The sequence below is a fragment of the Protomyctophum parallelum genome (assembly GCF_964188405.1).
Source record: "Protomyctophum parallelum genome assembly, chromosome: 7".
Taxonomy (NCBI): domain Eukaryota; kingdom Metazoa; phylum Chordata; class Actinopteri; order Myctophiformes; family Myctophidae; genus Protomyctophum; species Protomyctophum parallelum.
This window is the reverse complement of record NC_139705.1, coordinates 21494593-21638771: the sequence shown is the minus strand read 5'-3', so window position 1 is coordinate 21638771 and position 144179 is coordinate 21494593. Positions and strand designations below refer to the sequence as shown.

Genomic DNA, 144179 nt, shown 5'->3' with positions numbered 1-144179 from the left:
TCAAGGTGGCGCTATAACTGGCCGAAAAATGTTTTTACCTCTAACTGCACGGATCTGTGGATAACTTTGTATGCCAACTCCCTAGAGGCCAAGGAAAAACCTTTGCCTGGAATTTTTCACATCTGCTCTTTATAGCGCCACCAGGAGGCCGACATATGTAAAACACATTTTCTATTATTACTCCTTCAGATTTTATCCAAATTTCACGCAAATCGCTACACATGATCTCCATAGTCATGTGATCAAGACAGGTTTGTTTGATTTATCATATTCCATCCTGATTTGCCACGATTGGCTCCTACAGTTTTCAGGAGTAGCCCGCTTTGTACAAATCGCCACAACTCCTCAACGCAGCGCCCCATTGCGATGAAACTGTGCACGCATATTCACACTAGGTTGAGGAAGAAATCCTGGTGGAGACCTGTGCCCAGAAGGGCACTTTTTCTAGTTTTTTTATCCATCTGTGTTCCATGAGTTTCCGCTGTCCACTGGTCCAACGGACTCCACATTCCAGACCTGAAATGATGAGGTTAGCGATAGGATGGGATTGAAAGTGTGTGTACAGAGTTGTGTGTATGTCTGCTCGTTGGATGTGATATAAGTGTTGTTTGAGGCGTGTTTCTAGTGTGTGTCCGGTTTCTCCTATGTAGTGTTTGTGACATTGTGTGCAGGTGATGATGTAGACTATATTGGCGTTGGTTCACTTCTATAGAGCTACTGTAGAGAGTGTCCTCGTCTTCTCAGTCACAGTGTGGTATGGAAACACCATCGTCTTAGAGAGGAAACAGCTGGAAAGGGTGGTACGGCATCAAAAATCATTGGCCTCGACCTCCCATCTGTCTCCTCTATCTACTCCACTCGTACCAAGCGTAGGATGCAGAAGGTGATTGCCGACCCCTCTCACCCTGCCAGCTTTCATTTTGCACACCTGCCCTCAGGTAAAAGAAAGTGCAATCTACGGTAAAGTGCAATACCTCCCGCTTTAAGAATAGCACTTATCCCAAGGCTGTTCGCCTCCTGATTGAATGCTGACCCTCTTTTCACTCACAATCTACAGCGTGAAGCTGCTTTGTAAGAAGGAATTGCTATTTATTTACCATGAATTGTAACGTTTTTGCATTCTTCTTATTTATTGGTCTCTCTCATGAATTGTAACATTTTGCATTCTTCTTATTTATTGGTCTCTCATACAGTATGATGTTTGTACTTTTGTCTACTGTCTGAATATGTGATGTGAATATGTGTCTGTTTTTAGAGCACTGAAACAAATTCCAGTTCAAATTCCAATCATGTTGACATGGCAATAAAGTATTGAATCTTGAATCTTAACTCTGTCATTTCTCGAACATTTCGGACGCGGAGCGGCTCGCTGGAACCTGGCTGGCACCCTGGGCACGTTCCTGGGGGTCTGGATGTTCCGGAGACCCCCGCACAGTACACTATAATACAGTACAGAGCACAGTAGAGTACAGTAACTATAACAATAAATGTATAGTTGCACCGCTCAGTTCACACAGGCCTAGTAGGGTCCTACGTAATTGGTGGTTGCCTTTGCTGTTTAATGCCATGTTTTTAAACCCTGTAGCACTTTGAGGTTTGTATAAATGTAAAGTGCGTTATAAATCAAATATAAAAAAGTATCATTATTATGAATAAAATGTATTATTCCTCAAAGGCTACTACACCCATTGACAGGGCCACTTCACGGCCTCCATTGAAGTAACACAACGCCTACAACGATGGCTGAATGTACAGAAACGGTAAACGTATCCCTTGGTGAGAAATATTCCTCTCCCGTATAGTAAAGAGGGAGAAGTTATATTATATTAGTTATTAGTATACTATACAGTGTTTGAGCAAGGCTCCAGGGTGCCTACTGCCTAGTGATTCTAAAACCGATCGGTTATATTTGCGGTATACAGCATGCCCTCCAAGTGTGTGCTTTCTACGCAGTCATTCTTCAGGAGGAAGTGTCATCCTGCTGATTGTCCACACACACACACACACACACACACACACACACACACACACGCACACGCGCGCAGGATGGAGGATTGATGGCCCAGGGCTGTCCTCTGTATAAGTGACAAGTGCCATCCATAACAGGCAGGCTGGTGCCGGTGAAGTGATTACGTTCATAACGCACAGTGTCCTAGTAAACACAGCTGGCACCATGTCTCTGCACGCTATACACGACGAGAAGGTAAATGGCACACTCTACATCAAATTATGGATGGCGTTTCGGGATGGGCCCTGGTGGCCCATAGCATAGAGGATTGTCAGCATGTGAAAGATAAGGGGAATATGCCTTAATTCCACCTCACTTGCTGTGGTAGTTATGATGTGTGCGGGGATGTCTGCGAGGGCTAAGTATGATGGAACACTGATAAGAAACTCAGATAACACTGTACCTAATGTGCGGCAAGACAGGCACCATGGAAGATTGTCCATAAATGTCATGGCTATATATTCACTGTTGTGATGTGATCACACCGGGCTACCCGCACACATAATGCGTTGTGAATCTGACATCATTACATTATGTTGTTACATACATAGTTAACTGAACAGCCCTGGACAGAGTCAGACAGACAAACAGAGACTGGCACAGGTCACTTTTACACTCTCTCACAGATTTTATAGTTTTATAGCTTATAGTTAAGTAAGTAACATTGTGCACACCAATTTCAAGCAACTTAAGCAGATCATCATGGTCAAACTGTTTTCGTACTTTTGTGTGTATTGTCGCACTTTGATCACAAAACCAAGACACAGAGGCAGTGCTACTGGGTATATTGTAGCCTTGATTTATTTAGAAGTGAGTTGACAATGAAAAGATGAACTTAAGTTAGGCATCTATGGCCCAGGCCGTAGCGTAACGGTCTGGGCACCGGACTGGTAATCCAGTCGCAGTGTGCCGCGGGTTCGACTCCCGGACCCGACACGGCCTTTACTGCATGTCATCCCCCCATCTCTCTCCCGTTTCCTGTCAGCCTACTGTCTGTCCCTTCAAAAATCAATAAAAGGCGTAAGCCGCAAAAAAAATATCTTAAAAAAAAAAAAAAAGTTAGGCATCTATCCTCTTCCTCTCCTTCCAGGTTCCAGAGGTCCCCGGTAGGCGTGAGGTGACAGTTCTGTCCCTTCCTTTTCTGACAGGGAGACAGAGGCATGTGACGTCATGTAGCTAAGCAACATGAACTAACATAGGAGGGTGCCTTTTGAGGGTAGGCTAAGTCAACTTATCCTCCGGCTATTACAGGGGGGGGGGGGGGGGGCTCCTCTTGTCCTCCCGATCCCGTCCCGGGTTTATTCACAGTTCGGCGTTTCCGAATGACTCGCTAGAGTCGTAGTTTGCCTGTGGTGAGAGACATGCAATTACTATATTGTTTGATACAAGTGGCATATTCAGTGAGGGAATGAGGTGTGTGTCTTACCGCCAGGCGCCCGATAGTGTGTGCACCCCAGAGAGACCAGACCTTGAGTGGGAGGGAGGCTGCGCTATTTGTAGGCTGTAGGTGAGAGACGCAGGTGGGAAGCAATCGCTCTGATAGAGGATGACAGCCGGTATGCCCCTCTATGATGAGACCGAGAGGTTGACGCGGCGCTCCACCTCCCTCTGCCTGTCTCTCTCCGGCGTGGAGGCGCCTCCCTCCCTACCTGGCCGGCGGTCCCTATACAGTATCTTTATTGTCACTCTCCGCCAGGTGTGTATGATGTCTGATTTTTCAGATTCCAATCCAATTTACAAAAGGTACAGGCCCTGGGTATAGGCATACTAGCTGGCAACCCAGCCTGGCAGAAACCCAGCCTGTTTTTGTGAAAATACCGCCATTTTAGCAGTTTTGGCAGTTCTTTGCTATTTGTTTTTCACGAAATTCGGCAATTTGGTATAGACGGCCATGAGGATCCCTCAGGAACTGAAGCTCGCACACTCATTCGTCAAAAGACCTTTGACCTTTAGATCTCTCGATGAGTAAACTGTTGCTCTAACCACTTTTCAGCCTTTTTCTGGCCACGTCATAGAAATTGCTTTTCCATACATGCGAATGGAGTCTGACTCTACAGGTCACAGGACTACAGCGTTGACAAACAGCCCTTCAGCGATCAGCGTAACAAAAAAAACTGACGTCATCTCCAGTCTACCTACGACGCCATGTCAACCACACCAAATGAACAGGTTCGGGCAGACCTAAACTAACATGGGCAAGCCCATTTGTGATGATTTGATTGGCTGAGCACGGAATGTGATGATGTATGATGATAAGAGCGCTCCTCACTTCACAGTTCACACAAGTGTGAATTTTACTTATTACCGGTACTTATTTATTACTTACTTTATACAGTACATGAGTCATCAATGTTTATAAATCATTATGTATAATTGTATATTGTGTATAGCTTTTTTCTTTTTGGGCTTGACCCCGTCTTATAGCTACAAGCAGCTTTATTCAAATGCCTAAGGAACCAGAAGGAAATAATTGTACTCTTATGCACCTGTACACAACATATCAATAAATAAAATGTTTTTGCACACGATAACAACATGTGTTTTACTGTCATGATATGAAATAGCCTCTTGACACTGTGGGCTGTATTTTGTTAAGTACCAGGTCTTATTACTTAACTTAAGACCTGGAGGCGTGGTCAATGCTCTTTGGCCACTCAGAATAGCCAAATGGCATTGATCACGCCTCCAGGTCTTAAGTTAAGTAATAAGACCTGGTACTTAAGACACGCAAAATACAGCCCTGTGTGTCTCTCTCCAAGACAGAAAACTATAGGTCTAATAAATGTGTGGAGCCCTACAACAGGTGAATGCAACTCAGGATGTGTGTGTGTGTGTGTGTGTGTGTGTGTGTGTGTGTGTGTGTGTGCGTGTGAGAGAGAGAGAGAGAGAGGCGTCAAAAGAGCGAGGAGGCAGATAATTAGTGAGTGGCTGTCACAACAGGATGCTGCTGAATGACAACGTCATTTGTTTCTGTCCATCACTGACCCATCATCTAATTAAAAGTGGAGCACTATATTTCTCATTAAGGTCTGATGTCTGACCATCATGCCCTCTTACCACAGCAGCACCGCCGGCATGCACGCCACCAACTCCGTCAACGCCACCTATTGCGCTTCAGGGTTATCAATGTACGTATCTGGTAGGAGATGAAAATAGAACATACATATAGGACATCTGTGTGTCACACACTGGCTTGACTTCATCACATCAATAACATAAAGCCTGCAGTTACAGTATACTTAGTTATGCATGTTTACATGTTGTGAGTGATATATTATAAGTATAATTATACAACAGGTCATTTTGAGGAAGCAATCTGATTGGTTGAACAGCTTCAAACCACATTATTTCAACGACTAATCAAAACAAACAATTCAGCCGTGCTTTTCTCTCAGAGCGCAGCAGACTCGGTGGCTAGGCTAGCTAGTTTCTTGGGACCTTTGTGGTCGTAGTGACTACATCTGTCATTGAAAATGTATTATTTTTCAGAGATTCTCTTAGTTTTAACTGTTGGTAACTGTTGGTTTCGGAACTCGCCCTGCGAGCGAGTTCCTGCAGCATCGCAGGCGTGCATTAATGACGTTAAACCACGCCCTCTCGTGTAATATTGCTTAAGTACCATTCGACGAATTATACTCTTCCTCACCCAGGAGTCAGCGCAGCACCTTATCCAGACATCAGTCATGTCAAAACTTGACTATTGTAACTCCCTCCTTACTGGCCTACCGGCATGCGCCTCCAATTGATCCAAAATGGCACTCACCTTCTCCACTCCCTCCATTGGCTCCCGGTCGCTGCCCTAACAAAGTAGAAAACTCTGATGCTGGCATTCAATGCAACCAAAGGTATGGCACCCCCATATTTTGCAAGTCTGATCGGACCCTACAAACCCTCTTGTGCGCTCAGATCAGCCGACGCAGGGAAGCTGGAAGTACCTTCGCTAAAAATGCCGGGACAACACTCTGCACACGTCCAAAACTCTTCTCCCTTCTGGCTCCAAAATTATGGAATGCAAACTATGGAAACCCACCTCTTCAAACTCCATCTTAGCCCATAGCACTTGCCGTAGTACTTGCCCTAGGCTCGACCACCTACAGGCGTATGCATGCCTAAATGCCTAACTTGTAAATTGTAAGTAAAACTGTCCAATATACTGTACTAGAGGTACTACTGGGGCCCCAGCCCTCACATCTGTGTTGTGTCTATGTTTTTGTGCCCACAGATCTCATATCATATCTGTACTGTATCAAAAGATATGGCAAACCCAGTATTGCTCAGTGGTTTAGGGAGTTATCAATATCATTGTGTCTTCCTCTGGAAAGAATCACTTATACTTTGAAGAATAAACAGAAGATGTTTGATAAGATATGGGGAAGGTTTATCCAATATATTACGGTTAAGGATTTATCTTATTTAATGGTGGAAACTGAAATTGTCTAATTGTATTCTTTGCAGCTGTTTGGTCTTGTGGCCATAATGACTGTTGTTGTTACCATTCTAAGTGCCATTATTTTATTATATTGTACTCATATATGTATGTACTGTATGTTTAGTTTTTTGTTTGTTTTTCATTTTAAGTAATTGTATTGTATTGTCTGTATTATTTATTGTTTTGTTGTATTGTCTGTTTGTCAATTCGAAAAATGCAATAAATATATTGTTAAAAAATATATATATATCTGTACTATATCTGTCAGTCCTTGTCCCTTTTATGACCATATGTGGAGGTCCCTGATGTCATCGTCAGCATGTGCATGATGTGCACATACTGTACCGGTATAGTGTATTGGAATGCCAATATATTGGTTGGATCGGCTGTTCTGGACTCCTGGATATCCGAACTACTCGATAGCGGGCACCACACTCCCTCGAGTCAATGCCGTTAAAGGCCTATTCATACTCCAGTTAGGTGATAAGGCGACCACTGAAACGGTGATTAGTAAAAACAAGAGATATGTGTTTGGGTGAGAGGTGACTCGCTTACCATCGTGGCGTGACTTCATGTTGTAGTTTTCGGTGGTCACATCACATTATAACCTATAGTCTGGCAGCCGACAGGCTTCTTTTGTTTAAAGTGGGAAATTTGGCCTAAAATATTGTCTATACACATACATTCATGAATCCACTGCTGACCGGCTGTTAGTATTGGGAATTATTTTTTCATTAACATCCTATGGCAGGCAAAATTGTCAAAAATGTCAAACTTTCTCCTTTTGCTTTAAGTAGCATGTGACATGTCAAACTAGGGTGTTTTCATGATTCTGAATCCATTCCAAGCATCAGTTTTGCACAAAAAACACATTTTGGGCAAGTGGCTATGGCTGTTTTTTGCCCAAGGAGTGTATTTTGTGCAAAACTAATGCTTGGAATGGATTCAGAATAATGAAAACCCCGTAGTTTGACATGTTACATGCTACTTAAAGCAAAAGGAAAGTTTTACATTTTTGCCTGCCATAAGATGTTAATGGTAGGGTCACAAGAAACCCCTATATAAAAAATATTGCCCAATACCGACAGCCGGTCAGCAAGTGGATTCATGAATATTATGTATATAGACAATATTTTAGGCCAATAAAAAAGACTATATATAACACTATAACTAAATTTCCCACCCGTCCACCTCGACTGCCGGACTACTAAAACTGGAGCATGAATAGGCCTTAAGCGAATGTAGTCAGGATTGGATGAACTCGACAAGGTTTCACCATAAAAACCCAATTTCAAAATGCATTGAATTTTACCTTATTTTATTGAAGTTCTGAAGCAATTTTGCATACGCCCGCGAAACTTTGCTTAGTTCGAGTTCTCCTTTAGCTGCTCCTTCCTCCAAGGCCATAAATCAATGGAACCACAGAGACTGCATTCAGCCACCACATTTAGATTTATTTGACCGCCTCTATTCACCTTTAATTGAATTCACTCCAGCCGTGACCTGTATTGACTGACATTAACGTCGGTGCTATAGAGCAGCTTGCCTTGACCGCCCACTCTTCTCTCTGCCAGGGAAGCTTCCTCCTCCTCATCTTCTTTTACAGTCTCCTGCAGCGCAGGCAGGCTCGTCTCCAGCTGATGCCATGCAAACACAGAGCAGTCTGCCAGCAGCTATCAGCTCTGCCCTGGAAACCCTAATGACATTACAAAGGTATCAAGTAGTGTAAGTAATCAAACATATTGGGAAAAGGGCCCTGGCCTGGAGGAAGAATGTACCGCACACTACAGCCATGCTGTTGTTGTTTTATGCACCTGTAATAATATTGCATGACTGTCTTGCACCTCCAAAGAATTCCTGAAGGAATGTGGCGTTATTGATGCCTGCCGAAGAATGTGGAAAAAGTGGTTATTGTTGAGAGCTGACTCAATCAATCTTCCAGCTGACGAGATATTCATCATAGGAAGGATCTCTTGTCTTCCTTGTCTTTTGTGTTAGGTGTAGAAGAGGCAGCAAACATGCTGCAACATCAATGAATGTTCCGATGTTCCCTGTTATAGTCTTCATGAGAAGATACAATGCAGAGAGAGTGTCAGAGAGTAGTGGTGGAAAGTAACTAAGTATGTACTCAAGTGGTCCTGGACTCAAGTAAAAATGTTAGGTAGGCCTACCTATATAGTGTAATGGCAGAGGCAGAGGTAAATTTGTACTTTGACTCCACTACAATGATTAAAATTGAAAACTTTAGTTACTTAGTAGATTTGGATTATTATTTATTTCAAAACATACATTAACCACTTAAGCCCTATTTCTGATATTTGAAAATGTAAAAGCTTTACAATTTACATTGAAAACTTGAAATGGGACATTTCTGCATAATGTGTACTATTACTTGAGTTACTTTCAGTAGGCCTACATTTTTTTTATTTTTTTTTTATTTATTTATTTTTTTTATTTTTTTGCGGCTTACGCCTTTTATTGATTTTTGAAGGGACAGACAGTAGGCTGACAGGAAACGGGAGAGAGATGGGGGGATGACATGCAGTAAAGGCCGTGTCGGGTCCGGGAGTCGAACCCGCGGCACACTGCGACTGGATTACCAGTCCGGTGCCCAGACCGTTACGCTACGGCCTGGGCCCGTAGGCCTACATTTTGATGGCAATATTGTTACTTACTTACTACTCAACTACATTTTTAAAACCTAACTTTTACTTATATATGTAGCCTACATTGTGGTATTAATACGTTTACTTAAGTAAAAAATGTGAGTAGCATACAGTATACTTCCATCACTGTCAGAGACAGAAGACTGCATGTCGCACTGTGACGAGTTCATGCAGGGAAAGGCAGACTGAGGATCTGTGTTACACTTCACTGCGACAGACCTTTATACTATAGCCACTTTCAGTCAGCAGGAATCCCTGATGGAAGATTATCAACAGGTGTAACACTCTAATGAGCTACGATCTACGAAAAGCAGATCAATGTTCAAAAACGGCCAAGCTGCAAGATAGAAACAGCAAGCAGCATGGAAGTGGTCTCTGTGCCACTCGTATGTTTGGCCTGCAACAGAAAATGAGCTTCACTATACTCCCCTGCTCACTGTAGTGTCTTTGTCACGGAGTGTCTCTGCACACGACACTAATTATCTGGGGCTGCACCTGAACTTGCCACTGCCATTGTTTGATACGATATGCACAATAATACAGAACTAGGCCGGCCCGTTAATGCAGCCTGACAGCATGTCGCAGGTTTGACCCCCGATCCCGACGATCCCTGTGTGTCACTCCTCATCTCTCTCCACCCCCATTTCCTGTCAGGTTACTGTACACTATCAAAAAATATATTTAGAAAAAAAAAAATACAGGAATATTATGGATGTACAGTAACTGTAAAACAGATCGATTAAATCAATCAATCATCTTTGTCACAAGACAATTACAGGTATAAAAGTGAGCAGAACCTCTCGTTTATGCAGGCTGTTTGCAGTTCAACTGAGTGGTGCAACCCCCCCCCCCCCCCCCCCCTCCTCTCTCTCTCTCTATCTATCTCTCTCTCTCTCTCTCTCATTAGCAAGCAACAGTGCAGCACTATCTCTCTCTCTGTTTCTGGAACAACAGCGCCCCTACTGGTACTAATAGTCATACTGGTGCTCATTAACGTCACTTAGGCGGACACATACTGTAGGTGAACCAACACATAGGTAAGTGAATACGGACATTGCTGTTCCTTGGAATGGTTGCAAAGATTTACAAGTAAAATGAGCACAAATGAAGGCGTGAAAATAGCAGCATATCACTATCATGTAATTTAAGTCTGTTTCATGCCTGTTCTAATGACGCCATCAGTGTCTTCTGGATGTTGTGCGTTGTGATTACATGCTTCAGAGGGATATGGGGCTCTTCAGCTGCTGAATTGCTACTTGACATCCAGCAGAGCAGCCATGATGAGGTTGAGTCAGTCATATTATTCATTATTTCCATACCTCATAAAAAATGAATGCCCGCTCTGGCTGGCTACAGCCGCTACACAGTGACCTTTTATTTCTCTTTTGTGAAATATGCACCTACGTAATGCACCTCCTATCTGTAATATGTTTTAGATATCCAAAAACACGTTTCTCCTAGTCAAAACTGCAATCTCACTATTCATAATTGTAATTAAAGATATCCATATTATCCATATAGAATTCAGTTCTTCCTAGTAACAATTTTTGGATATCTTTTGGATATCTACAATGACATTCCTCCTATCAACAACTGTCATTTCAGATATCCATAACCTCATTCTTCCAAGGAGGAATATGACCCCACTTTGGCCATTCATGGGGCTTTTAGTTTCAGATATCCATAACTGCATTCTGGATATCTAGAATCAAAATTCTGGATATCTATAATTGAATCTTACTAGGACAAAGTAGGCCTACCATTACAGATATCTACAATGCAATTCTTATGGACAAACTGCAATTTCAGATATCCAATTACATTTGTACTAGTCATAATGAAAATCATGGTAAAGCACAATTTCGGGTAGCCACCATCTTGTAAATATGCACAATAAGGGTCCAGACACACCCAATAATATAAATAGGTATTCCATTGAGTCTCTCATGGTCAGAAACCATGAAATAGACACCACGTTTGCATTTCTAGCTCATCTGATTCAGAAGTTAGCCAAACCTATTTTCTGGGTGCTAATATTGGATTTCATGGAAACTTATACAAAAAAAAAATCTTATTCATATCATTGATCAACCTGCGAAGTTTTGTGGAAATATCTTTCAGTTTAAAATGTTGCCCTATTCACCCCCCATTATAACTAATGGGCTAATATTGGGGTGGCCATATTGGAGTTTGACCTCAAAATTGACCGGGTTGTCCATATAGGTTGTGATTTTGTGAAACTTGTGATCATCCTACGGGGTCATAGATATTATTTCTGGTGGACAACTTTGTATGTTATGGCAAATGCAGCACAACTTGGGTACTGAGCACTGAGCAGACCTGACGCTCTTGCCTCTTTAAAATTCTCCGGTAGCCACGCCCCCTCCACTCTCTACACACCTGTTGCAAACAACAAACCGACACGAGTAGTAAAAAAAAACATTAGCCTACATTACAGTATAGTTTATAGTATAGTTTGGGTTGTTAGGAAGTGAAAACTGCTCAGGCAGCTTGAAAGAGAAGTTAATTCATCTTCATAACAAACTGCTTGGTCGATGTGTTGGTGAGTTTATTAAGCTACCTATGCTAAGCATTAACGTGTGCGTGAGTGAGTGGAAGGAATGAAATGAACAAACATATAAAGGTGTTTTAAGTGCTGTGTGCATGTTTCCTATTATTATACATTATAGAATAAATAAATGTTTGGGGTATCACAGCACCAAATCCTTGTATGAAACGTCATTCTGTTTACCAATGATGGTTTAATTGAAAGTGATAATTTGAACCAAGTGTTACACAACCTGAATTGCACTTGCATCTAGATTTCTATCTCTCAATTTATTTCAAAGCATAACCTAGTTCAGGCATGTCAAAAGTCCCCATGCACAGCTTCCTTCCTAAAATGTATTTATCTGATATATAGCTAACAGCACCTACTGTATACGTATACTAGGCTGTGTTGTGACAGGATATAATGTACTATACTACTAGGCTGTGTATGTTGTAACCGGAAGGATGCAGTATATGAATAGGGGCTGTGTATGTTTGCCTACTGTTGCTAGTGAGTTGTGACAGGGTACAGTGAGTGTACAGTATGTGGCTCTTGGTCAGCTCACTTTCTTTCTTTCTACCTTACTTACTTAATTACTTATACTCAAAGTTTATGGTGCTCCACAGGTACACGAGCCAAGGCCCAGACCCCACAAGCTCCGCTTCTTCTCAGCCTCCATTCTCCTGTGACATGCTGTGAATGCTGGACCCTAGAGCCTGCCCTAAATCCCTTGACCACTGCACTACACCAGAAGTACTAAACATCCAAGGCTGAGTGAAAAGGTGGCAGCCATAGCCATGGTAGGAATTTCGTTTTTTGCTTCTTTGCTGCTTGCTGCTGCTTGTGTTGTTGTGTCGCTTGTGTCGCACCTGCCAATTGTGTGCCCCAAAGGTGTGCTTCCCATTTTTGTGCTTCCCAAGTTTAGTTAAATTGGGTCCATCGGTCATTCCGGGCCTCTCGCCCGTAGAAAATGTCTTCCGTGTGCAGCTCGTTAAAAAGTGGATATATTTGACTAAACAAACGTTTTCTGCCAGAACTTTTACATGGATGTGAAACTAGAGGATACTATCTCACTCCATGTCTTTGGAATTATTTATTTGGTGAGTACAAACGGAGTGCCGTACTCAGTATATGAATCAGTTTGATCACAGACATTCTAGGGCTACTTAAGTTGTGTTATGCTGTGTGCATACTAGAGTTGCTCTGATCGATCGGCCGATATTCACTCCAAATGACTTGATCGGTGATCGGCAATTTACCCGATCTGGAAAAACCAATATTTTAGTTTATCAGTCTATCAGATATATAGTATAATGTTTTGCATCTTTGTGACAGGCCTAAATATTCTCCCCTTCCTCCCCACACACAGGAATAGTTTTGACATAATAATTTTGGAAATATTACCCTTACAAACAAGATCGGCTGATCGTGTGAAAACCAATCGTGGTCGGTCCCAAAAAACCTGATCGGAGCACCTCTAGTGTAGCCTGGCGCGGCCAGACTCATAGCGAGGATTCACTGACGCTGCGTTGTGGAAGCGTCAGTGAATCTTCGCTATGAGTCTGGCCGCGCCAGGCTACGTCTAGTCACAGTGTATACTAGTGTCATTCAAGCTGGTGTACTATAATACTGTCATTTTGGGACCCAATGGCAATGAAACATGTTCAGTAACTTTTTGTGGCTCTGGAATTTAATGCTGATGTGAATCTACAGTTTGTATGCTGTTTTGTACCTGCCGTTGTATGAGTTGTAACGGGGAACAGTATGTGCGCCATGTGGCTCTTGTTCTCTTCACTAATCCTATAAGTGAATTTGCTATTTCCTTGTGGTTCGAGCTAGAGGTTTTGGTCTTTGACATAACAGCCAACAATTCCAAATTTAAGTTTTCAGTTGAAGACTGATAAACGGTAGGTTATGTTTGTTGTGTTGTGGTTGCTGAGGTTCGTTGTGAGTTATTGTGACAGGGTGGCTGTATTGGTTCATGACTGGCATTCTTTCTTTCTTTAGGTGTAATGTGAAAAATACTTAAATAGTTGTTGCATTCAAATGTGGCTTTATCCAACACAAAGGTTGTGCTTTTGAAAACTATAGAATTTTTTGTCCAGCTCATGATAGTAGTCTGTGATAGTGTGAATAGTAACAAGGAAGAAAAACAACCCTAATCTTAACCCGACACAATAGTGGTGGTTCCCAGGTTGCTCTTAGTTGCTCTTGGTCCCTGGGTCAAAATCGGTAGACAGACACACACACACACACACACACACACACACACACACACATTTGCATTTTCAACTTGCATCGATTCGTCCCCGACTTGCATTGTTCCAGAGTTTTAATGATAAAGTGTCCAGCCTCTATTGACTTATACTATTGCTAATACTAACAATTGCTCATATATCTGTAACATATACATACATATCAACATATGGAATGTCAGAACATCCATATATGAGACTGACGCGCTGCCTACTGCGCCAACAAGGCTACAGAACATCCATATATGGAGATCTAAGGGTTTGATGAGGTCAGAACAACATGGTGTCCGTGAGGTCAGATGTAGAGTTGCTGACTGGCTCCATATATGCAGATCTAGGTGATGATCCAGTCTTCTCCATGTATGGCTATCCAGGGTTTGATGAGGTCAGTGGCATCACTGTAGTGATCTTCATATATGGAGATGGCCATATATGGAGAGTGTCACGAGGCGTGACTGACAGACTGACTTACACGAGCCGTGACTGACTGACATGAAACGCAGGTTTTTACTGGCTGTACTGTATACAAAAAAGCAAAATGTTATATAAATCCTAAACAGTTCTAACACATTCAATACAGTCTGTCTTTATTGAGATTTTTGTAGACCCTCGAATCCCTTATCAAGGACGGTGAGTGATAATACATTTTGAAGTATTCCTTTATAAGCAAGCAGCGAGCGCACAGAACAAGATGACACCAAGGCGACATCACATTATGTGGCCAGGACTCAGGAGTCTTAACAGATATAGAAAAGAACAGAAAGTAATCACAAAACACACACAAAACACAGAAAGTAATCACAAAACATCAAAAGAACAGAAAGGATTAACAAAACACATGTATATTTACTGGTCTATTCCACCCCACAACCTGAGACAGACAGCCGATACTCTTCCTTCCTGTACGTATGTGTGTGTTTAATACAACATATGGGCTCTATACAGTATACACCAGAATGGTCTATTATCTCCGCTCTACTGTTCTAGCTCACATAGAGAGAGAGAACGCAAGATCATGCTGGCACTCCTCAGACAAAGATTTCCATTTAGACTCTCCAGAATCCATTTGAAAGTCGTTGTCTTCCCTTGATGATTGTTAGACTCAGCATCAGGGCAGCAGGGCAGCTTTAACAGCTGTCTGATGCACTCCAGATACTGCTATGCTATATTGATAATTATCTAGGGTCCATCTAGGGTCCAACCAACCAGTATGGCTTTGTACTCATACTGTACATCTGATGTAGAAATGTATACAGAATTGACCACAGCAGAGAGGAGACCTAATATAATTTTCAAATGAGAAAACGAGAGTGCTGAACTGGGTAACAGGATAGTAATACTGTAGATAGTAAGTACTATTGGGTAAATAAATCACATGCTCTTCGAGGATTGACAGGCAAGTAATCAAATAATAAAAGGCAGTGCCTGTCCAGCCCGCTTAAAAGGGAAATAGCCCAAAGTATAAATTGGCAGTAAAAAAAAAAGGCATCCAAGACACTCTAAGCTGATCAAGATAATAAATATATCCTTTATTTCAACAGGGACACCAACATGTATCTTCATCGGGACAAATAAAAGAAAAGACAATTTAAAATGACTCACATGGTCATGTGACATGCATACTGTACAAGAACATTCCACCCAAAATCACAATCCAAAATTGTAGCACCACCACTGTTTTTTAAATTGTTTAACTTTAAATCAGTGGTTCTCAAACTTTTTGAGCTTCAGTACCCCCTTTTCCTGACTGCTGAATCCAGAGCCGTAGAAGAAGAGAGTCGAGACACGCTTTGATTTCGCCGCAAAGCGGGGTGCTATGGGCTATAGTTCCAAACATTGGAACTATCCCATTGAGATCCAGATCATCCAAAGTCCAGTGTTTGTCAATATGTTGAATATTCTATTCAGTAACAGTTGTGCTAGTCATAGAGATGATTTGATTAGCTGAGCAAAGTACATATTGAGGGTAAAGTGAAGACTGAAAAGTGAGGACGCAAATTGTGATCGGCCCTAATGAGATGATGTATGATGATAAGAGCGCCCCTCACCTCATACGGGTGTGATTTATTATTCCTTCGTTTTATCGTTCTACCTTTATCCTGTCTGTAAAGCCCCCCGAAAACAGCTTTCTAAATAAACATATTTGATAAACTAATGCCTATCTGTAATGAAACCTCTCCATACAGGCTACACTACACTGTGTTTGAGGTTAATTTGTATAATTGCAACGGGCTGTAAATAACAGTACAGTGTCATGTTACAGTGCTGACATGCAGAATCGTATGACTCATTTAGTTTTACAATGTCTTTTAGCATAGCAACCATATCTGTCCAGTCTGCTCTTGCCGTTCTTTCTAACGTAATGGATGTATCTGTATGTGTTCACATTGAGAAGGACAGTTACAGTACACCAGATATTTGTACACAAACAAACAATACTTTATTTGTGTAATATAGGCTATAATTACCGGTAGTAAAAACATCCATGGTTTTTCTTTCTAATTGATGTTTTGACAATGACACGTTTTTCTGTATGAAAATTATTAGGCTTACAGTAGTTAGTATAGTAATGTAAAGGAATTAAGTACATTGAAAATAAGTTATTGTATAGAACCTAATGGTAATTGTCTGTGGTGCTGTTTACTGTCAGGTGTAATCGTGACTACAGCATGTCCTAAACAAACATGGCCTACTCAAGGTTCTGTCCCTGTCGTGATTCGGGACATACCTTGTAGATAAACTTTGTAGATCTGCTATCTTTGAATAGTCTAAGTATAAAATCGTGATTAAGTGGAAAATAATTAGGCTATTCAATGAGGATTCTGAAATGGGCATTCTGCATTAGTACTTTTAATGTTACTTTAATTATATTTTAATGCCAATATTTTGCACTTTTACTCAAAAAATTATTTGAGTAACCACATTGAGGTATATTGCTACTTTATGTTATTAAAAAGTAAGAGTAGCTACATCTTCCAGACTTCCACTAGAGCTTCCAGTGGTGGAACCACTGTTAGTTGAACACAATGAGCAAAGAAAGAAGCTGGTGGGCCATCTAGCGGCCGAGTTGTGTAATTGCCACACATTGAACTTAACTGACTGAATACTCTGCACTGCCGAACCTCTATGCTGCGAATAGAAGTGAAGTGTGTCTGTACTTATTAGTATTACTTATTGACTATACTTAATAACTCTTAAGCTACAATCAGATACTGTAGATGTGTTTCTGATTAGCTTTCCTTTATCAAGATAATGCAGCTGCTGGCCAAATATGCAGGATCATCATGAATCATGATTGTGTGATTGATTGATTGAATACTTAACACTTTGCACAGGGAAGTACAGTATAGTGCGTCGCAGTCCCGCCCCTGACGAGGGCCCAGGAAATAATTCCCCATTCATTTTCCCCATAGACTTTTCAAAAATTATTTATTTAAAGACGTTTACGCCGCAGACAAAGCCAACTCGGATCATGACAAATCATGACAACAAACTCTTAGAAAGAAGAAAAAAAGGGCAGGTTACAACACCTTTTTTCTGTGTTTTTCTTCTTTGTAATTATTTGTTCGGCCCAAAATATTGTTTTATTTTCATGATTTGTCACGATCCGAGTTGGCTTACAGATCTTTAAATAAATACTTTTTTAAATGTGGAAAATGCATAGGGAATTATTTCCTGGGCCTGTTGTCGTCATGAAAGGGGCGGGACTGTGATTCAGCCTTCTAAAAGGCTGAATCCATGCAAGAAAGCCTATTGGCTTGCATTGGTGTAAAGTGTAAAGTTCTAATACTTTTACTTCTACTCCACTACAACTCAGAGGCAAACATTTTACTTTTACTCCACTACAAATATTTGAAAACTTTAGTTACACATTTTTACTTAGTAACTTATTTACTATTAGTTACTTAGTAGATTTTGATTATATTAAAAGAACATACATTACCCACCTCAGTCCTATTATTATACATTTCAGCCATTTGAAATTCAAAAGATGTTTAAAGATTTGAAATGGGACATACATTCTGCACAATGAGTACTTTTACATTTGGTACTGCATAATGAGTATTTTTACTTTTGGTACATTTTGATGCCAATACCTTTGCACTTTTACTCAAGTACATTTTGAATTCCGGGCTTTTACTTGTAAAGTAGAGTATTTCTATATTGCAGCATTGATACTTTTACTAGTAATGTGAGTACTTTTTCCACCACTGTTTTGTACTAAATTCATGCCACTGTTGAAGGCTGCAGTCTACAGTACATCATGCATGTTTTCTCATAGAGTTTTAAGTATCTAATTCTATACTGTATTCATGACTTGTATACCAGTGGTTTTCAACCATTTTCATATGAAGGAATTGATTATTTATTCAGCATTTGAGCCACGGACCACCATTTGATGGCATTTAGCCTCTCAGACCCCCAAAAAATGTAGGCCTACGAATATTTTGTTGTGGTTGGATAAGATTTTCTGCAATTCCATGCTGTATTGATGTGGTACCATTAGGAGAGATAACAGGCAAATGTTGATCAAAATAACAATTCTTCTACATTCTCTCTAAATGTGTAGACTTCTTGTAAATTAAGTAATGCAGATGTTTAACAATATAATTTAACTCTTGAGAGCATAAAATGAAACCAAGACTTAAAGATCTATAAAGGTCCATTTGGTTACCAACTCTTTTAGCTGGTGACCACCTGGAACCCCCCCAAGGACCGCTGGTTGAAAACCAGTGACGTATATCCTATCATGCCTATTGTTCTGTATCAGTCATGAATGTCTACATGCTCTATGTGTGCTTCAGTGGTGTAATGTAAATCCGTGTATTGTGCTGTACTTGAGTACAATTTTGAGGAAGTTTTATTTGCTCCACTACATCTCAGAAGTCTAAGAAAACATTGTACTTTCACTCTACAATTACTACACTACAATAATGAGCATTAGTGAGGAGTGCAAATGGGTGAAGGTAAATTACCAATACTGCTAGCTGTTACAAGTGAACTTAAACTAGCAAGTACAGTTGGCTGTTAACAAGTGAAAGTCCTGTATTTTAAAATTGTACTTGCTTGATATCAAGCAGGTTTGAATGATTTGAATAACTATGTGTTGCTGGGTAGCTAATATATCATCATTTTAATTATAATTATTTGTATTAATCTGCAAGGTAACCAGTAAATAAAGCAGTAAAGTATCATTTGCTTGTGAGGGGTGCTCAGTTGGCAGCTTGGCGCAGGGGTAAAATATGGTGCCTGAAACTGCTGTAGAGTCTAGTACTGTACAGCATCTACTGTAGTATAGACTCTGGACAAGTCGGAAGCAGAGAAGAACACCCTTCCCACCCGGCTTCCCTCACCCGAACACCCGGCCAACTGTTCCTCTATCTATACCAGTGGTTTTCAACCCCTTTTATATCAAGGTCCATTATTTATAAAGGCATTTGTGCCACGGAGCACCATTTGATGAGATTTAGCCTCTCTCAGACCTAAAACTAAAGAATGTTTTGTTTTTGTTGGATAAGATTTTGTCCACAATTGCATGCTGTATTGATATTGGTACCATTATGAAAGATAATTGTGTAGACAAAATGAAGCGTAAAATCAAACCAAATGGATCCTGGAAATGGGTCATTTTTCACTGGATACCAACTCTCCATTTAGCTGGGGACCACCTGGAACCCTCAAGGACCACTGGTGGGCCCCAGACTGCTGGTTAAAAACCACTGCTCTATACCAGTGTTGCTCAACCTTTTTGGGGCCAGTGCCGCCTATCCAATATTCAGGTCCCTTACGGCCCCCCACACTCAGTTAAAATATAAGCTTTTTTTATTGTGCTTTTATAGAAAACATCAAATCAATTTCCAAATATCATATTTTACATTAAAGTGGACTGGTGGTTATTGTGTATTATTAGCTGAGGGAGAAGGGGTGAAAAAAGCCTGTCACAATTATAGTAGAATTGTATATGAATGTCAGGCCCTGTCACAGCAGGCCCCTCTCACAGCACTGAATGGCAGAGCTGTTATGGCCCTATCACGCTGAGCAGGCCCTGTCATACCTGTTACCATGGTATCACGTTACTAGCATCCCGGTGACAGGGCATGACATTCTGTCACTTGTGAGAGAGGGGTCTGGTGTGACCAGCATCATGGTCATTATCATATCATTATCATATCATTATCATGGTCAGTATCATTTCAGTATCATGGTCAATATCACGGTTAGTATCATGGTTGCGAATGCAATGAGCCCTAACTATGGAAGCCAGGCAGAACATGTCTGTCTGTCTGTGTGTCACGGTGTGACACCACCCGCTACCAGAGGGCGCAGTTACTACGGAAGCCAGGCAGAACAGCGCTGCCTGGCGTTAGCTGTCTAACGTGTGTGTGTGTGTGTGTGTGTGTGTCAGACTGCCACAACAGCTCTTCGTGGTCTAACTACTAACGTGTGTGTACCACTTATAGCTGTCTAACGTGTGTGTGTCTGTCAGTCTACCACAACAGCGCTTCGTTGTCTAACTAACGTAGCTAGAGGTTGGTAGTACCCCCCCCCCCCCCCCAGAGAGGACGTATAGGGCCTTAGTCCTACTCCTCCTCCCAGCCAACACTCCCCACTGACAGGTGGTTACCCCCCCAGAAAGGACGTACAGGGCCTTAGTCGTACTCCCCCTCCCAGCCAACACTCTTTACTGACAGGTAGTACCCAGAGAGGACGTATAGGGCCTTAGTCCTACTCCTCCTCCCACTCCCCACTGACAGGTAGTTACCTCCCCCCCATGAGTGTCTATTTCAAACAAAAAGTGTTTTTTGACTGGGGGGGTCATATTTTGACAGCAGGAATTGCCTGTCATAATTTGACCCCCCCCCCCCCAGAGAGGACGTATAGGGCCTTAGCCCTACTCCTCCTCCCAGCCAACACTCCCCACTGACAGGTGTTTACCCCCGCCCCCCCCCCATATTCATAGCCAACAGTGAGTGAATGGATATGTTTTCACTAATTTTATCAGTATCATACAGTATCAGTATCAGGTCAGTGTCATGGTCAGGGCCATGTTAGTGTCATGGTCAGTATCATATCAGTGTCATGGTTAGTATCATGGTCAGTACCATGGTCAGTATCATGGTCAGTATCATGGTCAGTGTCATGTCAGTGTCATGTCTAGTATTATGTCAGTATCATGGTCAGTATCATGGTCAGTATCTTGTCAGTATCATGTCAGTATCATGGTCACTATCATGGTCACTATCATGGTCAGTATCATGGTCAGTATCATGTTCAGTATCAGGTCAGTATCAGGTCAGTATCAGGTCAGTATCATGGTCAGTATCATGGTCAGTATCATGGCTAGTATCACGGTCAGTATCATGTCAGTATCATGTCAGTATCATGGTTAGTATCATGGTCAGTATCATGGCTAGTATCATGGTCAGTATCATGTCTGTATCATGGCTAGTAATAGTATCATGTCAGTATCATGGCAGTGTCATTGTCTAGTACTAGTATCATGGTCAGTATCATGTCAGTATCATGGTCACTATCATGGTAAGTACCATGGTCTCTATCATGTCATTATCATGTCAGTATCATGGTAAGTACCATGGTCTCTATCATGTCAGTATCATGGTCACTATCATGGTAAGTACCATGGTCTCTATCATGGTAAGTACCATGGTCTCTATCATGTCAGTATCATGTTAGGCCTTGTCCACACGTATCCGGGTAAACGGATAAACGTAGGTTTTTATATGCGTTTTGGGGGGGTCGCCCACACGCAAACGCGTTTTTGGCCCATATAAACGCATCTTTTGGAAAACTCCTGCCACAGTGTATTTCTTTAAAACTCCGCCTGTGTGTTCCCTGTGTGGACAATGTAAACGGAGTTTTGCATGGGTCTTGCCATTGGTCATATGGACAGAGAGATTAAAAAAAACGTGTCGTATGGACAGAGAGATTTAAAAAAACGAAAATGAAAACGAAAACGCTACGTTTATGTAGGTGTGGATGAAGCCTTAGTATCATTGTCAGTATCATTTCACATGATACTGACAATGATACTGACATGGTCGGACAGGAGTTGACACAAAGTATCAAAACATGGATATACTCAATCTACAGTAAAGGTACCTCAAAGTTGTACTTTTCATTAAATACTTGTGACAGGGTGTTTGAGTTAATAAAACAGAGATGTCATTTCATTTTATGATTTATTGACATTTACTTTTTCCACCATGGTTCTTGATACCAATAGTATTTTCCATATTTTTCATTTAAATTACATTTATAATATTTTACTCACATACATATTTATTGTTTTGATTTTCTTATTGCAATAAACAAGAGTAGCCAGTATGAGTTGGGTATTGCTACAGTTCGCCATACAAACTCTTTGTCCCTCTGACAATGAAATTCAAAAAATAACTTTTATTGGCAAGACAAAATTACACCGAAGCCTCTCCGTCTCTCTCTCTGCTTCAGGGGAGACTGAAGGCGGAATAAGGCTAAGGCTAGTAGCCTAAACACAGCTAACATGAAATACCTGCCCAGAAAATAGGAATCTAACATTTATTTTCCCATAAGTGAATTAATGAGGATGAATCATTTGAGGATGACTACAATAATGAACATACCTGTGCAGTTTGCTACTTGATGGAACTACAAGTGACAAGATTGCAACACTGAGAGTAGGTTAGGTCATTTGAACAGGTTTCTCATACAGTAATCTGTGATCACAAATAATCGTTCCTCTTCCTCTACCGTGATAGGCCACTTTAGCTCCAGGTCAACTCGATCTCTGATTGGTGGAGAGTGGGGAGAGAGCATGTCTCAACACACACTAGAATACGTAATAACAACACTAATCCTGGAACAATAAGTCACTTACAAAATTAACTCCCAACAAGAAATGTTCTTATCAACCAAAAGAGAAAAGCACAATGGTGGAAGCCAACTCCCTGTTTATTATTATTATTATTATCATCAATATCATCATTATTATCATTATTTTTAAGTGATGGCATTATAATGGTCTTTTTGGATTTTTTTTTGTATAGATCTTTTCATCTTTTTTTCTTTTTTTAACCAAATTTCACACAGAAATAAAAGAACAACACAATGCAACACAAAATGTACAACTAAACTAGAGAAAACGCCTGTGAAATGAATCGACTTTTAATCCCTTGATACCTGGAGTTGTACCCTGTTCCCCTTGCAGAGATACCTCAGTAATAGGGCCCTTTAATATGAAGGGCCGGTCCCTAAGCCCAGCTACTCCTCTCTGTCTCTGCCTCTCTCCATCTCTCCCACCATCGGAGGGCATCATGTAGTATTTACCTCTATATGGAGGAACAGAAATGCACGTGAGCAGACGTGCTCCCCTCGTTCACACACACCACCCTGGACGACATGTCATGTCACAACCCACAACAAATCACTCTGCTAAAAAAATTTGCTCATTGCATTGCAATATGCAGACAAAGGTAAGACATTAGAGCTCATTGCTTCTCAGTGAAAGGGCACAGTGTAAATCTCGATAGACTCTATGCACACAGAATAACTCTTCCTACTTCCGGGCCCCTTCCCTACTTCCTTCACAGGTGTTACCGATGATACTAATTAAGGCTCTGTTCCATTTAGTGTGCAGTGGTTCAAAAACACGATCCCATCCATAACTCTGAGAGTGTACAAATAAAACAAAATGAAGGGTCCATTTGTTTCCATTTGTACACACAGAGTTACACACGTGTACGGGGCCATTTGGAACCCACTCAAGGACACTTTGAGACCCACTGGTGTAGCAGAGTGTTTCTCCGGCAAGACAACATGCACAATAGCAGCACCCTGACTCTGTTTGACCGGAATGGAACAGAGCCTTCAGTATAATCGGTAACACCTGTAACGGAAGTAGGGAAGGGGCCCGGAAGTAGGAAGAGTTATTCTGTGTGCGAGCCTATTAGCAGAGGGTCAGTTTGAAGGTGTTCAGCAGGAAAGTCACATCAATGCTCAGCCACCATGGTGGCTCCCCGCGCTCACTAATGTCTGTGAGTCAGTCTGTCTTGTGTGATATATTGTGCCTGGATGTCACAGTCTATCTATTCAACGCTTCAGACTGGCGGCCTTCCAATCCCTCTGGCCCATTTCTCTTCTCCCTTGTCAAATACAGTCAGCGACACTTTCTCTGCCTAGAAAAATACGAGTTTTTGTTACTTTTGTTGCACACAGCCGTGCGCACCTCTTTCATGGCGTGCACAGTATGCTATGTTTGTTCTTTCATAATCTCTTGTGTGCTATGAAGGTGAAATAATGACCCAAACAACACATACTAAACGGAGACACTATAAACAGTCACTGAAAAAAAACAAAGAAAAACAAACAAGTGCGTTTCATGGCTTTCGGTTGTAGGAAATGACGTGGATGCCACTCTAATTCAGCATCGTTCCTCCATGTCTTCATTTCTCCACCCTTCTCCTTTCTGCCTGCAGTGTTGTTAGTCAACGTTACTGTTGCCAATGTCAATGTGCTAGCCCCCCACCCCCCTCCTGCGCATTAACAGTTCATTTGAACCCTTTGGGTGGTGGGAGGGATCATAGGAGGAAGGTCGGGGGCAGAAGGAGAGAGAAGGTCGATCCAGCGATGCAGAAGCCTGACCCTTCGGCGGCATTCGGTGGTGCGAGGCCCGTTGCAGAGAGTACAAGGGCGATCGATATGGTGGAACACAGGTTTACGCCGTTGGTACAGCGTATGAACGATGATGAGCACAGTGCAGTGGTGTGAGGATGACATACCATGACCTCGCTCTGTGAATACCGCTACGCCACTCTGATCCGATCACAAAGGCTTCTCCCGTGGCGTTGAGTGTGTCTGTCTGTTCAGCAGAAAAAATATAAAGCAACTCTAAGAGAAATATGGGTTTATTCCTTTGGGTTCAAACTCTGGTCGTGTAGCACATAATGCTACGGCACAGACAGTACACAGAATGTACTCCCCCCCCCCCCCCCCCCCCCTCCTCTGACTGTTATGGAGGTTGACGGAAGCGTCCACCCCCTCCAGCCATATTTCTTGGCATAGTCTATTTTGAAACACAAATTTGTCTGGACCTGTGTGTGTGTGTCGTTCTGCATGCTGCCTGGGGTCAGTTTGACCGCACTGACCCATGCTAGGCCCCCCACCCCCCCCTGCTCCCTTGAATTGATAGCCAAATCCCTGCTGCAGTCACCTTTCTGACCCCACACCACCCCACCATGCATCTGGGGAGGACCCTGCCCGCCACCTAAAAACATGTTGCATCTAGTGAGAGTGTCATAAATTGAGAAAAGGGCTTGGCTTCGCCGCTGGCTTGGCCTCTCGGCTGCGGAGAAACATGTACAGTGAAGTACAGCGTAGGCCACCGTAGCTACGGTATACGGGGGCGCGCACACATTGATTATAGCAAAGACCGATGGAAGCAGCTATCCTACTGACATAACACTACAGTCTCGCTGTTTAGAGGTGCATAGGGGTGAGAAGAAGAACACATCGAACCACCTCAGCCCAGCATGATCATTTAACACTAGGCATGCTTCAACGTTTTCTTTGCAAAGATCCACGTGTTACGTCTGCTTGTTCTATTGAGGCGGCCGTGGCAGGCCACGGTGGAAGAGAGGGGAAGGGTGGGGGGGGGGGGGGGGGGTGAGGGGAGAGATGTACAAGGGAGTCCAATGCATAATGAATACCTCTCCTCTGTTCGTCCAGTCAGTCTATCACCGAGGAGTCTTTGAAATGAAGGGAGAGTTTTCCTGGTAAAGTGGAAAAAGAAGAACATATGTCCCTTCTCCTTTTTTTTTCCAGTGCTCGCTTCCCTCGCTTTTTCCTCCCACCTAGATATTTTAATGTTTGGATGTTTTTTGTAGTTTTTTTGTAGTTTTTTCTCGCTCCTGTCAATTGCTGTTGATTATGTTTATTTCTTCACAGTGTGCTTTTTTTAGTTTTATGTTTTTTTGGAGTGGCTGTTCCTGACGGGTCCGAGGGGTGAACCGGGGTGTGTGGTGTCAGTAAGGGGAGAAGAGGATGGGGCCGTGGGCCGTGCGGATGGGCCCGGGGGCGGGTCTGAGGATGTGGCTGAGGGGCGGGCCCTGCAGTAGATGGTGGTGTGGATGCTGGTGGTGTGCATGGTGGTGGAGGGGGGCCGCCGCTGCCGCGCGGAGCTGGGCCAGCTGGTTGTTGGAGGCCGCGGCCGCCATGGCCGCCGCGACGGCCAGGGGACTGGGCAGGAGCCCCGCCCCCAGGGCTTTGCTCAGATCCTTAGAGAAGGTCAAAGAAGACTAGAAGGAAGAAGAAGAAGAAAAGAGGGCGGGAAATGGGGGAGAGGAGCAGAGGGAGAGTTGGATAGGTGTGTGTGAGGGAAGGGGGGAAAGGAGAGACCAGGATAAAACTATTAGTTCCAGACGGTTAACATATGGACGGGAGACATAGAAACTCTAAATTGTCTCCATGCATGACTCTTTTGATCTGTCATAGTGCAGAGCTTCTCAATTCAATCAAGAAACATTTCCAGGAAGGGGAGGCGGCCAAAAAAACAGAGTGGGCCGGCTCGAGAGCTTTGGTATAGTAGGGATTTAATCAACAATGATGAACCACTGACTGAAAGGTTTTTATGTCCTAGTTCAATAATGTGTGTCTGATTAGCTGTTCCATCTCGGGTTGCTACACTGTGTCAGAGGAGCCGAGCCCCCTGGGGTTCAAGGGTGAGAGGTGAAAGCCAAGGTTACCGTTAGGTCAGCTCCCCTGTGCTTCTTGTGTCGGCTGAGGAGGGGGTTGGGCTTTCCTGCCACGCCGTCCCGGTGCCTTCGACTCGATATGTGCTGCACGGAGGAGACAGACAGGGGGCAGTGTTATGCTGCAATCTATCATAATGCATGACCAGCTCAGCTCTCTTCACCACATGAAGCCTAGTAATGTCCCTGTTCATCCGGGAGAAACATTCAGCAAAAATAGCAGATCTATAAGCTCACAAAGTGTCTATTTTTGGCAAAGACATTTGGCATAGAGGGGAAAAAGTAGTAACTACTAACTATGCAAAGAAAAAACTATTCAATGAGGTAATTTGTTTATCCCCCCAAATTATGAAGGCTGATTTGATCTTTGAGACAAATAGACACATGCATGCTTAGATAGTTGACTTTCTGGACTGTACACAATAAAATCCTGAGTGTCTATTTATCCATTTGTTACTCCGTACCCTCTCAGAGTTAAATCAACCGAGTACAGTGAGTTTACAGTGTATTGCAATTTGCTGTTCAAATGTTCAAATAGAATGCGATGTTACTATGGTAACAAGATAATGTTGTTTCATTAACCTAAATGATATCAAGGATTCCACAGTGATGTCACCATTATGCTATGCAACATGGAAGTAACTGTTTATAAACCACAACGTTTCACCGCTGAAAATCCTGGTGACGCCTGGTTATAGAGTCGTGGCATTCCCTTCTTGCGTACCAGTGGGACATGTCCTGTGTACCAGCACCGGTACACGTACCAGTGATTTGGAACCTCTGGCGTACAGTACACACTTACATTTTGAAGCATTTACTTAAGATTAGATTACAGTTTCCTTCTGCCTTTTCTGGCAAAATCTGCACACCTGTTTGAGCTGCAGTTCGGAGTTGACCCGCACGTTGCAGATCTCACAGTGGAAGGTGCGTTCCTGAGTGTTGGGGTCCACCGGCCCCCCTGTCTGTTCACCGATGGGTTTGGGGCCCAGGCGCGGGTATGCCTTTATGGGGCCCAGCCCACTTCGTGCCTCCAGGATGGTTTTGTGTTTGGTACCTGGACAACACACACGCGCACATATTCAGAGAAAGTATGGGACAAATGTTCAGAGAAAACATATTCCAGGAAGTGAATGTGATATTGTTTATTTATGCTTTTGGTGTCTTCTAATCCCGTAAGGGATGTCTTATGACAAGACACAAAAATAAAACCTAATTAATTCATTAACACGCATGCCACGGGCGCACACACGCACACACGTCATCATTTTTATGGACTCTGATTTAATGACATAATTAGGAGCCAACCAACTATAATGAAACAATCTATTTGAAGAATGTATTTAAGATGCATCACTATTCGTGCTATCTGCCATATGAGTCATGGTGCCTCCGTCTGCCAGCTCTCAAATAAATGAAATGAGTCTGGACAGTGTCACTCTCTGAAGCTCAAAGCGCTGATGGAGAGACAGACGGACGGTGACAATGACAAACATCAGGATATGAAAGAGTAGACTGTGTATCAGTGGCAGGAGTCTTGCTCTCTAAACGAACACATGTGCGATGTCATTACAGTGGGATAACAGTGCAATGTGAACCCTTCGCCACTAGAGGGACACAGCCAGGCGAGTTGGGGGAGGGAGAGGCTTTCGGTTACAAAGTGGGACCAAGTTGGAGTTAGAATGGTTGACGTTGGCTGGAGATGAGAGAGATGAGCCACAGCTCATCTTCACTGCTAATGTTGTGACAACTGATTGGGAATCAGTGGGGTGGGGAGGGTGTAGTTATTGAGGTCATAGAATCCTTCTGTCTCACTCTCGCACGCGTGCACAGTCACGCATGCACGCGCGCACATTAATATCAATGACTCAGCGTTTGACCCCAGAGTGTCAAATGAAGCACTTTGGTGGCATTGATAATAATAACGCCAGTAAAAGTTTTTATTTATGCACCACTTTTCTTAACGGCATTAAAAAGAGCTTAGACAATGGGATTAGAATGGATATTAGAATGTGTTGTGGGTTTCTTTTTACGTCCCACAAAAATTATAAATATCCATCATCATGTAATTCCAATATAATCACTTACCCCAACAGATTTAAAGATGTACAGTGATTAAAACACAATAAATCTAGGAATAAAAATGTAGGCTAAATTAATTAACAACCCAATTATGTGTGGTCAGCCCATCTAAGCAGCATCATTGATAAAGGCAATACAATGGGGTGACTCACTAAAAGTCTATCGATGTTTTACAGTCTTTCCCGATGGTAATGGTTTTGGTAAATTATGCGTTTGGCCTTATATCCTTATATATTTTGGATTCATGCCCTCAGAATATTGCACAAGCTCAGCTCGCTTAGATCTTGTTTTTCCTGCAGTATACAACTACACCGCAAAGTCTGGTGTGTTAATTTAGCCACTTAACCCATTAAGACCTGAGACTGATTCCACAATGCCTTCCCTTCTCAAACATGTTCCTGACAACAACCCCCAAATTTATACTTGTGGACCCCCATCTGAAAAAGTTGTGTGCCAGGGACCCCCCGAAGAGAAGAGTTATGTAAAATAATAATAATAATAAATAAAAACACTCCAGATTTGACGGTGTAAAAAGCATACCAATAACCTGCCAAAATAGCTTTCCGCTAAGTAATTACATGTTTTGTTTTTGGTTGAAAAATTCCAGTCATCATGACTTGCACACACTCACACACAGACACACACACACGTACACAGAAGCATGCACGCACACGCGCGCACAGTCGCACACACACACACGCACGCACGCAAGCAAGCATGCACGCACGCACCCACATGGCCATGTCTCCCACCCCCAAAGCCAAGGTGGTCCAGTTAGTTTCATGTTGGCTGTGAGATGGGGCCTCTCTCAGATCCCTGGGCTTTGTGTACAGTAAAGGGTACTACAGGGAGAGAGAATGGGGAGAGGGGTGAGGCAGTATTAGGGAGGGGGCTTGGGGGGCGGGGGTGTCTGACTGCTGGGAGGGAAGAGGCTGGAATGACTGATTTAACTCGTGGCCAAAAATGTGAACTTGGGGTATTTGTATCTGCCTTTGTTCTATTTTGGGCTGACGGCGAGGCCCCTGTGGATTATTTTCTCTTTTTTTTGTTTCTGTCTTTGTGAGACGGAGTTTGACTCATGGGTGTACACTAAAGCGCCACACAAACAGACAAGACGGGTTTCAAAACATGAAAATAGACAATAGGTAGCACGGAAACACGTTGCGTAAATGTTGAGATAACACTGAATACACATTATCATTCTTCTCTGTTCCGGCTTTGAGTTTTTATCTTAAATGTTCGTTTCGCGCTGCGCTGCATACTGTGCATGTTTTGACGTCTGCCTAGCATATGTCTTTATTTTTGGATCCATGGTTACATGCACCATTTTGTATTTTTTTTTTTAGAATGAGAGAGAGAAAGATTACTTCCAGATTGTTCTACCCACAGAGTTGATTTGAACTGTTAATCTTCCCCACGGGGCTGAGGAACAGGGCGAGTGGGCTGACACACAGCGCATGTCACCGGGTCATGTTTGTTTTTAATCTGTTCTGCGCTGATCTCTTTTTATAGTTACACACTGTATGCATGTTCTGAACATCATGGATGGATCCGTGCACTGGTACGCACATGTGTGCAGCCTAATCTAGTGCAAGATTGCAGCTGTAAAACTGTTACTGCACAACAATAAACTCGTCATTCCATTCTGTGTGTGTGTGTGTGTGTGTGTGTGTGTGTGTGTGTGTGTGTGTGTGTGTGTGTGTGTGTGTCCGTGCGTGGTGTGCCTGCGTGAGGCAGAGGTTCTCCAGGGTACTATAAAGAACCCTGCCAGCGGTTACATCAACCATAATAATCTCAGTGATTGCAGTTTTATTGATTGACATTTAATTCTACATTAAGAAGGATCTGCTTTCATGCCTTTCAGTACTGGCTGCTCCAAGGCAATGTACTCAACACACCAAGGACAAGCCTGCTAACAGTACATCACAAAGCACACCTGACTCACTGCGTTGCTCCGTGTGTGGCGAGTGTGTGCGTTCGTTCATGCGTGTGTGTGTGTGTGTGTCTTGGGCATGACGCTAAACTGCCCCCCTTGCAACTATCACCGTTAATGTAATTAATACTGTAGGTGCAGATTTAAGATGCATTCACAACTTCTGGGGACTGTGCGTATGCATGCGTGCGTGAAGGCGCAGATTGCATGCGCAGTGCGCATGAGGACATACAGTACTGTAGGTGTGCATGCATCAGGGTGTGTGTGCGTGCAGGTTGGTGTCTGTGTGTGCTCGTGTGTGTGTGTGTGTGCGTGTGTCTATGAGTGCATGCATTGCATGTGTGTGTACAAGGTCTGCAGAGTAATGGCCAAGCAGGTCTTGTAGTGTACGGCTGCCTGGGGAGCTGCCTGTCCCAAAATAAAGAGTGGAGGGTCAAGGACCAACAGACGCCAACAGTGTGGTGTCCTCTAGTGAGACACAATGTCACACACAAAGGTAGACTGCTGCTGGTGGGCATGGACAATTAGATCAGGCAGGGAGTGGGCTGCTCAGTGACATTTAAAGCCCTGCTCATGTCTGCTCATGTCACGTGTGATGTGTGCGAAACTGTCCTGACAGAATGCTGAGGCCTGATGTCAGAGAGAGAGATCTCACCCACACACAGTTAATGACCTGTTCTTTCAGTTGCACCCTGTTTGAATCATTCAGGTATAGCTGTTACCAGTGTTACCCGTCCTGTTGAAGCAGCCTCGGGCACGCCTGCTGCCTGATGTGACACCATCAATCGTCAAATCGTTGAGCGGGGGAGAGTTTTCTTTAAATAATTACGTCTCATGGTGGTGTGAGTGAGGTGAGGCGTGGTGTAGGATGTGCAGCCGGCATGCCATATGAGAGAACGTGTACAGACAGGTGAGCAGAAATACGCTGCCACGGGGCCACCTTGACGTAGCTCCGGAAAAAACAGGATAGCAGTGCTCGGTTACAGAGTTTGAGCTTAAAGTGCAGTGAAGCAGATCATTTATCTGCTGATCGGTGCTACTTTCAGTCAGAACCCTGCAGTCTCACACCAAAGTACTTATAGCCACCCTACAGGTACTTTTCTCAAAGTGAGCTGAATCGAGATGGTATGAGATAAGGGCAATGGTGTCCAGGTGTGTATGCATGCGTGACCCAATAACTTAATGTCAGTCTCCAGATTTTCTTCAGAATGTTTAACACTGATTTACTATGACACTATGCTGGCACATTAGGAGTCCACTAGGACTGTGTTTCTCGAAATTTTATTCTAAGGACCCTTACGAGTCCATTTGGTTCCATTTGTACACACTCAGAGTTACAGAACTGTTAAGGTCATTTAAGGCTACAGCTCTTTGTGTTTTCTGGTTCATTTGTATATCCATGGCAAAAATAGAAATTTGACAAAACTGTCCACCACAACCCAGCATGGCGATGAGCCCTGGTGTACACACGCGTGGCAGCTATAGCTATACCTTTGTTGTGAGCCTCCAGCTGTGACAGGGAGTTGACGGCCACCTTGCAGAGGGAGCAGTAGAGTAGTTTCTTAGCCTTGTCCTCCTCAGTCTCTGGGTTGGAGGGGCCGTTGGAGGCCGGGGCCCCCGGAGCCCCTGGGCCCGGGGTTCCTCCATCGGGATGCTCCGGATTGGCACTACCGCTGCCGCCGTTGCCACAGCCTGGGGAGGACGGCGGTATCAGCGGAGGAGTCTGAGTGGGGAGTAGGTCGCAGGTCACCATGGGCATGTCGGAGTCCATGGGCGGTGTGGGCGGTGTGGGGAGAGGAGGAAGGGGCCCCGGGGCCAGCAGGGAGTCATTTAGCTGTACCAGGGGCATCGGTTCATCTGCAGACAACAACAAAACAGAAATGACAACATGAGAAATGTAATGGAAATTCATAGTCAAATTGTGCAAATATCTGAAAAGTTGTTTTTCTGGAACAAATAGGCATATTACTGAAACAATAAAATGTTTTATTGCGCACTTTATAGCCCTTCAAGTCTGCGCCTGCGGTAAGGCAAAGTACCCTTGAAAAATCCACTGTTTGACAATTCAACCACATCTCAAGCCCATGGCCCATTCAAATGGTGGAACCCAGTGTCTGGTGACAGGATCAGACAAACCAACTTAAAGAGCTCGCATGTGGATAATGTTTGCTATTCCATATGACCCGTAATTGTGTTGAAAGGCGGGTTCCTTTTAACTGCAAAAGCAATAAGACTTGATGTGGATCAGACGACATGGGCGTATACTGTATATACGGTACGATATTCTGTAGCTCGTACAGGAAGAGGCACAATACTGTACATGGCAGGGGCATGATTGTTGGCCCTTTGAAGTGCCCTTCTCTTACTGATGTGGCCTCATATTATTGAAATGTTTCCGAGGAGGAGAAATGGGAAACAGATACCTCAGCCAGTGGGATGTTTTGACTTGCTCTCTCACACCTGTTATTTTTGGCTGGTACAGTGACACAATGGCACTTGTTTTTTGAACTTGGCACAGACAGACGCTAAGGCCAAAGAAAACATCATAAATAGAACACCCATCCTCTCTCTCTCTCTCTCTCTCTCTCTCTCTCTCTCTCTCTCTCTCTCTCTCTCTCTCTCTCTCTCTCTCTCTCTGTCTTTGTTCTACCTTTATCTGTCCTCTTTCAACTCTCTGTTGCTCACAAACATACCGGACCGGTATGTACATCCATATTACAAAATTTCGTCCACACATGGTTTTGGTCAGCCACTCTCATTGTGCAATGCTTTAGGTATTCACCAAGCCAAGGGTGTTGGCTGAAAAAAGACCCCCTAAATCTGGGTGGGGTGTAATTCACAGTCCCCCCCCAACCCCCCAGCCGTCCATCCGCATAGACCAGTATAGTAGGCCCTCCTCGTTCTTCCACGGGACACAGAGCCACAGCGAAGGGGATGGAATAGTCCCGTGGGATTATGGGTATTAGAGGGCTAATGCAGAGTATTGCTGTGAAGAAAACAAATATTGACTTTAACTGCTCAATTTCCTTTTTTAGGATGTGCCTTTGTTGTTTTGTCGCGTGATGTAAGCTTGTGTCTACGCTAGTTTTTTTTCTTCTCCCTCCATATTACATCCTGTGAGGCAGCAGAGCGCTGAGGCCTTATGAAACCCGATCATGTGGTGATTCATATGTTATGCGGAGGCTGTTCGCTCAGTCAGGACTCAGAGGAGGTAACAAGACTTGTCCTGGCCTCCTCCGTTGCATCAGCTTTGATGAAGATGCCATTGTGATGCCTTTCCATTCCACCACTTTCCAAGTCAGAGAATTCGTCCTCTTTCCACATTGGAAGTTTCCAGCTGCTGAACTGCAGCTCAGTATAGTATACGTTTTTCAAGCAGATGTTTTGTCAAAACCATATTTCTCACTCGGATCGCTGAGCGGCATTCGAGAGCCCGTAAAGTTGGGCTGGATCAAAGACGAGGGTGATGGGTGAGTGGTCTTTAGAGCCCAGAGAGGAGGTGCCTTTAGATTTACGCTGCACCCACTTCACCACAACACACACTAAGCTGCTTAACTCGGCTGGAGAGTTTGCACACTTCAAAGTGCAAAGGAGAAGGAACGCTTAACAAAACTAAAGTACTACACCCTAATATCTTTGGATGACTTATGATTAAATAGAAATAGACTTGGCGCGCGCACACACACATGCACCAGTGCAAGCACATGCATGCACGCACATACTCTCACACTCCATCACAGCCATTTGTTACCGAGGAAGGAACTCTTGGCTGGAGTGTCTGCTGAGGTAACACTGAGCTGAACTCATAGTGTCTTTCTTTAGCATGTGGTTTGAGTCAGTGTGGGAAGGAATAAGGGTGGTGGACCAGATCCTAATAGGGGATTTCACCATCCTTATCCGTGCCATACCAAACCCAACCATCACATTAATGTCTTCCACCTCATACCACAGAGTTCTCCCACGGCTGCACTCCCCACTGCACATACGTAGGATATGTTCAGTTTCAGGTAATACGTCTCATCATAGCCTTTGTATCCATACGTCTCTGGGGTCTGTCACCAACCCCAAACAGCTTGAAAATCTAACGTAGGACTAACAAAGGCTAAGCAATGCCATTTGTCAACTTAACTGAACCCTCCCATACACACACACACACATACTCCGTCCTACACACAAAACACCACAATCAAAACATGAGACTGATCCTAACACAAGAGGTTTCACAGAACACTCTCTGTGTTTCTTGATTGTGCAGAAAGAAACCATGGGACTAATCCAACATTGATCAGGCTGAGTTAGCTGACCTCCCTCCCAGAGCCAAGGCGTCCCATGAATAATTCAATGAAACAGGTCATCAGAGGGAGAGAGAGAATTCTATCCAGATGCTTTACCGAACTTCTCCAGTGTGTTTACATTGCCTTCATTTACTGGAAAATGCACAGAATGTGATCAGCAGGGGAGAGGCTCTGTTGATTATCACTGAGCAGGGTTAATTGCTGCCAGAGCTACAGGGTTACATCAGGGCGCAGGGAGTCAAACTCATTTTGGGCCACGGGCTGGACTGGTCAAAATACAACCTGCACACAGTATTGTGTGCTTCCGACACCGAAACGAAACACACACAAACACGATGAGTTGTGTTCTAAGCAGGTGGTTCTCAACCTGTGGTGGGCCGTGAGAATAATTGCCAAAACAAAAATGCACCGAAAATGCACCCGGCAAGTGTTTAGACGGTTGTGCCGCGAACACTTTCAAGATTTTCAAGTGGTCCAGAATAGGTTGAGAAGCACTGTTCTAAGCGAATGCATTCAGATATAGGACGTATGGCGTGGGTGGGTGAAGTTGTTTTAAGCAGTCATACCTTGGCCTGAGTCCAACATGATTAAGTGTGACTGCACTGCACACCTGTTGTGTGTCATCCCCACACACTCTTGGGGAAAGCCTATGCCAGGCTTGCAACATCTTGCCTCTAGTCTCGACAATAAATGATAATAATATAAGGCTCAATGGGTCAAAGTTCATCCTAACACGATCCCAAGTGTTGTAAGACACTATTCAAATTAGTCTGCTACTTTAATAAAGTAGAAAGTCAATCCGTGATAGTAACTGTGTAACAGGGATATCACTTGCGTAAGCAGATTTGCAGCACATTGTATTGCATTACAGAACATAATCCAATCCAATCCACTTTATTTAAAGAGCACATTTAAAAACAACAGCATTGAACCTGTGCACTGTGCACTAAAAAGGGCCTTTCATATGGAAGAAAACCAAATAAAATATTGGCTTTTCACAGTTATGTAAAACTTGCGTATTAAAAGTGAAAGCAGAGCAGGAGGGAGTTATTACCATAATTGTTGGGACAGTGAGCACTGATGTATGCAGTATGGCCATCCTTAAATGTCAAACACATTAGTGGTTCAGACCAAAGCAAACAGATTACAGCATCCTCCGGTAGAGTGAATCCAGCAGGTTTTCACCATAGCAGGGTATGATGATTATGACAGCTTGCAGATGGTATACGTCGAGGTGTGTTTGTTTGCATACCTCCTGGGTGTGATGAGATGTTGGGGTTTAAGGTTGATTTACACACAGTTGCACACAGGTGTCACACACCGACGATTTGCTCTACATTACAAGCTGTATTGTACAGTTGGTGTGAGACACAGTATAATGTATTGTACAGTTGGTGTGAGACACAGTATAAGCTGTATTGTACAGTTGGAGTGAGACACAGTATAACGCCACGGTCACTCGTATGCTTTCAGAGGTGCCAGCGTCCCATTCACGTCCATTCTGTGGGAACAAGGGGAGTTTGGACCAATAGAAAAGAAGCGCTGTGGTTGACCCTGCTTGGCAGACATTTTGATTGCAGTGAGTCAACCATTCCAACGAAGGTCAAATGAACTGCAGAAAACCGAGACTTCTGCCCACAAGCCTCTAGATGACAACGTGGGAAATTGACACGTGTGACACCTCGCCGTGCGTTGGCTACAGCGTACACGTGTGACACCTCGCCGTGCGTTGGCTACAGCGTACACGTGTGACACCTCGCCGTGCGTTGGCTACAGCGTACACGTGTGACACCTCGGCGTGCGTTGGCTACAGCGTACACGTGTGACACCTCGGCGTGCGTTGGCTACAGCGTTTCGGACGCAGATGTGTGACCGACCATGCCCTAAATCAGTCCTTATTTTGCCAGGATGGCTCCCTACCTATGCCCCCCCACCCCTTCCTATGCCCCCACCCGCCTTGCGGCCTTGTCCAACCCTGCCCTGCTGTCCACTGCCTGTTTTTAATGATTGACGAGCTCAGAAACCCAACGCCGTGTTAAGAAGAGCCGAGACTCATTCATAATGCAGCAGGGTGCCTTCACCCAGCCAGCCTGCAAATACGAATACTGACTCACAGAAACACATTCGATGAAAACTAACTCGATGCCAAGGGGAAAAGCATACTGTCGTCAACTGGCGTTAGCCGAAGGAAAACATTGCTCATTGTCAACAGAAACATAAATGCCTTGGACCCGAGCGGCAGAAGGAATAAAGCATGTTTGATTTGACGTCTATCAAACGTCAAATACAGACGGAGCACTGCGCAGCATATCGGCCCTGCTGTGTAACTCAACACTGCAGTCGGTACACAGCCGTGCAACTCTAGCCCTCACATGAAAGTCATCCATTCAATTGACCTTGCGTGCGTGTGTGTGTGCGCAGAGTTGAGCATAATATCAGGGTGGTTTAATGTGACCCTCCATTAGAGTGGGAGTGTCAGGGAGGAGAAGGGGAAGGAGGGAGGGTAAACAGCTGACTTCCCTCTCCTGATCTCACGGGCCAAACCCTCAGCTCCTCCACGCCAAATCCCCCAGAAGCCACAGGCCTTCCACTCTGGGTGGACCGCGCACCACAGCCCTTTCTGTCCATCATCTCTCCACACGCAGGCGCAGCCACTTGTCTTCCCAGTGTTTACGTTCAATTTGTTTTGTTATTTTTCCACTTCTTACAATCGTTGTAGGACAATTACAGCCAAATATGTTAAATGTGTGTGTGTCCCCTCTGCCTATTTCCCCTCCTCCCATGGCCCCCTTTCCAGGGACACCGATCACATGACATAACAATATACATACCGCACACAAAGAGAAAACGTAACATAAATATAGGAAGAACAAACCACAACTATCAGAATCTACATTCTGATAGTCCCCTGCCCGCACAGCTACACAAAGAATGCACAAATGGACCCACTTTTTTGATGTTTTTGTGGCTTTCGCCTTTATTTGATTTTTTTTATTATAGAGGAGGCTGAAATGGGGGAGAGAGATGGGGGGGTGACATGCAGTAAAGGCCGTCGGGATCGGGAGTTGAACCCGCAGCACACTGCCAGACTTGGACTACCGGCCAAGGTGCCTGGACCGCTGAGCCACGGCCCAGGCCAAATGGACCCACTTTTGTACACTATTAGAGTTGAATAGTTAAAACGTAGCCTACAATTCTAATTGCTGTATACAGCACATACACTTTTAAAGCAATATGTGCAGTATACATATTTGTCTGTCGTTCTATTTCGGCCCATAACTCTGAATCGCACCTCCCCACTCCCCGTTTGTTGAAATCATTGTTGGCAGAACGTGTTGCATATTTTCGCAGGATATGAAGTATGAAGCAGCCAGTAAATGATAAGGAAGTGGGAATGTATCAATGGTCTGTGGATCACATCTCCATGTCTTGTCAAGTTTATGACATCGTTCACCCGGCGGCCATCTTACTTCGGGGCTACAGTAAAAAAAAAAATACATGCCCCATAGACACACACAATGTTATGTGGCCTTGAGGTAAGATGGCCGCAACGTAGCAACGTCGCTCTCCATTGGCCAGAGCGTGGGTGAGCCATCTAGCTTTCTTATATATATCTATGGTGTGGCCATTATGTGCTTGTGTGTGTTTGTGTTCATGTGTGTTTGTTGTGGCCATAATTTGTGTTTGTGTGTGTGTTTGTGTTCATGTGTGTTTGTTGTGGCCATAATTTGTGTTTGTGTGTGTGTTTGTGTTCATGTGTGTTTGTTGTGGCCATAATTTGTGTTTGTGTGTGTGTTTGTGTTCATGTGTGTTTGTTGTGGCCATAATTTGTGTTTGTGTGTGTGTTTGTGTTCATGTGTGTTTGTTGTGGCCATAATTTGTGTTTGTGTGGCCATAAGTCATGTTTGTGTCCAATACTCTGATTGTCTTCATGTGTGTTTATGTGGCCATCTGTGTTTACAATTAACAATTTATGCATTTATAGCAGACGCTCTTAATCCAGAGCAATTTACAGTACGTTAGTGTGTTTGTGTTCATGTGTGCTAGTGTGGACATAGTGTGTGTGTGTGTGTGTGTGTGTTTTATTTTCGCGTTGCCTATAGTCAGTAGTATAAGTCAGTGCACGCCACTTGTACAGTATGTTTTTTTTTGTCAAATATGTTTTTATTGAACATATTATAAATTATTACAAACATTATGATATGAAATACTTTTTTTATGAAACAAAATACAGTATGTGTTTTTATCAGCTCCACAGTCAGGCCCCCAGTGTATTTATGAGCCATGTTAAGCGTCCAGACGCCAGGCTCCCAGCTGGGGCCCACACAATGCAGCTGGCTGCTCCCACAGCCCTGGCCATGGCTGTGGAGCACACTGGAGCAGTGCACTGTGATGGGACACATGCACGCAAATTAAACTTTATGTGCATACGGTACACACACACTGTATGTAGCTATATAAACACATTGTATACACACACTTAGTCCGGGAGCCATGTCCACTCCTCAGGATGAGTTTTGCTATGTTTTTTTCACTATGATTTCCTGTTATCTTATACCTTGGGCCATCACGAGTGCATACCGACCACCCTCAACTCGGCCCTGTTTGATCTCAGGGACCAACAAATTAACAATCCCCCCAATAGAGCGTCGCAGTCCCGCCCCCTACCAGGGAATGATTCTCCGTTCATTTTCCTCATAGACATTTCAAAAAGTATATATCACGACAAGAGTTGGCTTTGTCCGCGGCGTAAACGTCTTTAAATAAATATTGAAATTTTTTGAAATGTCTGAGGAAAATGAACGGAGAATCATTTCCTGGTCCCTGGTAGGGGCGGGACTGCGACGCTCTATTCGGAAAAAGCTTCTGACGAAATGATGTAATTGTACATATTTATTTAAGGTAATGCACAAATGGTCAGAAAACTCAAATTAACTGTACCCCCTTTTGAAAAGTCTATGCGAAAAATGCATTCGGAATCATTTCTGGGCCTGGCGCCGTCATGAAAGCGGGTGGGACTGCGACGCTCTATTGGGGGGATTGTTAATTTGTTGGTCCCTGAGATCAAACAGGGCCGAGTTGAGGGTGGTCGGTATGCACTCGTGATGGCCCAAGGTATAAGATAACAGGAAATCATAGTGAAAAAAACTCATCCTGAGGAGTGGACCTGGCTCCCGGCCTAAGTGTGCACCACACACGCACTGTACATAAACAGACGTACAGTACGCACACAGCGCGTATAATGTATATACACACACAAGCAAACAAGCAAGGATTCAAACCAGGAAGCAAGAAGGTTCCAGGGTCACGAGAAAGCTGCTTGGATGGAAAAATGCATTCTTTCACATGTTGCTGGTTTCAGATTTAGACCATGGCAGGCTTATGTTGGCTCCTCTCTGCTCTTGGACTTCTCTGTGGAGCTGGCCTCACATCCCCCATGAGGGAGGGAGACGTACGGACTGGCCTTTTACAACCACGGGGTCGGCCGAGAAAACCACCAAAGACGGCAAGGGCGTCATTTAGGGCTTGAACAGGTTTTTTAGCTTTGACGCTGTCCCAATATGTTGGCCTTTTTTTGTCTTTTGAGTTTTATCTTTTGTTAAGTTGCATGGATTTTCCTTTGTTGCTTCATGCCTTGTGGCTTTCCTGACATCAAGGTTGACATGTCTGCTGAACAGAAACTGTTGTACAGTGAATGTCAACAAAACGTAGTTGGTTGATTAATTTATTAATTTATTCATTCCCTTCAGTGACTGAACCGGGGACAGACTGGTGGCACTGAGGGAATGGAAAGTTCCGGGCATGGAAAAGAGGACAAAAACACAGGTCTCAGAGAGAGAGAGAGAGAGAGAGAGAGGGGGGGGGGGGGGGGAGGGAGGGAGGTAGGGGGGGAGAGAGAGAGAGAGAGAGAGAGAGAGAGAGAGAGAGAGAGAGAGAGAGAGAGAGAGAGAGAGAGAGAGAGAGAGAGAGAGGGGGGGTGTAGGTAGAGGGAGAAGAATCATGATCGAGAGAGAGAGAGAGAGAGGGTGGGGGGGTGTAGGTAGAGGGAGAAGAATCATGATCGAGAGAGAGAGAGAGAGAGAGAGAGGGTGGGGGGGTGTAGGTAGAGGGAGAAGAATCATGATCGAGAGAGAGAGAGAGAGAGAGAGAGAGAGGGGGTGTAGGTAGAGGGAGAAGAATCATGATCATGACAAGATAACCTGTAATTTGAGTTCATCTGGCCTTATGCTGAGCTGCCTACAGTAAATCATTTTTTTGCAGCCATGTGGCTCAATCCACAAATTGCTTTCATAAATTTATTTTTACTTTGTGACAAATGGCATTATCATTCCCAAGAACTTGCATCACTATAGGCACAGACGCACGCACGCACATTCCCGTGCGCGTGCGCGCGCGCGCGCACACACACACACACACACACACACACACACACACACACACACACACACACACACTGGGTATCGGGGGACGCCTTGTGAAGAGGCCAATAAAACGACCACGGTTCACAGTGTCAAAGTCACCTAGTCTAAACGTGGTGAGGGCTAAACGTGGTGAAGGCTATAAATGTGGTGAAGGGCTGAACAATGGTGATAGGCTAAAACCAGGGCTGCATTGTTTGGAGTGAACAAAGCATTGCTGTGGTTTGGATGCAGCAACACACTGTCATTTCTGGAGGTATCTTGATGCCTATACTTAAGTCAACCTGTCAGTCATGGCAGGAAGCACATCTGGCGTTTGGTTTTCACATCAGCCAATTTATTCTTCTACTTAGTTACGTAGTTCCTTTGGCGGACGTGCGTTAAATGTTTACCTCTTTCTGAACTGAAAGCAGACGAAGAAAACCCTCGCTCTCGATTTAGGCTCATATTCCATCACAGTCTCTGCAGTATTAGAATTATGAGAGTATGACATTTTTAGTAAGCTGAGGAGTTTTACAGACTCTTTTCACTTAAGATGAAACAGAATCAATCTATGATGAATTGGAACATCTAAGCCTTGATGACAACAGAATCCAGAGGTTTATTGTCAACCTGTTTCCAACCTCAACTTCCAGCTGATGCTCACCTGTTTTCACTTAAAAAAATGCCAACAACTACTAACGTATGCTAGTAGATTTACAACTTAAAACAGGCTGATCCCAAGGTTAGGTCAAATTTTCATACAAGACTACCTACCTATTTAAAATGTTAACGGCATGGGTTCGGGACTACTGACAGTTTGAATGAACATACCAGATTTACATGGGACTTGGCCATTCCACAATAGATATTTATATGATTAACAGAGCGGAGGCTCTTATTCAGCCATGTGTGAATTATTAGAGGAATTGTTTCATTTTTCTCCAAATATTTCTCCAACAATTATTTGCATGTGCATGTGTGTCCACAGTCCACACACAGCTGTAACCAGTGATGTAGTCTACCGTTATACGCTATATAGTATGCTGTGCCGAAGTTTTGGATAAAAATAAAAAAATAATTTCATCCATTGACCACACGCAAGCGTATAGCCCATACATGCGCATGTCTCGCAGGGAATAGTTATGGTATACCGTCTGAAAAACCCTAGGCTACAGCACTGGCTGTAACAGTCTCTGAGCTGTGTAGTTCTATGTTGGCTGTAAGAAACATAATAGAGGTGGACCAGTTGTTAATGCAGCACTCAACTTGTACTGGTGGAAAAGAGAAGACCTCTAGTAGTAGTAGTAGTAGTAGTAGTAGGTTAACCTGACATCACCAGACTTTCCACCTCGGAGGGAAACCTTTGTTCTAAATCTAAACCGAGTTGTGATCCGGTTTAGGAAAGAAAAAAAAAAGTCAATTATGGTCCCATTCATTTTAAAATTGATGATGAAGTAGGGCATACTTCTAGGTCTTCTACAGGCTCTACTGAGTGAAGTTCAGTTCCAAGACGGTGGATTTGAATTTGGAGAAAAAGTGGCTCCAAAACGAGTCTGTATTATAATTATTGGTTGCATCACCAATGGGTGACGTCACTGTTACGTTTTTGACAGTCTGTGGTAAATACCGAAATTCGTCAGACTTTGAAGATTCTCTTCCCTGACTGTGTTGATGGTGGAGGTATCTCTGTGGTCACTGTGAGTCACACCGACCTCGCTCTGCGTATAATTAGTTTGACTCAGGACAGGTGGGACTGCTTAAATCTCATTAAGCATTTATATCTAGTATAGTTATATCTTCATATTTTGGGGGTAATTATTTCCCAAACTCTTGTTATCCAGCTCATTACTAGCTGTTCAAGACAAGTGTCATCTCGCGATCCTGTGGGCAATTATTATTTCCTCGACACACCCATGGCAATCAACAGAACTGCACAGGGTTACTTATCCACTCTCGTCTATCCCAGCTTGTGGTCTTATAGGGAGTTTATGCTGATTGTCTTACCTGGGTTGCTGGGGTCGCTGTCGATGGCGGCACCGGGGGGAGACGGGGAGGAGGTGGGGGGTACAGTCGCAGGCTTGTCGCCCTCCTGGGGGCGAGTCTTAGAGGTCTCGATGCCCTTCACTCTCCTGGCGTGCCGGTTGCCTTTGTAGTGCGCTTCTGCCTGACTCTGGGAGGAGACACAGACCAAACAGAGTAAGTGAAATGCCCATCAACATGTGGATCAAACATAGCATGCTGTTTTTTACTCTGTGGCAGAGTTTTTTACTCTGCGGCAGTGGCTCAGGAGGTAGAGCTGCCATCCTTTGAATCTGAAAGTTCCAGTTCGATTCCCGACTCCTCCTGACTATGTGTGTGACTACTTAAGTGTCCTTCAGCAAGACACTGAATCCCTCTGCTCTCGATGAGCAGGTTGGTGCCTTGCATGGTTTCCTCACTGTGTGAATGTGCATGTGAAGTACATTGTAAAGTAAAGCGCTATATAAATGCAGTTCATTTACCATTTACTTGTGCACACGCACACACACACGCCTGCATGCCGTTGTCGGCACGTTATTCAATATACAGTACACTGGAGACTTGAGGGCACCGAATGTAGGCAGGCTTACAGGTGATAGATAGCTGCGTTGCAACATTACAGTTTGGTAATGGAAACACCACGGGACAGTAAAACCTTTGGCCACTGCTTGACTAGATTTTCTAAGAATCCTACGGTCATGTGTCCTGTGGCGATGAATGACCAGGCCGCTGAGGTTGTGGACTGCAGCAATACAAATGTCTTGACGCTGTAATGGAGCTGACCTTTGCTGTGTGAGGAAATAAGCCCATCCATCAGCGCATGTACGTTTATTACAAGCTTTCACAGTTTTCTCCACTTATACGTAAACCCTATACTTAGTTGAACGGATCCCCAAGGGCTCTGTCTGTACGATAGGCCCTTTCCACTCGCAAATACGTAGGCAATATATGGCATTATGAGCTTATCATTTGGCTTTTTTTTTGCCAAAGTTTAGTCCCAGAATGAGGACGTTATAGGGTTTGTGTTATGAAGACCTTCATGAAAATGTTTTAATTCTTGTTTGTTTTATTGAATCAGTTGTCACATTTCACCCTTGCCAGCTGGTACGGGTCACCTGCCCTCAAAAACAAGAACAAATTGCAGGGTGTCTTCAAGGTGTGTAGCAAAATTGCAGACATAACCTTCAACGGTCTTTCTCACACGTACAATGTCAGGCCCATTCAATCCTGTCTAATGAGCCTGTCAGGCTGCAGAATCTGCCTATAGACGAACCCATGGACTTGAGAATGAATTTGTCCCTGCTGCCTTTTAAATAATTCAACGTGATTTTATTGAAATTATTGAGTATTGGTCCATGACTCCATTCATGACCGTCTATCACCTGGTTGATGGTGTTGTAATGGCTGATCTTACACCTGGTTGATGGCGTTGTAATGGCTGATCTTACACCTGGTTGATGGTTTTGTAATGGCTGATCTTACACCTGGTTGATGGTGTTGTAATGGCTGATCTTACACCTGGTTGATGGTGTTGTAATGGCTGATCTTACACTTGGTTGCATGCTGAAAATAGCCCGATCTACAAGCTCACAACGAGCTCGTACATTATAGATCTGCTATTTTCAGAGCAACCAAACATAAAGTGACTTCTCCACTAGTCCCTCCCTAAGATTTTTGTCTAGTTTTTATTTGTTGCCAAAATTGTTTTAGTAATCATAGCTTTCGTCAGTGAAGGTAGTTCATAGTCATAGTTTTGTCGATGAAATCAACATTGACACACACACACACACACACACACACCGGCGTGCACCACACACACACACACACACACACACACACACACACACACACACACACACCAATAGTTTTCTAGGCTCCAGTCATTTTCATTACGACAAATGTTGACGGATATTCTGAGTGGAGTTGAACTTGGGGTCAGAGGGATGCCAAACTGTCTGCCTATATAGGCCCCTAAAGCACCCCCACCCGTCCTATCCCCTACACACACACACACACACACTCATAGTATATAAATGTACTGTGGAATGCAAGTGTGCACACACACTGTACAGTAGGCTGTGCAACATCAATGGCTTGTTGGCATGCATGGGCTCTTACGATACAAATGTCTGTGAACAGGCCCAGCTGCTGGGAGAGAGAGGGTCAGATGGCCCTTGGACAAAACCCTTATGGAGTGGCCGGACTCTAAATATACACGCTACTGGGCAGCAGACGACGGCGGTATCTGTAATATATCAAGGATGAGGTAGCAGAGAGATGGTGGTATAGTCTTTGTGGGCTGGAGGGTTTTCGGGCAGTAAAATGTAAAATGCATTCCAGTGGAGAAAACACAATGTGTGCAGATCCATTACAGACAGTGAGACTAGTGAGAGTAATCCCCTGTTGAAAAAGTAGCTCCTTGCTAATGTGTTTACTCTGGAGGTAAACAACAGAGGTGAGTCATCCATCATCCGGACCACGCGCTTGTGTGTGTGTGTGTGTGTGTGTGTGTGTGACTGGGACAGAATGGTGGATGAGATGGGAAATTGGTGAAGCAAACTGCAGATGGGCGATGGTCTATAGCTATAGCTCATCATCTGGGTCACCGTGAAACTACATATTTTATTTCCTATCTTTGTGGGGCATCAAATCAGATTTGTTTTCATTAAAAATGCCACGTTTAACACATGCTAACCTAATCCCTAGCCCTTACCCTAAATCTTACTCACCGCGAAAATGTCTAATCTACCCCAACCTGAAACATGTCGTAATCGTAAAACTAACTTTTTTTTCTCGACCATAAAAAAATATGACCCTTTTAAACTCACCGGACCAGAACTATATAAATAACCAGAACAGATTTGAGGCTTTTACTATCCTCACAGGGACCTTTTTTTGGGGTCCCCACAAAGATAAACGCACTGGCTGCACACCCTTCACTGAAACGCACGCTTAGAACCCAAGTGCAGCACTTAAAAGTGGATCAGGTAGCAGCTTGGAAACAGCCTGGCTAATAACAGTCGTCTGTCCGCTCTGCTCTGGTCTGGTCTGGTCTGCCAGCCATGTGTGCATGTGTGGGGCTCACGTGCACATGGCCAAGTAAAAAAACACTTCTAGTCTAGTGGACGGATGACGAAGATGATGATCATTAAGTGGTGGGCTTGTGCCACATTGCTTTGGTCTCTGCCGCAGGTGGTCCAGGACGGCCGCTGACAGCTGGCCATACAGTAGTATAGGTGCTGAAAGGCCTGCCAGACACCGAGTGGCACCGGGGGCATCATCACACCACCCAGGGGGGCTAAGGCCTGGGGATAAAATGGATGTTTGGGGGCGGGGGGGGGGGGGGGAGAGTTTTCAAATAAATCTAGTGGAGTAAAAGTTACAATATTTGCCTCTCTGAGAGTAGAAGAAAAAGTACTGGATATCGGAAATACTCAAGTAAAGTACAAATACCTCAGAATTGTACTTGAGTAAATGTACTTAGTGCGTAATGGTTGGGGGGGGGATCTAACATGAGTATTACATGTGCTCTGAGCCCATGCCTGGGATGACATGCTGGAAGCAGACGTGTGCTCATGGCACGCTGAGGACAGGCCCAGTATAGCGGCTGCCCCCCCGCAGCGTTTAAGCCAGGGTGCACAGGGCATATATAATTAGTGATGACACACTGGAGGTCTGGATAAAACGTACGGCTTGCCCCTCCGACTACTGCAGGTCTTAACCCATTTGGCCCAAGGACGGTGTCTCCGGTGTCTGTCTGTGTCGCCTTAGCTTTTAACCACCAGCTTTTATTTGAAACTTTTAGCTGTTCGAAAAATAGCAGATGTACAAGCTCAAGCTACGAGCTTGTAGATCTGCAAATTCTTTTTAATCATGAAAATATATTCTTTCACGGCAAACGTTTTTTAACTCATATCTTTGCTTCCGCTGACATAGAATTAAAAAATTTCTTCAGAAAAAACAGAAGACAGAGCAGAATCTGGTCTTAAAGGGATAAGGTGGAGGATGGGGTGGGGGTGGGAGCGCCAGCAGGGATCTGGAAGGTGAACTGAACGGCCACGGAGGCTTTGAAAAATAACCTCTACAGTCTGTCAAGCCTGGGGGGAATCAGCAGCCAAGCTGTCATGCAGGTGGACTGGAGCACAGGCAGGGATGTATGACCTCAGTGTTACTCACCTGGGGGGCTGATACAACACGTCACTTCGTGATGTATTGTATCAGCTATTTCCAGAAATGAATATGTCAGTAGTTTCTTTGTATTTTTCAGTTATCCCTGACTGTGGCTTTTTAATTGATGCAAACAGTTTATTTATTTATTAATATATTCCAATGTTCAATGCCAAAAACACAATTAAATTGTTAATCACAACTATTAGTGATGGTGTGACAATGAATCGTCAACTTAAATGTGTAACGGTGACAGTCCTGGTCTGGAGATTCTAGGTCCCTGGGGTGTATGACCTCAATAAGCTTTACAGACAGGGACCTTCCAGTTCCAGGCAAGAAACACAATACTGAAAGTTGACAATAACTGGAATGATTAGAAAAGCAGAAGAAATGGAAAAGAAATGCCAGGTATAGGATTATACTCTGCTGCCTGTCCTGACCGACCGGGGAGGAGACTCGTGTTTTCTCTGCCATCAGTTTCTCTCTCTCTCTCTCTCTCACTCTCTCTCTCCCTCTCTCTCTCCCCCCTCTTCTCTCTCTCTCTCTACTGTACCTACTAATATGCAATCAAAATCAAGCAATAAAGTGAAAAAGGTATAGAGAAGCTGTGCCATATCCCCTGCCTGCGTGCGTGACGCTCGCTCCGAGGAGCAGCCGCACAGCTGCAGTGCAACACAGCTGCAGCTTCCAGATGAGACCCCGGGGAGGGAGAGGAGGGGAGGGGAGGGGAGAGGGACATGGGGAGAAAGTGAAAGAGAGAGAGAGAGAGAGAGAGAGAGAGAGTGACAGAGTAGGGACTAAGGAGAGAGTGGGAGATGTGGACAGAAAAAAGAGCAAGGTGTGTGTGTGTGTGTGTGTGTGTGTGTGTGTGTGTGTGTGTGTGTGTGTGTGTGTGTGTGTGTGTGTGTGTGTGTGTGTGTGTGTGTGTGTGTGTGTGTGTGTGTGTGTGTGTGTGTGTGTGTGTGTGTGTGTGTGTGTGTGTGTGTGTGTGTGTGTGTGTGTGTGTGTGTGTGTGTGTGTGTGTGTGTGCGTGCGCGTGCGCGTGTGCGTGTGCGCGTGCGCTCGGCGTTGCAGCAGCACTGACGTGGGCCAATGCAGCGAGATGGAGCCTATGATGTCACTAATGCAGCACGCCACCAAGGTTATTCTACACAGTCTCCCCCTGCGCACTTCCCCCCCCGCCATTGGATGCAGAGACACAAGGGCGGTGTGTGTGTGTGTGCGTGCATGTGCGTGTGTGTGTTCCTATTATCTGACTGCACTGGCAGCGTTTATGTCCTTTGTACAAGGCTCTTGTACTTCTGTTTATGTCGACATACATAAATATTTCACGTTTGTGTGTGTGTGCGTTTGTGGGGGGGGGGGGTGCACTCATCCAATATCCTACCCCCCCCCCCCCCCTCTCTTTTTCACTCCTTCCCAAGATGCAGTGGGGCTTGTCAGAGCCAGGGTCTAATCCTTGCCCTTGACGAATGCATCTTATAATAAGCAGTGGCAGCCAATTTGAGGCTTTTCACACTGTAAATAATGCGGTGTGCGAGAGAGAGAGAGAGAGAGAGAGAGAGAGAAGAGAGATAGGGACAGAGGAGAGAGAGAGAGAGAGATAGGGACAGAGGAGAGGGAGAGAGGAGGGAGAGAGAGATAGGGACAGAGGAGGGAGAGAGAGAAACAAATAAATTGGACAGAATGCATAAAGGCACAATGAGGCGTGAAATGACTGGAGGGATGCCTGGGTCTTTTGAGCAGAGATATACATTTATCATGATCTGGCCTGGAACAGTGTTGATTTTGACAGGACATTTTGATGTTTCAGTCATAGTTTTTTGTATTAAAATTTCATTTAGTTTTAGTCTAGTCTAGTGTCGGCGGAAAAATGAGGTTAGTCTCAGAACGTAATCCACTGTATTTCTCATCCTGAGACCTGAGTTGACGTTATGCAAAGCAGGACATTCATTTCTGTGTCTTCCAACCCAGCAGTTTACTGGGAGAGTGCAGAGACATTTCTGATCTGCTGCAGTGTGTTCGTGCGTGCGTGCGTGGCTGCGTGCGTGGCTGCGTGCGTGCGTGCGCAACATCAAACCAGCGGATTGGGGTTGCATGTCTAATTGGGAAGACAAATCCGACAGAGCAAAAAAAGAAATGCTATGCATGCATGCATGTATATGTGTGTTCACGTGCATGCGGGTTGTCTTTTTGTGACAGTGCAAGTGACAGTGACAGCAGAAAGGAGGTACATTACTGTATGCCGGCGAACAGCCCCCACTGCCTGTGTGTGTGTGTGTGTGTGTGTGTGTGTGTGTGTGTGTGTGTGTGTGTGTGTGTGTGTGTTCTGACTGTCAGGAGCAGCATATAGGCTGGAGGCAGGTGGCGCTGGTGTAAACACCATCCAACATTTATTTGCATGTGCCGCACGTGCCAACCACACACACACACACACACACACACACACACACCTACACACAGTGGTCTATGTGCCAGCAGGTGATAGATGTAGAGTGTTAGGTGGCGGATCAGAAATCCCTCTAAGGTTAATTTTCAAGCCGGACAGCTGCCTGGGTTAAGAGGGATGAGGTAAAGTGCTCTGTCCGTAATTGGCTGGCATTCAATGTAATCAGCATGTTTACTGTGGGTTGCATCCTAGAACTCTCCCTGCCCACTTTACCAGTCTGGGGTGCAGGCTTAGAGTGGAGGAGAGAGTATCCCAATTCAAAATGTGTCTAGTTCACAGGATTAGAAGTAATGTAGCACCCAACTATTTCTGTGACTACTTTTCAAAGGTTAGTGATTCTCACAGGCACGACACCAGAGGTAGCCCTAGATTTTAAACCATGCCTTTTTTTTTACAGAAATATTGGAAAAACAGCTTTCCTATACTCGGCTGCAGTTCAGTGGAATGACTTGCATTCCATTATTGTCTCACACCAAAAATAGCAGATCTACAAGCTCACAGAGCTCGTCAATCTGCTATTTACGGTGTGCAGCACAATGTATTTAGTCTTTATGTACTGGACTATACACTGTTCTTCATATTCTCCCATATGCTTTTATGTGTCGTATACATTTTATCTTGCATGTTTATTTATATATTAAGCTAAATGCGATGTCAAAAAGTGTCCTGGATTGTATTGGAGGCTCTGAACACCTACAGTAAGCCCCTTCCTGTCGGCTGCCTCCAGACCGACCGTGTTCTTTATATGGCTCTAACTCCTGGACTACAGTATGTTGCTGAAATATTATATTCAACATGGCAACACCATAACATTGTCCAACCGGTATCATTACTTAGCAGGCCTCTGTTTGATAGCTAGGTATCCCAAAATATTTAATAGTATAAACATCCGTGGCCAAATGTTTGCTGTGGCATCTGAAGAGAGCTACAGTATGCAGCGTGTCACGTAGACTGAAGATTACAGCCTGTCGCTCCCCAAACCACATGGAGGCCTTGATTGTAGGCCTACTTACTGTGTGTGTGTGTGTAATGTGTGTGTAATGTGTGTGTATATATATATATAGCACGGGGTCCACTCCCTACTGCTGGGCGGACGGCTGTCTCGCCTCTGTAGTCTGTCGACCGCAGAATATGGACCTTTCACGGCCAAATTATACACTGTGCGGCGTGTGCTAGAATGACTATTTGACGTTGATATTCTGTTTATCCCCATTGATGTCGGCTTAACCCATTAAGATCTCAAACTTTCTTTTATCCCAGGGATCCTCGGAAGAACATAATTGTGTTCAAAACACTTTCCAAGATTTTTCAAAAATAGCAGATTTACAAGCTCTCAGCGCAGCATGAATGGACACGCTTGTACATCTGCTATTTTTGAAAACCAATCTTAAACCACTGTTCTAAATACTATTAGTTTTCTGAAAAGCCTATGCAAGCTAAAATCTAAATGTATTATGAATGGGTTAAAGCAGTGGTTCTCAAACTTCTTTTCATTTTAAGGCCCACCAATTTACAGTGAATCAAAGACTTACAGACCTGTAAGGGTCCATTTGGAACCCCCTCAGGGTCCATTTGGAACCCCCTCAGGGTCCATTTGGAACCCCCTCAGGGTCCATTTGGAACCCCCTCAGGGTCCATTTGGAACCCTCTCAGGGTCCATTTGGAACCCTCTCAGGGTCCATTTGGAACCCTCTCAGGGTCCATTTGGAACCCCCTCAGGGTCCATTTGGAACCCCCTCAGGGTCCATTTGGAACCCTCTCAGGGTCCATTTGGAACCCCCTCAGGGTCCATTTGGAACCCTCTCAGGGTCCATTTGGAACCCCCTCAGGGTCCATTTGGAACCCCCTCAGGGTCCATTTGGAACCCTCTCAGGGTCCATTACTCACAACAACACATCATACAAAGCAATGTGTGCTTGCAGATATTGCAGCTATTTTTGGTGCATGACATTGGGGAATTAACCACGTATAATTTAAGCACGAGGGAGCAAATTTGAGGGAGACATTTTTCAACACGGCACAAAATACTTCCATATGATTTCTGGTTTTCTTTCATACATCATTAATAATGTGCAAAAATTGTGCGATTAAAGTCCCATTAAGAACGTGTGGAGATATGAACTCTGGTATGTGGACATTGGACAAGCAGACAAATCTGTTGCTGTTGAAAATGGATGGGGTCAAATTATATAAAAGCAGGACGAGGACAAACCCGCTGCAGTTAACCCATTCTGACCTGAGATCAGATAATAAAAATGTCTTCTACATCCTGACAGTTTTCATTCTGACCTGAGATCAGATTCTAAAAATGTCTTCTACATCCTGACAGTTTTCATTCTGACCTGAGATCAGATTCTAAAAATTTCTTCTACATCCTGACAGTTTTCATTCTGACCTGAGATCAGATTCTAAAAATGTCTTCTATGTCAGTCGCTCTTCGATTTTTCAAAAAATTGTAGACCTACAAGCTCGTAGCGCGCCACTCGGTGGCGCGCTATGAGCTTGTAGATTTGCTATTTTTAAATAGCTAAAGCATAACGTAATGCTAACACCAAAAGGGGCCGTTCCCGCCTAAAAGGGGTTAATAAGTCTGCAGAGATTTGCACTTCACGGTATTCTTCTATCTAATTAACTTTCCATACACTCCCAAGATCTTAATCAAAGTGGGTTTTCTTTCAGCACGGATGGGAGAGAGAAAATTCCCTTTGAAAGTGTGCTGTAAAATCCCATTTCACGCTCTCAGCCTCGCCAGTGGCACTCCAGTCCCCGCTGTTGCTGCAATGTTTTTTTTATTGCGTCGACAAACGCTTCACTTTTCTCCCACTCTCCAAATATGCCAAATTCCATTGGTGTAAAGTACATTTACTCAACAATTGTGAGGACTTTTTTTTACTTTAATGGAGTATTTCAAATTGTCTTTTACTTCTACTCCATTACAACTCAGACTGAGTTACTTTTACTCCACTACAATTATTTGAAAGCTTACTTATACTTCGTAGATTGTGATTATTATTGCAAAACATACATTAACCATTTAAGCCCTACTTATATACATTTTGGCCATTTGAAAATAGCCGATCTACAAGCATCGCAACGTTTGTAGATCTGCATTTTCAAAAGATTTTGACTTTTCTTTGTAACGGAGGATGTCTACATTGCAATATTGATACTTCTACTAGAGTACTTTTTCCAACCGCTGTTAAATCCCAAAGGGGGTCGCAGCTGCCAAAATGAAGCCTAAACAAATGGACCAGACATGTCCGCAGTGTCAATACCCTCGTCCGGAAAGAGTACACAACAGCAGACAGGGTAGGGGTCCCCCCCCCTCCTCCTAAACACATTCCTACGGGATATACTGTATGTAGTGTGTGTGTGTGTGTGTGTGTGTGTGTGTGTGTGTGTGTGTGTGTGTGTGTGTGTGTGTGTGTGTGTGTGTGTGTGTGTGTGTGTGTGTGTGTGTGTGTGTGTGTGTGTGTGTGTGTGTGTGTGTGTGTGTGTGTGTGTGTGTGTGTGTGTGTGTGTACATACTGTACAGCAGAGAGCCACAGTAACAGCTGAATAGATGGTGGGAGAGATGAAAAGAGACACATGGATGGATGGATAGCAGGCTCAGTTAGCAAAATGTTTATTTGTGCAGTAATCCAGTGGTTTTCAACACTTTTCGTATCGAGGCCCATTATTTATTCTGCATTTGAGCCACGGACCACCATATTTGATGGCATTTTAGCCTCTCAGACCCAAAATTAAAGAATATTTTGTTTGTCGTTGGATAACATTTCCATGCTGTATTGATGTTGGTACTATAGGAGGGATAACAGGCAGATGTTGTTCAAAGTAACAATTCTTCTGCATTCTCTAATGGTGTAGACTTGTTACCTCCGAGTTGAAGCGGATCTGGCAGACGTTGCAGGAGATGACCGGTCGCTTGGTTTTGATCAGTGGGACGCCGAAGGTGTGGTTGATCACCGCCTTCTGCACGGGGTCCATCTGACAATGAGAGAGAGAGACAGGGTGTACAGTACAGGGTCCATCTGACACAATGAGAGAGAGAGAGACAGGGTGTACAGTACAGGGTCCATCTGACAATGAGAGAGAGAGACAGGGTGTACAGTACAGGGTCCATCTGACAATGAGAGAGAGAGACAGGGTGTACAGTACAGGGTCCATCTGACAATGAGAGAGAGAGACAGGGTGTACAGTACAGGGTCCATCTGACACAATGAGAGAGAGAGACAGGGTGTACAGTACAGGGTCCATCTGACACAATGAGAGAGAGAGAGAGACAGGGTGTACAGTACAGGGTCCATCTGACACAATGAGAGAGAGAGAGACAGGGTGTACAGTACAGGGTCCATCTGACACAATGAGAGAGAGAGACAGGGTGTACAGTACAGGGTCCATCTGACACAATGAGAGAGAGAGACAGGGTGTACAGTACAGGGTCCATCTGACACAATGAGAGAGAGACAGGGTGTACAGTACAGGGTCCATCTGACACAATGAGAGAGAGACAGGGTGTACAGTACAGGGTCCATCTGACACAATGAGAGAGAGAGACAGGGTGTACAGTACAGGGTCCATCTGACACAATGAGAGAGAGAGAGACAGGGTGTACAGTACAGGGTCCATCTGACACAATGAGAGAGAGAGACAGGGTGTACAGTACAGGGTCCATCTGACACAATGAGAGAGAGAGACAGGGTGTACAGTACAGGGTCCATCTGACACAATGAGAGAGAGAGACAGGGTGTACAGTACAGGGTCCATCTGACAATGAGAGAGAGAGACAGGGTGTACAGTACAGGGTCCATCTGACACAATGAGAGAGAGAGAGACAGGGTGTACAGTACAGGGTCCATCTGACACAATGAGAGAGAGAGACAGGGTGTACAGTACAGGGTCCATCTGACAATGAGAGAGAGAGACAGGGTGTACAGTACAGGGTCCATCTGACACAATGAGAGAGAGAGACAGGGTGTACAGTACAGGGTCCATCTGACACAATGAGAGAGAGAGACAGGGTGTACAGTACAGGGTCCATCTGACACAATGAGAGAGAGACAGGGTGTACAGTACAGGGTCCATCTGACACAATGAGAGAGAGAGACAGGGTGTACAGTACAGGGTCCATCTGACACAATGAGAGAGAGAGAGACAGGGTGTACAGTACAGGGTCCATCTGACAATGAGAGAGAGAGACAGGGTGTACAGTACAGGGTCCATCTGACACAATGAGAGAGAGAGACAGGGTGTACAGTACAGGGTCCATCTGACACAATGAGAGAGAGAGAGAGACAGGGTGTACAGTACAGGGTCCATCTGACACAATGAGAGAGAGAGACAGGGTGTACAGTACAGGGTCCATCTGACACAATGAGAGAGAGAGACAGGGTGTACAGTACAGGGTCCATCTGACACAATGAGAGAGAGAGACAGGGTGTACAGTACAGGGTCCATCTGACACAATGAGAGAGAGAGACAGGGTGTACAGTACAGGGTCCATCTGACACAATGAGAGAGAGAGACAGGGTGTACAGTACAGGGTCCATCTGACACAATGAGAGAGAGACAGGGTGTACAGTACAGGGTCCATCTGACACAATGAGAGAGAGAGAGAGACAGGGTGTACAGTACAGGGTCCATCTGACACAATGAGAGAGAGAGACAGGGTGTACAGTACAGGGTCCATCTGACACAATGAGAGAGAGACAGGGTGTACAGTACAGAAGTGGTTCCCAAACTTTTTCATGTCAAGAACCCCTAAATCGACATTTATTAACCTGTGGATGCCTATTTGAAAAGATATGCCAGGGACCCCCATAAGAGAAGATTTTTAGTACGGTATTAGCAGTGATTTTCAACCATTTTCATTTCAAGCACCCCCAGTTGGACCCCCATTTAATGGAATTTTTATCTCTGGGACCCCAATTTATATTGTAAAATCAATGTTAATTTAACTCTGAGAGAGTGTACACTCTCTGAGTTACAGTCCCATAAGGGTCCATTTGGTTCCTAACTATCATTTAGGTGTAACTCCGTCAAGGACCCCTGGGGGACCCCACTTTGGGAACCACTGCAGTGCGGTATGTGTTAGAACTTAGAAATGATTCATATTGTACAGCCAGCGTTGAACTCCCACAGTCCCAGCGCGAGGAGCAAGTGGGCCTTTCCATCACATTGATGAAGGGAGGTGAGAAGATAACATGATCGTGTTCTCAAAGGTGGGAGCCCCCTGCCCCCAGCCCCCTGCCCCCTGCATCAGTCATTTTAACCAGAGCCCCCAGCCCCCTGCCCTGTGATGGTGCACCAACACACAGAGAGCACACTGCTGTGATGGTGCACCAACACACAGAGAGCACACTGCTGTGATGGTGCACCAACACACAGAGAGCACACTGCTGTGATGGTGCACCAACACACAGCGAGCACACTACTGTGATGGTGCACCAACACACAGAGACCACACTGCTGTGATGGTGCACCAACACACAGAGAGCACACTACTGTGATGGTGCACCAACACACAGAGAGCACACTACTGTGATGGTGCACCAACACACAGAGACCACACTGCTGTGATGGTGCACCAACACACAGAGAGCACACTACTGTGATGGTGCACCAACACACAGAGACCACACTGCTGTGATGGTGCACCAACACACAGAGAGCACACTACTGTGATGGTGCACCAACACACAGAGACCACACTGCTGTGATGGTGCACCAACACACAGAGAGCACACTGCTGTGATGGTGCACCAACACACAGAGAGCACACTGCTGTGATGGTGCACCAACACACAGAGACCACACTGCTGTGATGGTGCACCAACACACAGAGAGCACACTACTGTGATGGTGCACCAACACACAGAGACCACACTGCTGTGATGGTGCACCAACACACAGAGAGCACACTGCTGTGATGGTGCACCAACACACAGAGAGCACACTGCTGTGATGGTGCACCAACACACAGCGAGCACACTACTGTGATGGTGCACCAACACACAGAGAGCACACTGCTGTGATGGTGCACCAACACACAGAGAGCACACTGCTGTGATGGTGCACCAACACACAGAGAGCACACTGCTGTGATGGTGCACCAACACACAGAGAGCACACTGCTGTGATGGTGCACCAACACACAGAGAGCACACTGCTGTGATGGTGCACCAACACACACAGCAAGGTGCTTTTATGTCCACTTTACCCTCCATCGTGTCCCTGATATCAGCACCATGTCAGTAATAGATATGTGTGAACATTCTGTGAAACAAATAGAACCGGTTGTGGAACGGTTATTTTTGTTGAGAGAGATTTGGAGTAGAGTGGGGGGGGGGGGGGGGGTGGAGAGATCAGACCTGGTATAGACCTCTTGGGGACACTGGGCAATAAAGTATATATGGGTTTATGTGTGTGTGTGTGTGTGTGTGTGTGTGTGTGACTGCGGGGTCTGTTCGTCAGCCAGTCGCCGACAGTGTTTATAGCATGTTGCTATAACGGGGATATTGCATCTATCCTATTAAACACACACTCGTGACCCCGACCAGATTGTTACAATAGGTTTGCGTTTGCCCCCGTGCTAATTGTTTCAGCTGGGATGTCCATCACTGGGGGGGTTAAGCACATCGTATAAATTTAACTGGCTAGCATTAGTGGCTCACCAGTGTGTCAGTGGTTAAACCTCTCCATGTAAACACTGTCCCAGACACAAAGACCCAGGAAATCCAGCCCAGCCTCGCTGCCCACTCTCCAGTCTGAAGCCAGAATATATCTGGTGATCATGGTTAATTGAGATTATTTAGAGTCCATGGCTGGTGTGGGTTTTCACCACAGACAATTGTCTGGTGCTCTTGTCTGGCTTAACCGGGCCCAAATAAAAGTTAACATGACACCAACAGGAACATCCTGAGCCAAGGGCAGAGCTCTGATATTTTGATTGTTTGTATTCTGTACTCTCACTTATGGAAGGAATTGAAACTCAGGGCCAATTCTTCTAATGTCCTCTGTAGTCAACAGGCAATAACAGAGCATTCCAGAGAGCGTTCCGTTTCTGTTTTCACCACGACCCAGACAGAGAATAAATGAGATAATTTGGCTCGTTGTCACAAATTTTAATTTGCCTAATCAACCTAGCTTTTTCGCGTGCACTCTCAGAGCAATAGCCTCGTCTAACAGAGAGGAGCAGCTTGAGATCTCTGGCCCCCAAGGGGGGAGAGACGAGAGAGGGCTGAAATGAATATATGTTCTCAACAAAGTCAAACAAAAACAATTTAAAAATCTGCACAGGGCTCGTTACTCGGCAACCCCAAGGAAACAGGGTAAACAACAGAGAAGGCGGGAGCTAGGAATCCAGGGCAGGGGACTGAGACGAGGGGGGAAAAAAAGTCAGCCCAGTGGCAGGACAATGTAGACACACACCATCTGGAGGAGAGAGCGAGGAAGAGGAAGAGAGAGAGGGTGAGAGAGGGCAGGAGGAAGGTCTGGGCCGGACATCCTCACATCTCACATTTTTATCTCTTGGCTCTCCTTCTGCGCTCTCCAAGTCCCACGACTCCTGCAGCTCTGCAAAATCTTAGTGTTGGTTGAACTCCGGGAGTGTAAATAAATGGGTGCTGCTACACTCTCTGAGTTAAACTAACTACACTCAGGATATTTGCACTTTTGCAGTGTGTGCTCCGTCCTTCTCTCTTCCCCTCACCTCATTATAGAGCTGGCTCCATTTGCTCTCGCTATAGAACGGATATTAAAGTGACACAGTGCTGGTGGTGGAGGATAACTATCGAATAGACTCTGGAATAGCCGGGCTGTGTCCTTGCGACTGGCCCAGCACCACATAACGATGTCACTCAACAAGTAGAACAATGTTCATTAATTAGGCTAACTGTGTCTCGTTTTCAACCCTTGTTTCACAAGGCCAATCTTATTCTCATCCTATTACGTTCTGTTCTTTCTATGTCTGATATAATTTATATCATATGGTCACGCCACGTGTCCAGCGAGCCCTAAATGTAGTGTGTGTGGTGTGTATCTGTCGCATGATGTGTCATCTTGTTGTCCCGGGCCCGCTGCTTTACACAGAGGATTACTTCAAACACACACACACACACACACACACACACACGCTCATGGAGGTGGACCGCCCCTGCCTTGTTGTGACTGTAGGTCGCAGTTTACTATGTGTATACATGTATGTAATCCGACACCACTGCCATAACGGGCATAAGTAATCATTACGTCATATGCTGGCACGGGACATATGGAAGCAGACCGTGCAGGTATGTTTTCTGTCATGCTACGAAGCATGTCCCATGACGTGATGAAGACATGTACCAATGCCAGCGTATAATTGGTTTACGATAGAAGATTTTACCATACTTCAAAATACCACTTTTATTCCTCCAAAAGCAAGGTACATAGCAAATAGCTAAACCTAATAATTCAATATTGCAAACGTTCTTTCACAGAGAGGATGAGATTTTAAAGTTTGTAGCGGTCTACAGTACTTGCACGCTCTGCTTGCGCACTAAATGGCCTACTTGTGTGAAACAAGCAAGTAGGCACTAGACAGAGTGCAGTTCTAGTTATTAATGTTTTTATTTAAAATAAATAGGGTTGCCAGGGTTGTAGTTAATGAGAGCGTACTATAACACTGTGCTGTATTCTGAGTCATAGGATTCCTCCCCTTGCGGCCAGTCCAGAGTTGTAGGTGTGGGTCCACTCACTGCATGACCCAGTCCGTAAACTCCCACAGTTACAAAACAGCGCAGGGCAGCCAAACAAGGCTTTTTAAGAGCCTATTCAACACGGTCTCTGAGGCTAAATGTCATCCAAACCCTATCCCTTGTGAAATGAGAGCAGCACGTGGTGATGTAATACCGCTCGTTTGAATGTGATGGGGAGGAAGGACCCTGGCAGGTGAAAGTAAAGCCGCACAAGACCATTGATTTTAGCAAGCACTCAGGGGGCCAGCAGTCAACACTTCAAGCCCAGGGTCTTTAATTCCTTTAATGCCTTAATGCTGTCTGTTAACACAGAGCAGTGTCCATGCAGGGGAGAGTGCGTGTGTGTAATCCAGAAGCTTGACTGTGACCAGCTAGAGGCCTCTAAAACACCAAAGACAAACACATGCACTAAAAATATACATGTGCCAAGGTTTTCTTCACTTCCTCTGGCTTTAGTTTTATTTCTACAATCACACTCTGTCTCTCTCTCTCTCCCTCCCTAGAGAAATGTAGATTACATTCTCTGTGAGTGCCCCCAACACATGGCACTCGGTTTACACACACATTTACACTCAATGGACCACAATGTTTTTTGTCTTATGCTTGTAACAGATATCTGTACAAACAAACACATGTTCATTTGTATGCATTTTTGCCAATAACGCTGTCACCCATGTACACACTGAGCAGCACTGTAGCACAGAGTAGAAGCAGTGAGCAGCAGTGGGGTGGTATGCAGAGTTCACAGGCTCTCTCAGTTGGACCACTCTGGCAGCAACAACAGCAGGAGCAGTGGATCCTGTGCCACGGTAGATAAAAGAAAAAAACCTTTTGAAGCTCAAACTTTGACTTCTTCTGAGCTGCTGCCCGCGGCCTTGAAGCAACACTATACTGCAACACACACCGCTCAGTGATAGGCCGTCGCCTCCTTTGGACTACATCTCCACGATCGTGCGTGCGTGCGAGCGCTGGGGGTCGCTAAACGTTTGGCCTGGAGGGGCACACACACACTCACCTGCTTCTCCTCCGTGTCAGCGGGGGCTTGGAGCTGCATGGTTCCTCCTGTGTGTGTGTGGCTGCTGTCGGTGCTGTGTGTCTGGGTCTCCGCTTGTGTGACACTGACAGTGTGCGCTAGTGCTCTGTCCTCGCTCATTCAGCCTCCCAACTTGTTTGTTTTCTATTATTTTGGGTCAGTGCTGAACGTATAGGGGCTACAACGGGACCTGTACTTTAGTGATGCATTGGCAGAATATTCCTGTTGCGTCCTCTCCCGGTGATCTGTGCCGCCGGGCTGTGTTCTCTATACGTTCCTCCTCCTGCCAGGGAAGGTCCGGAGCGCTTTGCTGTGAGGGTTCTCTGCTCTCCCCAAATCTGTCTCTCTCTCTCTCTCTCTCTCTCTCTATCTGTCTTCACTGACACATCACCTCAACAAGTGCCGGTCTCCTCTGCTCCGCTCTGCCTCCTCCTCTCTCTCTCTCTCTCTCTCTCTCTCTCTCTCATTCTCACGCTTCCTTGTAGTACTTTTCCCTCACAGTTCTCTCCTGCGACTCTCCTCCCCTTTCCCTCTCGTGCTTTTCATGCATTCTGTCCAGATGTAGTAAGTGGTGTGTTCTCAGACCCCCTCCCAATTACAGTACCTCCCTCCCTCTCCCTCTCTCTCTCGCTCTCTTTCTCACACACACACACACACACACACACACACACACACACACACACACACACACACACACACACACACACACACACACATTCCCTCCTTCCCTCTGTTCTGAGCCATCTATCAAATGTCACCATCGGGTAGAACTTTTGACCTACAAAATCCAACTGCATTTGCTCCTTGACACACACACACACGCACACACACGCACGCACGCACGCACACATACATGCAGACGCACGCACGCACGCGTGCACACACACACACACACACACACACATACGCACACACATACGTACACATATAGGCATAAACCCTACCCCCCTCCACTGTCCTCATCACCTATCAAACTGTTGGACAACAATGTGCACACATGTGTGAGCACTTAGTCTTAGAGGGAGACCTCATTACACGCACATCAGGAGTGGGACTGAATTGCTGCACGAGAACATTGACTTTTTTAATGTCTTAATTAGCTAAGCGGTTAATCTCTCCGCACACACATACGTGTTAATCAATCAGGATATGTCTGTCCTGAGAGGACTTAACAGCTCCCCCTTCAACTCAAGTCAGAGACCCACCCGGGGCTGTTGTTGAGGGTGGAGGGGGAAGTACTCAAATTATTTAGACCTGAGGACGATTCTACAAATGCCTTCTAAATCCTGTTTCTATGTCAGTCGTTCTCAAACATTTTTATGTCAAGGAACCCCCAAAATGATATGTATTGGCCCGCTGGCCCCCGTCTGAAAACATGTTGTTCCAGGACCTCCCCGGAAGCAAAGATTTGAGTTAAAAACGTTCGCTCTGAAAGAATATATTATTCAAAGATTTGTGCCACACTTCCATGATTTTTCAAGAATAGCAGATCTACAAGCTCGTAACGCGCACTCGGTGCCGCGCTATATGAGCTTGTAGGTCTGCTATTTTTCAATAGCTAACTTATAACATTAAAGCTTAAAACACCAAAAGGGGTTCCCGTCCTGAATGGGTTAAGTAAAAGTATCAATACTGCAATATAGAAATATTCTGTAAGTAGAAGTCCAGAAATTCAAAATGTACTTGAGTAAAAAAAATTAAAAAGTATTGGCATCAAAATGCACTTAAAGTACCCAAATTACTAGTTATGCAGAATATCCTGTCTAAAAATATATAAAAGTCTTATAAAATAGATGATCTACAAGCTCATAACGCGTCGCCATGCGACGCATTATGAGCTCGTATAGATCTGCAATTTTCAAATAGCCAAAGTTTAAATAAGGCTGAAGTGGTTAATGTATGCTTTGTAATAATAATTAAAATCTACAAAGTAACCAGTAACTAAATAATTTTAGTGGAGTAAACGTACAATAGTTGCCTCTGAGATGTAGTGGAGCAGAAGTAAAAGTATTGAAAATTGGATATACTCGAGTAAAGTAGAAGTAAGAAGAACTACCTCAAAATTGTACTTACTGTAAGTACGGTATTGAGTACATGTACTTGGGTACTTCCCACCACTGCAGGTGAGTTTCGACAAGTCTGCACACGGCTTCGCGTGATTAGACACCTTCATCGGAAATTCCAAACTTTTCAGCTTGAGCGAGTCCACGTTGCGCCTGGCATCTCAATTCAGAGACGTGCTCGTGCTGCGCGTGTGTGCATCCGTGCGTATGTGCTCGTTTCCATATACCGGCACCAGCTGCTTGCAGATAAATAATTCAACCCCGACACCCCGTCACTGTCTGGAGGCGCATGGGGCCAGACAGACAGGTAGAGGACAAATCTCATTAGAGGGCCATTAGATGTGTACGGGGCTCTGGATGAGCCCATGCTCATATGGGGGCTAATAACACTCAACGAGTCTCATTAAGACAGTACAAACTCAGCATAGTTAGACTTATAGAGAAGAAAATGTAAGGAATAACAGCATTACGACCTTGCAGGCTTAATTATGCAAAGGCTAAAATGTAATTTAGATGGTACTGTAGATCCCAGGTCATTATTGATCTGGTATTCTATAGCATCCTATAGTGTTTATAGTTTCAATGTACTGTTCTTATAGTTTACTTACGGTATGATCCTAGATGGCTTTGATCTTGCTTATTGTAAATCGCTCTGGATTAAATGCATCTCCTAAATTGAAAATTAGCCCCACTACCGGCATAGTCTGAGACAGTGGTTCTCATAGTGGGGTCCAGGTACTCTCTCGGGGTTCATTAGGGGATTCTAAATTGAACCTTACAAGTGTGTAACTCTGACAGTGTACAAATGGAACCAAACGTACCTGTTGGGGTCCATTTGGTTTAATTCGTACACTGTCATAGTTAGCTGCTTGAAATGTATACGTTTGAGAGAGAACCACTGGCCATGCCACTGAACAACATGGACGTATTTCTGATATATCACTGAAAAAGATGAAATGGAACTATTTACCCATAGGTAAGAACATGGAGAGTATATAATACGCAGGTTTGATATCCTTGAGGTAATGGCGGCGGCCTGTACACTGTGCCAAACCCAGCGTAGGGGACGAGCCTCCTCCATTGTGTACACACACACATTCCTCTCCCTTAAAAGCCTAGCAACCCATAAAATATGTCCAGTAATGAACACAGGGCTGCGAACACTCAATCAAGGCCTTCCAATATAAGTCAGCTCAAGCACTCGATACCAATTTAAACACCAAGTGTAGTTCTGAGGAGCCGAGGGGCAGTGCGTTTCCTCCTGGCCTTTTATTATGCGTGTCTGTCACTCGCCTACTAGTGATAACAACATGTACTGGACACACACATACCCAAAGCTACATTAAGTGTAACCAAACAGTCCAAGCCTGTAGCTTACACTTCAGAATTAGAGCCAGACCCCATACATATTTCAGCTGATCCATCAGCCATTATTAAACTTTTTGGATGATGGGTCGTTATCTGCGGTTATGTGGCCGATGTGCTATTTTCAACGTTCTACTGTATGTACTTTTAATGTTTGTCTTTAAGCATGCCTCTCCCAAAAAACGGGACCCCACTTGGGAATGTCATGTTGCAGCCAAGTCTATGGACTTTTAATGTGACGTCATGTGGCAGCCACAGTGGGCCACCCCTCACTTCACACAAGTGTGATTTTAAGCTCAAAAAGGAAAGGAAGTCGCACAACAGCTCTGCTCCACAGTGTTGTGTTTATTCAAACACCGGCATAAAGTGTTCGGCCATGACTGGCCTTCATCAGGTGATGCAATCTGATAACAATCTCCCTTTTTTTGTTTTTTTTAACTTAAGTTTATATCACACGATTTTGTAACCCAGTTTTATTTTCACCCAGTGCCAATTATCTAATGTAATCCTGGGTGCTACACTTCCTCTGCCAACCTGGGGGGGCAGCGGACTGACCTCATGCCTCCTTCTATGCATGAGGAGTCCAAGCTGCTTCTTTTCACCTGACAGAGGGGAATTTCCCCAACAATCTCCCTTTAAAGGTGTAGTGGGGTCACATGACCACCATATAGATAAGGCAGGTAATTGTTAGACACACCCATGTGAAAACATCAATATAGGCATCCACCACATCAAGTATCAAAACTTGCTGGCTTGAGCAAACCCATTTGCTACTGTACATAAAAAAAATCTTTAAATATTTGATGTGTTATATAAATAAATAAATAAAACACTGTGGAGCAGAGCTGTTGTGCAGACTTGCTTTCCTTTTTGAACTGTATCTACCTTTGTCCAGCACCAGCGAGGGACAGGGTGTGCGCAACCCTCTTGTTTTTAAATAGTTAAGCCCCATTCAATAACTGGCCATTCAATAAATGGCCGATCTAAAATCCCATGCCGCACTGTCCCATCGCAACGCATTGTGAGCTTGTAGATCTGTTGGTAAAATATACTATTTTCACATTTATAATGAAAGTTTGCACTTTCTGGCCAAAATATCGGTCAAAACATCAGTGATCGGTGGTCGATGGACCCAGACATCTTGCTTCGGTTATGTTCCTTTCCCATTTCCAATTCAGAGAAGGTGTGTCACTAATACTCATACAGCCTCCTCAGTGTCAGTCAGTCAGTCTGGTGTTCACCACAGCCTCCTCAGTGTCAGTCAGTCAGTCAGTCTGGTGTTCACCACAGCCTCCTCAGTGTCAGTCAGTCAGTCTGGTGTTCACCACAGCCTCCTCAGTGTCAGTCAGTCAGTCAGTCAGTCTGGTGTTCACCACAGCCTCCTCAGTGTCAGTCAGTCAGTCAGGTGTTCACTACAGCCTCCTCAGTGTCAGTCAGTCAGTCTAGTGTTCACCACAGCCTCCTCAGTGTCAGTCAGTCAGTCTAGTGTTCACCACAGCCTCCTCAATGTCAGTCAGTCTGGTGTTCACCACAGCCTCCTCAGTGTCAGTCAGTCAGTCAGTCTGGTGTTCACCACAGCCTCCTCATTGTCAGTCAGTCAGTCTGGTGTTCACCACAGCCTCCTCAGTGTCAGTCAGTCAGTCAGTCTGGTGTTCACCACAGCCTCCTCAGTGTTAGTCAGTCAGTCTGGTGTTCACCACAGCCTTCTCAGTGTCAGTCAGTCAGTCTGGTGTTCACCACAGCCTCCTCGGTGTCAGTCAGTCAGTCTGGTGTTCAGGGTAACACCATGCCTAGGTGATGCTGATAAGGTCAGGCTGCACTCTCCTATGGCCCCATCTACTGGTCAGAGGCTGGTAAAACACCCCATAGTTCTGACAGACAGACAGACAGACAAACACACACACAATACTGTACGTCCTTGTCGACCTGCTCTGCAGTGGAACTGGAACTGGGAGACATGAGGGAAATGAGTGTGTGTGTGTGTGTGTGTGTGTGTGTGTGTGTGTGTGTGTGTGTGTGTGTGTGTGTGTGTGTGTGTGTGTGTGTGTGTGTGTGTGTGTGTGTGTGTGTGTGTGTGTGTGTGTGTGTGTGTGTGTGTGTGTGTGTGTGTGTGTGTGTGTGTGTGTGTGTGTGTGTGTGTGTGTGTGAGAGACAGAGACAGAGACAGAGACAGTTTCACTGCCTTGATGACAGAGTTCAGTGCGACACGTGCAAGAGTGCAAAACGGGAGGTTTAGTTACCGCAACTATGAATCTACAAAGCTGCCGAGTTCAATTTGACTGGTCTCATGGGGACGGGGGCTATTAAAAACTGTGGCTAATGGGTCTCTTTGAACTAGCGTGGTGTTTGCTGTTACTATCCCTGTAGTGACACATGTACTCAGGGCACAGGTCACATACAGGACAAGAGCTCACTGCATAGCTGTCGAGTATGAATGACACACACACACACACACACACACACACTACATGTCACAGGCCCGTGATCCCCCGGAATTACATTGGTCTATATACTGCACATATACAGTATATAGTCCGCTGGTTTGACATATTGCTGACTAGAGAAGATCAGTCTGTGTTCCCCAATGTCTGGGGGTTGGAACGCGGCGCATTAACGCTGAGTAGATGAAATGGTAAATAATATCCCAGTGGTACGACACTAACTGATCGGGACGTTAACGTTCGTTCAGTCATGGCCCGCTGAACAAGGAATTCCAACCTCAAACAGCAAAGCTCCTCAGCGCAGCAAAAACCCCCAAGAGAATCCATGACATCAAACAAAGCATTTATACCCAATGGCTGTTTGAAGTCCACAGGGCTGGAAAGGTTTCTGTACTAGTGTCGCTGTCAGCCGGAAACCTTGTATGTCCTTAAGCAGCTGGTTCCCAAACGTTTTCATGTCAAGGACCCCCAAATTGGCACAAATTTTAGCCTGCGGACCCCCCATTTGAAAAGATATGCCAGGGAGTAGGGACCCCCATAAGAGAAGATTTTTACGGCTCTAGCAGAGATTCTCAACCAGTTTAATTTCATGGACCCCCAGTTTGACATGCATTAGTCTATGGACCCCCATTTAATGGCATTTCTATCTCTGTGACCCCCAATTTAAAATCAATGTCAATTTAAGTAAATGCATCAATACTGCAGTGTAGAAATACTCTGTTACAAGTGAAAGTCCGGAATTTGAAATTTACATACTACTAACAAAAGTACAAAAGTATTGGCATCAAAATGTACTTGTAAAGTAAAAGCATTATGCAGAATGTCTCATTAAGTTTTCAAATGCAACGCATTGTGAGCTTGTAGAGCTGCTATTTTCAAATGGCCCAAATGTATAGCCTTATAGGGCTGAAGTAGTTGGTGTGTTTTGTAATAATAATCCAAATTTACAAAATAACTAGTAACTAAAGCTGTATAATAAATGTAGTGGGGTAAAAGTGCAATATTTGGATCTGAGATGTAGTGGAGTAAAAGTGAATCCAAAGTATTGGAAATACTCAAACAGTACTTAAGTAAGCGATGTATTTAGTTACTTTACTAACTGTTCAGTTCTATTGTGTGACACAAGATGAAGTGGGGCATTCATTTATGAAAAAACGAATGAAATGTTTGCGCCTGGGTGGTTTAGTTATAGATGTACATAATATATCACCCTGATCTGAAATGGAACGTATTCTAATGTGCTGAGCAGGGAGTAATGTATATATAACAGAGCCTGGAAGTCAAGATCAAATATAATAATCACACTTTCTATTTGCATTTTATAAATAAAATAGAGCTCAATCTATTATTGGTCTCGATCTAGTTGTGAGTTATGTGACCGAAACATAAGACGTACTATAAAATATGGAGATAGCCCGATTTACATTATACTTTGTTGTATGGACATGTACATTATATTTTATTGTTGCCGCCTGCAGAAATGGGGCGTTAATTGTGTGCATGTCGTGTGTCATTCACCGTCTAGTCTCTGTGATTTGCATAATTCACACAGGCTTAACTGTAAAATCGTGTAGGCTATAGAACACTCTTTGGTGTGTGTGTGTGTGTGTGTGTGTGTGTGTGTGTGTGTGTGTGTGTGTGTGTGTGTGTGTGTGTGTGTGTGTGTGTGTGTGTGTGTGTGTGTGTGTGTGTGTGTGTGTGTGTGTGTGTGTGTGTGTGTGTGTGCTCATGCTGCGCTACATGCTAACTGCTAAATAACTCATTTTTACGACATTGTGTAAACAAATAATAAAATAAATATAAAAATGTGTATTTCACGCAAACCACTAGACCAGTCAGTGCCAATTGTCTTGTTCACACTGCTGGATAAACCACAGAAGTAGCTTACCTCCAGACCTCCACATTTTGCTTTCATATTTTCAGAAATATTTCACCTTCATTTTAGTCAATCGGGCAGAAAACTTGCCCGGATTTGGAGTCGTACGTCATTGATATGTCATAGATATGTCATTGATATGTCCTAGATAGTCAGATGTCATTATAGATATGTCATTGATATGTCATAGATATGTCATTGATATGTCCTAGATAGTCAGATGTCATTATAGATATGTCATTGATATGTCATAGATATGTCATTGATATGTCCTAGATAGTCAGATGTCATTATAGATATGTCATGCTGATGCATCACATGACAGGTCCCAGAAATCAGATCATCGTTGTCAGGTGAAAAACTCATACTGAATGTCCTTGCCCATTGAAATTATAAAAGACAATGATTATTGAATAATAATCATCGTTAGTTGTACAATTATCATAATAATTATTATGTAGTTGTACATTATCATAATTCTAGAGGTCCTTACATTTAAGACGGATACAATGAAATGCATTCATGTACAAGGTATAATAATAACCAACAGGCAACCACACACATTTTCCTATGTTAGTAGTACTGTAGTACAGGAGTAGTACAGGAATATGTAATGCGCGGCGTGCGTGCGTGCATGGCGTGTGTGTGCTTCTGACGTATGTGTACATGGTCAACTCACTGTGTTAAAGTTGTGGAAGAGGCCCATGCTGTGTGGAGGTGGAGCAGTCTCCATGGGAAACTGCAGGAACTGTTTCATGTCCAGGTGTGGTTGCATCATGGCTGGGCTCCGCAAGAACGTTGGCACTGCAGCCCCCGCCCTGTTTATACCTCCTAGAGAGAGAGAGATAGGGAGCATTAATGTATGACTCAAATACACCTGACAGCGTTGGTGCCTTTCTCCAATGCAATGTGCGTTACATTCACGCTGCATTCCTGGCAGGATCCCTCGGGAGATCGATTCTAGACGCAGCTGCACGACATGAGACTAATTAATTAGAGCGACAGAGAGAGAGAGAGGAGTGTGTGTGTGCATCAAATTTAACAAAGGTGCAGACGATCATAAATCAGCAGCGTGTGTGATGGACGTTTGCGCTACTCTATACCGAATTTAAGTGGACTCGGTCCCAGACTTTTTTCTTTCTCCCTGGAAATAAAAACGTCTGGGTTTCCGAGGCTAGTGTTAGGGTTGTCACGATCTGATCACGTGATCAGAAATCAGGGACGATCAAGTCATTTTCAAATGATCTGAATCGGAACGGGAGCAAAAAATCTATCTCAAATCCATAGTATCAATCTTATATCCATGATATTAGACTGGATATTGTCTGTGATTTTGGATATTGTAGGCCTAATTGTGATATGGCATATAAAAATATAAATATCCGATCAGGACAACTCGGTATCAGCAAAAACAAATGATCAGAATCGTATCGGGAGCAAAAAGAAACGTGATCGGGACATCCCTATGGGTTCAAGAAGCATCTGGCTCAAGGACACTTCAACATGCAGCCTGGATTAGCCGGGGTTGGAACCGGGAGTCTTTCCGATTCCAAGACGGCCACTCTATCTCCTGAGCCACTGCTACCACAGCTATACTGTATGAATCAAAAAGTGTCTCTCAAAAGCAGTTAGGAGTTTAGGAGTGGCGTGTGGTTGGCTTCATTAGCATGGAGAGGAGAAAAAAAAGCAAGATGTAAAGGCAGCTCTTCAACCGGAATCAAACCTGGGATGACGTGACAATAAACACCTGTGAATTGTGTGTTTATTGTTGTTGTGACTCCTCCTCATGTTTGCTTTGGCGATGCGAAAACAAACATGCACTGTGTTGCTTATTATAGATGGTTCACTGATCCCTGTGAGAGAGTGCCATTGAATTCCAATACGGTACAATGAGCAACAATTGCTGTGCATAAGCATTTTGGCTTCGGCAAAACCTCCCTGCAGACCTAATACAGACCTGGGAGATATGCAGGTGGTGCAGCACAACCCATCACAAGTCAAGATAAGACGGCACACCTGTATTCGTAGCAAAAACAGGTGATCTGAAATGTGTCACATTGCAATGTGTTGTTGTGACCTTCATATACTGAGTGTAGGGTATGCATGTGATCATCCCTGGGCGTTCTGCAGGAACGCTACTGAGTGGCAAAAAATGACTTTCAAGTATACATACATACATACATTGGGGCGGTGGACGCCTCTGCCTTGCATAGTCCCCAGTGAATAGGCATGTTGCCCTTCACTGGTAACCCTATTTTGTAATTATTTTTTATATATATTAAGGTATTGTGGGCTGGGATTTTACAAAAAAGCCCCCCTTTTAAATACATACATACATCTCAGAAGTTGAAGCAGTTTTTAAGGACCCACTTTTAGGCCAGTGCAACAGAGCATGCTTTTGCCTTTTTTTAAACCCTACCCATTTTAACCAAATACATACATACATACTGTACATACATACATACATAGAGATATGTTCGATAACATCACCCCCCTGATATTATTGTCTGATATTAACATATAACAGCATTGTGAGCGTGTAGATCTGCTATTTTGGTGCAGGACACAATGTGCAACGAAGCATAAATCAGACTTTACAGATCTAAAGCGATAAGTAGAATTGTCGTGCATACGGAAAACACCTGTGATACCCCGGTGTTTGTGCTCGTTTCATTGTGCAAAAACATTCAAATCAAACAACGGAGAGAGGAACAGGGATTAAACAAAGGAAAATAATCCCACAAACGCAGCAGCGAACACCTCCCATCCAACTGCCTTCTCCTTTCCTTTTCTCTCTCTCTCTCTCTCGCTCTCTCTCTCCTTCTCTCCTAGGAGACATCTGCAGCTTCATGATAATGAGTTTCATCACAGGCTTCATAGCGTGCGTATAACTCCATGTCAGGCCCACTCACACACTTGAGCTTAGTTATGTACTAATTAAGAAACAAATTAATCATAGGCCACTTGTGTCGCCCAGACCAGGACTGTATGCAACTTGCTTTTCTAGTGGATTTCCATTGGGTTGTGTGTGTGTGTGTGTGTGTGTGTGTGTGTGTGTGTGTGTGTGTGTGTGTGTGTGTGTGTGTGTGTGTGTGTGTGTGTGTGTGTGTGTGTGTGTGTGTGTGTGTGTGTGTGTGTGTGTGTGTGTGTGTGTGTGTGTGTGTGTGCGTGTGCGTGTGCGTGTGTGTGCGTGCGTGCGTGCGTGCGCTGGCGGGCGTTTTACCCCAATGAAAATGGCCCGGGTGACACAAGCGGCGGAATGAGTCTTATGATTCATTCGTTTCTGTGCACACGCACGCAAGAAGTCAGTGTTTAATTCTCCTTTAGAAAAAGGTGTCCAGCTGTCATTATGATCAACGGCTCCTTCTCCCCGTGATCACTCCTCTCCCTGTGGCCCCTCCTCTCCCCGTGGCCCCTCCCCTCTGTCTTCTCCCTATGCATAACCTCTGTCAAGGATGATACTGATGGAGCCCACACAGCAAAACTCTGCTTCAGCACCCTCTTAGATTAAGCCTCTTAATGGCCACAACTGGATTGCTGCAGCTTTTCAAATTCCCCAGGGACTTAAATCTCTCCCGCTCTCCTTTTTTGGGATTGCGCTAAACGCTAAGCTACTCCCTCTCTCTCTGCTTTCCAGTCCATCTCTCTCTCTCTCTCGCTTCAATTCTTACCACAATTAGTTTCCGCCAATTTCCCAGCCTACCCGCTTTTTCAAGGCAATCTTTTTTTATTGTGCGTGTGTGATTTACCTCTGCATTTTCTCCTAACTTTGATTCAGCCACATGTGATCAGGAAAACTAACACGACCTCCACATGGACGAGTGTGGGGGGGAGGGAGAGAGAGAATTGAGTGAGTGAATGTGCTGTCTCAGCCAAAGCCCATCTGCCTATTTGTGCACATCTGTAGGCCTCAGGGCGAAGAGGATTCTATCGTTACCTCTGCTTCAGCAAGTTTTTTCTCGCCAAAAATAGCTGATCTACAAGCTCACCAAGCATCACAATGTGACACACTGTGAGCTTGTAGATCCTGATTATAAACTCCACTGCATGAACCCAACACACGCACATCCATTCACACATGCATGAAATAATGCATGTGCATGTACATGCACACAGAGGTCATACACATGGGGAAATGTGCTTGTTGATGACGGTTGGTGTTCCAGGCACTGGTGGACTGTACAGTACTGGTTGTCTCATCATCTCAGCTCATAATGGTTGACTCATGACAGGCTCTCCTGCCTGCAGTACTCGCACAACGTGAGCTAATAAAGTAACCAACCTCATCGCGTATATAGTCAAGACATACTGTACTTACTCATGATACATACACACAAAAGGTGTGCACTTAGTCTTGTTTCTTTCTTTTTTTTTTAACATGGATGTCATTCTCCGTATGTATGTGTTTAGTTAGTAGATATATAACTTGTCAGAACCATGTCATGCCTGGTTCTAATATTGATGCCGTATGTTCACAACAACACTGGGAACAAAAGGGTTTATAACGTACTATATGATATAACAGCGACAAGGCATGTTACTAAAATCCAGCCACGACGAAAGGTCTCAAACTAGAAGAAAGACACACTGAAGTCTTTGCCCCAAATCCACTGGCCAATGTCAAAACTGACACGTTAATGTTTTAGCAATAATGACTAAAATCATTGCCATCTAAATCATCACTTTCAAAATAGGCGTCCCTATTTTAGGCATTTAGGTGCATCTTTTCAAGAAAATGTCACATTTTCAAATATATATAGATAGCTTCTGCTACTGTACTGTACATCCTGCTGTGCTGTGGTGGGAACGGTGCTCAGGCTGAATGTGTGCTGCGTTAGGACCAGATGTGAGGCCTACGGTACAGTCAGCTCCCCCACTCCTCCTACTCCTACCCCCCACATGACTGATGAATTAAGGCAGCTCCTCCTTAGGGGCTGCGTCCACTAACATCACCACTAATACACCGTCTCTTGACTGCATTTATCATGGCACGTTGATGCATAGCCCCAGTGCTTGTTCCCTCTGTGTGTGTGTGTGTGTGTGTGTGCACGTGTACGTGTGTGGCCTGCTTACGGGGAGTGACACCGGGCCAGCCCCAGTTAGTTGGAGTAGCACAGAGGTAATGTTTGCAGTTCCCCAGTGAGTCTGTACTTGAACACGAAGAGCGTTCCAGCCGTTAAAATGGGTCGTGGAGGCAGGTAGGCAATCAGGCAGGCAATGAACACAATGGCCGTCCAGGGAGAAGGACCTGTCTTTTTACAGCAGAGACACCTGAACTGCTTAGAGCTGAATGGAACCGTGTCTCCAGATAGAGAGAGCAAGGATGTGTGTGTCCTTGGAGCTCGCACCGCCCGTCAAGCGATGGCCTGTTTGTGTTTGTTCGTGTCTGTGTCTGCCTGTTTGTCCGTGTATATAAATCAAAGTGTGACTGCTTCCTTCCAGCATTTAATTACCTCATTAAATTAAACTTCTCTTTGGGGACCGGCACATGCTGTAAATCAAACTATCACCGTATGCGCTGGTGTTCCAACACAATTTAACAAGTTGGTGTGTGCTTGTGCGCGCGCATGTGTGTGTGTGTGTGTGTGTGTGTGTGTGTGTGTGTGTGTGTGTGTGTGTGCGCGCGCGCGCCTGTGTGTGTGTGGTGCACTGGGATCACCTCTGCACAATGACGTAACCCTGCAGCTCAGCCAAACCATATAAAACTAGAAACGGTCTCCGCCAGGAGGCAAGCCCTAATAACAACATGGAAGCAGTTAAATGTCTACCTACAGCAATGAAAGAGTAGCGCGCCATTTGATAACATAGTGTATGTGCCCATCGTCTCTACCATCTTCTTCCCATCTTCCCCCCCATCCATCCACATCAACCAAAACTATTTGACCCTAAACTCTGTAAAATGTCCTAAAGACTGGGTTAAGACGTAGTCAAATGTGTGCAGATATTAAAGGCCAGAACGCACCACCAATGCAACTGGTTGATACTCCTTGTAACAAAACAGTTTTAAGGCCACATGATCAGTGCAACTCCTTGCAACTAACATTGGGGATAATGGTTGCAAGTAAGTAGTTGCAGGTAGTGTTGCAAGGCATTACAAGGAGTTGCATTGGTGTGTACTTAAGACTCATAATTTGGGGGTACAGTATGTTGTCACATTTATAAATGTTTAATTTGGTGTTAAACTAAACAGTTTGTACTGGAGAACCTACATGATAGAAGGACAGGAGTGTTGCTATTGGCCAGTCTGGTGTGACACTTATCCTAAAGCCTGGAGAGATGATTGCTCTTAAAAAAAAGGCATAAAATGACATAGTTGTTGTGTTGTTGTTGTGCAAATTCGAGGATTGAGGTCCTTGGCCTGCTATGACACTGATCAGCTAGCTAGGAATCCATGCATACACGCACACACACACACACACACACACAGAATTCAAACACGTGAATGTTGCAGAGCACTGTAGCTCTGCCTAAAGCCCAGAAACCTAATTATCTCCTTTAGCCAAGGGGGGGAGGGATTGCCCTTTGAATGAGTGGTGGGACATGTTAGATTCCCTACACGTGATCCCAGAGGATACAGACACTCTAAACATGTTGTAACACCAGTGATAACTATATTGCTGTCGTCTGGAACTTTATGAGGAGAGTTGTTTGTCTTCACTCTGCCATATCGCCATATTCCCTCCCCTCTCTCCTGACTGACCCTGTGAACCTGATCTGTGTGTGTGTGTGTGTGTGTGTGTGTGTGTGTGTGTGTGTGTGTGTGTGTGTGTGTGTGTGTGTGTGTGTGTGTGTGTGTGTGTGTGTGTGTGTGTGTGTGTGTGTGTGTGTGTGTGTGTGTGTGTGTGTGTGTGTGTGTGTGTGTGTGTGTGTGTGTGTGTGTGTGTGTGTGTGTGTGTGTGTGTGTGTGTGTGTGTGTGTGTGTGTGACAGACAGGCTGTCTGGAAGAGCTGCATGGGAGGACTTAGGGCAGTGATTTTGGATGTAGTTCAATCCTGTGACACGCCAGGAATGCTGCTGCCACACTCCCGGGGGCCATAATCGGAGCTCTTAAACAGGCTGCAGTGCAGGGACAATGCCAACAACAGGCCTAGCGTCGCAGCTCGCCGTGTCTGTACAGTATGTATTGTGCATAATAATGAGCATGCATGCTTGTATGGCATGTACTGTAGTATACCCTCGCTGTCGGCGGAAAATATATATTGAGGAAACAGCCGGTCTACATGCTCCCACCGACTCGCACCGCATATACATGTACACTCTTGCATGGTGAAGCAGGGCATTCATTTAACAAAACATTAAAACATATACAATATGGAGAAACAAGGTTTCTGCCTGACAGCAGCGATTATGCACATGCATAATTATGTTTGTGTGCAGCAGCAGCCACACGGCACGCTGGCACGCTTGCCCTCGTTCCCATTTACACGCATCCACAGAGCGATAACGCTAACGGTAATAGCCAATCGGCGGAGCAACAGAATGCAAAATGACACCGTTCTGCAGGTGGGGGAGATGTAGGTGAGGAAAAACCCTGGCCTTGGGGTGAGGCACAAACACAAAGCAGGAGGAGGAGGAGGGCTGGAAATAGAGAGGAGGACAGAGAGATCAAAGGACAGAGAGAGAGAGGGGATGATTTGCCTATTTGGAGTAATTCGCCAGTCTGTTTGGCCTTGATAAATCTGCTATCATTCTCCGCACCACCCTCATTTCAGTGGATATGTGCACGCAAACACAAGCATATGTACTCACGCACGCACACAATGAAATGAACCTCCCCAATCCCATTAAATTTTTTACGTGTGTGTGTGTGTGTGTGTGTGTGTGTGTGTGTGTGTGTGTGTGTGTGTGTGTGTGTGTGTGTGTGTGTGTGTGTGTGTGTGTGTGTGTGTGTGTGTGTGTGTGTGTGTGTGTGTGTGTGTGTGTGTGTGTGTGTACACTGGCAAGGCTAAAATAACAGATGGGGGTTGATATAGAAATATAAGCAAAAATAAAGCTACATAGGAATGGCCTGCGTTCCATTGCAAAATGGGAAGATTTCATTTTTATTCAATTTGTTTTTTCAATTGTCCAAAATGACAGACCAAACATCACCTCTGTAGGAGTCTTTTTGGGTGAAATTATTTCCCACACAAGCTTCCACGAATTGCAGTTATACATGACGATCATAAGAAAATGTAAATTAACATAGTCTGTCCTACCCATTCTTTAAAATGAGTCTCAGATTGTAGCTTTAAAATGAGCTCGCTAATAATTCACATGTCTCCCAGTATGTTAATTCATGCCCACCCCGTGGACCTGCCTTATACATTGTGTGTCATTAGGACACAAGAACTTATAGGTGGACATTATTCTTTACTAGTGTAGGTCCCAACTGCAAAACGTTCAGAATGTCCAGCTGCATGCTTCACATGTCCAATTGGCCAATCAGTGACAATTTTTGTTTTTTCAGGTTATGTGTGGGCGAAGAGAAAGATTTACAACAGGCATTCTGGAAATTAAAAAAAGGTTTCCCTGTTCGCAGTGGAACATTGTAATCTATATCCAAACAGGGAAGCCAACACATGGTGACTGTATAGTTACTTACAGCACCAGTGCAAAGCAAGATCTTTGCATCACTCATGCAGCATACAATGAATAGTACCGGTAATGTATGTTGTGGGAAATATGAAGACTCAAATCTATATAGTATATGGTGCCAGCTAGTCTGTCTGGTCGTGTCTGTGAGAAACGACACCTTGGCCTGAAAGCCTGTCTCAATCAAATCAAGTTGTATGTAAAAGGCTATGTCACACCTATTGTTTGTTATGAGACCCTGCTGGGCCTGACAGCCATTGTATTGTACCTTTGTAATGGTCATGTAAATCTGTGGACCTGCTTTTGGGGTATAAGAGAGGACATAGGAGGAAGCTCAGGAGACTGGTGGGAGGGAGACCACAAGAGAGAGATGGAACTAAGAGAGAGAAGGTTGAGGGATACAGGCTATGCCTGCTAGACTGAGAGATGTTAATTGTTTGTTGCTGTTCTTCTGAATAAACTTCTAAGATATACATTCACCCGGATGGCAGTATATTGATTTCCATAACAATTTGGCGCCCGAATAGGGACTGGATTACTCTGCTGAAGCGGATAACTCCATTCAAGTGAACCTCAGGACTAACAAATCTTTCCGACGATTTTTGGAGGAACAGTTCGAGAAGATGGAAGACAAATCAAGCAAAAGGGAAACTAACCATACTGCGGCGACACAACCACAAGGACTGAAATAAAGACATGAAGGTGAAGTAGATGTTTTTGCAACTATACTTAAGAGGACAAAGGACAAGGAAACAGATTGAAGCCACAGTACTTTATCTACAGGATAAGTTGAGTAGAACCCTGGGGAAGCTTGTCACAGCCCTACAAAAGTTAGACAACCACACAATTGCAAGAACCGTCAGTTGTGATGGCTCCAGACTGGAAGACGGAGATGTACACACTGCCAATCCTTGTGCACATGAGTGGCTTATGAGCTGGAGGGAAATAGAGCTGGAAGAGTTTTCTCATCAAACCAACCCCCAGGCAGAGGAACCAATGGAAGAGGGAGCAAAAGATGAAAGCAGTGAGAAGGCAGTGACCGAGGTGACCAGCACCACGCCGATGGAGGACGCAGTGATGGAGGCGACCAGTACCACGCCAATGGAGGAGGCAGGGACTGATGTGACCAGCACCACGCCAATGGAGGAGGAGAAGGAGAGTAAGACAACCAACCCCCCACACAAGATCAACACACACAGCCAAGCTGGGCCACATCAGACATTTCCATTAATGTCATATCCTACAAATCCACAACCTCCTGCTGAAGCTGCAGAGGAAATCTATGATGCTTACTCTGAAACAGTCCAGGTCCGACACAACTCATGGACCCCAGAAGAATTAAGTGGAATTGTGAAAGATCTCCCATGTCCGACTGAAAATGTAGAACACTGGTGTACATCCGTGTTGGATTTAATATTGATGTATCAGCCATCCGCAACAGAGTTGGAAACAGTGTTTCGCAAAGTTTTCAAACTGAAATGGCCACACCTGAAAGGCGTTTTGAAATTTTGATGTAAATGGACCAAGGAAGGAAATTGTCACAGGACAGTTACAGAATGCACATGGCCTCTTTTCCAGAGTAAGGGATGCCTACCCAGTCCGTACAGATTGGAAAAAGATCCTTTCCATTAAGCAGAAACATAATGAAAGCTGTGACATCTACAGAACAAGGATGGAGCAATGTTTCAACAGGCATGCTGGCCTGACCCATGGTACTGCAGCATACAACCACCTATTAAAAAGTGTTTTGGTACATGGATTGTTGCCATCAATTCATGATAGAGTCATGACATCATGCATAGGCTGGGAGAGTATGGAGTTCGACCCTGTCTGGTCACATGCGGAACATGCAGAAAGGTGTGAAATCACACAGGAAGACACGCGGAAGAAGAAGCTGGAAACAGCACAACTGATGTATTATGAGGGGCACGCTATGACAACACCACAGATGCTAGTCTACAAGGAGCTGGTTCCACAAAAGCAGGTTCCAGCACAACAGATGCATTTCCAGCAACAACAACAGTGCAGGAATCACGGAAGGCAAAATGGATGGCGATTTCATCAAAGGCAGAAGCGAGACCAAGAGAGAAGACGGTGGAACCTTTGCTACAATTGTGGTAGTGGGGATCATATCCGTCACAACTGCCCACACGAGCAGTCAGGAAATAAACCCAAGGGAGGTAAATGCCAACAGCTTTGTTGTTTTCCATTCTAATGCAACAACAATACCAGACCAGTACATGTGAACCTGTCTAGCGCCCTCACTTCTAGCAAGTTTGATGACAAGTGACTTTATTCAAAATGTCCAGAAATTATAGCCCTGCTGCATTTGTTTAGTAAGGGTCAGGGGACAATGAGATCCTGCTGAGTCAACCTCTGTTTCTAAAGTTATTTAGCTGGACTCTGAGACGAATATCACAAATTGTTTGTATACATTTATTTAGTGCCAATATGCAAGAACACATTGACTCAATCACATTTAAAACATCCTGAGATGACATTTTGACAAAAGGATGTGTGTGCCACGGATTCAAGCCTTTATTAAGCATTGTCAAAATCTTTCTTGTGAAGCTAAAGCATTCAAAATATTTTTTGTAGGCATATAGTTTATCGAGCGTTCCTTAAAAATGAAAAAAACTGTTAATGTTAGTGTTAATAGTACAAAGGCAATCAAATGGATCCTTTTGGTTTATTTTATTTTTTAATTGTTTTGTCTTTATGACTTATTGCAGGGATCTTCTGTGTTTTAAACGGTGCATGCAACTTGACAAGAGCCTTTCAAAACTAGCTCACCATAATTAAGCTGATTAATGTTATTGATCATTAAGACATTTGAGACTAGCGTGGAAGTATTCCACAAGTGTTTTGTTTTAAGTAACTTGTTTCCAAGTGACGACGCAGTACTGCTAGCTTCATATATGTTTCACAGCACTAGCATAATATGTTGGATTCATGTTAATCTGTATTTTCAGGATATAATTGATTATGTCACATTACAATTAGGAGGAAATAGCTTACAAAGTAAAAAAAGTAGTTTTATGTTTAAATATAGGTAAGTCAAGTTTATGAAAGAAACAAAAACAAAAGTAAATACTGCACCTTGAGGGGGGTCTCACCTGTGGCTTAGGCCTATGTCTAATCAACCGGCAGCCATGGTCTTTTGACCAGGCTGTATTTCAAAGGACTGGGCCTGTAGTGTAGGGTAAGACCATTGTCACTCCACCAATCCATGTGACACCAGTCCCAGTTTTCAAATGTAGGTACTAGTTAATAGTAAGCTAAATTACAATTTCAATATATGATCTGCTATTTTTGCTATGTTGGAAATATACTCTCACTCACAGACACTTGTGTATGTAAGTGAGAGTGGGGGGAAAAGAGAATAAAAATAGTAAAGTTGATAATAAATAATTTGTGTTTCACATGAGTGGATTTTCTGGACCATGTTGAATGAACAAACTGCAGATGTTCATTTATCATGTCTAGAACCCTTTCTTGTGCACATAATGTAGGCTTTTGACTTTTTGAAGGGAATTGATTCTATTTAGCATTTTGAATATTTAATAGAGTAGCCTATTGGATGATTGTTATGTTAAGTGATACTGATTTGACTTGACATGTATTCTATTACGTGGTGTTGATTTGATCCTTTTGGTTGACATATATTATATGAACTTATGGGTTGATTTATGTCAAAGGATCCATGTTTTGTGAATATACAGTATATGGCCATTGTCTATTTAGAAATGGGAACATAAGAGGTAACTTGGAGTCGCAGTAAAAGGACAGTGTATAGATGCAATGCATAGACATGCATAGACATGGGAAATGGCTGCTTTAAAAATATAACCTATAGAGGTGTATGGAATTGTGGACTTTTGCAGCCTGGCTTGGTTAAAATATTAGACATCTAATAGAGGTGTATGGAATTGTGGACTTTCAAGCCGTTTTAAGATTTGGAATCAGTGTCTGTTATCTTTGTGATTAGGTATATATGGCATATACCAATACAAAAATAAACCTGCGGGGATGCCTGTCATATATGTTACATGTTCTACTTGCATAGTCAGACGCTAATGTTGTATGTATTCACATAGGTGATAAAATGTAAAGGTACATTTAATAGAGTAATTATGTTTTTCAGGTGAATCTTTCCATAACTGTATTGTGAGAATAAGAATGAATGAATTAATGTTTTCTTTTTGTGCTTCTTATCATAGTCCAAATTGTTGGACTGTTGTATTATTATTATTATTATGACCTGCATTGATTTCAGGGTTTTCGACAGTCAAATATGTGGCCAGTATTTGATATGTTCCCTTTAGAAAATGAATGTTAATTTATGTTTTATTTTGTCCATATTCAATTATGTATTCTCGTGAAATTAATTTTGAATTATGATTTTAGGCATGTATTTGTTTGTATGTAATCTTAAGGCCTGTATGTAACTCGTTTTATTTCATATTTCTGTAATGTCGACAAAATTGTCAAAATATATTTCTATATCGACAAGATTGTCGAAATGGGGGATTGTTGTGGGAAATATGAAGACTCAAATCTATATAGTATATGGTGCCAGCTAGTCTGTCTGGTCGTGTCTGTGAGAAACGACACCTTGGCCTGAAAGCCTGTCTCAATCAAATCAAGTTGTATGTAAAAGGCTATGTCACACCTATTGTTTGTTATGAGACCCTGCTGGGCCTGACAGCCATTGTATTGTACCTTTGTAATGGTCATGTAAATCTGTGGACCTGCTTTTGGGGTATAAGAGAGGACATAGGAGGAAGCTCAGGAGACTGGTGGGAGGGAGACCACAAGAGAGAGATGGAACTGAGAGAGAAGGTTGAGGGATACAGGCTATGCCTGCTAGACTGAGAGATGTTAATTGTTTGTTGCTGTTCTTCTGAATAAACTTCTAAGATATACATTCACCCGGATGGCAGTATATTGATTTCCATAACATGTATGTGATAACAAAATATATTTTTGACATAGTCAATAATAATCCTTAATAACACTGCAGAGAAAATGTGGCGTACTGCGTTTATCCACCTTGCTGAGTCCAATCAATAATTGTCTAACTGCGGTTGGAAACTGAACCCGATAGAGGAAGGAGCTCGTGGTGGCTATTGCTATTTTGGTATTTTCACCACAAAACAAGAGCATCAATGGCTGCTTCTTAAAATCTAGGCTAAGAGTGTCTTTAGTGTCTTGAGATAATCTACCGGGCGGGGTAGGTGACGCCACACAATACCCAGCCCCCGTTTTCCCCCTTGGGTGTTGTTGGGTGCATTCAAGAGGAGAACAATAGGAGAAGGGCGGTTGGCACAGAGACTCCCAGGACGGGCACAGATGTGCCAGGTTTGTTGGCAGAGTGAGCAGGAGGGAGAAAGAGAGGGGGTAGTGGTCCGTGAAGCAGGCACCTGCCCCTCACATGGCCCAGACAGAACAGAGACATCACGGACCACAGGATGTATGACATGTATTGATTGAACATCTGTGGTTTAACTGTGCTGCTGCTATACTGGAATATTACTCCTGTGTTTTCATTTAAAACAAAAAAAATGAGTTATCAGACTGGTTAAAGTCCTACAATAAGATGATCAACAATGTAGAGAAATCATACTTGTCAGCTGAACGCTTTATGGCATATGGCAGTGTTAGCGCAGAATATAATATACTTTATCGACCTGGGGGCACACAGCGCATTGAGAATTCAAACTACTGTAAACGGCTGGCTCTAAATCCTGAGGAGAAACCCTGCCCTCAGCTCATGTATACATTATTGAGAGAGCTCGGAGTCACTGAGATGATTTAAGGAGACCCTGGCTGCACCGGGAGAATCCGAATATATCACTCTCAGCATCGTTTCTCTCATCAGATCTTTCCCTCTCTCTGTCACTCTCTCTCACCAGGCTCATTGAAACGCCATTAGAAGCCTTCTCTGTATACCTGGGTTGACATTTCACTGCTCAGTATCTGATGGCTTATTGATCAACTCGTGGCAGCGCAACAAACTAGAGATGCCGGCTTATTTCACAGTCACTGAGGGGGGAAATCCTCATGAGCTCCAAAAGACCAGCTTATAATGATTATGGTGTTTGGGACTCAGCTGTGATTTCGCTGTTATATCCCAGCCGCTGCCGTTTCATTCGGGTCGTGGCGTGTGAGACGGATAGGCCGGCCATCTGTCTTGTGTCTGTTTCTATTTCTTTCTTTCTCTTTCATTTTCTCGGCACCTCCCTCCCTCGCGATAGGCGCAGTATGAATTCTGCAGAATCTCCGAGGAGCTGCACACAGCTGTGCCCCCCCCCCACCCCACTCCCCCGCAGCATAGGCCTGCAGAAATGGCCAATTTATTTGGCCATTGGAGACAGTGTGATGAGTGCTTGAGGCAGAGACAGAGCAGGAGATGGAGGTGGAGAGAGAGAGAAAGAGAGAACGACAGAACGAACAGACAGACACAGAGAGAGAGAGAGAGAGAACGACAGACAGAGAGAGAGAGAGAGAGTTGGAGCCATTCCACTCAGTATTCCCAGCAGGAGGTAGAGAGGTTCCTTTACCTGATCATTGGGTCAATCACAAGCGTGCCCCCAACACACACACGCGTGCGCTAGAACGCAAGTGCACACACATGTTTTATATGTTTGACATTAAAAGCTGTCAAACAAATAAAACAAGCGGCCGCCAACTTCCTCTCTCTCACACATGTACAAGCCCACAGATCTCGCACGCACACACACACACACACACACACACACAAACACACACAGCGCTGTTCAGTCAATCCCGTGAAAGGGCAACATTCCTCTGACTCACATGTCTCCCTGGATTCGTACCTGTGTCCATCATGATGCAGATGCCTGCCTTTCATGTTTGCCTACACGCACACACACACACACACATGCGCACACACACACGCACTTTCTTTCACCCCTGTTCCCTCCCCGCTTTTCCTGAATTGACTTTGGGGGATCAGCACTAATGCTTTGCTTGTCATTCCAAGACAGCCAGCAACAAGCTTCTACACCACCCTCGCGCTGCACAGGTCATTAGTGCTGAGCGTCTGCCTGCAGGCTGTATGCTTTAGCTGCTTAGCTACTTACCTATAGCTGCCTGGATGCCCCCTCGCTGCCTACAACAGCCAGCTGTGGCAGCAGGCGGGCGGCACAAAGCCTTACCCCCCCTCTCTCTTCAAATAGCTTCCGCCCTTCCTACCTCCTAAGAATGAATGAAAGGTGTGATGTGACAGCATGCTGTCAGACAGTGGTTGTAATTTAAACGTTCTAGGTCCAAGTTAACCGTACTCTTTTTATTATCATTTAAAATAAACATTTTAAAATGGTGAAAATAGCCGATACAACAAGCTTACAACGCCTTGCGATGTGAGGCAACATAAGCATGTAGATCTGCTATTTTCACTACTTTAGTTTGACGCTACTGCATGATGAGGTAGTCTAGGTCATTCTTTACAAAAAAAAACCCACATGTTGACATTTTAGGTTATTTTCATTGCTCATTTTAGCCTGGATATTCGCCTGACTGACATGGTGAAGCACCCCCTCCACCCCATCCATACACATACACATAAAGGACAGCCATCAATCTGCAACGGTATTACTGTGACTGACCACAAGAGTGCACTGCTGAGTTCCCATATAGCAACTTCAATGGACCTCGCTTTAAACCATAAAAACGCCTATCAAAACACTCATACAGCACACGACTTCCATCAAACTTCATCATCAACTAAACTAAATCAATGTTCTGATCAAAGTATGGCAATTATTGGCTTCCCGTGTGGATTAATGCATTCATATACGAGTGGTGGTGAGACAGAGATAGTGATCTGTTGAGTGTCTGCCTGGTGTTGTTGTGCTCTGCTTTAATGGCTGGATTATACAGGAGGGAAGCTGAAACTTGTCCTGTGGCCATGAATGTGAGTCAGCTTTAGCTTGCATGCATCTTGTGTCTGTTGACAGTGTTGAGTGGGGCGCGTGCACGTTGACAGTGTTGAGTGGGGCACGTGCACATGCGTCACCTTTAGAGAAAACCCAATTGACGTGGTGACGCAGTGTTGGAAAACAAGTATTCACATTTGGTACCTAAGTAAAGGCATCAATACTGTCTGCAAGGTAGAAATACTCTGTTACAAGTGAATGTCCAGAATTCAAAATGTACTTGAGTAAAGGTACAAAGGTATTGGTACTTTTACCGTACTTGTCCCATTTCAAGTTTTCTAAAATATCTTTTTAAAACAGCCTAAATGTATATTGGGCTCAGAGCCATAGAGTAAGACAGAGTTACGACAACTCTGTTCACTTCATGGGGCTCCAGTCTCTTCTACATATAGACTTCTATTGGTTTGTCCCCGTTTGTCCCTTCAAAAGGGGACAACCGGAAGTATACGGAAATGATTGGAGTCTATGGGCTCGTGCGAGTACATGAACCACCTGACCCGGCTGTTTTCTGCCCCCTCAATGTCGTAACTCTGTTTTACGCTATGGCTCTCTGATAGGGCTGAGGGAGTGGTTCATTAAGTGGTTTTGTAATAATAATCAAAATCTACAAGTAAATAAACTTTTCAAATAAATGAACATAACAATATTTGGTTCCGAGATGAAGATGGAGTAGAAGTAAAAGTATTTGTAAATAAATGAAGTAAAGTACAAATACCTCAATTGTACTTAAGTACAGTACTTAGTTACTTTCCACGCTCTCCGGAGAGGCAGGTCACTGAAGCGTAGCCCAGCGACTATTGTGTGCTCCATGTCTTGTGTGCTGTACTGAGATGACATACGGTGATAATATTGATGTCTGAGACCACGGCGCAGGGCAATAAATCGGTCCGAGCATGTCTCAGTCACTTACATCAGTGTTTCTCAACCTGTGGGTCGGGACCCACACAGGGGTCCCCACATGATTTTGGGGGGGTCCCAGTTTTAAGACCTTTTTAATACCTCAAAAAAAGAAAATAGACGATCTATAACGCCTCGCATCTGCTGTTTTCACAATAAATGTAATATCTCAACTCCTACAATTGCTCCTCGGGTTGGGGGGTCCCCAGTTCAAATGTGATTATTGTGGGGGTCCCTGCCTGAAAAGGTTGAGAACCACTGACTTACATGAACGCAAGCACACACATCGCGCACATGTACACACGCGCGCACACGCACTACACACGATGCAGAGTACTACTTTCAGTGCTACAGGATGAGCTATGCGAAGCGGTTTTTCAGTGATCTTATGTGCGAGCTACAGTAGCGTTGTTTATCCATCATCAGATGTGTTTGTGTCTGTGTACGACGTTGCTTCACATTAGTGGGAGTTTGAAACATTCCCAAGTAATTATAGGTCTCACGCCAGCCTATACCTACCAATTTGGAAGAAGAGCAATTTCACTAATTTTATTTTGTTAAATACAGACCTGCCGTGGTATACGTTGTCGCTCTGCGGTCGGGATTAAAAACAAAACCAATTATGAAAAGTCCACACACTGCAGTTACGTGGCAAGACAACAAGTCACACGTCTGGGACGCATAGACAGGAGATCAATGTTTCTGAAGTTCACATCATTTGACTAAAAGACCAGACATTACAGTAGGGCGAGTCGATCACCCAACCTTTCATCATTCATAAACATGCAAACAACACAATGACTATATTTTCACATAGTGAATACACTTAGGTGGGGTTGGGGGGGGGGGGGGGGGGTCAGCAGGGTCAATAGGGCAAGAAACCTGATCCTTAACTCTCCGTAACCCAATCAGTGAACTTAACCCCTGCCCTAAACACGTCTTTTCTGAACGATCATCACATACCTTTTTCCTCACAAATAGCCTGCTCCCACACACACACACACACAAACACGCGCGCGTGTTCATCAGAAAAGAACACCCACACACACTCCCAAGCAACCACACACTCTATTTGGAGGCGCGTAGTAGACCTCCAGTCTCCCCCAGGAGGAGTACACTATAGCGTGGTGAATATAATGACAGAGTGGCTGGTAATCATAGCCTGGTGAGATAATATATAATATGCCAGTATAGCAGGGCCCCAGAAAGCCCCCAAAAAAGATCCTGCCTTGATCTCCCCTTAAGTAGCTGGGGGTGGTTTTAATTGGCAGTCTGTCGTCTCGGCGGAGACTGAGGGGGCAAGTGAGGATTCCAAGGTAGACGATGGGATAAGACTGTGCGAGGAGGTAGGTGAATGGGTAGGGGAGGAGGTGGATAGAGGGAGAGTTAGGATAGCGTGCCACAGCACAAGATACAACCCCCGTCACACACACACACACACACACACCAACCAGCACTACCTGCATCATTCTCCACCCTCCTCACACACATAACCACTCCCTCCCTGCGTGCTACGTCGGAGAGACCCGGAGGCGAGTGCACGTGTTGGAGGTTGAAAAGCAGATGTACCTCCTCTAATCCTTTTGATAAATCTCCTGCTGGCTCCCTGCATGTGCTAAAGCTACAACTGCACTTCATCGAGAGACACGCCATGTTGGATCAGGGATCAATGGTGGCGGGATCCTCCTGCATGCTGTCGCGCACCAACACCGAAAGACTCACACGCGTCTCACACACACACGCGTGCACGCGCGTGCACACACACACACACGCGCGCGCAGGGATCAAGAGGGCTGATCTCTCTAGAGCAGGTTGTGACCTTTGTGATTCAGATAATGTCATAGTAAGGTTAAGGTCTGGCTACTCAGCTCTGCTGTTAAAGGTGTCCAACACACTGACTCCACACAGTTATTTAATAATAATAATAATAATAATAATGTCATAGTAAGGTCTGGCCACTCAGCTCTGCTGTTAAAGGTCTCCAACCCACTGACTCCACACAGTCATTTTACATTTCCCTTTTTTAACGTGCAAAGTATTATCTATCCGTGCAAGGGCAGTGGAGGTTGAGCAAACGATATGGCTCCCTGGCTGCTTGCCCATCTGCTCCTGGCCCCACCTTAAATTAATGACGGCGGTAATTACCAAATGATGGTGCTTTGTGAGAATGTGGTCTTCGTGAAACGACTTGCACAAAGACAAAATGATTCAGGGAAAGCCTTTATAAAACCGCGTTTCAAAAAGAATAAATAATAATGTTTGATTTGGAATCAGCCCATAAAAGGTTTACAAGCCACAGCATACAGAGAGGGATGAGCGGTCGTACAATAACTCGTAATTCCGTATACAAAACTGCGGTCGAGGCACACAAGCGATGTTGCATTTTTTGTTGCGGCTCAGCCGGGGACGGGGTTAGGCCACGCATCTCTGCGGTGGTGACGGAGAGTGTTTGTGCTGTTTTGAGGTCAACAATGACAGACAAATAGCTGTCAGCGATAATGGGATGGGACTGACGGGGATGACGAGGACAGGGAGTGAACAGGACAGCACCGCACGCACGCACGGGCCGGCCCAGAAGATAAGACTTGCACTCAGATTGGGTAATGCCCACACACAGCCACACACACACACACACACACACACAACCCCACACACACACACACACCCCTCAGCATCACATTATTGTTACACTTGTAAAGACTGACACTTCCAGTACATCATGCCTTCATACAGACAGCATCAGTATTCTAACAATAATTCTGACACTAACACTGATCCTTAACCTTGCTATAAGCATTTCCATTCCTCACAAGTCCGCAATGTTCTTCTGTGTACTCACAGAAGAACGTCCCCTCTGGGGATACGTGGGACTATACCGAGAGGGAAACCGGGCACCCACCCACCCACACACACACACACATACACAAAAAGCCATATTGAATTTGATATTTACATAATTATTGTTGAAGCGATGTATCAGTCAAGTACAGTAGGTGTGTGAGTGCGTGATTCTGCATCTGATCCTTGTTATTTGAATACACTGCGACAGTATCAGTCAAGCTCGGCCCGTAAACTAGTCCCTTCCAACACCAACGCCATTGCAAGCTCATCCATATCACATTGGCAAACACCACACAGTCAATCCTCAGAGTTCATTTAACTCTGAGAGAGTGTACAAAATGTAACCAAATGGATCCTCATGGTTCCATTTGGTTACGAGTGTTGCGGAGAAAGCTTGCAACTGTCTGAATTGTCATTTATCACTGTGGTATAATTGTATTTGGGACAACCGATTGGAAATTCTTCTAGCTAAATCCGGCATATTTACATGCAATCATGTGTGTTGATTGACATGTTAATGAATGTGCACTGTCCCGGAGATAAACAAGTAAAGTAATTATCCGTTGGAGTTAAATTAACACCCTGAATTTTACAGTGTACAAACACAAAAAACATTTTCATCTGCAACAACGGATTCCTCATTTCGCCACTCCCTGCGCAATCCTCCCTCTTCAGCCACCCCCGCACGCGCGTGCTCGCACACACACACCAATCTTTTTACCTCCTTTCGTAAAAAAAAAAAAAAATCATCTCTTGGTATGTTGCCAGCTGGGCTTATATTGTTAGACAGTCTGGGTCCCTGTTGGAGATGTGACTGTCTGAATGTCATATAGTGTGTCTGTCAACCGGTGACGGATGGAGGGATGCCACATAGGAGGATGAGGAAGAGGAGGAGAGCTGTTTTGTTTTGGCTGTGAGAGACAGTCATCCACTGCAGTGCAGGAGGATTATAAGTCTGAATTTTACTTCATCGTACGACGGTGCCCAGCGTCAAAGACAGCCGCTGTACAAGCTCACACAGTGGCACATAATCGTCAATCATGCCATGCGTTTCGAGATTGTAGATCGGCTATTTTCTGCTTGGGCAAGTGACAAAATATAAATCAGGCTTCGGGCCCCTACGGTGATGGCAGGGGCGGAGAGAACGTTCTTTCTGTAAAGCCAGTGCATGTAAATCAACAGAGGACGAGGGAGAGAGAGAGGGGGAGGCTGTCAGGACCCCAAAGTTGTGCTTGGAAGACGAACGGGAGGACAAATCGTCCACACCACACACCACGTGACAAAAGAAAGAGCTTCCCTCTCTAAGTCGCAATGCAACACAGCTCTGTTTACACTTTTATTTATTCCCATTTAAATTTAATATTTAAGTGTACACGCATTGTTTTGTGTTTGTTTTGTCGTTCCACTTTTGCTTTGGCAGCGTAAACGTGTGTTTTCTCGTAGCAATAAAGCTCCTTTGAATAGAAATTGAATTGAGAGAGAGAGAGAGAGAGAGAGAGAGAGAGAAAGCGGGAGAGAGAAGGCGAGTGAGCGTGCGTGAGAGAGAAATGGAGGACAAGGTGACATCTTTTGTACAGGAACATCTCTCTGTCCCTCCATTCACCTGTCCTACTCTGTATGTTCCCCCTGCAGCCTGTTCCCATTAACTCCAACTCTTTCCCTACACAGTAGCACCCCTCCCCTACCTCCTTCTCACCCTCTCCATTCTCTCTCATCTCCCTTCCCCACGCTCTTCTGGTTCAAAGTGGCGTTCACACACCCATGTACAACAAAAGCCCTCCCCACCGCCCACCCCCGCCCCCACTCACATGCACCACCTTCCAGAAACGCTGTGCCCTCAGGTATGGAATTCAATCACTTTGCAAAAAAACAGGCGGATCAACCCAAATCTGACTATGGAGGTGGAGAGAGAGCAACAAAGACACGCCAGATTCCCCTCCTAGATTAGGCCACGGCCCCGAGGGAGGGCAAGACGAGGGAGGAGGAGGAGGAGGGGTTTGGGCGAGGGTTTGGTTTGTGGACGTTTTGTTTTGTTTTGTGATGAGACGGTGGTAAAACTAACTGCCTGCCAGAGCAGCAGCACCAATAACAAGCACCCCCGCCCGCCAGTCACTGCCAGTCCCATTTCCATTGACTTCTATTCCCCCAAGGAGGCTGGAGGGCAGGGCGCTATCAGCCTAATAGAGAAGTGGCGGTTGATGGGGGTGGTGGAACTCTGTGCTATCATCACAGCCAACTGTGCTGCGTCTGTCTATGAATATGGAGTGCAGCCTGACAAACGACCATGTCCTCTAACACTGCTCTCCCTTCTCCCTCCATCCCTGGGCCATCCAAGACCAACCCAATCTTTCTAAGTGCCGGCCTGGCGGGCGGGGGGCTGGTGGCTAGCCCTCTGCTCTAATGTCACTTGTCATTGGTGTGACCACAAATGACACTTTTGTTTAAAACGGCATCCATCACCCCCGCCCCAAGCCCCTGAATCCTGCCCGCCCCACCACCACCACCACGCAATGGAATTCGGGTAGCCAGGGGGACTGTGCAGAGACATCAGACAGACTCATGGCGAGCCACATACATTGGTTAAAGGTTAAGAAATGCAAGTGAAATGTAAAAGTGGCAGATATAAATTATACTCCGGCATTTGGTTGGTATAATGTAAGTGAACATCCCTGCCCGGTTACCAGGCCAGTAGCCATGTGAATCTGCCTGCATAGTAAAATCCCCAGACTTAATATTCAACTCCAAGAGTGTGAAGCCACTCTCAGAGTGAAGTGAACAGGACTTTGCAGTGTGGTGCTGCTCATTAGGTGAACCAGCAAAGCTCCTGTGAAGCAGACCCCAACTTATCTGTCAAAGCCATGGAGAGAACAATGTCTTTCCTTTCTATCGTCATATGAGGAACACGTTTTTCTGCATCCAAACACCTTGAGGTCTGTCCCACATTTATTTGTAAGATTGATGCATAATTCAGGGGCCTGCACTGCCTGATCGTGTTTAGAAGAAATTGGTCTACAGATGAACGCACACGCACACACACACACACACACACACACACACACAGTCACACACACATCCACACACACAGTCACACACATGCACACACACACGCTCGCATGCACACCTAAAAAACACAAATCACACCTCCATTGCAAAACAAAGCGTAGCACGGATGAATCACTATAATGTGATTTCATATTTGTATTTTTTATGTTGCACTACCGTACGCTGCAAAACCAACTGCCCTTCTGGGACAAATAAAGTTGAAGATGAACGTGGCTTTTTAAAGTCTATAGGCCTAAAGCATCCTGGGTAATGATGACAATTATGTGCTGAAGCCAAACTCATACTCCCGTGCCAAAAATAGCCGAATCTACAAGCTCGCTTTGTAGATTGGCTATTCTTTGCTGTCGTATTGCTAAGAATAACTCAGCCTTAAGGCCAGTCCTCTAGTTAACCTTGAGGTTGGAGTACACACTACACTATGGTATATGGATGGATGTGGACATAATGTACTATAGAGATATACTGTACAGTACACAGGGGAGCAGCTCAGGGCAATGTTTAACATTGGACTCTCAATATTTATTAAAGGACGATGAAACCCTACAGGATGTTTTTTTGTAGTTAGTTTTGCAGGTTATGTTTAAAAAGTACAGCATAATATGTGAGGAGGCATAAAACTATCAAGTTTAGAAACAGTGCGGCGGCACAGTTAAGCTATGGAGAACACAAAAAAGGCCAGAGGGGCTTGTTTCCATTGTGTTCCATTGTATCTAGGTAGAGTTGTTCTGATACCGATACTGGTATCAGTTACTCGGGCCAATACCACCCTCAGGTACTCGGAATCGGTACTCGTAACCGGCCCGATACTTTGACCCGAGTACCAAAACATACAATTGACACTAGGCTGAACGAATGCAACGGGGAGCAAGTCTGACCCAACACTGCAGCAAATCGCCAAAAACAACCGATCTCCAAGCATAAATGACAACTGACAAGTGTAGATCGGAGATCAATCTACATCTATGAGAAAAAGGGGGTAAAATAAGTGGTTTCTCAACAAAAATAAAGTACTCGTATCGGTACTCGGTATCGGCGAGTACTAACAATTAAGTACTTGTTCTTGTACTCGGTCTGAAATAAATGGGACAACTATATCTACAGTAGGGGTGGGACGATATATCAATATCGTGATACATCGCGATATATATATCTTATTGGACAGTCTGTGACACAAATAATCTTGTAAGATTTTGGAATAAATACATAATTCCAGATTTTTGCCTTTTATGCATGGTTATTTTCATTTACAGATATCGTGATATATCGTTGATGAAATCTCTTGCAATACATTGAACATTGCAATATATCGAATATCGTGATATTATCGTTATCGAGGGCCTAATATCGTCATAGATATCGTATCGTGAGGTACCCATTTCGTCCCACCCCTAATTGTATCCAGTTCATCATCTCCAAGACATACAATATCCTACATACAACACTAAAAGCAATAATAGTTACAGAAAAAAGTGGGTGTGGCGAGGGGCAGAGGATGCCACTCTGACTAGTGTCAGCTCGTTGAGGGAGATTCCTATGAAAATCAAGCGATATGCACCAGTAGGTTATCAGTCGAATGCAATGGAGCTGTCGGGATTTGATTAGGAAACGTGGAGGCGTCCGACATGGCAGTGGTCACGTCCTAAAAGGAACTAAAACATAATTGCCCAGACTCTTCTTCAACAAAGATGGCGAAAGCAAACATTCTTTGTTCTGTACTTATACATACAATAGTATGGTAGAAAACACTGTCCTTAAACCAGAAACCTAACCTCAGTCTTAACCTGCCACGTAAATCCCCTAACCTCATATCAGTCTTAACCGGCCACGTAAGTCCCCTAACCTCATATCAGTCTTAACGGCCACGTAAGTCTCCTAACCTCATATCAGTCTTAACCGGCCATGTAAGTCCCCTAACCTCATATCAGTCTTAGTCAAACCCTAGGTGGGGTTGGCGAAAGGGGCTTTCTGTGTGGAGTTTGAATGTTCTACCTGTGTTCTCCCCGTGTTCCCTAGGGTAGGACATTTTGTTCAGATAAGCTTATTTTGGGGGTCCCCAGTTCAAATATGATTATTTTGGGGGTCCCAAGTTCCGGCCTGAAAAGGTCCACTGATCAAAAATAGATAATCAAATTGGTAATGGATGTGTTAGAGTTACATGTGCCAATGTGCACTGAAAATACAGTTGACTGCTGTTTGATGCATATCGCCACACCCCCTGGCTCTGGGCAAACCGAAATCTGACACATTATCAGATGTATTAGCTGCAGCTGTGTTGCTTAATAGCCTGCCATGTTTTTAATCTGATGTAGATTTGCATAGTGGCACAGGTCTGAGGTCTTGCATAAGACGTACTGTAGACATGTTAAGAATATTAAGTGGTGAAAAAAAACGTAGCAGGAACCTGAATGGAGGGCGGGGAAGAGTGACGAGAGAGAGAGCGAGAGAGAGAGAGAATGAAAGGCAAAACACAGGAGAGAAACACAGGGAGCTGACTTGACATAACCGCTTTTTGTTTGTCAGACGATTAAGTACTTCCCTTCTCTCGACCTCTTTGGACCACCCCCAAACACTGCAGAGAGGAGGGGAGAAGACGAGATGAACGAGCGGAACAGCTACAGTATAGAGTGCATTTTTAGAAAGGGGGAGACAATGAAAGAGAGAGAGAGAAGACTGTTGCAACTCTGTAGCAGTAGAGTCGCTGCCCGGCCGTTTTGTTGTCGCTGTTGTTATTATGATTTATTTTTTAATGAGCGCCACTTCCCTCCCCTCCGCCGCACAAAGGTCTGATTGAATGTGGCGTTCCATTAGCATGTAAAAGAGGCCCGGCTTCATCTGTGAGCCGCTGACTGACAGCTGATATGATCTTTGTAATTGCTCCATAGTGGAGCCAGAGCCAGTCGGGGGGGGGGGGGGGGGGGAGGAGACTGAGATAAAGAAGACAGGACTGTGTGTGTGTGTGTGTGTGTGTGTGTGTGTGTGTGTGTGTGTGTGGGGGGGGGGGGGGGGGGGGGGGGTGAGAGAGGACATGGAGGGAAGTAAGGATTAGGATTTAAAGTAAAGGATGCGGAGAACTTGATGAAGCACACAGAGAGACATTGGTGGATCATCATGTGACTCCATTGTACAACGAATTATGTATGTACTGTACACACAAACCCCATGACTTGTTAGCTAAAATGAATGTACTTATGGTATATATGGCTGTGCGCGTTATGCACCAGTACATCCATTCCTTATACGTCTGGGACCCTATAGCTGTGCAGAAAGCTGCAGAGGGTGTAGTGCAGTGGTTCCCCAGTGGTCCTTGAGGGAGTTCCAGGGGGTCCCCAGCTAAATGATATAGTTAGGAACCAAATGGACCAAATGGACCCTTTATATGAGTCCATTTGGTTCCATTTGCACACTCTCAGACTTAAATTTGCATTGATTTTACAATATGAATTGAGGTCTCAGAGATAGAAATGACATTAAATGGGGGTCTGTAGACCTAATATGCATGTCAAACTGGGAGTCCTTGAAATTAAACAGGTTGAGAATCACTGGTCCCTGGAATATCTTTTCAAATGGGGGTCCGCGGGCTAATTAGTGTCAATTTGGGGGTCCTTGACATGAAAAAGTTTGGGAACCATTGGTATAGTGGATGGGATGGATGGTCAATCTTTCACCACACGTGACCGGTGTTTTCAGGCCACCGGAAGTCGCGGTTGAAACACAAACAATTGGCAATCCCGTCACACCAGATCCTTGGTACCGCTCTGTTAATATGACCCAGAATGGCTCACGGTGGTGTGTGTGTGTGTGTGTGTGTGTGTGTGTGTGTATGCGCGCGCGTCTGTGCACGCCACTGCACCATGCCTCTCTCCCCGTCCTCTCCTCTCGGCCTGCTGCCTTTGTATAGATAGCGATTTCCTTCTCTGTTTTCTTTCCATCACTCTCTCTTTCTGGTTTTCCTTGTTCATTCTGCTCCCTCTGAACTCCTTTACATCTACTTCCTCATTCCCTGCATCACTGAGCAACCCCCCCCCCCCCCCCCATCCGCTCACCCCCCCGTCTCTCCTCTGCCCCCCTCTGTCGCCCTCGCTTACTGGCTCTGGCTGCTTCTCTCTCTCTCTCTCTCTCTCTCTCTTTCCTTTCTCTGCAGTAAATGGTGATTGAGCAAACAGTGTGGCGGAGGAGCAGAGCTGCAGAAAAAGATGGTTATCCTCCTGGCTCCACGTGCCTCGCATCCCAAAAGCCTGGTGCCTTCCCCCCCTACTCTACCCTACCCTGTCCTCCTCTGCTATGCTATGCTGTGCTAAAAGTCTGGTGCCTTCCCCCCCTACCCTACCCTACCCTGTCCTCCTCTGCTATGCTATGCTATGCCTGTGTGACACGCACATGCAGTCCCAAGGCGTCGACTCATCTGTGCATTAATCGCAGAGGACGGACCAGTGGTGTGACTCAACGTGTGTGTGTGTGTGTGTGTGTGTGTGTGTGTGTGTGTGTGTGTGTGTGTGTGTCCGTTCTCCAGGCCCTGTGGGGGTTGTGGTGGGGGGTGGGGCTCTGACGAGGATGTGCAGAGCCAGCATAATTTCTCGTCCCCGCGGAGGCCCCGCTATAGGTGATGGTCACGTACACACAAGAAAGTGCAAACATTCCAAATGTGCACGACACGCTAAACGGTAATAATAATGCATGACGGGCTAAATGGCGGAAGCTCTGGGCTCTCTGAGCATGTCGTGGGGGAGAAAACTGGAAAAGAACTACCTTTTGTCTCGTCACAATAACATGGTGGCTGAATTGTCCAGATAGGCGCTATCTGATTCATTTAAATTCCATCTGCATAAACTGTGGCGTGTTGTTGTTGCAGATGATGCAAAATGGGTGTTATGTTAAATGGCGACAGAGTATGCCACAGGCAAACATTGTAGTCCACTGGGGCTGCAAATATGGATTATTTTCTTAGCGATTATTCGACCAATTACTTTTTCAATCGCTCGAATAATCTTGAAGCACATTTTTATATAGATCTTTTCAAGGGGAATCAATGTGAATTTTCTTTTATTGATTTCTTATAATCAAGAAATCAACTAAATCAATTAGTCTAATTAACCACATAAGCCCTATTTTATACGTCATCCTCTATCTATTAAAACTGTCTTAAGGGAGGACCTGACAGCAGACCGGGGCCACATCACTCAGAGTCAGACATACCGTAACCACTTCAACCTTTTTCATATCAAGGCACATTATTTATTTGGTATTTAAGGACCACGGACCACCTTTTGATGAGATTTTGCCTCTCAGACCCAAAACGTTGAATATATTGTTGTCATTGGATAAGATTTTGTCTACAATTCCATGCTGTATTGAAGTTGGTACCCTTATAGGAGAGATAACAGACAAACCTTGATCAAAATAACAATTCTTCTACATGAAACCAAATGGACATAACATAACAAACCCCATACATCCATATATAGGCATGTCACTATGACTCAGACATAACCATAACAAACCCCATACATCCATATATAGGCATGTCACTATGACTCAGACATAACCATAACAAACCCCATACATCCATATATAGGCATGTCACTATGACTCAGACATAACCATAACAAACCCGATACATCCATATATAGGCATGTCACTATGACTCAGACATAACCATAACAAACCCCATACATCCATATATAGGCATGTCACTATGACTCAGACATAACCATAACAAACCCCATACATCCATATATAGGCATGTCACTATGACTCAGACATAACCATAACAAACCCCATACATCCATATATAGGCATGTCACTATGACTCAGACATAACCATAACAAACCCCATACATCCATATATAGGCATGTCACTATGACTCAGACATAACCATAACAAACCCCATACATCCATACAGTACAGAGGGTAGGACCACACGGAACACCCGCGGCAGGCGGTAGTGTTTCACGCGGCAGGACACACTAATCCAAACCCTCACCATAACCATAACCGCAAGCACGGCGCATGTCTGCACCGCCGCGGTTGTTGGCGGCAGTTTACCGGCTACTGCTGGTTCTAGCATGGGGTTTCTCAACCAGTTTAATTTCAAGGACCCCCCAGTTTGACATGCATTAGTCTACGGGCCCCCTTTTAATGACATTTCTATCTCTGGGACCCCCAGTTTATATTATAAAATCAATGTTAATTTAACTCTGAGAGTGTACAAATGGAACCAAATGGACCCGTTAGTGTTCATTTGGCACCCCCTGAACTCCCTCAAGGACCCCTGGGGGTCCCAGGACCCCACTTTGGGAAGCACTGCCTTACGAGACTACCTAAGCTTTCTACCTGTGGTGGTTATAGGCTAAACCTACCCATAGCCCTATAATAACCTCACGAAAACTATGCCTAACCCTATAACCTAGTCTTAACCCAATAACCTCACAGAATAATACGGTAATACTTTACTTTAAATCCTAAACCTCAAAACCATGCACTGGCATCAAGTGATAAGCTCTGTGACAGAGTGAATCCCCCTCCCCTTACAGAGTCCCTCTGAAGGTGGGCTAACTTTCCACCCTACATGTGTCCACCCATCCCTCCCAGTCCCACCGGCCCACCCTTCTGCTTGCATGTGCCTCATCCATCCATCGGTGATGATAAATTAATAGGTGCTAATTGAAGGGCCCCCGTCGTCCCTGTGCCAGAAACTGCTGAGCAGCTGCGCCACAATGTACCACACACACACACACACACACACACACACACACACTATACAGTACATTTTGTATACCCTCTCAGAATAACATTAACCTCATGATGATTGTGCGATGTACATAATACACCCATACCATGCAGCGTAACCCTTTTCTCCACCCTCCATGCTAGCCTGCGCTGTATAATGCACCATGAAATCTCTCACCCGCACAACTCATTTGCATGGGCATTACAGCTGAAGTGCTATCAAATGGTTCCCGGACTTAACAGCTGGGATTTCATGCGTGTTTGCGAGTGCTGTGTGCAATGTGCAGGGGTGGACAGTAACTAACTAACTAATTTTACTTGAGTATTTGTACTGTATTTCTGGATACTTTCATGTAGTGGAACATTTCAAAAACTAATTTTGGGTACTTTTGACAATATTTGTTCATTTTGTTGTGGTATTTGGCAGAGGTGGGGACTTGGACTCGAGACTCGACTTGGACTCGAGTCCCGATTTTGATGACTTTAGACTTGCTTGATCAAATAAAAAATAGACTTGGACTTGCTTGGGACTTGAATGCCAAAGACTTGAGACTTGACTTGACTTGAACGCCAAGGACTTGAGACTTGACTTGACTTGAGCCCTCTTGACTTGAACATTTTCAAGTCACTTAATACCTTACAGCAGTGGTCCTCAACAGGCGGACCGCGGTCCACGACCGGACTGCGGCACACCTCTCTGCGGACCCTGGAGAAAAGGCCTGGGCCGTGGCTCAGTGGTCCAGGCACCTTGGCTGGTAATCCAGTCTGGCAGTGTGCCGCGGGTTCGACTCCCGATCCCGACAGGAAATGGGGAGAGAGATGGGGGAGTGACCCCCCATCTCTCTCCCCATTTCCTGTCAGCCTATACTGTCTATCCCTCCATAAAGAATATAAAATTAAGGTCGAAAGCCACAACAAAACATTAAAAAAAACAGAATAAACTGAATAAAGAGAAGAAAAAAAGTCACCGCAACCGCGAGTTGAATTCTCCGTTGTATTCGATCAATGCCGAGAAACGCAATTAACACTCTTAATGTGTGTATTATGGGCCGGCATGTCATGATGACAATGTTGTGCTGACTGGCTCACATTCACACATTCAGTTGAATGAAACAAAATTTGATTTTTGGTGTGAATAATGACTATTTTGTCAAAGTGAAAGAGCTATACAAACCCGGTTTGTATACCTTGGTAATTGGTTGTTTCTAGGTGAGGGGCGCAGCAATTTTATTTGTGTGCGCTCTGAGACTGGACCATGGTCTTGTTCAAAAAATATTTGTGGACCTTCAGCATTTCTAGTTGAGGACCCCTGCCTTACAGCAAGCCCAAATAATATTAAAATGTTTAAAAAGTGTAACGTTCTGTAGAAAAAAATTGCTTGTTTTTGTCTTGTTTCTTTTTTGGTCGGTTTGCTTATTTCTCTCACGATACATAGCAACGCTGACAAACTCACAGTCCCATTGACGGTAACACAACAACAACGAGACAGGAGGACAGCACAAAAATCGCCTTGTAATTCGTATTGATTCCCAGACATTAAAGTATCAGTATCAGTTCAATACAGGACACATCTTTTAATTTCTGTTAATTTAAACTGGTAACCTTAAACATGTAGTATCGTGTACTAGCGTCGCCTGTGTTCCACGTGTTGCACATAAACAAACACATACCGGCTTCACTCCTGCCGTCGCTGCTGTTTTGGAACAGTGAATTAAAGCATCAGTTTAATGTTTGATTGTATTAGAGTCTTCCTTATTTTTGTGCACAGTTTAAGTTTCTTATTATTTAAGTTTATCTGATTATCTTTTGTATGACATGTAAAATGGTTTGGTATTTGTATATAATGTAACATTCCTCTTCTACCCTGGATTTGAACACGGTTTCAGTGCAAGTAATGACATTTTACCATTGTAATAATAATAGCCTGCTTGCTCAGGGGAAACATTGAATTTGTGTCAGATCCTGTGTCTCGGTGAGACATGACCTTTGACATGATCAAAATGGCTCAATAGAAGAGCATAGAGACAAACTTCAACCACCCCATTGTACAGAGTGGTGCTTTAAACCCTGTCCTCACGGAGGAAATTGAAAAGTACAGTATCTGCATTTTGTTGGTGGACTCCAGAACCCTTGTTTAATAATAAATGCAAATTGTGGAAAATGCTCATGATTTATGTAAATCTTTACATATCATTAATTAGTATTATGTCTTGGTGGGACTTGTTTGGGACTCGAAACAAAATGTAAGGACTTGGTTGGGACTTGAAACAAAATGCTTAGGACTTGGTTGGGACTCGAAACAAAAAGTTCAGGACTTTGACTTGACTTGGGACTTGCCTGTGTTGACTTGGACTTGACTCGGGACTTGAGAGCAAAGACTTGAGACTCGACTTGGACTTGCAACATAGGGACTTTGTCCCACCTCTGGTATTTGGTAATACCAAAATGTAGAAATACTGTGACAGTCCTGCATTCAAAATGTACAAAAGTACAAAATATATATATTTTTAAACCGATCTTGTAGATTGGCTACAGTAGTGTGTGGTTAATGTATGTTGTGTATTATCTAAACGTAACTTAAGTGTTAGTTATATACGTCATTTCAACTGAGAGATGGAACTACCCGTCACTCAACAGCTCCAATCAGATCAGCGTTACCTTATCCGCGCCCCTTTAAAAGCGCGTCCTCTCCTTCCCGTCATTCATCTGTGCTTCCGTTCAGGTAGCACACAGACACGACCGAGAGCTCATCTCAGCTCACCATCATCATCCGTCTTTTTTTCCAACCAACCGTAGTCCAACATGAAGACAACAAAAATTCCTCCACGACCGCAGCTTTCATCCCAGAACACACAGACAGGTGTTTTGCCAGCGTCCCAGGCCCTGCACGCCTCCATCAGATAAAGTATCATACTAATTACTCGCTACTGCTATTTATCCACTGAATGGTTCAACCCACAAAACAAACGTAACTGCTAACAGCCCCCCCCCCGGCTCGCTTCCTTGCTGCTGCTCCAGTGCTTTATCGTTAAACTCGCGTTGCTGTATACAAAGGCCGCTCATTGTCTCCACCAGGCCGAAGGCATGTGGGGAGAGTATGTTTTGCACTCCGTCCGTCCGCGTGTCCGTCCGTCCGTCCGTCCGTCCGTGTGTCCGTCCGTGTGTCCGTGAACAGCTAATCTCGGCCACCGTTAACCCGGTCGATGCCATATTTTGCACACACACTCCCTGGATGCCAACGATGAACCTCTGCCCCAAACTTTCCAGAACGGCCTGTTATAGCGCCACCAGGAGGCCGCTTTGTGCAAAACAAGTTTTTGCACAGTACACCTACAGATTTTGTCCAAACATCACGCAAATTGGTACACAGTCTCTCTAGAGCCATTCAACGAAACGGGTCTTTCAGATTTCTCAGACTCCATCCTGATTGGTTAAGATTGGCTTCCAAAGTTCACAGGAGTGCTCAGTTTCAAACAAAATGCTGCAAATCATGAACACATCGCGTGATTTCCGTGAAATTGTGCACCCACATTCCCACTAGGCCGAGGACGAAATGCCACATGAACAATTTCAACTCAGCCTCAAGGTGGCGCTATAACTGGCCGAAAAGTGTTTTTACCTCCAACTGCACGGATCTGTGGATAACCTGGTGGAGACCTGTGCCCGGAAGGGCACTTTTTCTAGTTCTATACTGCTACAAGTGGCGTCTGGGCGATCATGCACTAAATGTTGCTTTCACGGCTGGGTGCGTAGCAGTGGGCTACTACTAGTCTTCATCTGGACGTAGTATAGATCCATCCAAGGCAGCAGGATTAAAAATACACACGACGACTGGTTTGCCCACAGTATAGAGTAGGAGTGACGACACGCTTGTATAGTTCCAAACATTGTTCCTTTTGCTGGAACTATCCCATTGAGATAGAACGAGCACTTCCGCATTCCATTGTTGCCACGGGAGTCAACACTAGCGTCGCCACTATCCTAGACTACTCTTGAGTATGTCCGCTCGTGCCCGTCAGGCATGTTGCCACGCCTGCTCATTATAAGCGTCCCAGGCTTGTTTTAGTTAAATCACTTGCCGGGTGAACGTCGTCGTTTAAACCCGCTTAGTTTAACATGATGGTAATCTATCTGACGCTGCCGGATCGTTTTCATAATGATTCAAGATAGTTGTTGTGGCTTGTTTTCGCGGACTTGGCCGCTTGTCTCTTCCAACATGGCAACTCCTTGCCCCATTCATTCTGCCACGGCAATCTGCTAGTGTTCAGATTCATGTTCAATCATGCGGATTGTGGTGAGATGTGATCGTAATCGTAGTTTTGTTTTTCGGTTGGTACTTTGATCAATGATAAACAGTAAAGCAGTCGCTTTGTGGCGGTCGCTTATTGACGTACCATTTAACGTACGAGGAAAGTGTTTCTCCTTTCAGTGGACAGTGGGTGCATATACTGCATATTGATATTGGCTCATTATTTTGCCAGTGGCCCGTGGGTGCTGCCGAGCGTGAACACGTTGAATTAGCTGATCTACAAGCCGTGTGAGCTTCACAGGTCGGAGCTCCCACTATCGGCTCAATAAGTCACATTTTGCTGTGGTTTATTTCCCGGTTTTCATATTATGTCTAACCCCCCGATCTGCTGCATCCGTGCTCGATGCCCAGAAGTCCATGGCGTCCACTAGCGTGGACGCTCACTCTCTCCTACCAAACGCCGCCCGTCCCGTCCTCCGGCCTCGCTGGCCGCCTCCGTCGGGAGTTCCCCGTCTCGTCAGGTGAAACAACTTCTCACTCATTGCCTCCATCTCGCAACCCTCTGCCGAGAGGTTGCCCGCTCCTACGCCCGTCCCTGGCCTCGTCGGCCTTCTCCGCCGGGAGCTCCCCTGTTCCGTCAGGCGAAATTGCCTTCATTGCGCAACCCTCTGTCGAGAGGACGCCTGCTCCTACGCCTGCTAAATAATCATTACATTCACGTTTCATTCATGCCATGCTAATCAACCTTACTCTCATCCCAACAGACTCTGCCGGCAAACGATTTCCGGCTAACCATCCAGAGGCTCGCTAAACATCGGGCTGTTCGCCTACCAACCATACCTACTAACCATTCTCCCACGAGCCCCTTCCGCGAAGGCTCCCATGTCGGCAGCACCAGCCATCGTGAGGCTCCAATGGCGCGGGGCCTTCCTCACTGGATCCCCCCATGGATCCCTTCTCGCTAAAGGCCCCGGCTCGTCGAGGGAATCTCGCCAACATCGTTTGTATAGTCCCTTCCAGGTAAACTTTAATTTACTCCTTCCTTCAGAAGTTTGCACCATTCCTCCAGGCGCGTACTCTTTTAATTCCTTTTGGGGGGCAGGCTCAAGAGCCCCCCTGCCTTCTCCAGGCAGGATCCGAGCCGAGGCTCCGGCCCGTCCCCACGGGGGCTCACGCCAAAGCTCCTTCACCATGTCTCCTCCTCATCATTCTGTTTATCATGCATCAGTCACCTGTTCTGTCCATTCACCCAATCCCTGCAATAAACCTCGCCTTCATCCTCCGCATTGTGTAATCTCTGTACAGTTGAAAGCTGCTATAAGCAATAACATGTCAAAATTCTAATGACCTTTTTTTTTTTTATTATTATTATTCAGACAGCCAGTAATGAGTAAAACGCTCCCCCAAAAATATGAGTCTCTGTGACACATCTAGCTAGGGGCCTCAATCTGCATTCAAAGATGTCCCTAGAAGCTTTGTCATTACCCATTGCTGGCATGTCTGAATACCAAACAAAAAAGAAAAGGTCATTAAAAATGTGACATTATTGCTTCTAGCAGCTTTAAGTAAGTCAATCTGTAAAACAGTTACAGGCTATATAGTTACAGCAGGCTACTTTCCACCACCGCACTGGCAACAGTATGACCATCTAAACGTCCAATGAGAACACAGCAAACATGCTTGTTGTTTGTTTGCTGCCTAGTATGATTCGCCAGGGTTCGTCTGAATCTAATGATCTGCTCTGTGGTCGTTGCGTGTTGCCGGGCGGGGGATTAGCGTGTTAATCGTCTGCATGTTGACATGCACACTATAGTGCAGTGCTGGTCGGATTAATGTGTTTGTTTGAGTGCAGGCGCAGGGCTGGCTGCACGCGCTCCGTGCGCCAGTGAGCCGACTGCATCAGCGGCTCGCTGCTAATCTAAAGACTTAATGCCACCCCCCAGCCCTCGCACACACACACACACACACACACACACACACACACACACGCACAGACGGTGACAATATCGTTCCCTCGCCCCAATGTTTTATTCAGATCGGCGTTGTGCACGTTAGTGAGAAGTGTTGAGATCTATCACTGTTGCATTCGCTTACGCAAAGCCTCTGTCCAAATCAATGAGGCCCTGTCTGCAAAAGTAGTTTATCACCGGCAATTATCCTCCACGTATACGTAACACCCTCTTTCCTCGCTGTAGACTGAGGACCTAGCAAATAGGACAGGTCGCAATTTCTGATTCAATGAATATTGATGGGAACCCTCAGGCCAATGCTGACATATGTATATAAATATGCAACTCTGTGTGTGTGTGTGTGTGTGTGTGTGTGTGTGTGTGTGTGTGTGTGTGTGTGTGTGTGTGTGTGTGTGTGTGTGTGTGTGTGTGTGTGTGTGTGTGTGTGTGTGTGTGTGTGTGGGTACGCACTACGCACTTGATAATATTTGTGTGTATGATAACATTTAATTTGTTTGTGTGCCGCGTGCGTGAGTGCACAATTGCCGTGCACACCTGTGTGTGTCTGCCGTATAGACACCAGCTGGCGGATCTCTTTGTACTGTAGCGTGTATATCTGCTGCAGTCCAGTCCAAACAGCCAGAGGAGACAAACAGAAGCTTCAGTCTATTCTCTCCCTCTCCCTAGCCTGCTCCCACTGCCCAGACATATTTGTGTGAGTGTTTGCAGTTTGCCAAAATGACGTGCGCACATCAAAGGCTGCGGGTTGTACTTCGCCAGGGAGTGGACTTCCAAATCTGACCACCACCTCATGCAGAGCAGACAAGTTATCTGTTATCTGTGTGCTGCATATTTAATTGTGAATTTGGGCATATACTGTACGTGCATGATGGACATAAGCATTGTGGGGCGTATTTCCAAAGCGGTGGCATAGCTCCCACAAGGCCAGTGTTGTGATATTATATCCGTGTGAGTGTGTGTGTGTGTGTGTTCTGGTGATGTGTGCGCATGTGGCCACGGTGCACGCAGGTGTACAGGCGGGGTGAGGTAGGTGCTGTAATGGAATGCCTGGGTGTGTGTTGCGCGTGCATGAGCTCAGAGGACACACACACACACACACACACACAGATGTGATGCTGCGGTGGCGATAGTGGCTAACCATTATGTGGCTCTTCCTGTTCCTGCCGCGCATCACACCCTCATCTCCTCTCCTCTTCCTCCTCTCCCTCTCTTCATCCCTCTCCTCCTCCTCTCCCTCTCCTCTCCTCCTCCTCTCCCTTTCCCTTTCCCCTCATCCTCTCCCTCCTCCTCCTTTCCTTCTCCATCTCTCTCTCCGCCTACTCATCTCTCTCTTTCTATCTCTCTTTCCTCTTCTCCTCCTAAGCCTCTCTTCTTGTCACCCTCTCTCTCTCTCTCTCTCTCTCTCTCTCTCTCTCTCTCTCTCTCTTCCTTTCTCGCCACGCAGCTATGAGAGTCACAGACTGCGGCAGCGCAGGGCAGTGAAACGGAAAATACAGTGATTGTTTCTGACGAAAATGGAGGGGCTGTGTTAGAGGGAGATGCTAGAGAGAGGAGAGAGAGGGAATCAGTGACAGAGGCAGAGAGAGAGAGAGAGGAGGGAAGGATATGAAAGGAGAACAAGAGAGAGGGACAGAGAGAGAGAGCGATGAAGGATGAGAGAGAGGGACAGAGGCAGCATTAGAGAAGGCCATTTTTAAGGTCACTACATTGCTGTATGGGCTCAAGGGAGCACGGCAGAGGATAACAGCCCCACTGAGAGCTACTGGCACGTGTGAGAGAGTTAGAGGGTGAATTATACCGAGTTAGAAAGACAGAGAGAGAGAAGGGAGGGGTGGAGGGTACAGAGAGAGAGAGAGCTGGTTGGCACCATATGAAGAAGAAGCTAACCTTGTTCTGCACCATGCACACACAGCACCTCAGCTGTCACCAGGCTCAGCTCCCTCTCTCTCTCTCTCTCTCTCGGAGCCGGTGGGGACATGCATCATTCATGAGCGAGGGAACTTATTTGCCTCCGTCATCTCGCCACCGGGAACACGTGTCCAAATCCACAAAAGTCCAGTCAGTCACTCACAGTTGCCGCCGACTATACATTTACTGGGTCAGCGGGAATCCTCAGATGAAACGGCAAAACCGATCTGGTGGCAAAATATGGCAGGAAGGAATAGCTAATGAGAACTCAATGGCTTTTATTCAGACTACTAATGCAAACCGGAGATAACTTTTCTTGCCATCGTGCAGCCTGATTAATGCTTAAGTTTCGTGTCACCGTTGCACTCTGAACACGTAAATCAAACATAAAGCCTTTCCGCTGAAAAAGCAACAATTATTTTTGATTGAAATTTGAGTATATATTTCTCTAAAAGATTCTAGGTAATTTACAGAGAAATGATCTGCCGTGATGTTTACAGAGCGGAATCCATTATTACTATTTAGTATTTTAGAGGCATGAAAGACAGTGAATTTAAACTGAATGATTTGAATTACATGTAGCCTGACAAGAGATCATACATATCATTTGGAAATTGCCCGTCGGTGACTGATGGATGAGAGAATGAGGGAACACGATCATGGAGCATGCCGAGCGTGTTAATAATATTGTGTTAACATGAAAGTGTAATAATAACCGTCATCATCCAGGACAGTATATGCATTGCGGCCTGTCCTGGTTGGTCCCCGTGCGACCGTGCGTGCGTGTGCCCAGTGTCGCAGCCTCCTGTGAGGCTACAGCCGCTGTGAAGGTCACCCTGCTGCCTGCCTGCCTGCAGCTATGGATTACACAGACGTGCACACTCAGGCAGAATACGATACTGTCCTTGAGGGGAGGTCTGCGGCTGCTGGTGGTGATGGGGGGAAGGGGGGGGAGGAGGAGGAGGGGGGAGGGGGTAGCGAGTGGGGGTGGGGCTGGGGGGTTGTCTCCGACTGCTAGCTGGACCCATCGGGATCCGCTATAGGCTTACAGCAGAGCCGTCTCCTAGTCGAGGCGGCGCTGCGTCATCGGAAGTCGGTCAGACGCCGTGTAGCGAGGAGGGTAGCGTTGTCACAATTATTACATAATTGTCTAATCGAATCAATTGTTTGAGGTAATCGCATTTTTTTTGTCATAATCGTCATAATCGTGTCCATGTCAAAAAATGTTCATAAAAAAAAGCTAAAATAGCAGATCTACAAGTTTACAACTCGTCACATCGCATCAGCTATTTCTGCTATGTTTTTATGTAGCTAATAACTTTCTAGCTTATAATTGTCATATCTGCCCTGTGAACTATTTTATCACAAAGCCTAAAAGGCAAATGGAAACGTGATTTCTATTCATAATGTTCAACTCCAAAAACACAATGAAATCGTTATTCGCAATTATTTGTGACAATTCATCGTCAACTTAAATGTATAATAATCACAGCCCTAAAGGAGGGTAGGTGGTAAGAGAACATAATATGACACGGCTTTCTGACAGGAAGACCTTACTGAAGGAAAGTGTGCGGTAGTGCTGTACGATAGACATACAGCAACACTATATAAAAGGCAAAGGTATTTTTGTCTCATCTTTCTAAAGCCACTATTTGGGGATGTAGGAGTGGGGAAAGGGTGTTTCCCCACTAAAGTTGGTATTTTGGTTACCTGTCTAAATCCCTTAAACACCTCCGTTACCCATTATATTATGCATAGGTGTGCTTTGGGCGTTTCAATAATTAAACCAAATTTAACCAATCACCAGTCTTGGCTCTAAGAGATCCTTTTAAGAGATCCCTTAACCGTCGCCCGTTAGTGCTATATTGCTTCATAGCCGCTGCCCTGAAGTCTCTGCTGCACCCCCCTCCCCCCCTCGTGCCGTTCTTTTTTTTTCCTCCACATGCACAGAGACAAGAACACTTTTCATTGAGTCACAACTCGCTCAGAAATTCAAAGTTCTATGTAAACTACGAAATTAGGGCTTTCATTTGGTATATAGATCGTGCGTGTAGGCCTTCTCTACGGAACGGTATGAAGCGAAAAGGAAAGTTCGGTCAATAAACCCCATTTGCTGCTATGGGGTGATCATGAGCAAATGGAAATGGAATCGCGCACAAATAACGTATTTGACTAAACAATTATATATACACAATGGACAGAAAGAAGTGGCAGGCACTCGACTTCTGCTGATTATAGGAAAAAAAAAAATATATGGGAGAATAAGGAGAGATGAGGCAGCCTACTCTGTGCCTGCAGACATCTCCTTTGAGGCGTGCGCGGCGTGCCGTGCGCCGCTCTACCGAACTAATTTGGCACGGTTTACGGGTGCTTTTAAATTCCACTATCGACTTCCCAAATGTATGTGACCAAAATAGCAATTTATGGGAAAGCGTGCCAACATGCCCATGATCACACCTCTAGGCGCAAATAGCGGTGTCGGCAAAAAATATAGCGGGTGACGTGGGACGAAAATACCATTAAGGGTCAGAGAAAGCTCCTATATTCGTAATTTTCAGGCAGCGGCTGAATTGTGGGCCACGCTGCGGGTAAAGGCTGCGACAAAATTGGAGCCCATAGACTCTTCTATCATGAGGGGTGTGTGTGCTTGCTTAGTAATAGAGTAATAGAGTAAAAGAGAAGCACACACATCCCAACTTTTTTTTCTTTTTCCTCAGACCTGATGAAGACCCACAATGTTCGAAACGTCATACTTTTTGACGAATACATTTTCTACTGGGAGCTGAGTAACAGTGTGCGAACTTCCCTTTCCTTCTTCTCCAATGCGCTTGCTTAGTACCTGACCCATGCATCACTGTGTGTCTTAGTACCTGACCCATGCATCACTGTGTGTCTTAGTACCTGACCCATGCATCACTGTGTGTCTTAGTACCTGACCCATGCATCACTGTGTGTCTTAGTACCCTGACCCATGCATCACTGTGTGTCTTAGTACCCTGACCCATGCATCACTGTGTGTCTTAGTACCCTGACCCATGCATCACTGTGTGTCTTAGTACCCTGACCCATGCATCACTGTGTCTTAGTACCCTGACACATGCATCACTGTGTGTCTTAGTACCCTGACCCATGCATCACTGTGTGTCTTAGTACCCTGACCCATGCATCACTGTGTCTTAGTACCCTGACCCATGCATCACTGTGTGTCTTAGTACCCTGACCCATGCATCACTGTGTGTCTTAGTACCCTGACCCATGCATCACTGTGTGTGTTAGTACCCTGACCCATGCATCACTGTGTGCTTAGTACCTGACCCATGCATCACTGTGTGCTTGCTTAGTACCCTGACCCATGCATCACTGTGTCCTTGCTTAGTACCTGACCCATGCATCACTGTGTGCTTGCTTAGTACCCTGACCCATGCATCACTGTGTGTCTTAGTACCCTGACCCATGCATCACTGTGTGTCTTAGTACCCTGACCCATGCATCACTGTGTGCTTAGTACCCTGACCCATGCATCACTGTGTGTCTTAGTACCCTGACCCATGCATCACTGTGTGCTTAGTACCCTGACCCATGCATCACTGTGTGCTTAGTACCCTGACCCATGCATCACTGTGTGCTTGCTTAGTACCCTGACCCATGCATCACTGTGTGCTTGCTTAGTACCCTGACCCATGCATCACTGTGTGCTTGCTTAGTACCCTGACCCATGCATCACTGTGTGCTTGCTTAGTACCCTGACCCATGCATCACTGTGTGTCTTAGTACCCTGACCCATGCATCACTGTGTGTCTTAGTACCCTGACCCATGCATCACTGTGTGCTTGCTTAGTACCCTGACCCATGCATCACTGTGTCCTTGCTTAGTACCTGACCCATGCATCACTGTGTGTCTTAGTACTCTGACCCATGCATCACTGTGTGTCTTAGTACCCTGACCCATGCATCACTGTGTCTTAGTACCCTGACCCATGCATCACTGTGTCTTAGTACCCTGACCCATGCATCACTGTGTGTGTTAGTACCCTGACCCATGCATCACTGTGTGCGAGCGTGCGTGAGAATGATGGGGAGAAAGACGAGATACATCAGTAAAGGAAGAAGGGTGTAAACAATCCACTGATGGGAATAAAGAAGATTGTGTGGAAGAGAGAGTGGACTGGGGCAGCAGCATGACATGTAATGTAATGTAATGTGTGTCAGATTGAATACACCTTCCCCCAAACGTGTGTGTGCGCGCGCGCACACACACACACACACACACGCACAGGCATGGAGATGGTTGGAACCCTGATTTGATTTTTCATACAACCGTCAAACCGTGTCGCTCACCAAAAGTAGCAGCCTTTCAAGTGAAATTATTTTCAGCGAGGGTTGTGGTCGTAACAAGCCTATGATTATAGGCGCGAGACACATTATTCACCAAGACGCCTGAGGGCGAGAAGCGATGTGCACTTCCATTTATGGAGCGTATGTTGAGTGTACAGGCCAGGGTGTGAAGCGGTCAGATGAAGATATGGAATGTCAGAACAGGTCGCGGCAGTGGGGGCAGTGTATTGAATGTACAGGGTTTGATGAGGCCCAGGTAGGTCCGGGCCTTAATTTTCGGGCCTGTTCCGAACTCTAGTTCTGGCCAGACGACGGTGCCGCTCGTCGGCAGTCTCCTCCGTGAGAGTGTGGAGGTCGTACTGCTGGGGCAGATCGGCGTGTGCACGCATCCACCTGGCTTGCCTGGGGTGAGCGACGAGGATTTGAGTTATAGGTGACGTGACAGAGTGACGGATTGTGGGTGGGGATTGTGGGTAAGTGTCAAAAACGCAAGGTTTCATACTTAACTGCTACCCCCGTTTACCGTTACAGTAAAATAATCTATTTTTTTTTGGGGGGGGGGGGGTGGGGGGGGATATATATGACTTCACTCCACTACGAAAATGTGGTTAATTACATTTTTAATACAATGATGTTAAATGAAATACTTTGAATACTTCTATACTTCATTAAAAGCATGTACTCCAGTACTCAGGTAACACATTTGACAGAGCAATGTTCAACAGTACTTGAGTAATAATATAAAGTACTGGTGGTTTGAGTGTAACCAAAAGACTCACCCCAAATCACGCTCGCCCCCATTTTCTTTTCTGCCGACCACACGTCGGGGAGGTTCTTGTATTCTTGTATTTGTTTTACTGAGGATAGGATTAGAAATAGGTTCAGGGTTAGGCATGGTTTTACTGAGGTTAAGGTTAGGAATAGGGTTAGGTTTTGGCACCGTTTCACTGAGGTTAGGTTAGGAACAGGGTTAGGTTTTGGCACCGTTTCACTGAGGTTAGGTTAGGAATAAGTTTAAGTTTAGGCATACCGGTAGTTTTAGCTGCAAGCTTCTGCCTATATACCTTTTCGATCATGTTAAAAGAAAAAGATATTCTTGTAATGCCTCATTGAAAAAAGAATAAAATAAGCTATTCATTCATTCATAGTTTACTGAGGTTATGTTTAGGAATACCAGAAGGTAGAGACCCTTTCTGAGGTCGGTGGATTTGCGCCCGGCATGACTGTGTTTTGCAGCGACTGTTTTGGTATTCGGTTTGAGTACTATTTTATTTGTCTAAGATTGCATGTGATGCAGCCATATACTAACCCTATACTTGGTTTGACCGGAGTCCCTCAGGGCTCTATACTAGTAACATTTCTGTTCTTGCACTATATTAAATATCTATGCTGAAAATAGACGACCGGCTGCTATTTTTGCTGGTTTGTTTCCCCCCATAGTACGGATGCTGGGATTTATAGTGGTTAAACCAGTGGTTCCCAAACTTTTTCATGTCAAGGACCCCCAAATTGACACTAATCAGCCCTGTGGGCCCCCATAAGAGAAGGTTTTTACAGTTTGACATGCATTAGGCTACGGACCCCCCATTTAATGGCATTTCTATCTCTGGAACCCTCAATTTATATTGTAAAATCAATGGAAAGTTTACTCTGAGAGTGTACAAATGGAACTAAAAGGACAAATGGACCCGGTCCATTTGTAGTTACAGACCCATAAGGGTCCATTTAGTTACAAACTATAATTTAGCTAGGGACCTCCTGGAACTCCCTCAAGGACCTCTGGGGATCCCCAGACCCCACTTTGGGAACCACTGGGTTAAAGCTACCAAAAAAAGGAGAAAAACTGAAGAAAAAAATATATACGTGTGTGAAAAGAATCCTCCAGGTATCTGAAGTTTCGTAACAGCATTGATGGGCCAACAACAAGCCTTTAGATGAGTCACGGAGCTCTCCCAGTTGGTACGAGGAGGGGTAATCTAATCCTGGAAGTGTTCATCAAAAGATATCACAGAGCCTGCAGGCTCACACAAAGAACCTTCAAAAAGCACATTCATCACTCCCGTTTTCTCTAGCCTAACTCACAGAGAAAAGGGAATGACACCTTTCATCCTGTCAAATTGTGCAACGAGGGTCAGTTTTCCTTTGAGTGCATGCGATGGGAGCCGTATGTGACAATGGGTCTCTCTGGAGCCATGCGGCTCTTTAGAGGTCAGGAAAGACAAAACAAAACACGTACTGTGTGCGCGCGCGCGTGTGTGTGTGTGTGTGTGTGTGTGTGTGTGTGTGTGTGTGTGTGTGTGTGAGAGAGAGAGAGAGAGAGAGAGAGAGAGAGAGAGACTGTATGAAACAGAGTAGATCTCTCTCTCACACACACACACACACACACACACACCTTGGCAGACTGTGCTGTCGTTCTTTGGCTTGGTTCCCCCCCGCTGTGACCTTAATTTGTCGAAGATGTGCCCACTAGGCTGCTGATGCACCTCAAGGGAACATTCTGACACTCTGTATATGATGTACATTTGGATATGAATGTGTTTTAGAGAGAGAGAGAAAGAGAGAGAGACGGTGTACCAGCATGTGCGTGCGTGCGTGTTTTTATTCGTGAGTGTGTGTTCCATCCTGTGTGAGATTTCCACGTAAGCTGCTGCCTCATTCTCAGGTTTAGAGAAAAGAGCAGACAGGAAGGGGAGAAGCCGGCGAGGCTCCTAGCCGCCGCTCCGAGCCGCCGCCGCATGCCTGTCCTCCACTAAAGGTAAAAGAACACAGGCTGTCTCCCTGCTGGCTAATCCTCTAATGAAGATTTGTGGCAGTGATTATTGGCCCCGCACACAGACAAAAAAACCCTCCTCGGTGCTACTGTAAATACAATCCTTTACATTTATACAAGCCCTTGCAGGTGCACGTATAGGAAAACAATAGTCTCACACAACGACCACCTGTCGGCCTAAAACCTCGCATTTCAACTTTTTACGTTTTACGTTTTTTTTCCTGTGAATTGCCCTAGTAAGCAGCGAAAATAGCCGATCAACAAGCTTGTATCGGCCATTTTCACTATTTCAAAATGATTTATTTTTAAAATAACAACAAAGAAGGAAGGTACAAGGACATACAAGGTTCCCACCTCTAAAGTCAGATGTATGCCTTGGTGTGTCAATGCAAGTGTAGCTTAACAAGAATTGTTACTAAAAAGAGCATTTATTCAGTTGAAGACACAGTATTTTTGTTGCATGTTCTGAAGCATAAATCAGGCATAACCATGCAGCACCCTGTGCTCTGGCACACTGTCAAGCCACAAATCATCACAAAAACAATTATAGAAACAGGATCATAACAAAACAAACGTAACGTTAACTAATATTATTCAGATCTGAAGAGAGCAATGCGAGCGAGCTGATGTTTATGCTGTTATCTCTGTCTCATCGGAACAATTGTGCCGATTCTGACTATGCAAATTTTATGTTAAACACCGGTTTTCCAACCTTTCCACTTGGACTCCCTAATTTGTTCCATTTCATCTGGGCTGTTTTGAACCACATTAACACAACAGAGACACTGCAGTTCCTAACAGGAGCCGAGAGCCGTGTCGAACACGTGCACGTTCTCCTTTGCATTAGGCGAGGAATTAATCCCTCAAGACAGATTTAGAATTTGGTTTTTTTAACCAAATGGGTTCCCATATCGGGGGGGCCAAACTGACAGCGGGAAGTATTTCATCCGCAAATGTTCCTAGATACGACCGTACAATACAAGCTTCATGTACAGTACGCTAAACAAAAGAGAGCATTGTCCTATACTAAATCCTTGCGCCATGTATTCACAGTGCGAGGACAGCTTATGGGCGGCCAGGCGTGCGTGCATGCGTGCGTGTGTGTGTGTGTGTGTGTGTGTGTGAGACTATAGGCTACATTCCAAGGAATGTTGCATGCATGCAGTTAACCCCATCTACAAGGTGAAGGTGAGCATGGCTCACCCCAGATACCACACCGCCCGTGTGTTCCTGACAGCCCTCAGTCTAACCCACACCCAACCCACTTCCTCTGCTCGTCTCCCTCCCCCGCTCCCCCAAGGCACAGGCAGGGCTATGGTACAGGTTCTGGCAGAACACCCCCTCTCTCCTCCTTGCTCTTTGAAGGGTTGGTTATTCAGGAAACAGGCATTGTGGAGACAGGTGTGCATACCAGACGCCCTTGGCTGCGCTGAGAGCCCCCATGCCACGCAGAGCCAGTACCGCTATACAATACAGTACCTGGCTAGTAGCGAGCCAGCCACCTCCTCCCGGCTCTCATCCTAAACCTGATCTGAAACTCTCCAATAGCCAATACCACGCTATACTGTAGCTGTCACTGGGCACGCAGCCACTCGTGGCAGGTCTGAGCCCAACCTGTATTTTTTTTTCTTTTTTTCATCACCAAGGCTTCCTGCATCTCAGAGGCCATTATACACACCCCATTAAAATAAATTGGAATCGCCGCCTTTAGCCTGGGCGGGGTGATGCAGGCGCAGTAGAAAGTGTTAGGCTATTTTTGGGCTGTGCATATAACATTAGGGATTAAAAGCTGTAGCTTGAGGCCTCTTGGGAGACGCGAAAGCTCGGGCAATTCTTTCGGCCCACGTGCTACTGACCCTGTGGCGGTCACACGAGACGTGAGGTCAGGGAAAGATGTCCTCTCGGAGAATCAGATGATGCCTAATTCATACTCTACTGTGGGTGTCCCACGCAGCGGTGAAAATAGCCGATCTACAAGCCGGTCACACGTCGCGATGTGACACTTAGCTTGTAGAGGTTTATTGTCGGTGTGGGATGCCGTGGCAGGGCAAAGAATGAGCCAGGCTTGAGGCAAGGCCAGGCAAGGTCAGGCACGGCTGCAAGAGGCTGTATATCTGACGGAGGGCCGGCTGGTTACGGCAGCGAGTCGGAGACACCATTCACATGCCCTCCTGCACCTGGCATGAGCCTGGAATACACAGGGAGACTGTGGGATCTGTGCCAGTTGGTGTTGTTTGGAATCATCTGTCAACCTCTCATCATGATGCCCACATCCAGTCTTTCTCACCTCGCTCGATGCTCGTTTACTCTCTGCCTCTATCCTTTTGGTGTTCGCTCAATCTCCCCCACCCCCTGCACACCCTGCACGCGATCCCACTTTTCCTCACCTCCTCAGTGCCTTCATCAGCAACTTCCGCCTCCTCCTCCTCCTCTCTCGCCATGCCCCCCATGCTGCGGTGACCTTGCTGCTGCGTCTCAAGGAGAATTGATTTCTCTTTCCTTCTTTGTGTGAAACCCTATCTCAACGGCACTCACAGGAATTTCCTCCCCCGCCAACACAACCCACTACCGCCCCCCCTCTCTTCCCCCCCCCCCCCCCCCCCGAGCCATGGATAGAACTAATTCTCATTCATGAAGATGCTTTTCACTCAATTTTATCGCCCCCCCCCCCTCCCCTCCCTCTCACTCTCTCTCTCCCACCACCCACTCTGAGTGCACAGAAATAGAGTTAGCATGATTAATGCAACATCTATCACTCCCGAACGCAATCTTTTCTCAACCTTTTCATGCTCGGCTGCTGTTTGGGGAAATTGTTATTCGGGGCACCTTCATGCACCATCTCTAAACTGTAAAATTAGATGCTCAATGGACCAATTTGGGCTCATTAAAGCTTTTTTTGTTTTTTTGTACTTTGTACATATGATAGAAGGCGATAATAGAGATTATACAAAGAATAAGTTGGTTTATCCGTTACTCATGCATCAATCAATGTCCGTTCTCTAATCCAATTGGAGTAGATTATGAGCAACATTCTTCAAAGCACGTAATAAATTAAATGAACGTTGGATTCAAACCTTGTGAAATGCAATTTAAAACAATCTGTATCCAAAAGAACCCGGCCAAAAGTGTACCGCAGTTGAACGGATGTATATTTTGGGGGACATACCCCTCGCGCACATGTACGAAAATATACACCACAAAACTAAATTCACCGTTTGCCTCCAGTCTATATTTTGAGAGCCGGAAATTCATTAACAATATCAATACTGATGCTAATGTGTGCAAACACAGGCAGCAGTGCCTCTCAGAGTCACGTAACACTGTGTCATTGTGCTCGCCTATTAATTCCTACGGCTCGGGAATTATATTTCTCCACTAAAGCAGTGGTTCTCAACCACACAGTGGGCCGGGGACCACCCATCCAATGGTCCAGAAAAAGGTTGAGAAGAACCACATGCACTAAAAGGAGATTTCACCCTTAACCCATTTCGACGCGTGGCCGATTAAAAAAAGGCCTTCTAAATTCTAACCCACGTTTTCTGGAAAAACTAGATATTTTTATTCAAAAAGATTATACGTTGGCTATTCAAAAATAGCAGATGTACAAGCTAACAGCGAACGTAGCTATTTTTAAACTAATTCAACATCTCAAATATGTTCCTCTTTTTTTCAGTTGGGCGTCCACGGGCAAATCTATATAAATGTAGGCGTCCTTGACCAAAAAAATTACACAGATGCTTTCCCGGATTAAGGGTATAAGCCTAATAATAAGGTATAGGCTTTCCGTGGTCTAAATGGGTTAATACATCAGAGCCGCATCCTGCAGAGCTCCAGTGTAATTGCTTCTGCAAGAGAGATTATCACCACAGTCTGTAATAATTAGTAGATGGTTTGTGATGCGTACTGTATGGTCACACATACTCTGTGTGTGTGTGTGTGTGTGTGTGTGTGTGTGTGTGTGTGTGTGTGTGTGTGTGTGTGTGTGTGTGTGTGTGTGTGTGTGTGTGTGTGCGCGCGCAAGATGCATACTGCATGTATTGTCACTGCATACTGTGTGTGGTGTAGTGTATTTATATTTAACAATACATATCATCGCGGTGAAGACTCTGCTTTTATTACCTAATAGATAAATATAGATAAATTAGTTACGACAGACAGGAGAATCTACGTCTTTGTGCATATGTTTGTTCTTTCTGTTTGTTTGACAGAACGACCCTGTAATAATATATAGACACATTTTAACACAATCAATACAGTACCCACTTTCATCCTGGCATCCCAATTTTGGGCATGTCCAAAAATATACCGTTTTCAAAGCACGTCTCAAACCATAAAATAAACCAATCTACAAGCTCGCAACGCGTCGCATCCCCGGCGCGTTGTGAGCTTGTATGTACAACGGCATTTTTTTATGTGTGCATAATAGAGACACAATGCAAACGCTCCAGAGCTGCAGCGTGCGAGTGATAATCTGTCCTTTTCTTTCCACTTTGTGATCAGAGTGACTGTTGAAGCATGCATGCATAGTTTCCAGGCACCGGTTTCCAGGTGTCCTCTGCCCCTAGGAGCCTCAGTACGTAGCCCACCAGCCAGCCAGCCAGTCAGCCAGCCAGCCAGCCAGCCAAGCTGTCCTGGTGGTGAATGCACTAATGTGACACCATAATCACGCACAGGTGCAGCTCCGCGCTTCACAGAGCAACAGTATTGGACTGATGGCAGGCAGTAGCAGGTGCCAGGCACTGCCTGATGCAGTGATGCACTGTAGCTCTCAGAGCCGTACATTTCGTTCAAGCGTTCGAATGTGCAGTACGACGTGGGCTTATGGTTTTACATTCCGTGCATTCCGTGTTTCCGGGACCATGGAAGGCACTGCCAAGGTAGTGCAAGTCACAAAGTGAAACGGCAGTGACATGGCCTACGGCCATGCTGGTCTTTACCAAGTAGTGAGAGAGAGAGAGAGAGAGAGAGAGAGAGAGAGAGAGAGAGCACACTGCAGTGAGGAGAGAGAGGTAGAAGAGACACCTCCACCTACCTGCATTCTGCAGTGCTCCACACACACACGCACACACACACACACACACACACACATACACACACACACACCGATAGGCCACACACAGACAATAGGTTGCCCTCCCACAAGTCCAATAACAGGCCTATTCATTAGAGTCCCTTACAGACGGTATTGACAACCTGCTGACACACAGTCACTCCAGCATAAACAAATGGAGCAATAGAGAAAAGCAGGCGATGGAGGAGAGACCAGTGCAGCAGGGCTATAATACTGGGTTGTCCACGCCATTCACAAAGACTGATGCAGTGGTAGCAGAGACTGTCTACTACAGCAGTGCTTTTCAACCTTGTTCATGTCAAGGGAAGGCCCACTATATTCAATTATAATCTAATCAATTAGATCTATCCTCAAAGACTAAAGGATATTGTTGTTGTTGTTGTTTGATAAGATTTAGCCCACTATTCCATGCTATATTGATGTTTGTACCATAGGAGAGACAACAGGCAAATGTTGATCAAAATAACAATTCTTCTACATTCTCTAATTGTGTAGATTTCTTGTTAGTTAATTAGTAATTTAACTCTTAACTCTCTCGTCCATTTGCTTTCATGTTAGAGTTAAAGATCTATAAGGTTATCAAGTCTCCATCATGTAGCTGGGGACCACATGGAACCCCCTCAAGGACCCCTGGTGATCCCCGGACCACTGGCTGAGAACCACTGTACTACAGTATTTCTACCAACCAATAATCGCACACAAATATACAGTTCACAACTACACATACTGTACATACCCACTGACAGCAAACACACACAATGCAATCTCTTTCAAAACTAGGGCCACGTCTGTCATGGTTGAGATGCCTAGTCTCATCACCAGGGTGTGAATACTTTTCTTAAAAAATTACATGAGAAGGAAGATTGTAGCCTTTGAACGTACTGTAGGTTTTGTTTTTCTCTTTTTTCGCCAGGGAAGATCTATCAAGATAGCGCCTTTAACGAGCATAAGGGAACAGCCACTTTAGTGGAGCGAGTTGACTTGCTGTGTTATTTAAGTGACAACTCAGCACTCACAGGTGCTAATGGCCTATGGAAGTTGATGTGCGATTCTTGCCATGGCGTCAAGAAATAAACCTGCATCGACAACAGTTTGCACGTTGCCGTTATGTTCCGCTGCAGATTTCTCAATTTATGACTGTGCCGAAGTGCTCCAGTTATAAGTTTGGCATGATGAAAGGAAGCCTTAAGGGACAAACTGGGCCACGCATACCAAGTACGCAGCTCAGTAAAGACTTTGATAATTATTATGTCAGTCTGCCACAAGCCCAGAGTGCAATGCAATCATGGGGGAGGGGAGAATCAAAATGCTGAACTGCTAAAAAAAATCTAAAACACTGACCCCCAGAACCAGGTGAGAAGAGAAGAGAAGAGAAGAGCAGAGAATGAGGGGTACGGGTAACCATATGAGCTATGCAGACAGTCTGATGTGTTATGAAGACAGATGAGGCTGGAATGGGCACAGAAAATGCAAAGACAAAGAAACAGATAGACCACATGGCCCTGCAGGGTTCAGCGACTGAACCAATCATGACCTCGCTCAGCACCTACACAGTAACATTGTGTTAATTTAACCCAACACTTACTGTCAGAGGGTTCCTTTTCTTCTATTCACTAAAGCGGCACTATCTAACCTTTTTAATTAAATAAACGTAGTGGTATTTTGTCCCTGTTCTTATATTGAGACATTTAGATCGCGTCACAGGATCTGACACGAATTTTGACCTGATGTCCAACATTAATTTTATCCCCCAAGTAAGCTATTAACTCAATGGTAACCGGAAACCAGGTTCAAATCCGGGATAGAAGAGGAAAGTTTCATAGTGCAGCTTTCATTACTTTGTGATTATCCAATCTGCTATTTATTCTCTTGTTTGTATTGTAAATGATAACAAAGTATATACACGCGCACACACACACACACACACACACACACACACACACACACACACACACACCCCTTCCCAGAAGTTATCCCAGGATTCACACGAGTGTTCAATTCTCATCAGTGTATTCAACCAATCCTAGCGTTTTCGCCTGACAATAGTTAATGTTACAGGGGACTTCTCAACAAAGGACCCTCCATTATTGGGTGGTCCCTGCAGGCATCCAGGTGCTGAACGTGTAGGACAGTGGTTCTCAACCAGTGGTCCGGGGACCACCAGTGGTCCTTGAGGGGGTTCCAGGTGGTCCCCAGCGAAATGATGGAGAGTTGGTAACCAAATGGACCCTTATAGATCTTTAACTCTTGAGAGTGCAAAATGAAACAAATGGACCCTTATGGGTCCATTTGTTTTCATTTTATGCTCTCAAGAGTTAATAAAAAATAAAGGGAAGCTCCGCACACTCAGATCTGCGCACAATCAATTTATTTGGCAAGCTTTCGGTCTACTGACCTTCTTCAGGCTCTCAAGAGTTAAATTATTGTAAATTATTTAATTTTCAAGAAGTCTACATAATTAGAGAATAATTGTTATTTTGATCAACATTTGCTTGTTATCTCTCCTAGTGGTGACAACATCAATACAGCATTTTGGACAAAATCTTATCCAACGACAACAACAAACTATTCTAAGTGTGTCTGAGAGGCTACAGCTCATCAAATGGTGGTCTAAATAATGCATGGGCCTGGAAATGAAAAGGTTTGAAAGCCACTGGTGTAGGAGGTGTTGAGGCTAACATGGTGGCTGACCACCATGACGCTGCCGTCACTGGTGTAGGAGGTGTTGAGGCTAACATGGTGGCTGACCACCATGACGCTGCCGTCACTGGTGTAGGAGGTGTTGAGGCTAACATGGTGGCTGACCACCATGACGCTGCCGTCACTGGTGTAGGAGGTGTTGAGGCTAACATGGTGGCTGACCACCATGACGCTGCCGTCAACATCACCAATGTGACCAATGGTGGAAAAGTAACTACGTACATTACATACAATACTTTTACTTCTACTCCACTACATCTCAGAGGCAAATATTGTACGTATACTCCACTACATTTATTTTATTACAAAACATACAGTAACCACAATGGGACATTCTGCATAAAGAGTACTTTGTACTGCATTTTGATGCCATTCCTTTTGTACTTTTACACAATTCCGGACTTCAGAGAATTTATATAATTCATTGATACGTTTACTTAAGTAAAATATTTGAGTACTTTTTCCCCACCACTGCCAGTGACCATGTTCTCTATTTGCCTACACGTGTTGTTCCTCCATTTTGCTGGATTCTTCCCTGTCCAGATGACACTCGTACTGTACAGACTACAGACATGCAAACAGCAGCGGTCCCAAAACCCCTGGCTTGCTGCAGAGCCCATGGCAAAAGCAAAAAGCTACGCCGGCTGCCTGCGGTATAGACAGAGCACACTTTGCACCGTGCATCCAGTGCCATTATCAGCATCAGGACTGTCATCGCTATCACCGTGGCCAAAGAAGACTTCTGCCAAGGCCCAGGATTGTCTTCTAGAATGCCAGCTATCACAGACCCACGCATACATCAACACGACAGAGCAGCGCAGGGTAAGGTTATCCACTCAAGGTCACAGGGAACAATGGATGGGAACTGGCTAACAGCCATGTAGACACAATCATCGATGCTTACGTGTCTGTTTTTTTGTACTGCGGCGTACACACACAGACATACACACGTCACACACACGCACACACACACACACACACAAATTCGTCTATTCAATGCGATGTTTTGCCCTTCCTCAGACGTACATTAATGCGCGTCTAGCAGACAGATATCAATGGTCGTCATCAGGATGATGAAAGCTAATTCAGATTGGCCAGCGCCTACGTTGTAAAGGTCATTACGCTGACATTGCCCTTTTCAGCGGAGCTAAAGGCAGAACATGTCGAAATGCTCCGCAGTCGAATCATCACGCAAAGCAGAATGTTAGGCCGATATAGAATCTCCCTGTTCGGTCGAGGGATACTGGTATAGATACATATCTGAGTGACGGCGCGATGCGGCGGGGCTTCGCTTCGTCTGCGGAATGGGGGCGGGGGTGATTTCATGGCCCATTGGGCATGATGAGAAACCACAGGATCTCAGAGGTGCATTATCAGTCATTAAAAGCTTTTCAATCAAGCCCATTTGTTGTGAATTGATACCGACAGCACGCCGTGTGCTCCCTCAAAGTCACGCATTAACACTGCGTACCGACCACACGTAGGCCTACTGATCGCACAGCATCAGAACACAAACCCGTGTTTATTTTGGGTCACATTTGTCATCGTGTATAGATCTACAGCTGTATTGTTTAGCTGTATATACATATAGTCCGGCTTTAAATGACTGCTCTCCCGTTAATTAATCCTGCACCGAGTTGGTGTAGCATAGCATACCTGTCTTGCTAGTGAATGTGGGCTGAGAGAGACAGCTGTAAGTGGTGGGTTAATGATGCCATTAACACATCTCCTGTGCTGTCGGTCATTTAGGCCTCTGGTGCGGCCGGCGCAACTGGCCTGATCGAATCCTCGCTGATCTGACTGCTAAATGAGGCTCAGGCCCAAGCTAATCTGACGCCCATTCACCAGCTGCCCAGACCGACAAATGATCCCACGTAAATACTGTACACACTCTCACATACGTACTGTACATACATGATACTGTATCTATGCAGTACATGCATACACAGATTCGTTTTTCTTTTGAGGGGCATTAGCCCCTCCTATGCCCAGCTGTGTGTGTGTGTGTGTGTGTGTGTGTGTGTGTGTGTATGCGCGCACACGCGCCTCATAGCGATGATTTGATTGGCTGAGGGCTTAAAAAGTGAGGATAATAAGGATGTATGATGATGTATGATGATACGAGCGCTCACACACAATAAGGTCACAGAGGCGCATATAGAATCATGCACGACATTCGCATTATGCTCACATTGCCATGAACTTTACTGACCTGCAACTCTCCCTTAACTCAGAAATACACACTCATGAACATATACATAGTATGTAGCCTATGCGTACATGAGTGTGTATTTACACACACACACACACATAGGGTGCAAACGTATAGACACCTCAGACTACACGACTCCCTATAATCATTAGGACTGTCTCCTTGAAAAACATGCCCGCCGGGGAACAACCACAGCAGCAGAGCTACGTCTGAATCAGCCCAGGCATGCGTTAAAACAATGTGGCCTCTCCGGCGGAGTGCATAGCAACACACACACACACACACACACACACACACACACACAGGCACGCGCACATGCACGCACCGACACATAAACACAGACCCTGGTGGTGAATACTCTCACTTCGACACACACTTTCACACACTGACGCTCACTGTCTCTCCTGAGCAGACAAACAGAAATGCAATCTTCCTGTGTTTTCTCTCTCTCTCACACACAAACACACACACACAAACACACACACACACACACACACACACACACACTCCCCCACACACGCACACGAAACACAGTCCATCTGGGACTGGTCATATTATTGGACTTACGGTGGAAGTGAAGCCGAGCTCCCATCGTCAGAATGAATGCACAGGCTGACTATCTCAAGCACACAGATTGCACACAGAATCACCCCCTTGCAGACATCGGCGCTATGAGACTAGAATACTAAAGACGAAAGCGCTGGCTCAGAATAGACCTACCCAGCATGGTAACTAAAAAGCCACAGTGCCAGTGTTTTCAAAACGGTTAATTCCCTCTTCTAATTAACAGAAAGACAGGAACATCATGGGACATGTGAGTCTTGCATGTGGAATCACATGACAATCCTTACATTAACCAATTTCTCTTTTGATAAATTGCCACGACTGCCTGTCATTACAGACAAATCATTAAGTCCGTCACCTCCACCTGTCTTGGCAGGTACAAGAAGAGAGTGGCGAATCATGACCATGTGACCAGACAGCCCATAGTGACACAGTCTCCACACTCTGATCTTTCCTTTCTGTCATCATTCACACACGTAGTATTAATAAATGCACTATAACCAAATATTCATTCATACCTGCGCTGGGTAATGACAGATGGCCTGTGTGGAATGGAAATCAAGCGGAGCAGACTATTAAGAGAGCTGCTGTTGTCCATGTAGGGATTAGTGATATCCGACAGCGCGGTTGACCTCTCCAAAAAAATCCCCATGCACGCACTGAAAATAACAAACTCACCCAAAATCATGCTGTGTGCGTTCCTTCTTCTCTGATAAGTGCTACCTCTGTCCCCCTATAGTCTCTCCCTTGTTTCGGCAAGAGACAATGGTTCCAAAATTCTCTTCTCGCCCGCTCTTCTCCTCTGCTTCTCTCCACAAAGTCAGAGAGGCACAGCTTGATGTGAGGAGAGGCTGCTGCTACCCATGCTGTCCGTCCCTTGAGCCTGCCCTCTCCAGGTGAAAAGCAAACTCTGTTTGTGTGCGTGCGTGCGCGTTTGTTCAGGAGTCTGTGTGTGTGGAGGAGGGGTCCGGCGTTGGTGCAGTTGTGCTGTCTGTCTCAGGTAAGCCTCAGGACAGTGTGTGGAGTTGGTGAGAGTAGAGAGAGAATTGGGGTGGGGGGGGTGGGGGAGGGGGAGGGGGGGAGGACAGAAAAGGGAGGGGGAGCCTAAAGTGTGATAGCCAATCACAGGAAGGAGTCTACAGTGCCCAGATCTTCTCCTCAGACAGCAGCCACCAGGAAGAAATGTAGTGGTCTCCAGCAAACAGCTGTCGATCAGTTTCTCCCCAACTGAAACATCTTACAAGGCATCTTCAGGGGAAAAGTCTTCACTGCACGATATTGTTAGTACCTCTTTCTCTCACACTCTCTCTCTGCCTCTCACTCTCACTCTCTCTGTGTGCACTGCAAAGCACTCCCCCTTTCCCTAACCTCTATTTCCCTCTCTCAATCTCTCTCTCTCTCTCTCTGCTCCTTGTATTTGGGGTTGGGTATAACCTAAAGGCACCTTACATGCCTCTACTCCGATTGGTGTGCAAGCTCAACCAATGGGAGCTTGTCATCGCGTGGAGTGGGAAGTCATGAAGACAGAGGTGGAAACGGAGCAGGGACTCTATAACGCCTGGGTCTCCTCCGCCTCTACCCCCCTGTTATCCTCACCCGCGTTCCGCTTTCAGCCTCCCCTTTTCTGGTGAAAAGGACACAGTGTTTGTCTCCTGTGGTTTATCACCCTGCTGCTACCCGCTCACTCTTTGACTCCATGTGTACATGGACTTGATAGGATTAACCCTTCTTACCTTCTCCCCTCACCTCTCAACGTGCCAGGTCACACAGTTTGACCACCTTCTTCTCCTCTCCTCAACTGTCTTCAAAATATAGGATAGAATATTATACCAGGGGCTTGGGTTGAGGGGAGTGGGCGAAAAATGAAGAAAAAAAGAGGAGATGGAATAGAAAGCGACAGACTGGAGGAACAGGGGAAGGAGGGGCCAGAGATTAAACTAAATTCAAACTGACAGAGGGATGAAGAGACATGGAGTGACAAGCACAGACGACCCGGGAGGATAGAAGGCAGAGAGAGACAGAGAGGGGGTGGATTTGAATTAAACTGCAGACTGCAGTCACTAATCGAAGAGGAGCGTCACAGTCTGCCTCTTTTGGTCCAATCCCTCGCAAACCAAAAAACCTACTCAAACATCGTCTTCTGACTCCTGTCATGCTGTCTGTTCTTCGGTCTGTCCCCCCCCCCCTTCCCCTCTCAACTTCCCTGTGAATCACAGTGTCGCTGGAGAGACTCTCTTGAAAGGCACAGCGCGCTGATACTATTGAAGAGCTCGCCGCTTAAAGAGGAAGGCTTAACAGAGCTGTCAAAAAATTAATCCCCCCAGGCGAGCATGCTTGCAAACACACAGATACAAACACCACCTCCAGCCCTCTCTTTCGCTTTCCTTTTCTGCATCTATTTTCCTGCCTCCCCCCTCTCTCTCTCTCTCTCTCACGCTGTGGTGGCTGTGAGTCACTGGGTGTTGGAGTGAATACTAAAGAGGCTGGCTGACACCTCCAATACCTTACTGCACAGCAGATCCACTGCACACGTTCAAGCCATTGTGTGTAAACACTCACAGATTGGGCGGAACAAACACACATACACGCTCAGAGTCAGACTCATATAGTGAAGAAGAACCTTGCAGTAAAGTCTACACTCTAACAGCTGCTATGGCATCGTGTGTAGCATATGTGGGTGATATAGCACGCAGTGCTCAGCTAAGTTATGTAAATCCTTTGCACTAATACTGCCCAATACTGCCACCAAGCTCTGCTGTAGAGCGACAGCAATAAAAAAACAAGCAGTATATCACGTTTACTGAATAACTGTGAAATGCATTTACTAAATGGAAGGTATGGAGTGAATGTTTTTTAAACACTGACAAAGGAAATGGAATTTGAGCCCTGCAGCGTGGTCCTCACACACTCTTATTACACAATACACACATGCACGTGCACGCAAGCATGTCACACGCACACACAGACACACACACACACACACACACACAATTCCAAAGCAGAAGGTTGGACTATGCACTGAGAGTTTGCAGGTATGGGGCACTGGCTGCAGACTAAAACGATAGTTCCATTCAGTTCCAGGCATTATCCATTAAGCCATCTGTGTGTCCTCTCCTCAACGAATGTGCATGTGTTTGCGTGCGTGTGTGTCTGTGTATGTGAGTGTGTGTCAGTAAAGGATCCCAGGATAGTGTTTCCTCATTAGTTGTGTTGGTATCAATAATTCAGGGCCGGTCCTTGTTGGCGTTCAATGGTCCGAGTACTAATGTGCTGTCGGGGCCAGTGGGGGCCCCGGGCCCTGCACCACTTTAATGGGTGTCATGATGAGAGGGGGAAATAGGAGCGCGGAGATCCTCTGTCATGCGTAGGTAGAGGAGAGGAGAGGGGAGGGGAGGGGTGGGAGGAAGTCGGAACCAAAGGTATGGGTGAAGGGCCATCAGGGAAAGGACCTGAGGGCATTATTGGACAGATGTGTCAAAGGAAGGGGTGACGGAGGAGGGGCGAGTCTCTCTGCTTCCTCCGCCTGCCATCGATTATAGATCAGTCAGTCTGAAGAGGCTGCACTGACCCCGGTGACACCTCTGGACAGGAGCTGGGCACTGCACGGGCAGTGGTGGGAAAAGTAAAAGTACTCACATTATTTTTACTTAAGTAAAAGTATCAATGTTTGCCACGTAAACATTCTCTGTTACAAGTAAAGGTTTAGTATTCAAGGTTTAAGTAGAATGTACTCATTATGCTGAATGTCCCATTGATTTCACAACTTTTAAAATCTGCATGGCGACGCATTGTAAACTTGTAGATCTGCTATTTTCAAATGGCTGAAATATATATAGGGCTGAAGTGGTTTGTGGGTTTTGTAATAATATAATCAAAATCTACAAAGTAACTAAAGTTTTCAAATAATTGTAGTGGAGTAAAAGTATAATAACTATTTTAGTAATAATAACTACTGAAATTTGGAAATACTCAAGTAAAAACATCTAAAAATTATACTTGAGTTAATGTTCTGTTATGTTGCCATTGTTTGTGATGATGGATCCAAGGTATATGTGATCCTTCACAAACTCCCTCTCCACTGATCTAAACAGAAATAAACCGGAGACGCGCCCTGGCAGCCAGCAGTGCCATGAATTAAGGATATACAACACCTCAGTCCTCTCCATCCTTCTCTATGGAGCAGAGACCTGGCCTCTCAACAAGACCATGGCTGCCAGAATCGATGGCGTTGATAGTAGAGCATTGCGCACAATAGAGGGGATAAAATTGCAAGAACGGGTCTCCAACATCACGCTGCGGGAATGCACCAAACAGCCCCCCGCGTCCCAACTGGCAGCACAGCGACGGATGCGCTGGTATGGCCATGTCAAAAGACTCCCCCCTGAACTCCCCCCACTCATACTATCCACCACTTTGACCCAAAATCCGCTGGCTGGAAAGTTAACGCCCCTGCGGTGCCCCCCGCACCCGATGGATTGATAGATTGATGATGTCACCAGCGACTTACACCAACTGGGCTTGTCACTGACTCAAGCCGAGCCCCTAGCACTGGACCGACCCAAATGGAGAAGATTGGTGAAACTGATTGGCTCTATGCATGGCGATGCCCCCGCCGCCGAGCAAGAGACCTGATGATGATGAAATGTACTTTGTTACGTCACACCAGAGGATACTGCAAAACATGTAGGCTACGTGTTACACTTTCAATTAACACTCGTTGTGCAGTCTCTCAGTGCATGAGTGTTTTATACATTTATGCAGCTGTTATTTCATGTCCTGTACAGTTTGGTATTCTCAGGTGCTCCCCGGTAGTCTTATTTCCACGAGCAAACAAGGCAAACACAGCCCCCTCTTCAAACGCCTCTCAAGACAACTCTGGAGGGCTTGAGAGAGGGGAAAACAAGAGCATCTTTCGTGCTGAAGTGATAAAACACACAACTTTGTAGTGTCACAAGTAATTACTTCAAGCCAAATGCCGATTCATTTCGTTCTGCCCTCTGAAACACTCCGCCCACCACCACCACCACCACCTCAAACCCACCTGTTTTTTTATCTCTAATTTCCCTGCAGCCCAGGAATACCTTCAAAGGTAATTGACTGCTGTACGTGTAGCACCATGTCTGACATCATTAGACATACCTTTAGATGTACTTTAAGAATTCCTATGACCTTTGTGTTCTCAACCAGTTTCACGCTGGGATTTGAATGTTATATGCCTCACAACTCCACCACTATCCTAACCCATTATGTCAACCACTTAAGCCCTATTTTCTACTTGGTCATGCGACGGCGTTGCATGAACATACATGAATTCGGTGGAAAGAGGTTAAATAACAGTGGTAGGGCTGCAACTACTTTTTCGATTAATCAGATAATTGGAAATACAAGCGATCTACAAGCCCACAACACTTATATTAGAATTACATTATTAAATAATTACACCATATACATTTAGCTTGATTAAATGTCCCACCCCTGTTGTCCATGACCCTTTCTGTCACAGCAGAATTGTTTAAGAACAGTTCTGGATTTGACAAATAAGCTACATAATAATCATCTGAATGTCTAAGACACTTGAGAAACTAGAATAAAAAGTACCTAGAGTATATAAGTGAACAATTACCAGGGTTCAAAATGGCAGGAAACTTATGAAAGTTATAATTGATGCATCTGTGATGATTCTGGAGGCAGCTGCTGCAACGTATTCAAGCGCACCCTCTGCAGAAATGTTCTAGGTCATTAATCTGACCGGGCATGTGACCTCACAGGGAGTCATGTGGTGTTGGGTGCTTCCAGTAATCACCCGCAATCTTTGTCGTCAACCGAGGGGTGCACAACACAGAAGAGACAATCATAAACAGGCTTGCGTGCAACCATACACGCACACACACACACACACACACACACACACACACACACACAGAGAGAGAAGGGTGATATCTACATAGAGAGTACGTAAGAGAGCGAGAGGGGGGGGGGGGGGGGGGTTAAAGCGTCCGAGGTCTGTGCTCTCAGACACCCTGGTGTCACCTCTGTTACTGGAAGTACAGTAGTCACCAACACAGTGAACACACAGGATGTTTACCAGAACGTAGTAGCGTGTCGCACAGCTAAATTCTCTGTGTAAATTTAACTTTCAGCGTGTTATAATTGGCCAATATGTGTCCATTTTCTCATTCTCAAGAGTTCAATTAACGCTGTACACTGCTGTGTACATATCCAAGGAGAGGATAGACAGAGTGCCTCTTGTTGCACAGAGGAGAGTTCAGTGAACCTGCAAGCATCCTCATTCCTTTATTATCTAACTGTTCTATGTTGATCAAGTGAAGATTTGATTACTCTATGCTGAATATCATTGCTGTCGGGCAACTTTATGTTTTTCATAAATTCATTTCCTAGTTGTTCCGCGATGTATTTTCGATACTTTGACTATTATTATTAACAAGAGCTTGTGACAAAATAATAACTGCATTGGATCCACACAGGTTATTTTCCCCATTTCCTGAAAAGTAATCGTTTTGGACAAAGAAGGTTTCCACCTGACAGTCAGTGAGATATATGACTGCCTATTCATTACTGTATGTGACACCATGGAGTCTGACTGGTGATTAAACTGGTGATATGCTGCCCCCTATTGGTGCAGCCCTGCCAATGCAGTGTGAACATACATGAGGAGTTGGGCTTTAGGAATCCTGGTTCTAGACATAAGCTTGGAAAGGTTCCAAGTCCCAGACTGAAAGAGGATTCCGTGCAAACTGAGATACCGCTATACGCACCCATGCAAATATATGCGAACTGAAAGGACAGTGCCCACAGCTGGTATAACATGGTCTGTCACATTATCACATACTGTACATAAATAATACTGTAGGGATAGGCAACCTTAGGCATGGGTGCCAACATCGGCACAGGGGAGGGCGTCACTGACACACTGGCAACAAAGCTTTTTCTTTTCAAATTAAATATTCCCAAACTTTCGTCAGTTAAATTCAGTCCCCTCACATCTACAAATTACATCCTGCACATAATTTTACATTCATTCAAACTCCTAACTCATGACTGGAGAGGGACTCTGGGAGATAGGTGGGTTATTGCTCTGAGTTTAATGATCATTACATCCTGATGTGAAAGAAAATATTTCTAAGGTTATGTGTATCCAACGGACACTCAAAATCATTTGGTAATATTTATTTTTGATGTGGTGTCATATTTATATATATATATATATATATATATATATATATATGGCACACTGACTATCACAAAACTGAAAACGTGGCACTTAATGTGAAAAGGGTTGCAGACCAAAGTCTACTATATACCTGACCCTAGTGGAAAACCATCAACTCAACGGCATTTACAATGTGACTTATGAGTTGTTTTTACAGGTTGAATCTGGGATATAACAGCACTGTATGGTCAAGCTATGAGCTAAAATGTGATGCAACACTTTGTTAGCTTGCCAGATCAGTTATTTTTGGCAAGTGACACCGGCGTACTGCGGAATATAAAATCAGTGTGCGGAGGATAGATAGAGCAGACTGAGGAGTGATATGTCTCAGGAATTATTGCAGAGTAGAGAGTATGAAAGACTGTGCAATTTGCAAACCATGCTCAGTTTTAATCCAACTGAGTGTACAATTAGAACAAAAGGGACCCATAAGTGTCCTTTTGGTTCCATTTGTTTGCGTTTCTGAGTTAAAGTAACACTAAGTATTTTATTGGGTACAGCCATCGCCTGCAGTGAAGCTATGTACCTACGATGCGGAGAGAGCACATCAAACACTTCATTACCCATAATACCATGACCTCTACTCCACATTCTTGCACAGAAATTCAGTCAGTCTGGAACTCAATTCCTTATGGTAGAGCACAATTGCGGTGTCAAAACGTTTGGTTCCACTGCGCTTTCACCCGTTCATAAAACCTCGCCACATTTCTGGAGATGAAGCCCGGGGCACTCGGTGACTTTTCAGACACGTTAGCTAGCTCACCTTGTCTCCCTCTGGAGACGGCAGGCATGCTGTAATGAAAAGGGTTTTTGTCGAGGCCTTTTAGAGTCTGCAAAGCGGCCCATATATCATGCCTCGGCTTTCTCTCGGCACTGCAGTGGTGAATTTAGAGGCCGCTCAGAAAAGGTCAAAGGTGAAGGAGCCAAGTAAGCCACAGGACATCGACATGCTTGCGCCTCCTTCCCTTACAATACATACAGCAGTTTACTATAGTTACTAGTACTGTTGCCACACAATAAATCATAGCCTATTTTACTATGAAATACTTGGAGAAAGTAAACAAGACGAGGTCTAATAACAGTCAGTTGTGGATCTCTGACTTAATGTGGGCAGCCTATGACATCAGTCCTTTGTGATGTATCTGCTGTATGACGTGCCATATGGCTACACAGTTTTTAAGTTCGATTCAATAATTTATTACTTGATCAGAAGCGCCTCCTATAAATCCAATCAACATAAAAAAAATATTTAATTATTTAGTCTAACAGTGTGCATAAGTAATTTGGCGCTTACCGGTCAAATGGTTTGCGAGATTAGCTCTGGACAACAACACACACGCATGCACACACGCACACACACGCACGCGCACACATTATAGACTTTTCGTCTACACCGTGAAGTGAACACTAATAAATAGAAGCTGCAAACATCTGCGCTGTCTGTACCATGACAATGATTCCTCTCCATCGTGGTAATATTAACACATGAGTGTAGTCTACTTCTGCAAAACAGTTTAATCAAGAGCTAACATAACGTGTTCACAGCGGAGCGGAACTGAGTAGGAAGAGAAGGACCTCTGCTTTCCCCTTGAGCACAGGCTGAGCCTCCCAGTCTGAAAGATAAGCATATCAGTTTGCAACAGTGAGCGATGATCATCACACTAAATTTAGACTATTGATCAGGTGTGGATATATATGAGGAGCTGTGCCAACTGCACACGGTATGCCTGTGTACAGTATGTGTCTGCTTACTGCCTGTGCGTGTGTACAGTATGTATCTGCGTACTGCCTGTGCCTGTGCACAGTATGTGTCTGCGTACAGTATGTGTCTGCGTACTGCCTGTGCCTGTGTACAGTATGTGTCTGCGTACTGCCTGTGCCTGTGTACAGTATGTGTCTGCGTACTGCCTGTGCCTGTGTACAGTATGTGTCTGCGTACTGCCTGTGTACAGTATGTATCTGCGTACTGCACAGCAGGCTAACCCAGTTCAAGCTGACCGTTAAGAACATGTGTGGCACCAGTGCTAGGCGATATATGAGAGATGTTATATCAGACTAGATATCTTCATGGATTTTGGATGTCGTACTCGTAATATCATTGTATGGTTGTCAAACTGACCGCTGACTAAGAACATAATATGACACAGGCCATTACTTACAATGTAATGTCTTGCTTGAAATGAAGTGGCAATTAAGTTCAGCTCTGTAAACACAAATGCTAAAATCCAAGGCATCTGGTATACTGTCCACTGTGTGTGTGTGTGTGTGTGTGTGTGTGTGTGTGTGTGTGTGTGTGTGTGTGTGTGTGTGTGTGTGTGTGTGTGTGTGTGTGTGTGTGTGTGTGTGTGTGTGTGTGTGTGTGTGTGTGTGTGTGTGTGTGTGTGTGTGTGTCTGTGAGTGTGTGAGTGTGTGTGTGTGTGTGTGTACACAGGTGGGTGTGTCCTTCCTATGAGTCCTCGCTGCCTATGGAGAATGTTGATGTTGACTGTCACACTCTCACACATCCCTGCCATATTCACACCAGCGGCGGAGGACAGAATGTCTTTTTCTTTTTTTCCAACCTGACTCAAGGTCACAAATCGTCACTGAAACCTACAGTAGTATCTCCTTCTTATGCTATTTTGGTAAATTAATGCCCTACTTTGTGGTAGACTCTGTACCTATGCTGCATGCCTCTGAGTGACTTAAATCCCCCCGCAGGATCAATAAAGGTGTCTATCGGCGTGGTGGTCCGGGCACCCTATAGGCTGCAATGCCAGCTTGATAGCGTGTCGTGGGTTCGAATCCCTATCCCGATGACCGATGATCTATCTGCAAGAGTGTCAGACAAAAGTAGCAAAAATAACTGATCGCGGCGCTCGTAGGTCTGTAACTTTTGCTATTTTTGTGGTGAAGTGAAAGTGGCTATGGCAGTTATACAGAACCAACGGAAAGTATTAACAAGAGCTTGAGACTAAATAACTATATTAGATCCATTGGAACACAGGTTATTTTTTGCCTTTCCTGTCCTGAAAAGTCTCGTTCTCGTTCATCATAATGTTACTTTTCAGGATTCAAATTCAGAAATAGCAAAAGTAGCAGATCGAGCTTGTGGATCTGCTACTTTTTATGCTTTTGTGTAGTATGATCAAGTTAGGGCATTATTTTATGGAGGAAAAACCCCACAAATATTTAAAATATGAAGATAAGAGGGTTTTGTTTAAGATTTGATTTAGGCTTTTCTGCCTTTATTAATAGTTTCAAGTGAAGACTGACAGGAAAGAGGGAGAGAGAGAAGGGAAGAGACATGCAGCAAAGGTCACCATGAATGGGACTCGAACATGTGACACGCTGTCAGGCCAGAGCCTATTATGTGGCATGCGCCTGGACCGCTAGGCCAGCAGGCGCCCAGATAACAGGTTTTTGCCCAACAGCAACGGCGATATTCAACTCGTTGTTTGCCGTTCACACCAGAACAAAGCGCTGGCGGGCCATACTCTGCAGGGCTAGACTAAATACTCTTAGACTAAAACATTCCTAGTTGCTATCATGCAATGTTGCGTGTGTATTTCAAGACACTGCAATTTCCTGTAATTACATTCTTCGTAGCACCTTTTTCTTAAGCCCAGACATTCTGTGGGTGAGTGAGGTGGCGAGAGGGAGAGAAATAGTCAAGGGTTAGGTCAAAGGGTCATCCATGACTTCACTGACACATTTTGTCACAGTCACATGTTTAACAGACTTGCGACGCATTCTTTTCTCACAGTCGCTGTCTTATCTTTTCTCAGAGTCCACGGACGGACACACACTCAGTCTAAATAAACGAATCACACACACACACACACACACACACACACACACACACACACACACACACACACACACACACAGAGCAAACAAACTTAACACTTAAACCTTCACCCTTGAAACTCATATACGCCAACAAACACCCACATGCATGCGTTCACACGCACGCAGATGCGGACGTGGACACACACAAACTTACAGTTCAAATCTGTGGTGTTCAAGGTAGAGTAGAAGACATGTGGAGCTGTCAGTATGTCATGTACTGCATGAGTATATATCATGAACAGTATATACGGTATGTATCCTGTAGCCTACTGTATGCATCGGGTAAACCCTGAAACTGATCTCTACATTTTGTAAAGAAAAGGCAACAAATTAAGTAAGTATTAAACAAACTCAGTCTTAACCTTTTCAACTCACTTATCAAGACATTTGACTCGGTGTGGTGCAACATTTTTGTTCTTCTAATTATGACTTAATATGAGCAAAACGACTCGACAACCACAACAACTATACAACAAAGGCTTCACTACACAGTAAAAATCGTTGGTGGTAAATGATCCTTTTCCACGTGTAACCAATTGATCCCACATTTGTACACTCTTTCTTATTGTGTAGTATTGACAGTATAGTGAAGATATACTGCTGCCCACGCTGACTCTAGTGTACTATGTCAAGCTGAAGCAGACAGATAGGCCATTATGTACTGCAGTTGATGGAAATAGACTCTTCTCTTACCTGAGCCCCACATTGACAGGGTGTCCGCTCTTCCTGCACTCCTCCTGCTCAGCGAAACCAAGCCCAGGCTCAACCCTCCGGAGCAACCGCTATTTCCTGTGTGAAATCCTTCCCAGTGTGCAGGTGGATCTACTCAGGGCTCTCTGTGTGGAAGTATCCTGGCAGAAAGTGAGAGACAATCCTAAGCGATTTAATTCTGAGAGATTCCGATTGGAGGAAAGTTTGCAAACATTATCTCATGGCTGTTACATCCTCTTTCATCTCACCCCTCCCTCCTGCTCTGTCTCTCTGTCTCTGTCTCTCTCTCTCTCTTTCTGTCCCCTTCAGCCTCAGTGAGAAAACAGAGCAAGTGCAGGAGATTCCAGCAGTTAATCGCAAGGAGACCTTATTAACTGAGGACAACTGTGTCAAAAAGGAGGGAGGGAGAGAGAGAGAGAGAGAGAGAGAGGAAGAGAGAACAGTGATACTAGAAGGCAGGAGTGTGGGGCGGGGTATGCAGGGAAAAGAAGAGTCAAGTGTCAATGAAGGCACGGACGAGGAAAAGTGACGCATGCATGGTACACAGAGGGAACAGAAATGCAACCTATTGAAAGAAGATTGTGGGACAAGATCAGATCTATTATTACACTGGGATCAAAACAATATAATCATCTCTATAATGAGTATTATCTTAGCAAAACCATCAGCCACTGCATGAAGCTCCACAGTAAAATCCTCAGTGTTAATTTAACTATTGGGACTGTACAAAAGTGTGCACTTAAATGCAAACAAACAGTGGTGATCTTACAGTGTAGGGAAAGCACGCCCACAAGCTGTGTGGCCTACAACAGTACGTTACAGTCAGAACACCTGGGGCAAAGCAGTGAAATTGTCTAATGGCTGGAACGGCTCCGGTCTCCGGATGATAGCGGTCTCACACGTGTGCAAAAACTCAGACGTAGATGTTATGCCTCTACGGTGTGTCACAGCGGTCCTGGCTGCTGCAGAAATGCACAGGCATGAGCACACATGCAATCACGTGTAGATGACCAATCCTCTGAGCCAGCCCTGAGCTCAATGAACACTCACACCATGCTGCATCTGTTCCGTTGGGAATGCATACCACCGGCGTGGGATCTATATATCGGCATCACACATTATCAACCATAATAGTCAAGCACACCAGGCGATATCCTATGGGCAGTCTGCCTGCCGAGAAGGTTATAGAGAGGAGGAGGGGGGGTACTAAGGACGCTATAGTTTACAGCTGTAAGCACATTTTGGCAGCCAGGGGCCGAGGGGGGTAGAGTTACAGGGACTCACTGTCACTGATGACTACAACTGTCCCTGCTTCTGTCAGTAATATAAAGCAGGACGGCGAAGAAGCTCATACCACAAACTGTTAAAGTTGACAGTTACAGTAGTTCCCTGGCATAACATCCACACGATGACACTGTTGAGGTTTACAGTGTGCCTTTTCACTCATTTGTACCAAGAAGAATATGAATTAAGCAGCACTTGTGCTACAGTTAATTTCTCTATTTGACATACTAGACCGGTGCCCAGCTGTAGTGCTCCACCTGGCTACGCAATACCCGTTGTACCCGTGTCAGAGTACCCGTTCCACCCATCTGTCTGTGTCCCTTTTATGCCCATATATGTAGTTCTGTGTCAGGCATGCCCAAATATGAAGTGTTGTGATCTCAGAACAGGCCAGCTCCATATATGGAGATATAGGGATGAACAGGTCCAGAGCCCGGTCAGAGGCCTTTGTGCTGGTTCTGGACAACCGGCTATCCGACAGACTCGACACCGGGCACTGCACCCCCTGTGGTGTGGAACGTGTGTGTCAAATTTGAAGTCGGTGGATCTGGAGTTACGTGGATTACAGACATACGTAGGTACAGAGACTTGGCAGGGGCCCTGTCCAGAGCCTCTATAGAGCGGTGCCCATTGGGCACTGGCCTACTTGGAACGATGCAAGTTGGAAATGCATGCCCCACCCCTGCAAACAGAGCGCGCAAGTAATAGTTTTCGTGCCAGCGTATGACGTAATGACTACTTGTGCTTGATATGACAGTGGTGTCAGATTAAATACATACATAGGGGCATTACCTTTAACCCTCCCATTTATATTTCTTTGAGGAACTAAAAAAGGATCCAGAACTGTATTTCTTTTATAGATAGAAACCTTTACCATACTTCACAATACTACTTTTTTACCTCCAAAAACTAGGCATGTAGAAAATAGCTAAACCTAATAATTCAATATTTCAAACGTTCTTTCACAGAGAAGCTGATATTTGACAGTTGTATGTATGAATGTACTTACTTCTTTCTCAATTCAATTCATACTAATTATTAAAATATTAAATAATGCCAAGAATCACCAAAAGCCCAAATGCCCAAGTATAAATGTATCCCTCATAATTAAAAATATTATACATTTAAAATTTCTAAATAATAATATCTTTATTATACTAATAATAGAATTTTAGTTATCTCAAGTTATCTTAGCTTTAGTTATTTTGTAGTATAGGAATTAATTCAAAATAAATACTGTAGATGAAAAGAAGAGACAATATACTTACCTTTCAATATGTACCCAGCAGAGGGAGCCATATTTCTTTAATTTGCTTCAATGTCAAGTAGAGTAGAGTATTGAAATGGGATGCAGCAAGTCTGAGGAAAAACTAAACTATGGCACGTTTGGTAAAATATTCACTTTATATAAATCAAAGCTGCATAAAACTAATACAAAATAAATAGTATTTAGTAAAACTAACTCATATCTCACTAACTCAATCACATCACATGACATTCCCTGGGGGGAACCTAACTTAATTCTTTCTAACCCATGGGCATCATGTTAAATTTTGACGCAATAAAAACAAGGTAGCCTATTCTCTATCATAAGATTACAGAGTGCTGATCTACGTAAAGAAGAAGAATTGAGTCCAGTGAAATTACAAAACATATAATAATCACATGTGGGCGTTAGGCTTTAGACTTGACATTGTTTTAGTTCTCCTAAGTCAAAATGCACAACACCACAAGGGTTTTTTTTCTTCAGAATGCCTTTGAATGCGACTTGATGCGACTCAATTAAGCTTTTTTTAAAAGTTTAAAAATATATCATAATTTCTAATTAAATTAATTCTATATTAAACACTGTTGACGCAAACAACTTCTTCAACATTTCAAAATTGTACGTTTCTTTAACACATTTGTTTAATTCAAAGAGCTTTATTTTACAGCAATTATATAGCCTACAGTAGGCCTACTGCCAAATTCTTCCAAGGCTGTGTGACAGGCTATGTAGTGATTTACGGCTAAGCAGGTGACAGATTTAGTTTCGTTTTGTCGGGTGTCTTGTGCACATGCAGTCCCTCAACCCAACCAAACCCAACCTAGTCTTGCCATGATGGATGAGGTGACAATAGCCAGCTGGATTTGCCACACACACATCATGTTGCCTGCACTTAACCCCTGAGGGAGCCAAGTTTATAAAGCAGCAATAGCCTAGTTGAAATCAACACTATTTGCACATCCAGAAATTGAATGTTATATGCTATAGGGCCGGCGATTGTGTTATAGGTAGCAACCAGCTAATTCCTTGTACTGAATGTAAGTTCAAGAATGCTGTGTGTGTGTGAGTGTGATTTCCTTAATTGAGATAGAGAAGCTTAAATATTGGTGCGGATGCCAGGCATGGCATTGCCTTTCAATAGAAATGTCATGCAGGAGTCATTTTGTCCATGTCTGTACGTGGCAAATAAAAATAATTCTTTTTGACAATATTCTTATATTTTGTCATGTAATGTGCGATGAAAGCACCGACTATATTCATAAGGCCCAAGATCTGGAAGACTAGTTGCAAATTCTGCCCCCTCAGTTTAAGTTTCGCCTTGCCATTTTCAATTGCCCTCTCTGAGTCCTTTCATCCTGGAGCCAAGCATGACTTATACCGTGTTGAATTGATGTCTATACTATATGCCAGTATACAATGGCTAAATTACCAGTCTCCATTTTTTGACAGGACAGTGGTTTAATACATCCAGAAACAATATTATGGGTTTAGAAAGTGTAGTACATTGGCATATAGACACAATGGCACATTAGGAGACCACTATCATTTAGGAATAGGAAACTCCTATTCAAGTATTGTGTAGATACAAATGCTTTGTTAAAGGTACCTAGCTGCTTCTGTTCTGTTCACCTAGCTGCTTCTGTTCTTTTTTTCTTTTCTTTTTTTGGCTTTTGTGCCTTTATTGATAGTTACAGTGAAGACGGACAGGAAAGAGAGGGTGAGATATGCAGCAAAGGTCGTCAAGAACGGGACTCGAACACGCAGTCAGGCCAGAGTCTATATGTGGCATGCGCCTAGACCATTAGGCCAGCAGGCGCCCCAGCTGCTATTCTGTTCTGCTCCTCCCGCAATATCGTACGGTTCCGTTCCGTACCCAGTGTAGCCCAGCCCTTAGTCTTATGGATTCTCTTCCTATTTGCAGATGGCTGAGGCAGGGCTTGTCTACAGTCCTGGTGCAAATGACCCTGATGTCGCCTGCTGCTTTTTCTGTCTGCTGGAGCTGGAGGGGTGGGAGCCGCATGACAACCCTTGGTAAGGATCCCTTCACAGTTCCTGTCATCAGCCCCACAATCTCTAGAACCAAGGACATTTTTTGTCTCTGTGCATAGTCTTGGCTCTATGTGTGGGCAGAAGCCGATGGTGGTGACTGAGGGGTCACTCAACCAACCAGTTCAGCTCAGTCACTTGTCATACGTCGTGGGGGTTGTATAGTTTACTGGTTCACTGTTCACCCTTGTTCAGGCCAATCAGCTATACTGTAGCTGTTGACATGTGCAACTGCTGTTTCACAACTTTACAACTTTAAGTGTTCAACTGAAACTGACATCAGCAGTACTTGAATGCAGCGAATGAAGCCATCTCACCGTCTCGATGACAAGATGTACAGCCTCCATAAAGTTAAATGGTCATCTGTCTTTCTGGAAATGTTTTACACTGCTGTGTGGTTTTCTTAGATGCAACTGAAACAGTTATGTATAATACAAAAGTGATTGTTTCTCCCATTTGTTTTCACAAGATTTTACATCCCACCATGACTCCCACCCCATCACAGGTTTCTATTGCGCAATGCTGCTCACTAGGGATGTCCCGATCATGTTGTTTTGCTCCCTGATCGGATTCTGATCATTTGATTTTGAGACATGCCGATACAGATTTTTCCCGATCCGATCTTTATATTTTATACAACACTTATGCCATGTGAGAAATGTATGTCACTCTAGTCTAGTCTGTTGCCTTTCAATTATTCAAAGGCAAAAATATGTGACTTTTATTAGAACTATAGAAGGACTGTCATTGTGATTTTTGAGTGGTGCAACCACTCCTATAGACAGCTATGTGTGTCCCTGGGTCCGTCCCTGGCTGACTGGGTCTGTCCGAGCACGAAAATAGCTTTAGGTTGGTTTTCACAACCAAGTGTCACTGTTGAGCAGCCTAACACACACACACACACACACACACACACACACACACACACATTTTTGTATATAATGATGATTTGGGGTGTTACAATACAGTACAGTGACAGTACTGTGGCGCTCTGCGCCTTTAACACTCTCCTACGTCACGTGCCCGTGCGCTACGAGAATGAATGAATGGAACGGGAAGTTGGCTGTTGACACTGACAGCTGTCAACTCGGCTGCCCGCTGATCGTGTCCGTGTGTAGCCTACCTCTGGCTTGTGAGAGACAAACCGCGCGTAGTTTGTAGCCCGCTGTGGGACTAGTCAACACCACACCATCCAAGAAGTGTGTGTTAGTAATTTCCCCCGACGGAGTGTGGCTGCTCGTCCGATGCCCGGTTCCCGCTGGCGTCGCTGACAACACTGTGTGGATCATCCCGGATCGTTCGATTAGGAAACGCTAACCGTCATCAACTGTCAGTAAGGGATTACACAGCGCTCTGACCGTGACTGTCTGACGTTCTGACTGACTTGTTCTTTTATTTGTTTGGGGGAACATTAATTAAACTGTCTGATACTGGTGCTGCGTGCCTGAACATTATTTGTGCGTCATAGTACATTAGAGGGACCCCCACACGGTAACTCTGTCATTTCTCAACCATTCCGGACGCGGGGCGGCTCGCCGGAACCGGGCTGACCCCCTGGGTGCGTTTATGGATGTTCCAGGGACCCCTCGGGGACCCCCACACTGTAACATTTCTCGTCCGTTTCGGACGCGAGGGGGCTCGCCGGAACCGGGCCAGCACCCTGGCCGTGTTCCTGTGGGTGTGGAACTTCCGGGGAACCCACGGGGACCCCACACGGAGTTGCACCACTCACTTCACACGGGTGTGATTTTTTTATTTGTTCATGTCATATGAAAGCAGGGAATCATAGCAAAAATAATGATGTATTGGTTAATTAGATTGAGTGAATCTTGCAACTCCAGCTTATGGAACTGAAGTCAAAGTTAAAACTCTTGTAGAGAAAACACCATTTGCATGGCTTTGGCTATCATTCAGAGATAGATAGTAAGCCTACTACAGGACATTATCATATCATGCATAGTGGGGGTTGCATTCCTTTGTTTTCATCATGGGTCTATTTCACGCCTATGTGAATGTCTTTGTTGCATGATCTTTGAAACCAAGTGTTTGCCACTGCTGGAACTAGTGCCCCAGGAGGACAGACAAGCATAAACACAAAATATCATTGTTTATACATCTTTCTTTGAGATTTACATTAGACACAAGCCTATTTAGACACACTATTTTATTTAAAAAATATATATATATATATTTCTCCCGATCCCAATCATTTGAAAATGACATGATCGTCTCCGATTTCCGATCCGATCGGAAACATCCCTAGTGCTCACCCAAGCACACAACAGCAGCTGATCTTCCAACGTATAGTCGGTAGTCGGATGTAAAGTTTGGTGGCCTGTTTAGTCTCTTTAGCCAAAAAACAAGCGTGGGATTTGTCACATTGTGTAATGTGTACAGTAAAGGTCTACAGAGTGATGTAGGACACGGAACAATGTCACAAACATAACCAGTAAGTCGCCCTGGGGGGCGAGAAGCAACCTCGCCCTAATAAAGGTTGAGGTTGCGCTGAACATACGGCACAGTTGAGAAGCAGGAGTTAAGCTATTAATCTGGTGTCAGTGAGGTCAGATGTAGAGTTGCTGGCCGGCTCATATATGGAGATCTAGTATGTCAAACCATCTATCTATGGCTATCCAGGGTTTGATGAGGTCAGTGTCATATAGAGATCCAGGTGATGATAGTCAGCTCTACATATCCATATGTTGTACCAACTTGGTTCCTTTGCAATTGTGACTCGCGTTGCGGCAAAAACACTGTTATCATGAGACTTTTGCTTTTATATTTCTCCTATTTTTCATTGACCAAAAAATGAAAATAGCCAGGGTTCATGACCATATAGCATGTAGAGGGTTTGATGGTGTCAGATCAACATCGTCATGATCTTCATATGGAGATGGCCATATATGGAGTGTGTCATGAGGCGTGACGGACTGACAACCTTCAGGAGCATGTCACGAGGCGTTGTGATCTTCATATATGGAGACAGCCATATATGGAGCATGTCACGAGGCGTTGTGATCTTCATATATGGAGACAGCCATATATGGAGCATGTCACAAGGCATGATGGACTGACAACCATATATGGAGTCGTGAGCGACGGGTTTGCAGGTAAAATGATAAATGTTGCATTTATATAGTGCCTTTATCCAAGGCACTTTACATGGCGGCGGAGGAAACCTGCTCATCAGGAGCAATTAGGGGTTCAGAGTCTTGCTCAAGGACACTTCGACACTAACTCTGGGGGAGCCCGGGTTCGAACTGGGAACTTTGCGGTTGCCATCCGGCCACTCTACCCCTGAGCCACCGCCACTGCCACCGCCACCCCCACAGGTTTTCATAGTAATCTGACTGCGGCCTACGGTCGCAATAAATAATGATGCATTGCATAATTTCTTTGAACTGATGCGAATGCTATATTATAAATGTCATTTTGGATGTTGTCGTAGCTGTACATT

At 44.8% G+C, this 144179-nt stretch overlaps 1 protein-coding gene across 3 annotated transcripts; it reads right to left on the bottom strand.

Moving 5' to 3' along the window:
• Positions 1-25102: 25102 nt before the first annotated feature.
• On the bottom strand, positions 25103-125280 carry znf385a (zinc finger protein 385A). 3 transcript variants are annotated; one of them, XM_083768565.1, is made up of 9 exons: positions 125031-125280; positions 111815-111892; positions 69190-69341; positions 53875-53985; positions 43368-43533; positions 32159-32524; positions 27525-27709; positions 26650-26742; positions 25103-26202 (listed from the first exon to the last, which is right to left on the bottom strand). In XM_083768565.1, exons 1-9 carry the CDS (start codon positions 125038-125040, stop codon positions 25930-25932), a joined length of 1434 nt encoding a protein of 477 aa, XP_083624691.1. In that variant the 5' UTR covers positions 125041-125280; the 3' UTR covers positions 25103-25929. The 3 variants fall into 3 exon arrangements, with proteins under 3 accessions (XP_083624691.1, XP_083624692.1, XP_083624693.1); XM_083768566.1 differs by lacking the exon at positions 111815-111892; XM_083768567.1 differs by lacking the exons at positions 69190-69341; positions 111815-111892; positions 125031-125280 and adding an exon at positions 60748-61215.
• Positions 125281-144179: the final 18899 nt, after the last annotated feature.

Coding starts and splice junctions, on each gene's coding strand:
- znf385a (XM_083768565.1), bottom strand. Junction 43,534..53,874: donor AGATCCGCTTCAACTCGGAG/GTAACAAGTCTA, acceptor GTCTCCTCCCAG/AGTCAGGCAGAAGCGCACTA. Junction 27,710..32,158: donor GCTGGAGGCTCACAACAAAG/GTATAGCTATAG, acceptor TGTGTTGTCCAG/GTACCAAACACAAAACCATC.